The sequence below is a fragment of a genome, unplaced genomic scaffold, assembly GCF_019419815.1.
Source record: "Pyrus x bretschneideri cultivar Hongxiangsu unplaced genomic scaffold, Pyrus_bretschneideri_v1 Contig3, whole genome shotgun sequence".
Taxonomy (NCBI): domain Eukaryota; kingdom Viridiplantae; phylum Streptophyta; class Magnoliopsida; order Rosales; family Rosaceae; genus Pyrus; species Pyrus x bretschneideri.
Window position 1 is genome coordinate 7,640,616 of NW_025999612.1, and position 144,179 is coordinate 7,784,794.

The 144,179-nt window shown below is 36.3% G+C and overlaps 8 protein-coding genes, 2 long non-coding RNA genes and 1 pseudogene across 12 annotated transcripts in view; 8 read left to right on the forward strand and 3 right to left on the reverse strand.

Moving 5' to 3' along the window:
• Positions 1-7,233: 7,233 nt before the first annotated feature.
• On the forward strand, positions 7,234-8,320 carry LOC125479604 (annotated as a pseudogene).
• Positions 8,321-11,509: 3,189 nt separating this feature from the next.
• On the forward strand, positions 11,510-12,579 carry LOC125479606 (early light-induced protein 1, chloroplastic-like). Its single transcript, XM_048589135.1, has 3 exons — positions 11,510-11,730; positions 11,823-11,912; positions 12,232-12,579. Exons 1-3 carry the CDS (start codon positions 11,581-11,583, stop codon positions 12,577-12,579), a joined length of 588 nt encoding a protein of 195 aa, XP_048445092.1. The 5' UTR covers positions 11,510-11,580.
• Positions 12,580-16,759: 4,180 nt separating this feature from the next.
• On the forward strand, positions 16,760-19,618 carry LOC125479881 (ubiquitin-conjugating enzyme E2 27-like). Its single transcript, XM_048590035.1, has 5 exons — positions 16,760-17,121; positions 17,620-17,668; positions 18,624-18,783; positions 18,999-19,088; positions 19,268-19,618. Exons 1-5 carry the CDS (start codon positions 16,941-16,943, stop codon positions 19,346-19,348), a joined length of 561 nt encoding a protein of 186 aa, XP_048445992.1. The 5' UTR covers positions 16,760-16,940; the 3' UTR covers positions 19,349-19,618.
• A 6,592-nt stretch (positions 19,619-26,210) lies between these two features.
• On the forward strand, positions 26,211-31,140 carry LOC125479688 (probable serine/threonine-protein kinase At1g54610). The gene is made up of 7 exons (XM_048589390.1): positions 26,211-27,009; positions 27,130-27,414; positions 28,322-28,639; positions 28,946-29,173; positions 29,508-29,608; positions 29,693-29,816; positions 30,542-31,140. Exons 1-7 carry the CDS (start codon positions 26,689-26,691, stop codon positions 30,866-30,868), a joined length of 1,704 nt encoding a protein of 567 aa, XP_048445347.1. The 5' UTR covers positions 26,211-26,688; the 3' UTR covers positions 30,869-31,140.
• A 16,967-nt stretch (positions 31,141-48,107) lies between these two features.
• On the forward strand, positions 48,108-55,011 carry LOC103934196 (protein NO VEIN). Its single transcript, XM_009343926.3, has 3 exons — positions 48,108-48,574; positions 48,782-48,992; positions 54,488-55,011. The coding sequence occupies exons 1-3, from the start codon at positions 48,419-48,421 to the stop codon at positions 55,009-55,011; spliced, it is 891 nt and encodes a 296-aa protein (XP_009342201.2). The 5' UTR covers positions 48,108-48,418.
• Positions 55,012-55,111: 100 nt separating this feature from the next.
• LOC125479698 lies at positions 55,112-59,236 on the forward strand. The gene has a single exon (XM_048589417.1). The coding sequence runs from the start codon at positions 55,112-55,114 to the stop codon at positions 59,234-59,236; it is 4,125 nt and encodes a 1,374-aa protein (XP_048445374.1).
• Positions 59,237-62,552: 3,316 nt separating this feature from the next.
• LOC125479842 lies at positions 62,553-63,867 on the reverse strand. The gene is made up of 2 exons (XR_007260325.1): positions 63,425-63,867; positions 62,553-63,059 (listed from the first exon to the last, which is right to left on the reverse strand). It is a non-coding gene; the product is annotated as an uncharacterized LOC125479842 (long non-coding RNA).
• Positions 63,868-67,951: 4,084 nt separating this feature from the next.
• On the reverse strand, positions 67,952-71,155 carry LOC108866115. 3 transcript variants are annotated; one of them, XR_007260157.1, is made up of 6 exons: positions 70,477-71,155; positions 70,235-70,332; positions 69,596-70,061; positions 69,395-69,475; positions 68,331-68,389; positions 67,952-68,006 (listed from the first exon to the last, which is right to left on the reverse strand). It is a non-coding gene; the product is annotated as an uncharacterized LOC108866115 (long non-coding RNA). The 3 variants fall into 3 exon arrangements; XR_007260156.1 differs by having other exon boundaries at positions 67,958-68,389; XR_001951948.2 differs by lacking the exons at positions 67,952-68,006; positions 68,331-68,389 and having other exon boundaries at positions 69,278-69,475; positions 70,502-71,155.
• An 11,722-nt stretch (positions 71,156-82,877) lies between these two features.
• Positions 82,878-91,146, forward strand: LOC103934198. The gene is given in 4 exon segments (XM_009343931.3): positions 82,878-83,208; positions 85,368-85,578; positions 85,980-86,418; positions 86,420-91,146. Coding segments are annotated over 4 exon segments (5,313 nt in total). The 5' UTR covers positions 82,878-83,046; the 3' UTR covers positions 90,921-91,146.
• A 21,693-nt stretch (positions 91,147-112,839) lies between these two features.
• On the reverse strand, positions 112,840-119,751 carry LOC103934197. The gene is made up of 3 exons (XM_018644228.2): positions 119,422-119,751; positions 118,197-118,407; positions 112,840-117,800 (listed from the first exon to the last, which is right to left on the reverse strand). The coding sequence occupies exons 1-3, from the start codon at positions 119,581-119,583 to the stop codon at positions 112,999-113,001; spliced, it is 5,175 nt and encodes a 1,724-aa protein (XP_018499744.2). The 5' UTR covers positions 119,584-119,751; the 3' UTR covers positions 112,840-112,998.
• A 17,261-nt stretch (positions 119,752-137,012) lies between these two features.
• LOC103934206 overlaps positions 137,013-144,179 on the forward strand; it is an 8,007-nt gene continuing 840 nt past the window's right edge. The window contains 5 exon segments of the mRNA XM_009343940.3: positions 137,013-137,345; positions 139,478-139,688; positions 140,087-142,057; positions 142,060-143,433; positions 143,436-144,179. The exon segment at positions 143,436-144,179 is cut by the window's right edge and continues 840 nt beyond it. Coding sequence (XP_009342215.2) covers positions 137,184-137,345; positions 139,478-139,688; positions 140,087-142,057; positions 142,060-143,433; positions 143,436-144,179 — 4,462 coding nt within the window. The 5' untranslated portion in view covers positions 137,013-137,183.

The window sequence follows — 144,179 nt, forward strand, 5'->3', positions numbered from 1 at the left end:
TTTCAAACTTGTTCCCAAAATTCTAGTCGATTTTCTAGCTGACCCGGAACCATGGCTGCCATGTTTAAGTAACTTAATGGAAATTCTCTCCATTAAGTCCAAAGATTTAAATATGTAACTAGAAAGAAAAGCACAAAATTTGAATCAAACCCATAATTAATTTGCTTCTATGTTTCTCTCTCCCAAATGGCAATACAACTCCATCAAAAGTTTACCAACTAAACCCAATAATCATCGTCCAAAACCGTAAGTGCAAAAGTAAATTAAAAAAATCATGGCATAGGTGTTATAATTTTGTCTCTCCTTGAAATGATTAAAAAGTGTTGTCTCAACTTAAAATTAAGTATTAAAAGTATCCTCTATTTGTAATTTTTCCTACTATAAGGGTATTATCTTAGTTATTTTTTATTATATATTTTTTGGTTTTTATCTAATGTACATGGAAATGTGAAGTAACTAAAAAAATATACACAAGATTGCGTGACAAATAAATACAAAAAGATATACACGGGAATGCAACAAACTTTTTTCCCTCGTCGTAAGGGATTGCGTGTTCACATGCTTGGAAATTGGAATTACAAAAAGAATAGGTAGCGAGCTAGTTATTTGTACTCAATTGTTGTGGCTAAAGATACTCTCATTATCGAGAAAGACTATCATAGTACGAGCGCACTATCATTATTCTAACGATATCTACTAATTATACAATGTCTGTGTGAGTTTCTTTATATATATATATATGACTTTAGCCCCTTAAATTCAATTTTCTCCATTTTACATTTTTTGGGTGTCGAAAATACCCTTATTGCACGTTTGATATGCACAATTAATTTTAGGGTGGTGTTATTCATACACTCATTTTTACTTCTAACACACCACTTTCAATTTTCGACCGTCAGATTGAATGAATAGAAAAAGAACAATGAAAAAAAATTAATAAGGGTGTGTGGGGGTAAATGTGACAGCCTGTCCCGAAAGTATCAAAAACGCATGTGTGAAAAGACAGTTTTGTCCCTAGTTCGTTTCTTTTTCGTCTATTGGTTGTTTTGGGTTGTGTTGGCATGTGTAGGGCCACACACTCGCACCCTCACTCTCCCTAACCCTCTGTCCCTTTCTCTGACTCTGTCCCGAGTCTCTCTCTCCCTTCCCATTCACCATATACGTACAGACATACACCAAAACCCATCAAACTCCCACAGATCGAAGGAACCAAGCACATATTCGAGCTCGTGAGGCTCGTGCGAGTGCAACCATACCATTTTCAGGTAAGAATATCAACGTTTTCACGTCGATTCCACGAAGTCCGAATTGGGGTATTATTCATGCAAACGTAATTTCTCACGTTTTAGGGGAAATGAAGCTTGTGGATAGCTTGGTGAGGTCCCAAGGAGGCTCGGAGTAGTTCGTTTGAAGGAATTGGACGTCGGGATCATCGTATTCGAAGTTGGCCGGATTTGGTTTGTGTGGACAGGTGAGATCTCGTAGTTTTTAACCCTTAAAAGTGGTATATCGTTGTTCTCCTAGGTCTAAGCTTCATTTTGGTGGTAATTTTATGAAATTTGGACGAAAAACGAGTGAGATATCAACGTTTGAAGTTTTTGGGATTTTCCGGCGCCGGTGACGTCACTGGAGATTAGCCGGGGAAGAAGACGGAATATTCCGTCAAATCTGACGGAATATTCCTGACGCCGTTGACGAAATCCGTTAGAACTAACAGAATATTCCCTACGGCGTCAGTTGACGCCGTCAGCGTGCCAGGCACGTGCCTGCGCGTGGCCGGTGCGTGTGGCCGTGCCTTGGCCGGCGCGTGGGGGCGCGTGCGGCGGTGGAAAATTTTTCTAAAAATTTGGGTGTGATCCTGAGGTTGTGTAGAGCATGTTGGTATATTTAATTGTCCAATTTGAGCAATGTATGAGAAGTTATTACGAAAGGAAGGTTATGTGCTTTAAAATTAACGTTTTTATAGTATTTTCGCATATAGGTGAGACGTATCCCGAGGACGAGCGTGGTCACTCGAGGTAGGGGGGCTACGACCCTTCCACATACCAGTGAGTGGGCTTTTGGTTTTCCGTATATACCTATATACTTATAATTCCCAGAAATTTATATAAATGTTATTAGTTATATGCCATTCCTTTTATATTATTGGTTGTTATGGATGACTAGTTGCATATATGTTTATTTATATATATTCATTTAGATGTTTATATATATATATATATATATATATATATGGGTGCGGTGGATGCACAGGTAAGTGCCAGGTAAGCTTTAATTAAAATTTGCATTCAATAGTGATTAGAGATGCTTAAAGAACTCATAACCTGCACCCTCGGTGTTAGTGCTCCCACCCAGAGTAGGGCACAGTCATTCACGTGTTGTTCACCTCCCGCACCACACGCTCAGCTTGGATCCAAGTTAGGTGCACAGTCTTGTCGTACAGACCACTTTAGGTGGTTCCGACTCGTAGGTGACCCGCGATCATTCGCACAGCCTTCACGTGATCGTAGCACTAGAGCGTTTATATGTATTACACCCAGGCCTGTCGTACAGACCACTTTAGGTGGTTCCGACTCGTGGGCAGGTTTAGTTATTATGATTGAGATTTGAGCTCTAGATGCAGCCGTACAGGTCACGTTAGGTGACTCCGGCTGCCAGATTATATATTATTGATGTGATTTATACCTGAGCACTTGCATTTCATTGTGAGATTTGGTATGGCATATTCTTGAGCATGATTGGCATATCCATATATACGTACCTATGTTTATTTTCTGGGAAGTATACAGGTTTTACGGCGATGGGTTAGAATCTTGTTTTTGAAATGTTTTTCGAAAAGCTTTGTTTTTGCCCACTCACGCTTTTGTTTTGCGCCCCTCCAGGTTCTAGCTATTCAGTTGGTTTGGTGGTTTCCCAGAGGGCTTTTCCGGCATTTCTGACAGACGATCATCAGCGTATGTCCACCTTCGGGTGCACTGTTGTAACGCTATTTTAATTTGGACTGCTTTAGGCTTTCTGCTCTGAACTAGAGTCTCACTTACGCTAGCACTTATTACTTCTAACTTATGTATGCTAGTTTTTATTTATTCATACTTTTACTTTATTATTTTATTAGCTTCAACACTGTGCACATGGTTACGTCACCTTCGCGTGACAGTCAGCACGCCCTGACCTCGGTCGGGGTGTGTCAGTAAAAAAAGGGCGTGTAAATAGCATTACCTTTCATTATATGCAGATTATAAAGAGTGAGTTAATGATTTTGAAAATGAGTTGAAAAAAAAAATGATTTTGAAAATGAAAAAATAAAATAAAAGACATTATTGCACAAGATTATGGAGATAAAATTTGAAGGCTTAAATGTTATCATGGTCCCTGTGTTTTAGTCATTAGGTCAATTTAGTCCATGTGTTTTCAATCTGGCCAATTTGGCCATTGTGTTTATCTTCGTTAGCCAATTAAGAACATTTCCATTTAATTTCTATAAAAAAATTATTATAAACTTATTTATAAAATTATTTAATTGATTTAAAATATTTAAGAAATAAAATTAAAAATTAAAAGGAAAATTATTCTTCTCCCAACTCCCCGACCGCCTCCTAACATTACCCCCTCTCTTTTCTATGTCACAACCTTAATCATTTTTCAGATTGGAAGTTTTATCTCTTATATATATATGTGTGTGTGTGTGTGTGTGTGTGTTATTTCTCATTGATTTGCATTTTTATGTAAAGAGAAAGAATAATTTTATTTCATATAGTTTTTCTTATGATTTTTTTTAAAAGAGATTTTATTTTTTGTCAAACAATAAATTTTTTTAGATTAGCCACCGACGTGGTTTGAACTCACTCTGTCATGCAAGAGCTCAACACCTTTCCAACACTGTAGTAAAGGGCCACTTGCCTTTAAAAAAGATTGAACGAAATGTCCTTAATTGGCTAAAAGAGGCAAACACAAGGACTAAATTGACTATATGGCTATAACTCAGGGATCATTTTGACATTTAAGCCAAATTTGAATGCACAAAAGAGGCGAAATTAATGTGTACAAATATAGCTAAATCAATGAATGCAGTATAAATTAATTACATATTAATATGAAATATGAGAATTATGTCCTAAAAAACTTTACGAATTACAACCTTTTATATATTGAATGATTTTATTACTTTAAACGATTACAATAAATCTTGAATATTATGCTTATTCTCTCAATTTAATTAATTAAAAATAAATAAAGAATCAGATATATGATACACGTTATTGATTGCATTGTCATGTTTTCAAATTTGCATAAAATTAGGCATTTTATTTTATTTTCTTAGCAAATTTGAAATATGAAAAGACACTAATTTTGGGTTTCTTGCTTCTCCCAAAATTAGTGTATCTCTAGTTCTATATATATTTGGAAAAGTTTATGAGCAGTATCTCACGTTGGGTTTTTTTTTTTTTTTTTTTTCCCTATATTTTTATCGTTCATACCTGAGTACATTGCATTTTTCCAGTGGTTGTGTTACCGAGTGAAGGTGACGTTGGTGTTGATGGGAAACGGTCTTCCGGTCGGGATTGGGATGGTAATACACTTAGTAATACCAATGATTTTTTTGGAAAATATGTTGCACTACCGCCAAACATATCGATCTCATTCGCGGAAAATGATAATAATCGGGTTAGTCATAGGTTTAGTCGGAAGGGGTTCTTTGGTTTTAGAGAAAAATTCTGTAAGTATTTCAGTGAAAAAGAGTTTAGCATTGTAATTTCTAAAAATGAAAGGGAGAGGGTGACAGCCGAGCATTCCAAAAAATTGTCTAAAGGTTGTCCGTGGCGGGTGCATGCCTTTTTGTCCTGCTAATAGTTTTTTTTTTAATTGTTTTTTATATATTCGTACTTTGAATAACGAACATATTTAGTAGTGGTTTAATTCGTGAGCGGAAGGGTGGCATGATGTCATCAAAAGTTGTGTCATCCGTTCTAATGGAGAAAGCTTCAAACTAACATTGAAGCCAACTGAGATTGTAAAGGATAAATACAATCTCAGTTGGCTTCAACATTAGTTTGAAGCTTGCTCATTAGAACGGATGACACCACTTTCGATGACATTATGCCACCCTTCTGCTCACGAATTAGATCACTACAAGTATGTCCATTATTCAAAGTACGGATATAAAAAAATAAAAAAAACCATTAGCAGGACACAAAGTGGCATGCACACGCCACGTACAACCTTCAAAAAACTTTTTGGAACACTCGATTGTCACCCTCTCATTTTCATTTTTTTTTTTAAATACAATGCTAAACCTTTTTTCAACGAAATACGTACGGAGTTTCTCTCTAAAACCAAAGAACCTCCAACTAAACCTTTGACCAACCCGATTAATATAGTTTTCCACGGGTAGGATAGATATGTTTGCGGTGGTGGTGCAACATGTTTTCCAAATAAATCATTGGTATTACTGTATCTCCAAAAAAAAAAAAACGCAATGGACTCAAGTATGAATGATAAAAATATGTTTTCCAGAATGTGATGTACTGCTGATAAACTTTTTTCGAACTTATAAAGAACTAGAAATACACTAAATTTGGTAGAAACACGTGCAGTAACAGCAAGAAACCCAAAATTAGTGCCTTTTCATATTTCAAATTTGGTAAGAAGATAAAAAACTAAATTAAAATACCTAATTTTATGCAAATTTGAAGACATGACAATGCATCCACTAACGTGTATCATATATCTGATTCTTTAACTTTTTATTAATTAAATTGAGAAATAAGCATAATATTCCTGATTTATTGTAATCGTTTAAATTAATGTAATTATTCAGTGTATACAAAATTGTAATTCGCATAGTTTTTCCAGGACATTAGTTCTCATATTTCATGTTAATATGTAATAATTTGTAATGCCTTCCATTGCTTCATCTATATTTGTACACATTAATTTCGCCTCCTTTGTGCATTCATCTCCAAGATTTTGTGCATTAGTCTTTTATTTTATTTTTTTTTCTTTTTCAAAATCATTAGCTCCCCTTATAAGAATTAATTGCATATATCAAACATGCAATAATGGTATTTTTGGCACCTGAAAAATGTAAAATATGTAAAGTAGAATATAATCGATGAATTGGATTATGTAAAATCCTAGTCACCGATTTTTTTTTAAGTAAAAATATTATGTTGAATTTTTTTTATGGAGAATTGAATTTAAGGGGCTAAACTGCTAAAGTACTATTTTCGGTAAAAAATTACTCTCCTCATTCTCACAAGTCATATCGCTATGTTTATTGATATTAATTTTATTCTGCCAAAGTTATTTCCTTCCAGTTTGCCACTTGCATGGTACCCTAAATTCTTTGTCAATGCTTGAATTTGTCACGAAAGTTTAGCATTTAAATCCGCTAAAAACAAGAAGACCAGATCCCCACAAACTCTCCCACAAAGCTATGTCAAACGTAAATTACGTAATTAAGAGGAGGTAATTAAACCCTCCAACCCTTCTTGACTACTTTCTAAGAGCATCTCTAATGGAGATGTCAAAAGACAAATATTAAATGTTAATTTGATGGCTGACGTGACAATGTCAGATTACTCTTTTTCCAATTAATTTTTCTTTTTGTTATAAATGATATTTATTGGACCCATTTTAAAAAGAAATCAATTAAAATAAATTTTCAAAATCTATAATTGGTGTATTAATGAAACCCACATAATAAAATAATTAAAATGATTTGACATCACCTTCTTTTTTTTTTTTTTTTTTTTTCCAACGACATCATATTTTCTCATATATCAAATTTGACATATGAAAACTCATATGTCAATCCATATAAGATTGACATTTCGGTTGAAACTTGTTGCTACCTTCAAATTTAATTGTATGATTTTTCACCAACAGCATAACATTCTTCAATTATCTTGAAAGTCCACGAAAAGTCGAGGACACATTGGTAATCTGGTACTCTCACGTAGATTGTAGAATGTTCTACGTAGCAGTCGTGACAAAAAACTGAGAAAAAAACCCTAAACCAAATGCCACCGCAAAATTAGACGCACTGTTGTTTCATTGCAGCATTGTGGCGAGCGAGGAAGCCACGTCCATTTCTCTTACTACTTACGTGTTGCCAAATTTTGCACCATTCAGCTTCCTCCACTTGGCACCTAGGGCCTCAAGGTCACTCCTCTATATAATCCCACTCCAAGTCTCCAAAGCATGCAACTTCCACAGTCCAAAAACACACACTTTACAGCCCTTCTTAAAAGTGCATTAGTTGATTAATTTTCCTACTTAATCCTGTTTCATTAAGAAACACAATGTCTGCAACAGTTTCCATGCAATTAATCTTCACAAGCTCTGTAGCTTACGGAGTTGGTAAAAGCAGAGTGAACCAGCTGATTGCTCCTGCTAATTATCTAGTTAGTCTACGTAAGCATGTTCACATAAGAGTAATCTCCATGGCCAAGGTAAATTTTTACTCTCTATATATGTCTTTGATTAATCTAGCATTATGCATGTATTAGGGTTAGGGTTTTCATCATGTTTGGGTTAATTGCAGGATGATCAGAAGGAGCAACCAACCACGTATGCATCAGAAAATTCAGAACCAGCTCCTTCATCACCTTTACATCCTCGTCCTTCTCCTAAGGTAGCTACTCCCTCAACCTATGTAGGGAAGCTTTCTTTAATTTGTCAAATTTAATTACTTTGTCTGACTCTATTAAACCACACATTTAGCGCCTACTAATTTTGAAATCAAAGTTCAAATTCTGCAAGATAAGCATTTTAATTATATGCTATGAAGCAATTTGATGAGAGAATATTGTGGGTGGAATTATGATTGAATCATAAATAAAAATTATAAGCTCATGAAGAGATATTATATATATATATATATATATATATATATATATATATATATTGACTCTCAAGGATATATACATGACAAACATATATGTGACATATATATTTCTCTTTGTGTGCAGGTTACCCCAAAGATTTCAAACGTGCTTGCATTTAGCGGGCTAGCACCGGAGAGAATCAAGGCAGGCTAGCAATGGTGGGATTTGTTGCAGCTCTAGCAGTGGAGCTATCCAAGGGTCAGGATGTGTTTGCTCAGATATCGAACGATGCAGGGATCCCATTGTTTCTTGGCACCAGCATTTTATTGTTAGTGGCATCCCTGGTTCCTTTGCTGAAAGGGGTGAGTGTGGAGTCCAAATCAAAGGGGCTCATGACTTCAGATGCTGAGTTGTGGAATGGAAGGCTGGCAATGTTGGGACTTGTAGCTTTGGCCTTCACTGAGTATGTGAAGGGTGGGACCCTAGTGTAGAGTAAATATCTTAAAAGAATGTAACATATTGTAATTACAATTTACAAATTAATATAAATGTATAGTAGAGAAGTGCCAAGGAAATTATCTCAAAAGTGAGAGTTTTCATAGACTCTCACCTCATGATTTGGCACTATATTTCATATTGTTCTTATGAGAATTGACGTTTATTTTGAAATATAAAGAGTTCATAAAAAGTCTCATTGTGAGAGAATAACTTTGACATCCGGATCCCTTCCTCCTAATCCACTAAGGTCAGGAATCAGGACCGTTGAAATTTGATCCAATGGCTACAAACAATGATCTATTTTAAAAGTTATAATAATTTTAGCGGTTGAATCAAATTTCAATGGTTCAGATCCCCGAACTTAGTGGATTAGAATGAAGGTATCCGGAGAGCATCCCTTTCCATTTTTCTATGTAAAATGATCAATATAAGTCATGTACGATCATCAAAGGTCTACGATTATTTTTATCCAACTCCAAGAGCCTAAATATATTAACTAGTCAAATTCATGAAATAAATCAAATAGCGTCAATCGCGAATGAGCACATAGTAATATATTAATCATTGGTATGTGTGAGTATGATGTCATGTCAACCATGGATGATCGAACATGACTTATATGGAATCCAAACAATCAATATTTAAACTACGTCACATGCCCATGAAGAAATTAGTGTTAACATCTTTTGTAAATGAGATTAAATATCTAAAATTGTGATTGTGTAAATAAAAGTTGTTTTTTGAAACCATGATTTTATAATTTAATCAAAACAAAAAGGGCGCACATTCAATTGTTGGAGTTTTCAAAGTGAGTTAATCGCTTTAAAATTTTAGAGGAAGATGCATGATTTGTTAAAAGCCTAAAACACCATGAAATTCCCTCAAAACCATAAAAATCCTTCACTTTATACATTTTTAAAAATAAAATCATAATTGAATAACTTATTTAAAACAACTACAGATTTGTGTTAATTTATTTAAAATCTTGGTTAAATATCCTTGGACTTTCATAAATTCGTTTAAAATGCTAATTAAGTATTCTTGAATTTCTAATTGCTTTCAATTTCTTTCAAAATCTAAAGACTTAAAGTACCTTCATAACTTACGAACAAAATGGCATGCACACACCACGGACAACCTTCAAAAAACTTTTTGGAACACTCGATTGTCACCCTCTCATTTTCATTTTTTTTTTTAAATACAATGCTAAACATTTTTTCAATGAAATACGTACGGAGTTTCTCTTTAAAACCAAAGAACCTCCAACTAAACCTTTGACCAACCCGATTAATATGGTTTTCCACGGGTAGGATAGATATGTTTGCGGTGGTGGTGCAACATGTTTTCCAAATAAATCATTGGTATTACTGTATCTCCAAAAAAAAAAAACGCAATGGACTCAAGTATGAATGATAAAAATATGGAAAGAACAATGTGACATATTGCTGATAAACTTTTTCCAAACTTATAAAGAACTAGAAATACACTAAATTTGGTAGAAACACGTGCAGTAAAAGCAAGAAACCCAAAATTAGTGCCTTTTCATATTTCAAATTTGATAAGAAGATAAAAAACTAAATTAAAATACCTAATTTTATGCAAATTTGAAGACATGACAATGCATCCAATAACGTGTATCATATATCTGATTCTTTAACTTTTTATTAATTAAATTGAGAAATAAGCATAATATTCCTGATTTATTGTAATCGTTTAAATTAATGTAATTATTCAGTGTATACAAAATTGTAATTCGCATAGTTTTTCCAGGACATTAGTTCTCATATTTCATGTTAATATGTAATAATTTGTAATGCCTTCCATTGCTTCGTCTATATTTGTACACGTTAATTTCGCCTCCTTTGTGCATTCATCTCCAAGATTTTGTGCATTAGTCTTTTATTTTATTTTTTTCTTTTTCAAAATCATTAGCTCCCCTTATAAGAATTAATTGTATATATCAAACATGCAATAATGGTATTTTTGGCACCTGAAAAATGTAAAATGTGTAAAGTAGAATATAATCAATGAATTAGCTTATGTAAAATCCTAGTCACCGATTTTTTTTTTTTTTAGTAAAAATATTATGTCGAATTTTTTTATGGAGAATTGAATTTAAGGGGCTAAACTGCTAAAGTACTATTTTCAGCAAAAATTACTCTGCTCATTCTCACAAGTCATATCGCTACGTTTATTGATATTAATTTTATTCTGCCAAAGTTATTTCCTCCCAGTTTGCGACTTGCATGGTACCCTAAATTCTTTGTCGATGCTTGAATTTGTCACCAAAGTTTTGCATTTAAATCCGGTAAAAACAAGAAGACCAAATCCCCACAAACTCTCCCACAAAGCTATGGTCAAACGTAAATTACGTAATTAAGAGGAGGTAATTAAACCCTCCAACATTTCTTGACTACTTTCTAAGAGCATCTTTAATGAAGATGTCAAAAGATAAATGTTAAATGTTAATTTGATGGCTAACGTGACAATGTCAGATTTCTCTTTTTCCAGCCGATTAATTTTCAAAATCTATAATTGGTGCATTAATGAGACCCACATAATAAAATAATTAAAAATTATTTGACATCACTTATTTTTTTCAACTGACATGATCACATTTTCTCATATGTCAAATTTGATATATGAAAACTCATATGTCAATCCACATAGAATTGACATTTCGGTTGAAGTTTGTTGCTGCCTTCAAATTTAATTGTATAACTTTCCACTCAAAATTTGACATCTCATTTGGAGATGGTCTAACCCATCAACGGCATAACATTCTTCAATTATCTAGAAAGTCCACGAAAAGTTAAGGACACATTTGTAATCTGGTACTTTCACGTAGATTGTAGAATGTTCTACGTAGCAGTCGTGACCAAAAAGTGTGAAAAAAACCCTAGAAACCAAATGCCACCGCAAAATCAGACGCACTGTTGTTTCATTGCAGCATTGTGGCGAGCGAGGAAGCCACGTCCATTTCTCTTACTACTTACCACAATATGTGTGGAACAAGAGAACCCCAGTTTTGACTGGGAAACCCTAATGAGGACGTACGTGTTACCAAATTTTGCACCATTCACCTTCCTCCACTTGGCACCTAGGGCCTCAAGGTCACTCCTCTATATAATCCCACTCCAAGTCTCCAAAGCATGCAACTTCCACAGTCCAGAAACACACACTTTACAGCCCTTCTTAAAAGTGCATTAGTTGATTAATTTTCCTACTTAATCCTGTTTCATTAAGAAACACAATGTCTGCAACAGTTTCCATGCAATCAATCTTCACAAGCTCTGTAGCTTACGGAGTTGGTAAAAGCAAAGTGAACCAGCTGATTGTTCCTGCTAATTATCCAGTTACTCTACGTAAGCATGTTCACATGAGAGTAATCTCCATGGCCAAGGTAAATTTTTACTCTCTATATATGTCTTTGATTAATCTAGCATTATACATGTATTAGGGTCAGGGTTTTCATCACGTTTGGGTTAATTGCAGGATGATCAGAAGGAGCAACCAACCACGTATGCATCAGAGAATTTAGAACCAGCTCCTTCATCACCTTTACCTCCTCGTCCTTCTCCTAAGGTAACTACTCCCTCAACCTATGTAGGGAAGCTTTCTTTAATTTGTCAAATTTAATTACTTTGTCCGACTCTATTAAACCACACATTTAGCGCCTACTAATTTTGAAATCAGAGTTCAAATTCTGCAAGATAAGCATTTTAATTATATGCTACGAAGTAATTTGATAAGAGAACATTGTGGGTGGAATTAGGATTGAATCATAAATAAAAATTATAAGCTCATGAAGAGATATTATATATATATATATATATATATAAACTCTCAAGGATATATACATGACAAACATATATGTGACATGTATGTTTCTCTTTGTGTGCAGGTTACCCCAAAGATTTCAGACGTGCTTGCATTTAGCGGGCCAGCACCGGAGAGAATCAACGGCAGGCTAGCAATGGTGGGATTTGTTGCAGCTCTAGCAGTGGAGCTATCCAAGGGTCAGGATGTGTTTGCTCAGATATCGAACGGTGCAGGGATCCCATTGTTTCTTGGCACCAGCATTTTATTGTCAGTGGCATCCCTGGTTCCTTTGTTGAAATGGGTGAGTGTGGAGTCTAAATCAAAGGGGCTCATGACTTCAGATGCTGAGTTGTGGAATGGAAGGCTGGCAATGTTGAGACTTGTAGCTTTGGCCTTCACTAAGGATGTGAAGGGTGGGACCCTAGTGTAGAGTAAATATCTTAAGAGAATTTAACATATTGTAATTACAACTTACAAATTAATATAAATGTATAGTAGAGAAGTGCCAAGGAAATTATCTCAAATGTGAGAGTTTTCATAGACTCTCACCTCATGATTTGGCACTATATTTCATATTGTTCTTATGAGAATTGACGTTTATTTTGAAATGTAGAGAGTTCATAAAAAGTTTCATTGTGAGAGAATAACTTTGACATCCGGATCCCTTCCTCCTAATCCACCAAGTTCAGGAATCAGGACCGTTGAAATTTGATCCAACGGTTACAAACAGAGATCTATTTTAAAAGTTATAATAATTTTAACGGTTAGATCAAATTTCAATGGTTCAGATCCCCGAACTTAGTGGATTAGAATGAAGATGTCTGGAGAGCATCCCTTTCCATTTTTCTATATAGAATGATCAATATAAGTCTGTTGGAAATGTGCCCTAAAACCAATCATATGATGATACTTTACGAACATTTCAAACTAATGTAGTTTAAATGTAAAGGGCAAAGATTATTGTTTGAGCCGTCTCATATAAATGTTATATGCTTAAACGATAAGTCCAAGGAATATGTGATTGGAAGAATGCGATCTAAAGAAGTTAGATTCATGAGACCATTCTTTCGTTGACACATCCTAAACGTTCCTGATCATAGGATTGTCAATTGGGCATTGACAGTCCGTTAAGATCAGTACGTGCTATGTCTTCTCTCAGGGAGAGTGACTAGTCTCGAGTCATTGGTGTGTGTGACATCAAGACAAGTACGTAGGTGCTCAATAGAGAATGAGTTCACTGAACACGATCAACGAAGAGTTCTCATATTCATGTCACATGAGAACTCATGGTTGGGATAATGCAAATTAGTCTTTTGACCTGAGGCATCACAGTTGTCTTGTGGTTAGGTCCTTAATCTTTGATTATGTCAAAGTCACTCCATCAGGAGGGTGTCCACGGCATCGTTGGGGTTAAGCCACTTAGCCATGGAGGCAAGTGAATGCGCAACAAGGGATCTCTAACCTTCAAACTGTTTGAGGGAGAATACTCTATGATATGATTAAGAATCTTTGGCCAAAGTACGAATGAGATTTAGGAATGTGTTCCAAATCACATTCAAGGTAATCATATAAGCACAAGACTCACATTGGATAGTAGACATGAATAAACTATCAAACCAAACAATGTGGTCAAGAGTATTGTATTAGAGAAAGACCGTATTGCATTTGTAATCCTAAAACTGAATAGGTTCTCCACCTCTTCTGATTAGCTTGGGTAACCATGACATGCTGCTAGGCGTCAACCATGGTTTGTGGAAGCCCTAAAAGTGTATTATCACTAACGGGAGAATTGAAAGTAAGTTTCAATTCACAATCGATTAGAAAGAGTTTTAATCGCCCACTGCCTCGCTAAAAGGAACCTAATGGATCGTTCACCGAGTAAGGTAGAGTTTGAAGAAACAACGGAGATGAGTAAGAATAATTAAATGGTTTAATTATTTATCTAAGGCTAGGATTAATTAATATGTTAATTAATCAAACGAATAAGTTCGTTAAAGACCTCGGGTTAGTTTTGGGCCGCAAGGCCCAATGGGATTTGAATGTCAAGCCCATTAACTCAAGTTGTATGACAACTTGAATAAACAAAGGGCTTGAAAGCCCAATAAACCTATAGGCCAGCCATGTTAGAAGAATAGGGCTTTTGGTCCATTAGGTCACTTATTTGAAGGGACTATATAAAGAACTTTATAGTCTAAAATTTACTAAGGGTTATTTTTGGGGAAAGGATGAGAACACAAGCTCTCATTTCTCTCTAAAATTTCGGCCACCTTGGAGGGATCATCTAGCAATCAAACTCCTCCAAGGTCACTCATTTCTTCTTCATTATGCCTTGGTGATGAATCATTAGAGGTTCTCAATTTTGGGAACTTGGAGAAACCTTTTCATCCATCCAAATCCATGGATCTAAGATGCAAGGAATGAAGGCCCTCTCTTTGGGTGATTAGCCTTTGCTTATGCAAAGAGGAATCTACAAAGGTATTGATTTCTCAACTCACTTTGTTTTGAGTTGAGTCTTGGTTCACCTATCTACTAGGCTTTGAAGTTCATGGGTTAAGTTTTGTTTTTGAGTGCATATAAACATGATTCCGCCTTTTAATTGTTAATTGCATGTTGTTGATGTTGCTCAAATGAACTTGTTTTTCACAAATCTTCCTTCAAAGTCATGTACGATCATCAAAGGTCTACGATTATTTTTATCCAACTCCAAGAGCCTAAGGGGGTGTTTGTTTGACCGAATTAAGGGGGATTGGACTAGACTAGACTGTAGTCCCTTGTTTGGTCTGGACAAGGATTAGGTTTAACGGGACTAAAGGGGACTCGCCCCGACTGAACGTTTCACTAAACGTTATTAAGGAGACCCCTCGATTTCAAGCGGACTGTTAGTCCCGTTCTCTCCCTCGCCGCTAATCCCTCGTCGTCTCCCTTCTCCTTCGCCATCTCCCTTCTGATCCGCACCTTTGCCCACTCCTTTGGGCCTTCACTATCCCACCTAAAAGCCTAAACCCATACCTCAAACAAAACTGAAAAACAATCCACTGATTCCCTTCCTTTCTTCTTCATTCAATTCACCCTCTTTCTCAGCAAAATCGTCATGGTTGCAACCACCAGACCACTACCAAACAACCATCACCATAAGCTCGCCATCGATCTCCGCATTCTCGCACAACCCAGACGCAAGTCGGGACCAAAAGCATACCAAATACTCAAGCACCTGCGAATCCCCACATAAATTCAAAACAAAAAGGCAAAATCACTAGAGAATCCTGAGATTTTCCGAGAAAATCAGAGGAGGCGCTACGTGGAGAGCTCCGATGAATCCTCCATGCGAATCTTCTGCATAAGTAAAAGAGGGAGAGGTTAGGGATAAAGTGGACGAAGGGAAAAAAGGAGAGGGGAGGGAGAGAGTTGCCGGAAGAAAATAGGGAGAAGTATGCAGAGAGAGGAAGAATATTCTGGAAAATGGTGAAACAGAATAAAAAGATGGAGATGAGAGGGAGAATGGCGGAGGAAGGGAGGAATAGGCTAGAGAGAGATAATTTTAGGAATAAATAAATAAAAAGATTTTGGCCCTTACAGAAGGATATATGATTCTAGAAACAAATAAAATGATAAATTAATAATAAAATATTAATAAATATAGATAAAATAATATAATATTTGAGTTAGATAATTATCCAACTTCTTAGTCCGACACTGCACCAAACGCTTCACTAAACTAGTCCAACTTAATCCTTGAAGCTAATTTAGTCCAAAACAGTCCGGTGCAACAAACGCACCCTAAATATATTAACTAGTCAAATTCATGAAATAAATCAAATAGCGTCAATCGCGAATGAGCGCATAATAATATATTGATTAAATATCCTTGGACTTTCTTAAATTTGTTTAAACTACGTCACATGCCCATGAAGAAATTAGTGTTAACATCTTTTGTAAATGAGATTAAATGTCTAAAATTGTGATTGTTTAAATAAAAGTTGTTTTTTGAAACCATGATTTTATACTTTAATCAAAACAAAAAGGGCGCACATTCAATTGTTGGAGTTTTCAAAGTGAGTGAATCGCTTTAAAATTTTAGAGGAAGATGCATGATTTGTTAAAAGCTTCAAACACCATGAAATTCCCTCAAAACCATAAAAATCCTTCACTTTATACATTTTTAAAAATAAAATCATAATTGATTAACTCATTTAAAACAACTACAGATTTGTGTTAATTTATTTAAAATCTTGGTTAAATATCCTTGGACTTTCTTAAATTCGTTTAAAATGCTAATTAAGTACTCTTGAATTTCTAATCGCTTTCAATTTCTTTCAAAATCTAAAGATTTAAAATACCTCCATAACTTACAAACGAGATTAAACTCCAGCGAGAAGAAAACAATGCTAAAAATATTATTTAAACAGTTATTATTGCACTCCAAAAAAATGATTGTGCACTCCAATCATGTAGAAATATAAAGAAATTTTTTACACATCAAAGGAGTCCGGAATAATTTTTTTGTAGTGCCAACAGCAATAACTTTTATAATAAAAATATTTTTTAAGAGGAAAAATAAAAAGAACCTCTCACTGGTTAGTTGATTTGATTTTTTTTTTTTTTCCCTTCCAAAAGTTGATACTGAAATTAGATTTACCCTTTCTCTCTCTTTCTCTCTCTCTCTCTAGAAGTGCAAGCATAGCATCAACAGAGAGCGACAGAAAGACAGTTAAGGGCGAGAGCTTTATTTGCCGTACCGCCATCTCCCATTCCCCTCGAGTTCTTCGGCTAATTCTCTCCGAGCAATTGAAGATGGTAGACTTTGCTAGGGTTCAGAAGGAGCTTCAGGAATGCAGCAGAGACATGGAGCGCTCGGGCATCAAAGTCATACCCAAGAACGAAGCCACTCTTGCCCGTTTAATCGGAACAATTCCCGGCCCAATTGGTACCCCTTATGAGGGCGGCACCTTTCAGATCGACATCGCCTTGCCAGGTTCAATTCTCAATTTCCCTTTTCACTGTTTGCTTCTGTTTTGTCATTTTTACTCGTAATTTTGATGTTTTTTCTGTTTGTTTCTCGAGAAAAGGTGAAAAGGTGAATTGGATTGTTGAAAATTGAAACTTTTTGATGAAAGAAGGTCGTTTTAGTAAATATGTTAGTGGGTTTTAGGTGGGTTTGAATAATATTTGCAGCTAAAGAAAAAATAAAATAAAAGAAGATGTTAATTTGTCATTTTTGGGTTGATTAATTTGGAGGGAAGTAAGTTTGTGAGTATTAATTTGTTGAAATTACACTTCTTTTCCTTGTTCTTGTGTGTTCTGGCTGTGTGGTGTTTGATAATTTGGTTTGGGTTGCTTTTGATTGCATTAATATGCAAATATGGTTTAGTTGGTTGCTTGTAAACATGGGTTTCCAGTCGTAAAGAATGAGAAAGGAATATGCTAAAATTATTACTAACATGGTTGTCAACTGTCGAATTTCTTCGTGCAGATGCATACCCTTTTGAGCCTCCCAAAATGCAGTTTACGACCAAAGTTTGGTAGGGCGAATTTATGATCGTATCTCATCCTCTAGTTCTTTGTCTTTTTATTTTGCTTGTTCATTTGACCACACACTGAATATCATTGAAATGTCTTACATTTCTGTTTAGATTATATTGCATATAAGAGTATACAATAGGAAAATAGACTTTAAATTTCCGGGTTTGATAACACTGAAAAAAGAACCCATTAACAATAAAGCATGAATGGACAAGTCATAGTGACTTTTGATTGGGAATTAGAATTCCTTTACATTATGTTTGGATGATGGAAATAAACTTGGGATTTTGACAAAAGTCAGATGTTATAAATTGACATGCCCCAATTCCCTTGTTTGAATTCGTAAACATAGAAATTTGGAATTTCCACGTGGAAAAAGAACCCGGAATTTCGGACCTCCAATTCCCAAGTTTAAATTCTATGTAGATAGGTGTCATTTCCCAATTTCCATGAGTGAGAGGTTAAAAATAACAATTTCCATATTCAGAATCCGTAAACAAGAAAATTCACAAATTCTAGATAACAAAATTCTGTCAATTTAAAATTCTTTAGTAATCTTAAATTTCCTCATCCAAACAGAGTGTTAAGTTTTAAGTCTTTATGTAGTCAACCGAGATTACAGTACATTGACAAACCATTGCATGTATGTACCAAGGGTTGAAGACAAGTATTTTGTAATTCTTGATAACATGAACTGCAAGTCGGGGACTTGATTGAATTTTCTTGATTTGGCTTGGAGGTCAATATTTGATCCCTACTGTATCACTTTGACTGCACTTTATAATGTTAGGTAAAAACAGTTTGCATTTCCGAACAAAAACAACCAGGTGCCACTGTGTCTGCCACTGTTTGTAAATAAAATTTCTAAAGTAGATGAATTTGAATACTCAAAGAAACGATATTCATAGAGATTCTTCATAATTTTCTTTTGTGTATGTACATCATCTGTTGAAGGCACCCTAATATTAGCAGTCAGAGTGGAGCAATTTGTCTTGATATATTGAAGGACCAATGGAGCCCAGCTCTCACATTGAAGACAGCACTTCTATCTGTACAAGCTTTGCTTTCTGCTCCTCAGCCGGATGATCCTCAAGATGCTGTGGTGGCACAACAGGTCTAAACCCGCTTTTGTCCTTTATCCATTGATTCTGGTTTAGCCACGTATGCGTCTATGACTTGATGTTAGATTATGTTTAGTGAATGTGTAGTCCTCGCAGAGTATCAGACTCGCAATGGATTGCTGCTAATCTGGCCCTGATGATGCCTCTTATGTATTTATTCCTGAAATTCTTCTCTTTCTAAATTACTACCTCTATGGTGATACTGCAGTATCTGAAAGATTATCAGACCTTTGTTGGCACAGCTCGGTACTGGACAGAAACATTTGCTAAGAAATCATCTCTTGGGATTGCTGAAAAGGTCAGTGTGATCCCGCCTTCTCTTTGATGGAAAGAAAACAGAAAATGTTCGAAACATAATTCACCCTAAAAAAAGTACTCCTTTGAAAGAAAACTCAACAGTTCTACTATCTTATTAATAACTTACAATGAAATTATCCTCAAATCTGGAGATCTATTAAGCTGGTGGATCCATTACAGGTACAAAAGCTTGTTGAGATGGGTTCCCTGAAGCTCAGGCAAGGAGTACTTTGGAAGCCGTTGGCGGGGATGAGAACTTAGCCCTCGAAAAGCTTTGCTCCGGTTAGCCAAAAAGAAAAGCTTTGTTCAGTACACAAATGATAGCTGCCAGCAGAGATTTGATATTTAAGTATATAAGCTACCCACTCTAAGATGCTGGAAAGTATACTGACATCAAGGATTAATTGGATATAAAGCTTTTCTATGTTTAGTTTAGATTTTTTTTCATCTTTTCTAATGCTTTGCAGACTGTCTCTATCCTTATTGACCAAGTATGTTAAAATGTGGAACTTGGGTAAAATTTTTATTTCAGCATCATTGTTCTTTCACCAAAATCAGCCTGGCAGAAAATTCGGGGGGCATCGGTTGGAATTGGAAATGCGTGTTTGTTTCCAGGGACGGAATGTGCTTCTCTTTGGTGTTATGTCTATCATCGATGTTGTGTTCTTGAAATATTGTTCTAACACTCACCCGAAAATTCAAAAGTTTCGCAATATCTGTGGTGAAATGGGGTGTCCGATGATGGACGAATTGGGGTTTCGGTCAGATCTTTAGACATGAGTACGGTGTCTTGTGTTAATGCTTTTTCGGTGGTTCATTGCGACTTTTTTCTGCAATACCAGTAGTGGAGGGGGATTTGTGTCTAGGACCTCCGATGCAGGGGTAATCGTTCTTAACCACTCGAGTACAAGCTCCGTGAGGTTCATTGTGGGTAGCTATTTAGTTCCTGCTTCTTGGTGACTTTGGATCATTCTTATTTTCTCGGGTTTACTTGTTTCTACACCGGTGTTTCTTGTTCTCTCATCTTCTGTCCCAATGGCTCCTCTCCCTTGGAGTCGAGGTTCTGTGTTCGATTCTCTCTTTCTTAGCATTGCATCCATTGATAGGACTCCACTCTGTCTACCCCCAGTTTTCGTACCAAACTCAAACGTTTACGCAAAGAAAAGAGAGACCTCAATTTCTGGTACCTGCATTATTTACTTCTTATATTAATAAATGCATAAACAAAATGAATAAAAACTAATTTGCACTTCTCATTATTTGATGTGCATGGGAAGAGAAATGCCAAATACAATTAAAAAAAAGGCACAAAATGCATCTGCATGCGTAAATGTGTAACGATTTTGTACTCTATTTTTAGTCATCTGCCTCTAAATTGAATATTTTGTAATTTTTTTTTGCATCACAAGTGCATGGAGCTAAAGAAAGAGCGTTTCGGAAAATACACATTACGAAAAATACACGACGCGAAGAAACGAAGCACATTTTAAAGTGATTAATAGCAATGGTAAACAGCGACTCTCCTTGAAGGAGGAAGTTGACACATGATGAAGAAGGCCATTGCAAGCACCAACGCCAGCACCAGCCCCAGCAATACGTCGTCGGAATCCGAACAGCAGATGAAGCTTCCCATCTTCCTCTCCCTCCTTCCTTCCCAAACTTCTGTGTGCTTTTGTTTCCAGAACTTGAAGAAATAAAATTAATCGGTTGAAGGGTTTAACTAGTGAGTTTTATGCCCGTTTATCCACCACAGATCATAGAATGCAGCCAATGGGGAGTTGACACGTCTTGTTCAATAATGTTGTGATTCTTTTACTTCTAGTGGTTTTAGTTTGTCCCTGCTTTGTGACTAGCAGTCGTTTTGTGGATTCTGCAACCTATACGTGCTTCTAGTCAACTCTTTTCTCTTTGTATCAACAAGTATGACGGTTTAAAGAATATAAATTTCTCTTAATCAGTAAGTGAGGTTTCAAATTCGACTCACATAAATAATGAGGACATATAATATCTCATTTGAGTTTGATCCTTAGTTTCAGATGATCTATTGTGTTGCTAATGCTTTCCCATCTCCTCTGAGAGTAGAATATCCCTCCTCCGTGTGGTGCAATATCAAGCTTCCGATTTATAGGAGTCAAACTTGAAACCTCATGCAAGTAAACAGAATTATCACTAAATTTTAGCACATATTAATTACTCGTTTTGAAGTCCTTTGAAAATGACTAAAATCATTTTTAGAGAAATGTTTTTAGATTCTAAAAGCACTTGAAGTGCTTCTTCCACTAATTATGTGCTTTTCCAAGTTCACTTGAGTTTTTACTAAAAATTGGTTTTAAAAATATTTTCACCAAAAACGATTTCAACCATTTTTAGAAATACTTTCAAACAAGTTTAAATATTTGCCATTGTACAAATATATGATGCTTAAGCCGTATAGAAAATAACAATTAATTTTTTTCTTCTTATTTTGGCATTTTGACAACAGAAAGTTAAATTCCCAGCAAAAAAGAGAAAAAATCTCGACAGGCCCAGTTCACAAAACCAGAAGGTGAAGTCCAAAGATTTGGGCTTCTTGATTGGACTGCTTGTAAGAAGTTTCGAAAACATCATTTACACACTGACTGAACCTTTTCACCTTTGTTTCGTAGCTCGGAATATTTAAACATGCGTTCAAAGTCGTCCTTTTTCTGCTACGATCGCTTGTACGACCCGACAATGTCACCATTTTTGACATTTCTTCTTTTTATTAAACAAAATAATAATGTTAGGATTTTGACTTTAGTTTTAAGGTGTCAAACTTTGAAATAGGAACACGTTGATATTGTGGTCATTGAAAATGAAATGATCATAGAAAATACAATTGCTTGTGATTAAATAGTGAGTGGTGAATTTATAGTTCAACAAGAATTGTTTAAAAAAATATGTCCAATAAATATACAATACCATTAAATGGTTGATAATATTTTAAACATAAGATCATCATATGTAATCTCATCTTTGAATTCACAATGACAAATAAGTTCAATATCACTAATATATTAGTTAAATTGATCCACGTTACATATATGCTAATCAATATAATTTTAAAAAATGTGATACGTTAGTTAAATTTGATACCCTGTTTTAGCTTCAGCATAATCTACCATCAACATCACCAACTTAATTTAATGACTGATTATTAGGTGTGAGGTTTTATCACAAAAGATATCGATGATATTAAAAACCTCACACACAAACTGTATTCAAACGCGAATCCACCTTGGGGCAAGGAGGGTCAACTGACCTCCCCAAGCTTAGAAATCTTCCACGAAAGAGCTAGGTATTGCCCCTTGAAGATATGAGTTGCCCTAAAAGTTGCCTCCAATTGCTTGACGAATTCTCTATGGCACTGGGCAGGGCGGCTGCTAGCCTCATGCTTTGGTATGCGTTGCTATGTGCATCTTTCAATATGCTTACTCGACATATGTTGGTATCTGTTGGCATGCTTGCTCAAATACTATTGACTTCCGTCGACATGCTTGCTCAGAAGCTGTTGGCTTCTGTTGACATACGTGCAGTATGATTGGGCAAATGACCACAGACCTTCCAAATCTCGATGAGATGCCAATTTACATGTTATTTTGCCCAAAAACTATTTTGCGCTTGCCGTGCTATTCTTATTAACTCTCTAATTATATTTCCTGATCTGCCACTGACTGTATTTAGTTTTATTACATCTTCGAAGTAAGACTTCATGGTTCTTTAGAATCAAGATGAAAAGAACGAGAGGTTTGGTGAATATACTCATCACTACAAACCGATGAGTGAAGATTGATGACATCCAACCTATATTTTTAATTTGCCATTCTATTCCACCTAACTCAAATGTGACTCATGCAGCAAGTAAAAATAAATTAAATTGAGCGGAGCAATGAATGAAATGTTTGATGTTTCTAGAAAAACCTTGGCATGCTCTGTCCTTTCCTTGCCTTTTTATTATTTTATGAAAGCTTGAATCATCTAGTCAATGACAGGTCAATTTTCCATTTAATCACCAGCACTATAAACTTGACCTTTAATTTGTTTGACTCAATATCATTTCTTTTAGAGGATATATTCACACACTTATTTTTAATTTTTTACATACTTTTCTTAATTATCGATAAATAAATCGAATGAATTTAAAAATATCAATAAACAAAAATTAAGAGCGTTGTGAAATCTCGTCTAGTGTCATCTTTTTATTATCAGTTAATCAGTTAGAATTTTCGGGTGTAGCCACGTAGGATGTAAATTTCGTCAATTGAAAATACAATTCTTTACTGGTAGTAGCCATGCAATCAAACCACCACAAATTGACAAAATCTTGGTGCCTGCAATTGCAATTCTACTTAAATTCAACTGCAAGTTTTGTTTCTTTGTTTCTTGTAATAAATGTGAGTATCCAACCTATCTTACCCTTTTTAATAGGTTCGGTGGGGTTGGTAGAATTCATTTTCATTTCATTTTGGTTGCTGGAAACACGACTAAATACACCTAGTGTTATAATATAATTTGTCAAAGTTTTTTTTATCACACCAAGTTACTAATTAATTATAAGGAAAACTAATAAAAGAAGGTTTGAAAACTTTGAGTTTTAACGATAAGGACAAAATAAAAGGTAAAGTGAATAGCACTAGGATTGACTTTTTAGTGTGAAAATATGATTTTTCGTTAAAGTGAATAGTATCATAAGCTTTTCGTTAAAATTCTCTTAATCATATTGTTCCACTTTGTATATCTAACTATTTCCGATACACTGAAAAATCTCTCAATTTAATGCTTATCAAACTATTAATTATTACTCATTCTTTATCACTTTACTTTTGCACAAAATTGGCTTCCTTTTCACTCTAGGTCGAATTATTCAGCCGTCCAAAACCGAAAGAACTACTTTTTGTTGTTAGAGTGGATCATTTTTTGGATTGGTGTTAATTTACCGGTTGTATTTGAAGTGGCATGAGGCTGAATTGGTGAATGTTACTTAAGCATTGGAGATATCGATGAGAGGTGTAGATCGATAAACAACGAAGAGAATGTCAATGTTATAAGAACCATCTACTTTTTTCGGTTCTTTTTCTCATTTTGTAATGTTGTTTGATTATTAAAAGAGTAATGTTATTCATACCATATTTTTGTACTGGATTTTCATACCACCTTAGATGACATTTGATGCGAACAAGCATATCATTTGAATTAATCAGATTTTTAAATTTAGTTCATTATTTAATAAACTAATAATTAAGAAAAACTAGTTAATTAAATGATAATTGTGGTATACGAAAAATCTTTTTCCTTCTTTTCCTTGGATTTTGCAAATTTTTCAAATGATGTGGCTGTCCACATCAGATGCCACCTAAGATGATATAGAAATGTGATATAAAAACATGATATAAATAACATTACTCTTATTAAAAATATCTACTTTCTAGATTACCTTATAAAAATCAACTCTGCACAAAATAAATCAAACCAAAAATTCAACCTCATGCCACTTTACTAGCGTTTCGCTATAAATTCAGCCTCCCTTTACTATTACCAACTTGAATGTATCAATCTAGCTATGTTTTTTCTTTTTTTTTTTCCGAAAATTTTAACTGTAAGAGAAATTTTTTATTAATAACAAAAAATGAAATTACACCTACATAACCCTTACCCCTTATCAATTCGGCTATGTAATCACTACTGGGTTCTAAGTTTTCAATTATTATCCAATTTATCATGATTACTCTAATCAAATCGTGCACCTACTTTTCTTTTACCTAGAAATCTACTCATTATTTTAATGGGAATCCTAGAGGACTAAGAAAATTGATTCTTGTTGCACGCCTCGACTCAATGTCAATTTGTTATGTATAAAAAAAAAGTGATACTTGTTGCACACATTGAGTCAATGTTAATTTGTTATAACTTGGGTTAGAAAAATAGAAAAACTAATGAAAATAGTTTGAAAATTTTAAGTTTTAATCAAAAGGATAAAAAGATGTTGTAAGTGAATTATTCTAAAAGTATTTTTTAGTATAAAGATATTATTTTCGTTAAAAAATAAATAATACTAAAAATATTTCCCCAAAACTTTCTAGAAAAATAGTTGTGAACTTGACCTTGGTCCCTCGAGACCGGAGAGCAACTTTCATTTAATGATTTTATTGCTACCGTGTTGTGTCAGTCAATAAATACTGTTATGTACAACAAAACTTACATATGACAATTTATAAGGTATTATTAGATCTAAATGTTATGTGATGATAAACTTATTTTATGTAAAATTTTCTCTTTATCATTAGTTTTAGAAGCAGAGGCGAAACTATGATTTTAACTTAGGTGGGACCTAAAAGTCTGATTTTGAAATGCTCCTTGGGTCTTAGAAAAATAATTGTCGTGCGATGAGCAACTTACCATCGTTGTTTTAGTCTGGTATAATGTTGTCCCTATCATTTTCCTCTTTAAACCTAAACCCCAAGCCTCTTGACTTTCTTCCTCTCTCCCTCCACTGATCCCAGACCAGAGTCCTCCTCAAATCTTACAAGCAACGAATATCTATAGGAGCCACGCATCTCAAATCAAATCCGATGAAAGAGGTTAAAGTAAAAGCGTTGGATTGGGAGTTTGGGACCCTAAGCCTATAAAAAGCCTTTTAGAATTACAAGCATAACACTAAATTTTTTTACATGAAAAAAATGTCAAGATGGGTCTGGATCCATCCTGGTCCTTTCATGGCTACGCCTCTGCTTAGGAGAGTAATTTGTATTGTACAGATACACAATATATTGTAGGGGTACACACACAACTACAATAACGTTTGGTATCACTAATACAATATCATTTGAAAAGTAATATACAAATTTTTATATTATTAGCACGAAATGCCATGAGTTGCTCCTCTTGCCCTTGTAGCTCTATTGAAAAGTAGCTTGAGAAATGCTAAGGTGAAATTCTCAAAGTAAAATTTTTCACCACCTTATATTTTTAATACAATAATTTATAATATCAACACGAAAGTTATGCCAAAAATTATGGAACGATAGAGAATTCATAAAAAAATCTCAGAATATCTTCTTAACATTTATCAAGCCACCAAATTTTACATTTCATGTCACACCAGCTTTTCTGTTTCTTCCTTTCCCTCTGACCCTCTCTCTCTCTCTCTCTCTCTCTCTCTCTCGCCCGCGGTAAATCGTAATAATCTGCCGATTAGATCCCCCAGCAGCACCACTGGTATTTCCGTTATTAAACCCAAACCCATGGCTCAATCTTTCCCACCACCGGACAAGGATACTCTCCCCCTCTGATGACAGACACTGAACTCCATCAGACCGCTATTTGATTCCCGAACTGAATCACAAACGCCCTGTCTCTCTCCGTTTGTCCTTACCGCCGTCGTTAAAACCGCAACCTCCGGCCGCGGTTTCCATTTCAATTCGCGGACACGACGCCGTGTCGGACGTCATCCATGTGACAGTCCGTTACTGTACGGTAGTACGCGAGAGCTTGAAGAAACTGCCAGCTGTTAAAACGACGCCTGAATGCGATCGACTGATATCTTTAACCCCAAATGAGTCGCCGGAGCTCCTGCAGCTGAGACGATGGGGTGCGTTTTGGGCTCGGAGGCCGCGTCTGGCGGGATTACTCGGGGTTCCGGTGAAGCTCGGCGTCGTCGCCGGAGCATCGAGGAGCCATCCGGCGCCACCGAGCGAGTCGCGGCGGTTAGGGCCGATAAAAAGGAGGTGGTAGCGAGGCAGAGGGCGAATAGAGCGAATCACACTGGCGATTTCCCGGCGATCGAGCGGCGGAAGCCTTCCCCGGCGAACCAGGAAGGTTGGCCGTCGTGGCTCTTGGCCGTCGCCGGCGACGCGATCCAGGGATGGACCCCTCGGCGCGCCAACACGTTCGAGAAGCTCGCTAAGGTGCTCAAAATCGTAACTTTATCGGGTTTGAATTTAATTTCTCTGAATTCATATATATTGTTATTTTAATTTATCTGAATTCTATTTGTTTTTATTAATTTTATTATAATTTTCGTTCAGATTGGGCAAGGGACTTATAGCAATGTGTATAAAGCAAGGGACTTGATTAGTGGTAAGATAGTGGCATTAAAGAAGGTTAGGTTTGATAATTTGGAGCCAGAGAGTGTGAAATTCATGGCCAGAGAGATCAATGTGCTCAGAAAACTTGACCATCCCAATGTCATTAAGCTTGAAGGGTTAGTCACTTCAAGAATGTCCTGCAGCCTCTACTTGGTTTTCGAGTATATGGAGCACGATCTCTCGGGCCTCGCCGCCACCTCCGGGGTGAAATTCACCGAGCCTCAGGTACATTTTCGATTTCGATTCAATTAGTACTTGAAGTCGATGCTTCGTGTTGTTGATTTTGATTTGGATTGGATTGTTGTTGGGTTTAGTGTGTATAAATCTTTGAATTGTTGGTGGGTTTGGAGCTTTTGAGTTGGACTTTTGGTTTCTGCTTTTCTGGGTCTTTTTTTTGTCTGTTTGGTTTTGTTGTCTACTTTTGTTCTTGAACTCGTGCCCGTGGGTGTCCTTTTTGTTAGCTTTTGATGTTAACCTGAGAGCTTTCTAGGCTGGGTTGGGTCCCATAGTTGCTAGTTTGGGATTCCAGATTTATGATTTATATACGTCGGGCAAATCATATGATGTTATGGTATCATTTGGGGTAGGTGAAGTCGGGCAAATTTTCGGTTGCACGCATCACTTTATTAAAAAGTTGGAATTGGTTAGAAGCTCATGGAAGAAAGGAATGTCTTTAGTTCTTTTTATTGTTTTGATTAATCGTGAAGAAAGAAGTTGAATTTAAAATACCCTCATCTACAGCTGAAGTATACCTGAAACTCCACTTAGATCAAAATTATACAAGTATTTGGTATAGATATTAGATTGGTTCAAGCTTCCTTTTCGTTTTCTTTCTTTCTGTGAGGTAGTTATGCCAAACTTTTGTTCACAAAAGATCAACTGTTTCAGTTATATTACAAAATATTTCGTAGCTTTAGGATGATATTTGGGATTAAAATGGGGGCTTACTCGAAAAAAATTGATAAATGGCTTAAAACTGTATCTTACAGAAAGTAAGCTAGCATCTTTGTTGGGAGGCTTGTAGGTGGCTTTATGTGCCATTTGAATCTGAGTTGTGTGGCTCTTCATTTCACATGCATAGAAGTATGACATTGAGAGGCTGGTTCGTTTCTCAATATATTTGTTATGGCAGGTCAAGTGCTATATGAAACAACTGCTGTCTGGGCTTGAGCATTGTCACAACCATGGTGTCTTACACCGGGATATTAAGGGTTCCAATCTGTTAATTGACAACGAAGGAATTTTAAAAATAGCTGATTTTGGATTGGCTACATTTTTTGATCCTGAGAAGAGGCAATCCATGACTAGTCGAGTTGTCACTCTCTGGTACCGCCCGCCTGAACTTCTTCTTGGGGCCACTTTCTACGGAGTTGGAGTTGACCTTTGGAGTGCTGGTTGCATCTTGGCAGAGTTACTTTCCGGGAAGCCTGTTATGCCAGGACGGACAGAGGTACTTTGTTTATAAGTTGGTGTTCTCTTTAGGTTATCAGTTCTGTTCCTGTTGATCGGTTATTCCCGGTTCTTGAGTAATGATGTAGTGCTCCACTCATTTGGAAAATGTTTTGCATTTTCACATTTGGTCCACTTCTACTTGTAAGTCCACCGGTAAAATACAATGAGAGATTATTCTTGTCTCGTGTATATGGTTTGAACTTAGTATTTGAATCTTCTTCATTGATGCTCTTGTTTTTGTCATTTTCTGTTCAATCGTGTGATTTCAGTTTGACAAACACCGTTAAGTTCTTTTCTTGTGTAGGTTGAACAACTGCATAAGATATTTAAGTTATGTGGCTCCCCATCTGAGGAATACTGGAAAAAATATAAATTGCCAAATGCAACACTTTTTAAGCCACAGCAGCCATACAAGCGTTGTGTAGGGGAAACATTCAAGGATTTCCCACCTTCTTCTCTACCTTTAGTTGAATCTCTTCTGTCACTAGATGCTGATGGACGAGGCACTACCACCGCTGCTCTAAATAGTGAAGTAAGTGCCCTCTATAAAATTCCAATTTTTCTGAGGAAACAATAACTGTGAAGCTAAGTTTGTATTTTGAAAAGTAAAACATCACCTCCCATCAGAAGAAAAAGAAAAGAAAGGAATCATCAGAGTGGTTAATTAGTTCAAGGACTCTGTGGCATTCACCCATTCAGTGTCTACTGAAAATCTTCTTGAAAATTATGTTGCCAAAATAAAGATATATCACCGTCCTGGAGTTAGCAAGTGCTTAATGCTGACCGAGTTCTTTACAATAAATTGACCTGCTGGCTGTGCCAGATTTTTATTGTGTCTAATTGCATATTTGGTGATCTGGGTACAGTTCTTTACTACCGAACCTTTTGCTTGTGAGCCATCAAGTCTACCAAAATATCCCCCCGCCAAAGAAATGGATGTAAAGTTACGAGATGAAGAAGCTAGAAGGTTACTCTTTTACTTTTCTTCAGGTTTGCTGCTTTCTAGACTCATTTGAGCCATATGATAACAGATGATATTTGTTGTCCTCAGGCAAAGAGGTCTAAGTGGGAAATCTAATGCTGCTGAAGGTCCCAGGAGAGTTAAAGCTCGTGATCGAGTAGGTCGGGCAATTCCAGCTCCAGAAGCTAATGCAGAGGCTCAAGGAAACTTAGATGTACGTGAAGCTTCTCTCTCTCTCTCTCTCTCTCTCTCTCTCTCTCTCTCTCACACACACACACGCGCGCGCGCGCACACACACCCATACCCACGCACTCCTGCACGGACACTTTACCCCACTCCTTCAAATTAGAAATAGCCTTATTATTTCTGGAATGTCATTTGGGCTCGTCAAAATTCTGAGTCAAACTGTATAGCCTTCTCGACATATGCCAGTATGAATGGTTGAATTGTAAGAGTACCTTTCTTAGTTGCATCCAGATTTTATCGCCCTGCGTGTCAAGGACTTCTTTTTCACCTATTCGCTGCAGTATAGAGACATGAACCCGGAATTGAAATCCTCTCTAGTTTTAGGTTAGGTTTTATGAATTTTAGGTTGAGCCTGACCTTTGACGTTTCTTTATTTAGCATGAACTGAACTTGATTAATAGAATATGGTGATGATCCTTTTGACCATGTCAATTTTCTTTAATATTAAGTAATGGGGTTGATCCGATGGTATTAGATCATTACATCAGTTTATATTGGGCACCATCACCGCTATATGAACATATCGGCCACAATTTTTCCTCCCATTTTGATATTGCTATGCTTTGGTTGGGAATGAGACTAGTCACGACAAGGACATTCAGTCTGCGAACAGTTGCAGTGTCATGCCTTAATTAAGTTTGGATAGTACTTGTCTCTCAGCAAACTTATACTCAAATCTTTGCTGATTTCCAGAGGTGGAGAGTGAAGACACAAGCAAATGCCAAGAGCAAGAGTGAGAAATTCCCACCCCCACATCAGGATGGAGCCGTCGGATACCCACAAGATGCGTCACATAAAGGCCCGCTCTCATTTCTCACGACGGATGCTTCATTTGGATCAACAATTTTCAACACAAAATCTTCATCATCTGTTAAAAGCATGGGAGCAGTTGGGGGGCCTTCAAGGAGGAAGAAAACAAATAGAGAGGACCCCTTGGCAGCTCCACCTCGGAAGTTCATCCAAGCGTTCAACCCTTCCTCGATAGGGCTATCGATGAATTTATTGTTCAAGAGTAAATAATCGATTCCAGAGGTTTTTTTTGAAAGCTTAAGGTAGAGAAAGTATCATTTCTGTCAATCTTTTTTTTGCCCCCTTGAAATTAGGTCTCTGTCAAGCTTAACTTGGATTTTCGGATTGCAATCTTTTTTGTTTTCTCCATTAATTGTTCCCATTTGTTGTAATATAAACCCTTATAAGCGTTTCGTTGTATATTCCACACAACTGAAACATCGGAAAGGAGAGTTCCACTTCTTCTGTACAGTATTTCATATCAAGTGCTTTTCTTTTTGACATTGATACATTGGAGAAGCTGTTCCTGAAGCAAATGAGAATTTTGGAACAACATTTTCATCCAAGAGTTTTTGGGGGGAATATAATTGCCTGGTATTAAAGCGTTTATGAGCAGAAGTGCTGTTTAGATAAGCGCTTTTATATGAAGTGCCGTGTAGATGAGCATTTCAAACAAGCCCGAACACTCTGCAGCTTAATTATCAAATTAAAGTCTGCACCTTTTCAAAACTAGTAACTCCCTACTAGTAAGAACAACATCATTTTCCAAAACAAACATTATACACCGGCAGTTATGCTCTTGCCAAAGTCAATATTGAGAAGGGAATGATTTCGACACGCTTTGTTTCTTTTTATGCTTACCTCAGTTTATTTCTCACATTTGAATTGAATAAAGTAAAGGAAAATCGAAGAACATAAATAACAATATCGTTTTAGCCAGCGTCATAGCCAATTTTGATCAAGTACAATGACACCGTTTTATATGCACCGTTTTACCTAATAGTTGAGCCCAAAACAGAAAAACGCAGAAAGAAACGCCGTCCCGGTTCCTCTACCGCCGCCGGAGCACTTGCCGCCGATCACGAACCAGCCTCCCTGCATACTCCGGAGATGAAACCCAACCAAGCTCCAAAAACAAAAAAGAAGCAGACCCTGTCGTCCTCGATCAAACTCCACAAAGAACGAATTCGCAGCCACCAAGGAAAGGAAACTGAGAAGGAAACCAGTGGGAAATTACCTCCACATGCAACAGTACCGTAACCAATACACACATGGAAAGTGGGGGTGTGAACACTCGAGTCGGAGCTCTACACACCTTCTGATAAAGTCGTGAAACACGGTGGAACGAAATGGTTGCGGATCAGATCAATTGTGGAATCGAGAGAGGGCGAAGCCAAGTGGGAGAGAAAGAAAAGAAGGTGATTGAAAGCATGAAGGTGGAAAGACAGCAAGAGAAGAAGAAAAACTTCGGAAATGGAAACTTTCTGATCGGGGCAAAGAACGGTTAAATAAGAGGCACGAGGGACTGGGAAACAGAGAGTAGACAGAGGGGGAACATGAAAAGAAAAGGGCAAGGGGCTGCCACCGACCATGGCCAAAGCCAAGGCCGGCGGTTGAACGAGTTGCCAGAATTGGAAGCACTCACACAAAGTGAGAAAACCTCTCATGCAAGGAGAAAGGACTCGCCAAACAGAGGAGAAAAATAAGCAACTAACTTGAAAATCGCAGCATAAATATCTTCTAGTATCATTGTCAAAACCAATTACTACACGCGTGATGCGATCATATAAACATGATTGTGCTTTTAAATTAGAAAAAACTAATAAAAAGAGTTTCGTAACTTTGAATCTTGACCAAAAAAATCTTAATAACTTTATTTTATGGTTAGAATAAACTTATTTCAAAACTTTGAATCTTAACCAAAAGTATCTTAATAACTTTATTTAATGGTTAGGACAAATCCAACATCAAACTATCTTAATAAAACTGGCCCAAACAATGAGTTCTTTTATTTTGCCCCTGACGGCAAGCCCTTTTCTGTTCATTTGGTTTGTTCCACGCTGGAAACACAACGGCTGATGTTGGTTGTGTTTCTCTCTCTCATTTTCTTCTTTCTAATCTTAGATTCTTCGTAAGTCTCTCAAACGGTAACGAAATCACCCAAGATCAGAGGTTACAAGTTCGTAATGATGCTCTCTTTCTTCTAATACAAGACCCACATGTCAAAACTCAATGTTCAATGAGATTGAGCTCTCCAAAAATGACATTTTTCTAGTGATTTTTGCCAATTTCTGACCAAACATGATAGAAGCAGTCCTCGACCCAAGAGAGACGTTTAATCCTCTCCTCATGGGCTTCCTTTCCATATAAGTGCTTTCTCAAAATTGATACTTACTTATTTTGTTCTAGAAATAGTGACAGTGTTCAGTTCTAGAAACAGTGGAAGTATTAAGTTCTAGAAATAGTGGCAGTCGCTGTGTTTAGGTCTAGAAATAGTGTTAGTCGTAGTGTTCAGTTCAAGAAATAATGGTAATATTCAGTTATAGAAATAATGGTCGTGTTCAGTTCTAGAAATAATGCAGTATCCAGTTCTAAAAATAGTGGCAATAGTTTGACAGATATGGGCTAACGTCTGTTAGGGCAGGACTGGAAACAAAAATTGGAGGGTTGCATGTTGGACTTTTTTTTCCAGCCCATGGGTCTTTAATATTTAGGCTTGTTGTATGTAATTTGTATCATTTCCATTAAATAAAGTTATTAGGATGATTTTGGTTAAGAAAATGTTTGGAGTAGTCATTTTCATTAAAGATTCATTTAAATTAATAATCAAATAGCTGGATATATTTTTTTTTTGGAAATGATAATTCATTATCATAAACAAGGGTACAAAAAATGCTCCAAATACAAAGTGAAGCACATTACGTATGGATCAACCAAACAACAAAATAAAGAGCCCAAAACAAAGGTTTAGGCTCAAAATATAACAAACCCTAGGAACTCTAATTTCTCCTTCCCGCAAGAACCGCCCCATCAACAACCTAGGAAGAGACAAAAAGCAAGGCTTGACAAAAGATCAATAGAGGATGGGGTTGAAATTTCGTACTCAAGCCAACCTACGTCATTCTCAATTGGTCAAAAGTAAGAGTCAAAATTGACCTTTGATCCATCCGACCGACCACCATAGACTCGAAGTTCACAAGTGCAGTAAGGGTGTGGATGAACACCAACGGCATGCAAAGTGGGAGCATAAATCGAAAAATCTAGGTCATGCGAGCCGAGGATGAAAGGAAAGCTGAGTATTGGGGGGAGTTAAAATTAAAGTGGTTTTTTCTACAATGACTTCCCAACGTATATTAATTCCTTAATTGTGGGCATGTGGCTGGCTTGGGAACCCACACTTTTTCATGGTGTAGAGGCACCCTTAATGTCTTGTTTTTGGAAGCATTTTTGCTCACCATAAACTTTGGTGTATATTTATTAGACACCTAATCATTTGTCATGTGTTATTTCACTTAATCTTAGTTAATTGTTTTACAAAATTGAAAAACTAACATTTAATGTAAAAGTTAATTAGAGTTAGTTGAAAAGGCACATGACAAATAATTATGTATATGGTGAACATACACCATAGTTATGGTGGTGAGCAAAAATGCTCCCTTTGTTTTCCTTCCAGACAATGGTGTTCTCAATTGCATTGATAACTAGCTGTTGCTCATCTTTTGAGTTAGTTTTTCATCTTTCCCTTTGGCTGTACTGTTCATACTCTTGGTGAGAGTGTTGTAACTTGTAAGCTTATTTCTTTGCTAGTGAAAGTACACAAAAAATGAGAGTATGAACAACACTAAATGTACTCTAGAGTTTGAAATAGTCTTTCTCTACGGGGGGTTCAAAGAAGAAGGAGGTGGGGTAGGTATGGTGAGGATGAGAGAACGAGGTGGAGGAGAAAGGGAGATAGATCGAGAGAGGGTGGAGAAAAACAAAAACTAGAATGAACCACAAAATGAGCATATCGCCCAAATCCGAGACACCCGCTTAGAATAACTGAGACACAAGCTGAGAAAATGGGTATATCATGTAAATATAAGGCTATCTCCAATCAAAGGCTGGCCAGACCCTCTGGCCCTCCAAGAAATTAATATTTTAATGAATAGTATAGGGTCATATTTCTTACTATCTCCAATCGATATGACTTGTTTTAGCTCTGTCACAAAAAACCATCTCCAACTGAGGGCCAAAAGGCTGTAGTATGGAATATGAAGAATTGAAATAAAATGAGGTAAGATAATATGAAATTGTGAAAAATATGTGAGAAATTATGTACGAAAATTAGAAATTAAAAAAAAAAAAAAAGTGGATTGGGCATAAAAAACAAAAAATGGGTTGGGACCAAAAACAAAAAAAAAACAAAAAAAAACCTAAGCCCTAAACCCTAAAGTGGGTTGGGCCAATGGAAAAGAACCAAAAAAAAAAAAAAAAAAAAGAAAAAAGAAATTGGGCTAGCCAGTTGGCCCTTTGGCCCTTTTTTGTCCAGTGGGGCTCACGAGCCCTTTGGCCTGGCTCTCGGTTAGAGACGGTTTTTGAACTATTTTTGACCCTTTGACCTAGACTCTTCAGTTGGAGATGATCTAAGGGATTGCCACCAATTCCAACCAAAGTTAGGGCTGGCAACTAAAAGAATACCATTTTGGTTTTGCTTTGTGTCCACGGAAAGACCTTAATTACTGTCAAAACTCATCTGTAGAATATGTTTGTATGAATCACCAGATCGAAAACGTAGAAAATATTTTCAGAGATATAGTCGATCGGAATTAATGTATGATTTTTAACCCGCGATATTAGTCCAAGTTTTCTACCTGGTAAGAGAGACCAAGTACACACACAAAAAAAAAAAAAAAAAATTGATGGTTTGAAATTTCAGAGTATTGGTGGTACATAATAATTATAATTAGTAGACTTCATGCTTGATAAAAGTCAAGAGGATGAGGATTATTGAAGAAACATCGGTCTTCTGCCTTTTGGTTTTCTTGCACTAACTACCATCCTAATTGTATGGAGCTGCATGGTTTTCCCAAATAACAACCCTTCTAATTTTCAGCTTGTTCGTACATGTATATATAATAGGGTAAACTGTCGTTTGAGTCCTGAATTATTACTTCAGTTGAAATTGACACCTTGAAGTATGTTTGTGGTAGATTAATTCTCTGAACAATTAGAAATCAACTAATTAACCCATTGCTAATTCCATCAAGAGCAAATTAGTCTTTTCATCATCAATTCTTATTTATCATCTATATCACTAATAAACATATGACATGTGGACACAAAATAATTTAAAACTTATAGCATAATAACAAAACATTTTTCAGGAAGGTTGAGCACAACTATTTTTCTCGAAGATACTATCCCAGTACAATCATACTAGTGAGCATTAGGACTGGGCACGGGCCGGGCCGGGCCCAATTTTGAAGGGACCGGACCGGACCTAGGTTCAAGGGGAACGGGCCGGGCTGGGCCGAGGATTACATTTTCTAATATAGGAACCGGACATTACCCAGCCCGGTTGAAATGGGCCAATTCGGGCCGGGTCCACGGGTCCCTTAATTTTTTTGGTTGTTTGAAAAAAAAAAAAATTTATACAGTTTGCAAACTGCATAGATTGAATTTTGCACAGATTGCAAACTGCACATATTGCAATCTGCACAAAACTGCACAGATTGAATTTTGCTGCACAAAACTGCACATATTGAATTTTGCACAGATTGCAATCTGTATAAAACTGCACAAATTGAATTTTGCTGCACAAAACTGCACAGATTGCAAACTGTACAGATTTGAATTTTGCATAGATTGCAATCTGCACAAAACTGCACAGATTGCAAACTGCACAGATTTGCACAGATTGCAACTGCAGAAAGTCACATACTGCATTTATGCAGATTTTGCACAAATTCACCATTATTCACATCCAATCTAAATACAAAGTTCAACATCCAAGTTCATAGATTAACAATACATCCAAAATAATAATATTACATCTTCCAACATCTAAAAATCAAATCAACATACAAAATATCCGAAAGTCCAAGACATCCAAATTCCAAGAATCAAATAATCCAAAACAACATAAACATGACATCCGCAATAAATTTCAAAATAACATCCAAAACCACATCCAAGTTCCAACAACAATCCTCATTGAATCTGTAAGCAAAAATAGAATATAAACATGACATTTTTAACATCCAACATCATATTATCTATCCTCATTCAAATTGAATTATTGAAATTTAAAGTTTATTCATTTGAGTTTAAAATATTACCGCAATTCCTTTTCCTTTATTTGTTCGAGTTGCTTCAATTTCAGGAACATTTGACGAGATGGTTGAACTTGTAGATATAGTATTTGCTCTTTTTCTTTTATATTCTACAACAAAGAACAAACGTTAATTGTAAACCAATTAATATAAAGTTATAAACCAAACTATAAAAAACAAAATAATTACCTTCTTCACACTCTTGATAAAATTCAAGCTCTGCGGGACTTGCTTCATACTCAATGCTGCCAATTGGTTCACTTCTTATCCAATTTTGAAGGCACATCAATGATTCCACTATTTGAGGAAGAAGACATGATCTACAAGGATTAATTACTCTCTTTCCTCCACTAAATGCACTCTCACTGGCAACTGTTGACACTTGAATTGGCAAGACATCTTTCGCTATCAAAGCAAGTGTGGGATATGTGATCCTCCCTTTCAACTTCCACTATTTCAAAACATCAAATTGTGAACCATGTGGTACTTTCTCTACAGTGTCAAGGAGATACCTATCCACCTCATGTGCAAGCGCAATATCCTCGGTGTCTTCTAGTTCCTTCTCCCAATCATCCATGATTTGGCTAAATATCATTGGATTTTCTGTTGGCACACTAGAAGATGATTGTTTTACCCTTGAAGAAGAAGTGTCAAGAACTAAATCTTCTCTACCCTTTTATTGTGTTTGTGAATCGAAAGCTTGACCAGCATATTCATCACACATTGTCTTCAACAAAGTCTTCACTTGATTACTTTTATGTTCAATCTCTTCTTCAAGAAGTTGTAATTGCTTTCTACACAAGTGCATGTAGTGCCTCAATTTGAACCTTGGGTCTAAGACAAGGACAATTACAAATATTTGATTAAGGAACTCAATTGAACCAAAATACTTTCGATATTTGGCTCTCATGTTGAATGCCATATCACGTAGCACCAACTCTGCAGGTCTTCCAGTTTGCATATATTCAGGCAAAAAAAGTTTTTCAATCTCGTTTTCCACAGCAATGACATCATGAACAGTTGTATTAGATGTGAGATACTTACTTGCACTAACTTTCAAAGTTACAAGATAGAAGACCTTTAAAAATTTCACAAACACTTCTGCACTATCCCAATCTTCCTCTTTAGGTGGTCCAACCCTCCCTTTACCCGCCACTTCTTCTCCTTCATCATTAAACACCTTTTCACTGAAATAGGTGGTGTATATATTGGCTTCATCATCTTCGATCATCCTTTCAAATGCTTTTTTAAACTTCAAGCAAGATTCTAGCATCATGTATGTGCTATTCCACCTAGTAGGCACATCCATAACAACTAGACCCCTACTATCCAACTTCTCATTCTCCACACATTTCTTGAAATAACTTAACCTTCGGGGACTTGATCTCACAAACCGCACGGCATTTCTAAGAGCATCCACACTTGTATCTAATCTTTTTAACCCATGTTTCACTACCAAGTTGATAATATGAGCTAAGCACCTCACATGCATAAACTTGCCATTCATAATCACTTTACTATTAGGCCATTTCTGCATTTTACGAACAACATACTCAATTGCCACCTTATTAGCCGATGCATTGTCAACTGAAATGCACATTATCTATTCAATCCCCCACTCAACCAAACATTGCTTAATCATCTTCCCTATTTCTTTGCCTTCATGACTTGAAATCAAACAAAAATTTAGAATCCTTTTGTGCATATTTCAATCATCATCCACAAAATGAGCAGTTAGCACCATGTAGTTCAAAATTTGCACACTTGTCCATGTATCAGTAGTCAAGCTCACTCTATGATTGTGTATCTCCTTTTTTAATTGATCTTTCATGCTATCATACATACTGAATAACTCCCTCACGATAGTTCTCCGAGATGGAACATGCAATCTAGGCTGGACTTTGCACATCATCCGCCTAAACCCTTCACTCTCCACAATACTAAAAGGTACCTCCTCCATCACAATAAACTCAATAATACCTTCCACACTTTCTTCTTGGCTTCACCCTTTAGCAACAAGCATGTTTTTGACATCCCCAGAAGGTCCAGAACTGCCTAGAACCTTTTGCAACTCATCAGTTTGTTTATATGACTTGCAATGTTTATTGATATGTTTAATGTAAGTACTAGTTCCACCCCCACTAGTATCACATGCAAAAAGGGCGTTACAATGGTTACACTTAGCCTTCAATACTTGTACCTCCACCTTCTCTTTCTTTCCATCCTTTTCTACTTCTTGTATTTCCGAGACGGTACACTTAGTGACATGATCCCAAACCCAAGATCTCTCAGAAGAAGATCTCTCTAGTGAAGCTATTATAATTGGTTGTTTTGTCTTTGGAATAGGTGGTGCTTTTCTTTTTCTGGAGGATGAGGGGTTTGGGGAAGGTTTTGACTGTGTGGGTTGTGCTTGTGTTGGTTGTGGAGGACATGGTGATGTAGCCGTAGATGATGCTACATTAGTACTACTAGGGGTACTTTGACTTTGAGATTGAGACATTATGTAAAAATCTGTAAAAATTAAATAATGGAACTATATTCATTAATCAAATAAAATAGCATAATCTCCATGTAAGCATAATCTACACATTATACATAATTTAAACCCAAAAAAGCATATTCTCCATGTAAATAAAATAGCAAATAATTACTATTTGGGATGGGAAACAATCACTCTCTGGGATTGGTTGCTTTCTGATTGATAGCAAATAATCTAGTAGACACTTATTTGTGCTTCACCTATTTTTGCTTGATAAAACAAAAGATTAAATATTGGGTTCATATCTTCATTCTCTTAGACACCTATTTGTGATTCACCTGTCTATTACTATAACAAGACGGGTCAACAATGTATATCAAGTGCAAATGTTGTACAAGTGAACGTAAAAGACAAAAATATAACATATAGTTGTAGGCTTGTAGCAACCTTGTTTTGTACTTGTAAAACAACGATGAAGAGTAAAACAAAAATTGGAACTCATGACAAGCAATTAGGGTTAGCCCGTGGTGAAGAAGGGGGGATGAGTAAAGAGTAGGATAGGTGTATTTGGGTCAATTTGCATTAATAAATTATGAAAGCTATATCTGCGCAGAAACATACAAAGCTATATCTGGGCAGAAACATACAGGTCCTAAATTCTAATCCCATTAAATCATAAAATATGATACATTTTAAAATACTAGACTCAGTTAAAATACATTTTAGTTTTTATTTCTCTAGCAGTTGTAGGAACAAGTTAAATTGCCTTGTCAGCTCCACAAATTGGTATACATTTATTTGGTTACTTAATGCTACGTTATTGTTTAGGTGGGAAGAATCAAGCATAAATGTGGCTATAAGGATCAATGGCCATATAATATCAAAATATACACAGACAAGTGAAAGCCTTCACATTAACACACCACCTTACAACACAACTTGATGACAACCATATAATATCAATGCCATAAGAATGCAACCCTTAACACACCACCTTACAGCACAACTTGATGACAACCATGCACCACATGCATCCATGTTCACGAAGGCACTCCTCTTGTAGTTGAATATTCGTTCAAGATTTGTTATTTAAGAACCCATCATTCATGTTAATTAATCTAAAAATCCACTCTAACTAATTGCCACATGACATATAATAAGAAAATCAAACAAAAAATAACCATCCAAAACACCATTGAAGAAAAACACAAAGCAAGAACTCACCAGTAAGCAGGATATGATTCAAAATCTTCCAATTTCCAAACTTTCCCAGTATTAAGTGGCTCCGGAATCTGAAACCAATTCCCAAACAATCAAGAAAATGCATATAATATTCTTGGAAATGCAGCAATGCAAGAAAATGCAATCAGAATTCAGAAGTGTCCTTAAATTATAGTAAATTACAGAACCAATATATTAATGAAACCCATAGATATATGAACCCCAGATTCGAACAGATCTACAGAAAAAATTGAAACAGGAAAAACTTAAAAGAGAGACTCTGGGAATAGAGCTTCATGCTTAACAAACAAAGCAACAAAACCCATAAATTAAATGTCTAAAACAAGCTCTTTAAACCCAGAAGAAGCTATTAACCCAAAAAAAATAAACCAGAAAAGTACACATTTTCCATAAAAAAGCAAAGAACCCAGAAATTCATAAACAAACAACAAAACCCAGAAAAGATAACGAGAGAGATCGACCTGGAGAACAACAGAGATCGCTGGGAGGAAGGAAGTTTCAGGTTGGAGATTGGGTTTTGGGGCGACGAGTTGGGAGTTGAAAATCCAACAAACTTTTCATTATTGCCTTTAGTTCCGATTTGGGGTTGAAAATCGAAACCAATAAACTATGGATATCAAATACTCTTAACTATCGGCTTTGACTTACAAGCATTAAGATTGCAGCATCAATTACCAATTCTAGTTCAAAAATTGTAACAAATCAAAAAATTTCTACAAATTTAAATACCAAACAACTTAAAATCTACAATCTATAAGCTGATCCATAAAATTCAAAACCAATAAACAAGTTTCTGCTAGTAATCAAATCGCAGCAGTCCATAATCCATATAATCAATCGAAAAGCTTATGCAATCATAGCCCCAAAAACCCTAAATTCCCAAATCAGAAACCCACATAATTCCTAAATCAATTGAAAAGCTTATGCAAAAATCCTAAATTCCTAAATCAGAAACCCTAATTCATAAATTACCTAGGAATTTGCAGGATGATGGTAGTGTTCTCGACGACGAGGTTGGTGTGAACCGTGTGGTGGTGGTCGGAACTCGCGATTGGGAGGATTGAAGGAGAGTCAGGAGACGATCCCGCGATGGTGATGGTGGCTAGCTGATGTAATGTCGACAGACACAGTCGAGGTCAACAGTCACTATGAGTCTCAGGGAGTCGAGTCGAGTTGAGTCAGTAGGGGTGAGAGAAAGAACAAGAAAGTGGGGAGAGTCGATGGAAAAAGATTGGAGCGATCAAGGTCTGAGACGAGAGAGGAGAGGAGATTTGGGGAGTGGGACTGTCGACTGTGGGAGTTTGGGAGAGTCTGAGTCTCTGAGACTCTTCAGTGTGATCGTGCCATCGTGGTTTAATCAACGGATCAAATTAAATCTCAAATTTTTGGAAGGTGGAAGCGGTTCGGGTCGGGGACCCATTTCCTCAGCAATTAGGACCCGTCCCGCCCCGCCCCGCCTCGTTTCAGATTTTTAAAAACAGGACCCGCCCTGTACCCTCGCCGAACCGATTGGACCCGTCCTTAACCGCGGGTCCAGGTCCCCGTTTGCCCAACCCTATACCACCCCGTATATCGATTACACTAAAAAATGTCTCTTGAGTAAGATGCCTTCCTTCCGTTCTTAGTTACACAATGACACATGGCATAGATTCGAAGGTATCAGGGCAATCGCAATCCGTCAGTTTCAATAATATTTTGTTTTGTTTTTGTTGTTAATGTTGACTTTTTCTTTCCTTCATTGAGGGGTTTTTGTTGTTAATGTTAACTTTTTCTTTCCGTCATTGAGGGGTTTTACCTCTGTGCATCGAATCACTGATCTTTCTCAAGAAGGTTCGTTTGTCTATATTAGACTGCAAATAAAATATCTTCTTGATCAAGTCGCTTCTGCCTGATAAAAGTCAAGAGGATGAGGAATGGTAATTTCAAACTCCTGCCTTTTGGTTTTCTCGCACTATTTGGTAACACCATTCTAATCAATGATGGATCTAGAAAATATTAAATGTGAAGTTAATAAGAATAGTGCACGTAGCGTACAAAATTTTTTAGATTGTATAGCATGAAAATTGACATTTCATCAAATCTTTGTAGGTCTAAAATTATTTGTCAAGTCATGTTACACGCTTGTCGACACATGCCAATAGGAGCATGTTGACTGATGTCGATAGATTTTGGGTAAGCATGTCGATAGATGTCGAGTGATCTTATTGAAAGATGCCCATAGAAAAGCATACAAAGGCATGCGGCTAGTAGCTACCTTGTCCAGTGCCTCTAGTTCATCGAATAGTTAGATGATAGTTTTCAAGAGCAATCTCAAATTTTCAATAGGCAGCCCCCAATTATTTCATGAAAAATTTATGAGTTTGGGGTTAGTTGGCCCACCTTATCTTACGGTGGATCCGCCTTTGATCCTAATTGAATTTCCATGTTCTTTTTTATCATTGTCATCATGTCATTATGTAATCAAATTGATACAATTTTACTAAATTTTACATGCGTATGGGCGACTTTTGATCCTAACATTATTGCTGCATGTTTGATACTATTCGAGCAACGACGTAAATACGTATCCCAGGCATGGTAACCAAGGATAGTGTGCATGGTGGGGTTGTGTTTTGACGCAGACCTGAAATGCATGTATACTTTATTCGGATTCAAGCTTAGATAGCCTAAAACGAAATCATATTTTAAACTAAATTTGTTTTATAGTTAACTTGATACGATTAACAAGAATTTTACCGAACTTGAAACCTTTCTGAATAAACGAAGACAACTACAAGTCTTCAGCTAGACCATAAGATACAGTGAGTCTTCCATTATTGTCCTTTGGAAAAACAAAAGTTGTGGAAAGGTGTTCAGATTCCTCAAAAGAATAAGACTCTGGAGAGTGGTGACTGAGTGGTCGAATCAGCGTTCAAGGTGATGCGATCAGTCTTGCTTTCGGATACAATTCCCACCACTACATGTTTCCTTTCACTTTCTTATTTCACAAAAAATTCAAAAGAAAAAGAAACACAATTTAATAAGCAATTGAAATAATGAAAATCTTTGCTTTTCGTACAAAGCTCATGCATACTCATAAATTAAGATTACAGATACGACAACAAACTAGATTAAAGGGGACAAGGATTCTCTCCAACTTTTTTTTTTTTTTGTTTTCCTCCCATTTCTCACTCATGTTTGAACCAGTGGCAGAGGGCTGTCATGATCTTTGGCTCCAACAACTTAATAAATCTCATGTATATTTGTTAATGTATTGTATTTGACTCCTATTAAGACAAATTAAATTACAATCTCTTCATTCTACTTCTTCTATTTTCTTCTATCATATTTGTCTTAATTTTCTCTCTTCTTGTTTCCGACTCTATTTTGCACATTATGTGCTCGATGAAATATTTTAGTTGAAAAGTCTTGGAAGACTTCAACATTACTCCACAGTATCTTGTATCTACGCTCGACAAACCTCTACAAATAATATTAGTTAACGACATATGTGGCATAAACTTTCAGCATATGTTAACAGGAATTGACACGTGCCTTCTAGATGCTCGACCCAATGAAGCTTATTTTGTTGATATTATGTTCCTATTATTTAAAAATCATGGCTACACCACTAGTTTGGACGCCCAACATTTCATATTTATAAGGAGAGAAAGAAGAAAAAACTAGAAAGTGAAAAAAGGAAAAAAAAAAAAACTTAGAGAGGAGAAAAAAAAAAAAAAAAAAGGAGGGGAGAGAATCCTAATCTGAATAAAGTGATCTGACATCCAATTTTTGTGAAGAGCATTCTCAATGCAAGATTTATAATTTTAGACATATTTTTATATTTGAATTAAAAAAGTGGCCAGTTTGAGGTTTTTGGTTTGCTCTTTCAAATTTTAGACATATTTTTATATTTGAATTATATGTTACATCTAAAATCTGAGTCTTCGTATTGCGAGAGAAAATATTTGAGTCAAAACTTGAGTTTTTCACGATTTAAGTATGTGTATTGAAGATGGTTGTAGTAAAAAAAAATCAAAGCTTAATGTTTTCGGTTGAATAACATTTTTTCTTGTTAGTATAAGCTCTACCTCAAACTCAAATATTATACTAAAATTCAAATTTGGTCTTACTTTGAAAGAAAACTTATAAGAGTTTTGAGTACAGTTTATCATAAAGCTCAAAGTTTTCAAGCCCTTTCCATTAGTTTTCCTTTATATTTAATAAGTCCAAAATTTTCAGTGCATTAGAAATGATATTAAACCTTAATTAAGAGTTTAAATTGATGTGCTCTAAATTAGGCTGTTCATTATGTGACTTAACCGAACTCTCTCTTTCCTTAGTGTAAAAATACCTATATACTCAAAAAAAAAAAAAAAAAATTTGGTGGGCTCTATACTTGCAAGAAGAAGAGCTCTTACACAAAGGACCACTTATACAAGGAATTCTTCGTTCAACGTCAATTATTATTGTACAGCAAAACTCTTCAGTTCGAGAATAACTTATATAGAACGAGTTTACTGTCACACATGTCAGTCTAAAAAATACAATATTATGTAAAACTTGCTTGTGACAATATTAATAGACTGGAACATCGCATAACGATGGAATTGTTGTATACAAATTGTGGTCCTTCCGTTCTTCGTTACAATGACACGTGGCTTAGATTCGAAAGCAACTCACAGTTTCAATAATATTTTTTTACTTTTGTTCATGCTTTTGTTGTTGTTGTTGTTTTTTTTTTTTTTTTTTTTAAGTTCGCTTTTCCTTTGCGAAACCTTCGTCGAGCGGTTTTACCTTTCCTCTGTTTGCATTGAAAGAGCATCTTCGGTAATAGAAATTCAACCCTTTCGTTTCTTCTTGTACCAAAACTCGGTTGTGACTATTGTAGCCAAGTTGCTCTGTCAAGTCTTTTAAGTCAAATAAGGAGATAACGTCTCTGTCACACTTGTCTTCCCATTGCACAGTTCCACCAATGTAAAATCCATCCACAGACTAATTCCCATGGTGCATTTCAAGTGTGTACTCATTTAGATCAGCTGCAAGTCAATAAAACCCTACGTCAATAAATTCTTATCTACGACATCAATAAAACCCCACACTATTTTTTGTACTACAGTTGAGTCAATTTACGTATATATTGCCGAATAGACGGTAAACTAAATAATATAAAATTTAGTCAAATTTACCAAATTTTACGTACAGAAATCGACACAATAGGACCACTTTAACAACCACCAAAATGCAATGCATCTTCTCAAATCTCTCTCCAAATACTACCAGAAATTATCATTTGCTCAACGAAAGCAGTTTTCACCAAGGGCAAAAATTTCAACATAAAGTTTTAACGTGTTGACATCTTATGCCAAATAACGATCCTGATTAGTTAACGTGTTGACTCGATAATGATCCGACACACACATTAACTAAACGCCACGAAAATATTGAGTTTCGTCTCGTTACCTAATTCCCGAAACTTGCAAAAGCTAATACGAATGCACACTTTATTCGAATTAAAGCTCATGCATATGATGTCAGTGAAGACTTGGGGTGAAGCCTTGAAGCTTACGTTAGAAGAGCAAAAGGCCCGGACTCCGAAGTATAGTTAATTTGATACGATTCACACCCAACTTAATTTACAATTTCGTCGAAATTGAAATCTTTCCCAATAAATAAAGACAACTACGAGCCTTCAGCTAGAGCATAAGATACATAACCAAAAAGTAAAAGACCATAAGGTACAGCGAGTCTTCTATTATTGTCCTTTGGAAAAGGAAAGTTGTGGTTAGGTGTTCAGATTCCTCATAACTTAAGACTCTGTAGATTAAGTGCTCGAATCAGCGTCCACGCTGATGCAATCAGTCTTGCTTTCGTACAAATCCCACCAGTACATGTTTCCTTTCACTTTCTTATTTTCCAAAAGTTTGAAAAGAAAAAGAAACACAATATAATGAGTTAACTGACGTAAGGCAAAGTCTTTGCTTTACGTACAAAGCTCATGCATACTCATCCTCTTTTTTTATTTTTTTCATTTTTATTTAAACGGTTATGATTAAGTTATAACAACATTTTATATTAACTTCTTAATTTATAGAAAAAGAAAGACAAAGTAGAAAGTGTGAGAAGTGAAAAAAGAAGGAAAGATGAATTAGAGCGAAGAAGATCCTACTTCTAATTAAAATTACAGCGACAATGACATAGTAGAATTAACGACGATGATCTAACATCCAATTTTGGTGATTTAAAGCACTCTCAATGCTAGATATATATTTAAGACCTATTTTTTATATTTAAATAATTTTCTTTTGCCAGTTTGAGGTTTTTGGTTTTTGGTTTTCTCTCTCAAATCTCAATGCAAAGAGTTTTATATATTTAAGTTTAAAGTCTGAGTTTTGGCATTGCAGGAAAAAATTGAGTCAAGACTCAAAATTTGAGTTTTCACAATTTAGGTATGTATTGAAAATGGTTGGAGTTAAAACTCAAATCTTAATTTTTTTGGTTAAATAACATTTTTACTTGTTGCTATAAGCTTTATCTCAAACTCAAATATCATAGTAAAATCCAAATTTGGATCTCACTTTAACAGAAAACTTATAAGAGTAAGTATCCGGTGCATTAGATAAGTTTAAATTTATATTTAAGTAGTCCAAAATTTTGATACATTAGAAATGACATTAAACCTTATACAGATTTCAAGTTTAAAATGACTAGCTCTATATTTTTGCAAGAAGAGGAACACTTTCAGATACAAGGGAGTTCTTGCTCGTTGAACGTCAGTTTTTTTTTACAACAAAATCTTTAGTTCGAGAGTACTTAAATAAAATGAGTTTACTACCACATAACGTCTAAGTTTAATAATGCAATGCTACGTGGAGCAAAAACCTTACTTGTGGTGGTGCACTGGTGCATTGGACCATCACATGGCAATGAACTCGTTTCATATAAGTTGCATTCCTTCCCTTCATCATACAATGACACGTGGCTCAGATTCGAAAGCGTCCATCAGGGCAATCACAATCCGTTCAGAGTTTCAATATATATATTTTTGTTTTGCTCTTTTGTTTTGTTGTTAATGTTAACCTTTTCCTTTCTTCATCGAGGGATTTTACCTTTCCTCTGTTTGTACTTTGCATTAATTCGTCAATCTTTCTTAAGCAGGTCCATTTATGCAATAGGATCATTTGAAAATACTTTTAAAATGATTAAAAGAGTTTTTAGAGAAAATATTTTTGGATTTCAAAAGCACTTGAAGAGTTGTATGCTTCTTGCACGAAGCACTTTAAGTTTTTTTTTAAGATTCACTTGCATTTTTACTAAGGATTGATATTAAAAATATATTCTAACTCTCACAAAAAAAAAAAAAAATTGCATCCATATTTCAAAATAAATATAATATATATATATATATAAACACTAAAAATAATTGTGCACTCTCTATAATAATGCTTTTTTATTATTTAAAAAATATAAAAATTAAACGTTTAGAGTTTCAATAATCCTTCCCAAAACATAGTTGCGGCCTTTATATAAACATCCTATTCCTTTGCAACATGAAAAAAGAGTTAGTGTCCGCCCACCCTCACCCTAACTCTCTGTTTACTTGCTCTCTCAGTTTGCTCTCTGTTTACTTGCTCTCTCAGTTTGCTCTCTCTCTCTCTCTCTCTCTCTCTCTCTCTCTCTCTCTCTCTCTGTGACTTTATTCTGTTAATCTCTCTGTAACTGAATAGTCGGCAGTGGCTTTGTGATCGCCGGTCGACCGTACCGAAAATGGCGACGCCGAGAGAGCACATAGAAGAAATACGCAAGGACTTCTCCATAGGAGAAGAAAAACACCGTTTGACTAAGGGTTTTCACCAGGCCGTAAAGTATCTCTCTGCTGAACTCTACGCTAAGGATGTTCACTTCCTCATGGAGCTCCTCCAGGTTTTAAATCTTTTTTTTTGGATTTTTGTGTATTTTAAGGTTTAGTCTACGGCATGGTCTTAGAATCTTGCAATATTACACACACACACACACACACACACACACACACACATATATGTGTATGTGTTTTAGTGTGTTTATGTATTAACTTAGACAGCTATTTGAATATATGAATCAGTGGTTAACAGTATACAAATTATTTTGCAGAATGCAGAAGATAATGATTACCCAGAAGGGGTTGATCCATCACTTGAGTTTGTCATAACTTCGCGGGATATAACAGCCACGGGGGCTCCTGCTACTTTAATTGTTTTCAACAATGAGAAGGGGTTTTCACCAGACAACATCGAGGCCATTTGCAATGTTGGACTTTCCACCAAGAAAGGCAACAGGAAGCGCGGCTACATTGGGGAGAAAGGTAAATGTATATGAGTTGAATTGAGCACAGTAAATAACAAAAATATATAAAGCAATATTGGAAAATTTCTTATATATTCATTAAGGGTCATTTTAGTTCCCGTCCCTAATCAATTTAGTTGTTAGAATATTTGTTTAAATAGTTTGATCAAGGTCCCTAGCATCATTTAAGGGATTTAACTCATGCATTTATGCATTCAATATCCCACAAATTATGAAATTTAAACAAATCCAAATAATATTTTTACAAATATAACAATTACTTAAAAATCAATAATAGAGAAATTTGTTCTTCACATCTAGCAAAAAAAAAAAAAAAAAAAAAAAAAGAATTGTACCCACGTAATTATTAATATAGTGCAAGAAATAACAATTGATATATTTTAAAACATAAAATTAACATGGGTACGTTCATAAAAAAATATTGGTACAATTAAATTAAAATATGGGTACAAATTAAAATCCAAAACCATAGGTACAAATTAAACTGAAAATATGGGTACATATTAAAATTCAAAATTATGAGTACAAATTAAAACTAAAAATAATATCGGTATAAATTAGAAAAAGGATAAAAATTATGAATAGAAATGTATGAAAAAAAAATACTAAAAAGATTATAATTGAAAATGATTAGTAGTTGTTTGTTTTTAAATTGACATATAATGACTTGTAAATAATTCAATATTCAAATAATGAGATGAAGAAAAGTCAAGGGACCTTCATGGAAAATGGAAAAGGAATAATGTTTTAGTTAATAAGAAGGAGAAATGAGGGATAAGAACCTAATTTATCCATTCATTAATCTCTAAAGTGGAGTGTATATAGGAGTTACAATAGTATTACATATGCACTCCAATGTTGTGGGACAAAAGACTACTATTTACACTTAACTAATATTTAAACATATAACTCGCAACATTCCCCTCAAGTTGAAGCTCGAGCGAGTTGGAAAACACAATACTAGACATAGCCTTAGTAAGCACGTCAACAAGTTGATCTTAATCGATGATGAATACCGATCAATCTCCACATGTTTTGTACCATCATGTTGCACTGGATTATGAGCAATTTCAATAGCAGCATTGTCATGACAATGGAGTTTCATAGCACCCTTTGGTTTAAACCCAAGATCCCTCGACAATTTCTTTAACCACAAAAACACACATACATATACCATGAGACATACCACGAAACTCAACTTTTGCACTTGACCTAGCAACCACCTTTCTGTTTCTTGCTTCTCCAAGTAACTAGATTAACACCCACAAAAGTAAAGTATCCATATGTAAACCATCGGTCAGTTATAGAACTAGCCCAATCACAATATGTATACCCTTTTACATTCAAATGATCATTCTTGGGGAAAACCAATCAGAAGCCATCTTCAAGTACCTCAAAGTACGGATACTCCATCCATATTAGCTTGAATATGCGAGTGTCTAAACTGATTTACAACACTAACTGCATAAGCAATGTCAGAGTGAGTATCAGACAAGTAAATTAATCTCCCCACAAGCCTTTGATACCTCCTTATGAGTAGGAACTTGATCTGGAAATAAGCCTAGACGATGATTTTGCTCAATTAGAGTATTAGCAGGTTTGCAATCTAACATACATGTTTCAGCTAACAGATCAAGAACATATTTCCATTAAGACAAAAAAAAAAAAAAAGAAAAGAAAAGCCATGCTTGGATCGTGCAACCTCAATCCAAGAAAATACTTCAGTTTACCCAATTTCTTCATCTCAAATTCAGTAGTTAGGTACTTTTGAAGACATTGTAGCTTCTTCCAATCATCACCAGTCACGATGATGTCATCAACATAAATAATTAATACAGTTGGCTTACCATTTTGTTGATTCAGAAACAAAGTGTGATTTGAATGAAATATCCAAACTTTTTCATTGAACTTGTAAAGCTCCCAAACCATGCTTTATGAGATTGTTTCAAACCAAACAAAGCCTTTCAAAATATGAACACACCTTTTCAGAAGATATTACGGTATCTAGTGGGAGATCCATACAAACATCCTCATTGAGATCACCATGGAGGAAAGTACTCTTGACATCAAACTGCAATAGGGGCCAATCCTGGTTTGCTGCTAAAGATTAGAGGACATGTACAATATTAATCTTGGCAAAAGGAGCAAAAGTCTCCTGATAGTTCACACCATAGGTTTGTGTATAAACCTTAACAACTAGTTTGGCTTTATACCATTCAATAGAATCATCTGAGTTGTGCTTGATAGTGAACACACATCTATATCCAACAACTTTATTCTCTTTTGGAAAATGAATCAAATCCTACGTGGGATTCTTTTCTAGAGCTTTTATCCCAACATTCATGGCATTAACTCATTTAGGGTTAGACAAAGCATCTTGTAATTTTGTTGGAACAGAGACATTAGATAGCTGACATATGTAAGATACATATGGCTTGGACAAACGATGAGTAGACACATAAATCTGGATATGATACTTGGTTTTGGCATGCATATCAGATTCACATTCTACTTTGGGTTTTCCACGATTAGCTTGTGGAGGCAATTGATAAGTAGGTCAAGGCAAACCATAAGAATTTACCTCATGTGTGTCACTATTTTATACTAAACCTAGACAAATGATCAACAAGCAAATTATTAGATAAACCAACAGTAGGTGATCATTCATTAACAAACAAAGACTCTAGACCAGTGGTATCACACATGGGCGACCGTTCGTTAGGTGTATCCGACTGGTTGTAAGCAGACATAGCCCCGAGAATGACAGTCGACCAATCACTATGTATGGCCTACTGCTTGATAACATGTAGCAGGACAGGTTCTGTACCTAATTCGGCTTGTAACACGTCATCCACACCATCTCTTCAACTCTGCACTTCACGCTCCATTTCCTCCTTAAGTGGGGAGTCGAAAGATGGCTTCTCAAAATAAGAACCTTTTCATGGAAGTACCATCCATGGTACTATAAGTTTTGTGAGTTGGATGATGATAACATTTATAGCCTTTTTGATTATTAGCATACCCAATAACACACATATCAGAAAGCACAAACATCAAGTTTACTCCATTGATGATAGTAGATATGCACATACGCCACACACGCTTGCACCTTAGGATGACATTTGGATACAGAGACATGAGAGACATGTTTTTGTTGCACATCAAGTGACATATGAAAATCCAGAACCTGGCTTAGAACACAATTGATCAAATACACAACCACCAAAATAGTAGAACCCCAGTAATGATTAGGTACACACTTATCCAACATCATTGAGCGAGCAACCTCCATTGTTTGATGATTATTCCGTTTGGACACACCAATTTGTTAGGGTGTAAATGGAGTAGTCATCTGATGAATAATACCCTAATTAAGAAAGAAGCACGCCAAAATGTTATTTACTTCCTCTTATCCGTTACCTGACCTGAAGACGTTAACTTTAGTCTAAAACTAAGTAGACATTATTGTACAAAATTATCAATTAAGAGAAACGATATCACTCTTATTCTTCATGAAGAACACCCAAGTTAGTTGAATACAGTCATCAATAAAAGTAATAAATCGACAAAATCCATTAGAAGTAACTTCATCGGACCCCACACATCAAAATGTACCAAATCAAATGGCAAAATAGCTTTACATTCATTTATTGGGAAGAAACTACGATGACTCTTAGCCATGACACATGTTTCACACTTGAACTTTGAATGACTACAAGTGTGAAACACAGAAGGGAATAGATAATTTAGATAACTAAATGATGGATGTCCCAAACGTTGATGCCACAATCAAATTTGATGTTTATCGTCCACTTTGGCACTTAGAACTTGATGATTACTTGAACCTAAAACAACTGTATTCTCCATAGTTAAGATGTACAAACCCCCAATTCTTTTACTATAACCAATTATCTTATGAATTTTAAGGTCTTGAAAATTACAATACATGGGGTAGAAGTGAGTAGAACAATATAAGGTATCAAGTAGGTTTTCTACCGACAAAAGATTGCACTTAACATTAAGAACAAGTAGAGTATGAACCTGTGATAAGGTCAGAGTAAGAGAGATAGTGTCTTCAACCTTCACAAGTGAAGGTACTTCCATTTGCACTAGTAATATACGGATCACGAACATAATCATGCAACTCATCAAACATTCTAGGGTCACCAGCCACATAATTAGTGGCCCCAATATCAATTATCCACTTCATTGTTCTAGCAAGAAGCAAAACAATACTATGGTTATATTGATCTATTTAGCCAAAAACAATAATAAAGGCACAAAAAATATACGCCGTCGGAATTGAGACATTATATCAGAAACACTATTCATGACTCTGTAGCAAAATCATTGTTCAATGGCACACACTGTAACATATCATTGTTTATGGGCACTATTCACAACACTATAGAACTATTCACTGGCACACACCGTACACGAATTTTTTTTTTTTTTAATTATTTGAAAACAAGGGAAATAACAATAACACAAACCCTAGTTGAACAATTAGGGCATGGTACTAAGAAAAAATGGGCACATAGCCCACCAAAGCGAACTGCTTGTTACCAGTTGAATTGAACATGGTAAATATCAAAATATTTAAAATTGCATTTGAGGAATTTCTTACATATTCATTCATCTCTAAATAGAGTATATATATGAGTTACAATATGGATTACAGATGCACTCTATCAATGTGTGACAAAAGACTACTATTTACACTAAGTGAAAGATTTTAGGTTCGATTTTCGTCAAAAACAAATTTGAACCACATTATTGCTAACCTTATTGTGAGGCTAGGCCCACCCTCTTTCTTTAATGTAGATAATATTGATTGTTCCAAAGAAAAAAAAAAAAACTAATATTTACACATAACTCGCAACAATATACACGAGATGCTGCTATGTATTCTGCATGCCAGCCCTTTTTATTATGAGTTTATAACACCAAGTATCAATATTTTTTTATATAAATAAACATAGGATTGGGTGACGTTAGCCCTTCAGAATAGTACAATCTTGACTGTTATATATATATATATATATATATATATATTGACATTGCTGTTTAAAAACAAGAAAAAATTAAAGAAAATAAGACTAAGCGTTCATTTTTAGTGCTTTTAAAATGACTGAAAATGCTTTTGAAAAAAAATGTTTTCAGGTTCCAAGAGCACTTGACATGCTTCAAGCAAGCTACACCAATTACGTACGCTTCTTGTAGAAAAGCACTTCAAGTGCTTTCCTAAAATTTGCTTGTATTTTTGCTAAAGATTGGTACCAAAATCTCTTCACCAAAAGCGATTTCAGCCATTAAAGAAACACTACCAAACAAGCCATTACTCAATCTTGACAGTGTTATTTATATCAAAGAATTATTTACTCAATCTTGACATGTTTATTATGTGTTTTGAATTAAGCTTTTGTTGGCTGTATGAATGTCTTCATAGTTTTTCGTTTTGCGAATTCAATTACATTTCTGTTTAATCTGCAGGTATTGGGTTCAAAAGCGTGTTTCTCATTACTGCGCAACCTTACATTTTCAGTAACGGATATCAAATAAGGTTCAGTGAAGAGCCCTGTGTGCACTGCAATGTTGGCTATATAGTTCCGGAATGGGTTGATGCAAACCCTACTCTTTCAGACATAAAACAGATGTATGGTTCTGGTTCTGCCCTTCCAAACACAACCCTGATCTTACCTCTGAAGGCGGACAAGGTTGAAGCTGTGAAGCAACAGCTATCTAGCATGCAACCGGAAATTCTCTTGTTCTTATCAAAGATTGAGCGGCTCTCGGTTAGGGAAGACAATGAGGATCCAAGGCACAACACTGTAAGCGCGATTGCAATATCAAGTGATACTAATTCTGACACCAGGAAGGACATGGATGCTGAATCCTACACACTCCACCTTTCTGCGAAAGAAAATGGCTTCAAGTTTGATAAAGAATGCGGCTATTATATGTGGAAGCAGAAGTTTCCTGTCAAGCCGGAGTGCAGAGTAGGATGGGAGAAATGATGTAGATGAATGGGTGATCACGCTTGCATTTCCAATTGGAGAGCGCCTTCGTAGAGGAACAAACACATCTCCTGGAGTCTATGCATTCCTTCCCACCGAGATGGTGACAAACTTTCCCTTTATAATTCAAGCCGATTTTCTTCTTGCCTCATCGAGGGAAACAATTCTTCTGGACAGCAAATGGAATAAGGGGATTCTCGATTACGTTCCAACTGCATTTGTGAATGCATTTATCTCACTTGTCACATCTGAAGTAGATGCTCCAGTTTCTAGCTTGACTCGTATGTTCAAATTTCTGCCTGTTCAGAGCTCTTCTTATGAAGGATTGAATGTTGTCAGGGAGTCTATAAAGGCAAAGATTGTTGAAGAAAGCATTGTCCCTAGTGAGCCTCACGAGGAGCGGAAGGTATTTTATAAACCCCGTGAAGTCGGTAGGTTAATGCCTGCCTTTTGGAATATTTTGCATAAAGCGAAGAAGCTAGGGGTAAGCTTGGTTAATCTCTCGTCTCATGGAAAACCAGTTCTGGCATATGCCCTTGATGATGTCGAGTATAACGAGATACTGAATTTCCTGGGAGTTGAAGCCGTGAACAATGAATGGTATGCAACATGCATCTGCGGTACATCTAATCTTATAACTGGGGTGCTGGAAGATGTCTATTTGGAGCTTCTACTTTTCATTTCTGAATTTTGGGGGTCTAAATTTTCAAGCACCAGCATCAAGAATATACCGCTCATAAAATATGTGGGTTATCGAAACAAATCTCTGTGCAGCATAAGCGCAATCCAGAAAGGCGAAAGCAAAGTTTGCTTATCAAGTGATTCTTGTCATGTTTCATGGCTGATTGACTGGAACATGGAGTTTGCATCTGTTTCCAATGTTCTCTTTATGCCAGAGATCACACAAAAAGCTCTCGGATTGTGTTCTAGGAAGGAGACGTTGAAGAAGTGGCTTTTGGACCAAGTCAAGGTTGGTTCTGTAAGTATACGTGACTATGCAGTCAATCTCTTTGATCAGTCACTTTGTGAGCGCAAGGTTGCTATTGCATTCGCCCACTTTTTACACCAGTCTTTGAGCAAGGGATATATCTTATCTTGGGAAGCTGTTAATTTGTGTGCACTGATGCCGTTGGTGGATAAGTATGGCAACATCACCAGCACTAGGAAGGGAGTTCTTGTTCCAGCTAATGGAAGCAAATGGGCAGGATTGACCGACTCTAATCTGTGGAGAAGAGAAGGTTATGTTGAGTTGAACGAAGACTATTTGGATTCCGGTCATTTTGCTGGTAGCTTTACACAACAGAAGGAGCTCCTTGGGTTTCTAAAAGATCATGCTAAAGCCTCGGATATCCCAAATGTTTGTGCTCCCAGAGATGGTATATCATCTTTATCTGCACCACTCAATAAGCAAAAGGTATTCTTGCTTTTGGACTGGATTCGCCAGCTCATGCATAAAGCTAGCATCCCTCAGAAGTTCTTGATGTGTGTAAAAGAAGGTAGCTGGCTCAAAGTTACTTTGAATGGTTCTCCTGGTTTCAGGCCACCATCGCAGTCATTTCTTCTCAAGTCATCATCGGGAAACCTTTTGCAGAATAGCTCTGTTTTTGTTGATATACCGTTGATCGATCAAAGTCATTATGATGGAAAGATTAACGAATACAAGGAGGAGTTGAAAAAAATTGGAGTCAGGTTTGAGTTTGGAGAAGCGTGTGAATATATGGGGAAGCATCTCATGTCTCTTGCTGCTGCTTCCTCTTTAACCTGTGGCAATGTATTTTCTATACTACGTTTCATCAGATTTTTGAGAGAGAAACTTCTTCCACCAGCCGATTTTATCAGCAGTATTAAAGATGGTCAGTGGCTTAAAACTTCCCTTGGCTTCAGGTCTCCGGTTGGATCTGTCTTGTCGGATGATGAGTGGAAAGTTGCTTCGCAAATTAGCGACATTCCCTTCATAGATGAAGCATTCTATGGTAAAGAAGAAATCTGTCAGTTCAAAACAGAACTTGAGTTGCTTGGCGTGGCGGTCTCATTCAGCAAATGCTACCAACTGATAATTGACAACCTGAAGTCACATTCTTGCTTGACTTCTTGGACACCTGAGGTTCTTCTATTGATGCTTAAATGCATGTGTCTTTCGAGCTCATCTGAGAAACTTATCAGTGCTTTGAAAGGATCGAATTGCCTAAAGACAAAAACTGGTTACAAGCATCCAGAGGAATGTCTCCTGTTCGACAAGGATTGGGGCTGCATTCTTCAGGTCTTCAGTGGTTTCCCATTGATTGATCACGATTTCTATGGAGACAGAATATTTTCCTTCAGAAATGAGTTGAAGAAAACTGGGGTGGTGGTTGATTTTGAGGATGCCGCAAAAGTATTTGCCCGTTATTTCAAGCAGCATGCATCTTCGACTTCCATTTCAAAAGAAAATGTTGCATCAATTCTGTTGTGTTACAGAACACTGAATGTAACTCCATTTAAATTTCCTGCCGATCTTACGAGCTGCATTTGCGAGATGAAGTGGCTGCGTACTCGCCTTGGTGATCATAGATCTCCCAAACAGTGCATTCTCTCTGGTCCCGAGTGGGATTCCATCTCTTCCATATGTCTTCTTCCATTCATTGATGATTCTGAAAATCATTATGGAAAAAACATTCATGAATTTAAGAACGAACTGAAGAGCTTGGGGGTGGTTGTGGAATTCAAGGACGGAGTCAAGTTTGTGGAATCTTGTCTGTATCTTCCTCAGGATCCGACCTGCATTTCTCGGGAAAATGCATTAGCATTGCTTGAATGTATACAGATCTTATTGCAGGAGAAAGCCTACTCCCTTCCGGAGGTTTTCAGGGGAAAACTTTCTCAAGCATGGTTGAAGACTCATGCTGGTTACCGGTCTCCTAACCAGTGCTTGTTGTTTGATTCGGAAACGCATTTAAAGCAGACTGATGGGCCTTTCATCGATGAAGAATTTTATGGTTCTAAAATTACAACCTACAGAAAGGAGCTCGCTGCAATTGGAGTGATTGTCGATGTGAAAAAGGGATGTGCCTTAATTGCTAGGCACCTTGATCTACAGGATGAGTTTTCGACATTTGTTCGAGTATATAATTACTTGAGTGAGTCTGAGTGGGTTCCACTGACAGATGGAGAGGCTCCCCGAAGGATATGGGTTCCGAAAGAAAATAAAAATGGTGAGTGGGTTAGTGCAGATGAATGTGTTATGCATGACAAGGATGGTCTGTTTGGTTCGCAGTTAACTGTTTTGGAGAAACACTATGATCAAAAGTTGTTTGGTTTCTTCTCTTCTGCTTTTGGAATAAGATGCCGTCCTTCTGTTGATGATTACTTGAATCTCTGGAAAGTTTGGGAAAGTTCTGAAAGCGAATTGTTGCTTGATCAATGCTGCATGTTCTGGCTTTATGTTTCGAAGCACTGGAATTTAAAAACGGAGAAAAGTCTCGCTGATGCCGTGGTGAAAGTACCGGTTTATTCTGGCTCAGGCAAAATCTTGTTGTGCAACAAGGAGTACGTTTTCATTGCTGATGACCTTCAGCTGCAGTGTCTTTTTGAACAGTCTTCACAGTCAATATTTGTTTGGTACCCTCAGCCAAGCTTGGCCTCCTTGCCTCGAACTAAGCTGCTTGAAATGTACAAGAAAATTGGTGTTCGCACTATTTCAGAATCTGTGCAGAAGGAAGAAGTTTCTCTTGCAAATGATGCTGAGCTACAAATAATCCCAAGGGAAAGATTGTTCGGAAAAGCACTGCTGAGGCTGATTCTTGGATTTCTTGCTGGTCCTCCCATTGAAATGGAGGTGGAGAAGAGGCGGAAAGCTGTCCAAGCTCTTGTAGACGTTGCTGTATTGGAGACACCAGAACCAATCACTGTACGCTATGATCTGCCACTATCTTCTGGGGAAGTTTTGAATGTGAGAGGCACACGAAAGATACGGTGGGACAGGAAGAATTCCAAATGCTTCATCCAGATGGACAAATCTGGCCGGCAGAAGAAGACCGTTGAGTTTGCTACATATTTTGCCGAAGCAATCTCTGAGTGTGTTCTGTGGGAGTTCATTGAACTTATACCTGCACTTTCGGAGCTGATCAGGTTGGCATTCGTGCTAGAATTCAATGAGGAAGATGTTGATTTCTTGATGAAGTCGAAGAATTTGCAGATCTTCGTTGAGGATGTCGAGTTTCTGAATTCTGCCTGCCCATCTAACTAGTTTCTTTTTCAACAATAATAATCTCTCTAAGCGGATGAATTGAACTCTACGTTATGCTGTTTTGGTTGTGTGGTTTTTTATCGTTGGATTCTCATGTTATTCTGAACAACTGGATTTGCTTCTTTTATCATATGAATTTCTGAACCATGTTTTCTCATCTGTTTATTTTATTTTTTTTTATTTATTTTATTTTTTTAAATAACCTTCGACGGTTAACTGAATGGTCAGTTGTATGATCGTTTCTCTTTGTATTGTTCAGAAGTTGCTAACTAATTATTAGCAGCTGGTTTTCCACTTAGTCCTTGGAAACTGATGAGAAGGGAGGAAAATAAGTTACACAGATTCTCAAGGAAGAAGAAAGACTAAATGAATTAAGTTAATCCATGCATAAATTGAAATTAATCAAATATAATCAACTCATGTAGCCAGCCAGCCCTTTGCTTGAGTTACTTCACCAAGTTGTTTAAGAATCTGTCTGCTGAACTCTTTGCTATAAGAATGTTCACTTCCTCGTGGAACTGAGGCGGAGTCGAACACAGGTGAATATTCATAATCAACTGAGTTACAATACCCTTGAGATAGAATGCGGTCTTATTCTCAAACCGCTATGGTATATGCTACCCTACCCTATTTATTATGAACTTAATGTTATAGAAACGCCAAATAAATTACTAGTTAAAAAATGAATGGTTCTACTTGAGAATCCCTGCAATTACCATTTGTGCACTAAAAGAACATAGATCACATACAAATTGAACCCACTTTTATTTTCTTCAACCCCACATTGCTGTGCACTAAAACAATGAATGGGTCTACTTAAGAATCTCTGTAATTACCAAATTGTTGTGCTTTTTTTTTAAATACTGCTTATGCTATACTTCAAGAATAATTAGTTGTAAAATAAAGTAAGATGAGCGTTTGGTTAATTGTATTTTAAAAGTGTTGTAAGTAAGAAAAGCAATGGTGCGGTTGTGATTATGGTTGTGGTGGTGGCAAACGATGTTGATAGTGTAAGGTTAGTGTTTGTAGTGGTAGGTATTACAATAAAATGTGTGTGGAAGCAAATAATGTCATTTTTTAAATATTAATGAAGGTATTACAACAATTGAAATATGTATTAAAGGCTCAACTCTACTTTTTTTTATTAAAGCAACTTTTAAAAGCAACTTACATGTTGCTTTTAAAAACTGTTATCTGGAAGCCATTGCTTTTAAAATAAGCAATATATTTTACTTTTACCAAACACTTTTTTATTACTTAACTTTCAAGTGAAGCAGTTTTTGATGAAAAAAAGTAATATCAAACGGGGCATAAGCCATACATATTCAAGTTCTAATACGAGTTCTTCTCAACCAAACCAACCACAAAGATATTCGGCAGCAGATAACCAAAAACTCCTTGGTTTGGAAGATTCTTTTCAAAAAGCTCCCAACGAAGGATCAACTTCAACAACGGGGCATTCCACTGGTTCAAATGTGCCAACTATGTTATAAGAATTCTGAATCTATTGACGACTTATTTTTTAGTTGTGAATTTGCACAACGTGATTGGTGTTGGCTAGCTACCCAATTTGGCACTACTTTTCCACCTACGGGCTCCGTCTCTGACTTTTGGCTTGCTTTTGTGTCAAAGCGGTTCTCTCCATAATTTTGCAATGTTTGGCTAGCTTCAGGGTTTTTCTTGCTAATGGCTATTTGGAAGATGCGTAACAAAGTGAAGTTTAAAAGTAAACCCCCTTCCTTCTCACGCCTTTGCCGTTCCACCTCAACCTGGATTAGGCAGGTTGGAGTTCTCACCCCTAGTCATGTACGAGGCATTTTGGATAGGCAACTTTTAGTCTCTCTTGGAATCTTGGCTAAATATTGTAAAGCTCATTTTATAGTCCCAATTCTTTGGCATGCCCTCTCATTTTTCTTGGATCAAAGTGCATATTGATGGCCTTGCTAAAGGTAACCCAGGTTCTGCAGCTTGTGGCGGGGTTTTTTGAGATTCTGCGGGCTATTTTCTTGGTGGTTTCTCCCTAAGCTTGGGGCATCGTACTTCTTTCTATGTGGAGCTCCATGTTGTCATCCTTGCTGTGGAATTGGCTCACGCGCAGGGTTGGCAAAATCTATGGCTTGAAAGTAACTCTTCTAGCGTGATATCCTATTTCACTTCTAGATCCTTCTTTCCTCATTGGTCACTCCAGACATGCTGGAACAATTGTATTCTCCGATTGCAAAACATGGTTTTCCGTTGCTCTCATACATTTTGAGAAGGGAATGTTGTTGCTGACAAATTAGCCAATTTAGGGCTTCTTTCATCTTTAATTGTTTGGCATTTTGCTCCTCCTATAGAGATTCTTCATCTTCTGAACTCAGATTTCTTGAGTATGCCAGCCTATAGATTTGTCTCTCATTCTTGATGTGTGATTTCCCTTTTTTACCTAATCTTTTTGGATTTTCTTTTTTCGTTTTGCAACTTGTCTTGTAGGTTCTTACCTTTTAAGGTTTATAGAGGGGTTTGGGTATATGTCCACCCAATTTTCAAAAGGGATAAGGCGTATGTCCCCCCTCTTTGTATCTCGTTTTTCTTGTTTTATGAGGGGTAAGGTTTATGTTCCCCCTAACTAGGTGTAACTTATTTTTTCCTATCAATAAATTTACCTCGTCCTGTCGAGGTTTTCAAAAAAAAAAAAAAAAATTCGGCAACAGATAACCCAACAAGAAGGAATAAAATTGAAAAAAAATTAGATTGTTCGGCCCTATGCCACCTAACATTTATTGGCTCTCAGTTACCTAACAGTTCACGACCAACATGGTTCGAAATAGTCATAAATTCTCATAATTGAAAATGCTAAGTAGACAATGTTTTAAAACCATATTTTATAGACCACATGTTGTGGTGGTTAATAGTTGAATTATTTCTTTAAATCATCAAGAAAAGAGGAAGAGTAAGAGTTGATTTATATTTTGAGATTGAGACAGTAGTAGTTTGTTGATACTGACTGGGTCCAATTAATGTAAGGATTTTTTTTTTTTTAATGGGTGATAGTGTTCACTGATCATCCCCATAATCTTATTTCTAAATACAAATAAGGGGGACATGAAGGCTCATTGATGGAAAAACATAGCAAGTAATAGAGGAATAAAAAATCAATCCCACTTACAAAGAAAACATATGATAAGAATCATCTGAAACAATAGTAACATGAAATCAAGTTACTCATGATTATTCAAATCCAAAGTTAGGTAAGTGATTATAAATTATCAAGTCATCTAATGACCAACAGAACGACACCCACTCTTACATTAAAAAAATAAATAGCCATGTTAGGTTATTGTCAACATTATGATCCACTATTATCATTCATTAGACTCTAAATAAAAGATTATTAAACATTGTACTATTTACATGCACCAACGTTCAGCAAATACATATGGTTTCATGTTCCAAGAAAAAAAGAAGTTCAGGAAAAATCTCAATACCTAAGCTCATTACGATGGTAGCTGCTCAGTATCCAACATGATCTTCTCCGGATCCTTTTGGTAAGAATTTTGAGAATTTGTAAATCGTATTCGTTTCTTGTACATCATATAGTCAGTTTTTGTTAGGTACTATTTGTGTTTAATTTAAAATAAAAATATTTAAAATAATTTCTAATAGCACGATGTACTGATGAACAACCACGATTCATGATTCACAAAATCAACACAAAAAGGATCCGACAAGGATCCGGATTCGCTTAGTATAGCATCTCATCAAGGACCTCTTTGAAATCGCCGTGGCACAATGTGGTAGGGAATTTGGATGACAGCCTGGAACAATATCGTATCTCAAAGACCTGATATTCGTAAACACTGTATCAGCTTTAAAAAATCCAGCATTAATATATTAAATGGCAACGAAACAGAGTGTCGCATTCAACTTTCACAATATATAAAAATAAAAAATTTGGTTCTACAAAAGTCCCAAAATGGAGGCTGCATACAAAAGCCAAAAAAGGAAAAATCAGGTCCTCTGAAATTGAAAACAAAACCAAATTAAACACCCATATGCAGCCGAATGGAACACCCACATGCACGATCCGAGGGCACAAACAAAACCCCCAAAATCAGAAAACACAAATTTGAACAGAAACCCATCTGCAAATCCAAAATCACAGAAAAGAAATTGAAACACCTATATTGAGAAAGCCGTAAAACTTACCAGGAAATGCTAGCTTTTCTAGGTAAATTTTTTTTTTTCCGGATCCAATTGAAGAGCCAGAGAAAGCGGCGTTTGAGAAAGCGGCGTTTGAGAGTGAAAAAAAAAAAAAGCAAGGGTCAAGAGTGAGAGAAGCAGAGAATTGTGAAAAAGAAAAGTGGAAACGGAAGGAAAAAGTTGAGAAGTGATCGATGCACAGCGATGATCGAAGCGTGGATGAAATGGGCAAAACAAGCTTTTCATCGTAGAAAAGAGGAAACAAGGCAAACAAAGAAGAAATCAAGGGCATTTCCGCCCTTTCACTATTCAAGAATAGTGAAAAACAGAGACAGAGGAACCGAGTTTAAGTATATAAATAATTTTGTCGAACTTGAAATCTTTTGCAATAAATGAAGAAAACTACAAGTCTGCATCTAGAGGCCTGGATCATAAGGTAAAGTGAGTCTCTTCCATTATTGTCCTTTGGAAAAAGAAAAGTTGTGGAAAGGTGTATAGATTCCTCAAAGACTAAGACTCTAGAGGCTAAAATCATCTCCAACTGAAGTCTAAACATAATTTCGTTCAGAATTATAGTCTTGCGAGAAATTATTTTTAAATAAATAATGTTAGACCATATTCATATATCGTCTCCAACTGAAGGGGCTAAATATAACTCTTTTAGTAATTTATTAGTTTTCAGTGTATATTTTAAATTGATTGGTTAGTTTAATTAAACTACCATTAGATGTTTTCAAATCTACTCGTTAAATTTGAATCAATTATTATAAATGAGAGCAGGGCCCAAAAATAGGCTAAGAGAGACGTCACACTCGGCCAACCTAATACCCATTGGCCAAATTTTGATTTGGTAGACTTCGTAGAATTATAGCATAACCTTTGATTGGAAGAATTTTTGAACAAATCAAGTCATTTTTAAAATTTTGAACCTTTAACTCTTTTCATTGAAGATAGCCTAAGTTATTGAATCAGCGTCCAAGCTGATACAATCAGTCTTGCTTTTTCATACAAATCCCACCAGTACATGTTTCCTTTCACTCCCTTATATAACAAAATAAGAAAACATTTTTCAGTAAGGTAAACCACAACTATTTTTCTTGAAGATATTATCTCCCAGCACAATCACACTAGTGAGCATCTTTTGGTAATAGGAACCCATCCCTTTCGTTTCTTTTTGTACCAAAACTCGGTTGTGACTTTTTGTAGCCAAGATGCTCTGTCAAGTCGTTTAAGTCAAACATGGAGATAAAGTCTCTATCACACTTGTATTCCCATAGCACAGTTCCGCCCATGTAAAATTCATCCACAAAGTAACACCATGGTGGATTTTAAGTGTGAACTCATTTAGATCAGCTGCAAGTCAATAAAATCCCATGTCAATCAGTTGTTATCTACCTCATCAATAAAACCCCACACTAATTTCTCTACTACAACTTAGTGTCAGTTTTTACACATACCACCAAATAGATAGTAAACTAAGCAATACACGAAAAGACTCAAATAAAGAAAAAAGAGTTGAACCCACCAATACATGAAAAGACTCAAATAGACAGTTTTTACACATACTATCACGTTGTCGCTTTTGCTATGATATTAATAATGAATAACTTAGCTGTTAGCTCATTATTCATTGAGGAATTTGAAATCAGTGCCCAGACCGAATGCTCGTTCTACTGGAACTCTCAATCTGATCTTGAAAGAGGGGAAGGGAGATCGATCTCAATTTTACATACAGAAATCGACACATATGGAAACACTTTAACAACCACCAAAACCCAATGTACATGTATTTCTTCCAATCTCTCTCCTTTAACGACCACACCCAAAAAAAAAACCAACAATAACCACCAAAACCTAATTTACATGCATTTCCACAATTCTCTCCAAATACTACCATAAATTACTATTTGCTCGACGAAAGTTTGCCCAACAAACAAAATTTGGGCGGGCAAAGTAGCTTTATCCGACCAAAAAACAAAATTTAGTCAAGCAAACATGGTCAACATTTTGGTTCTTTTAGATACTTTAGGCCATTTCTAACCCTTGGACTACAACCTAAATTTTTAAACTCAGAAAATTTAGGTATTAATTCAGAAAATATTTTTTTTGCTCCAATGGTTCTGGGTTAAAATTTTAGTCCGAGATTATTAAAGAATGATTTTAGGCTCAATTTTTTTTTCCAATAACTTTTTTCAAAATAAAAATTATTTAAATTATCATAATTTATTTTTGGGAATTATTATTAGCACTCCAAAAATCTCATTCTACACTCCTCACAAGTGTATTTTTCTTTCTAATTATAGAAAGTTTGGAGTACCAAATGAGATTTTTGAAGTTCTAATATCAATTCCCTTTATTTTTATGACATTCACTAAATCAACCCCATGAAACAATTTATAGAGTTTTTTTGGTGAGGCAGAAGTCATAGGTTTTATTCTCGTCAAAAGCATTGTGAGACTTAGTCCGCCCTCACCCCAAGGTGTAGATAATATCGTTTGATAAAAAAGTAAAAAAATAAAAAAAACCTTAATTTGGGTGGGGCAGCCTTTCAACCCTAGCCTAAATTCTAGGTTAAATTTGCTCAAATTTTAGGTTTTAACCCAAAACTTATTTTAGACCAACTATTAGAGAATGATTGAGTCAGTTTAAAAATCTAAATTTCAAGTTTTAACCCAAAGGTTGGTGATAATCATAGGCAATGAAATATTTTGACGGCAAAAGTAACCTTCGTCTGGCAAAGCTTTTGCCGAGGGAAAAAAATTGGCATAAACTCATAATAAAAAGGACTTGCATGCAGAATATATAGAAGCATTTCATATATATACTGCAAACGTACATGTGACGTCTAGATTTTGTGTAGGGCATTCTTTGTCAAAAATTGTAAATGGTACTACACATGATCTAGTTAGATTTAAGGTACAATGTCATTATGGCATCAATGCTGCTAGAAATAATCACTCAAGGGTTTGATTTCACATCTTAAAAGTTTGTTCATGCATATGCATTTCATGCTTATAATTCCAATTCATTCTGTCTAGTAGTTCTATCCTGTCGAAATTTCCCACTGCTTTCCAACAAGCTGGGCACTCGCTTTAAGACATCCCACATGGGCCAACTGACATTTTTTTGAGAGTCGATTTTTCACCCTAGATCTTTCTAGATTGTTTTTGCACTTAACACGTGTCATTTGGTCCATTTTGTCTGAAACATTCAAGCATTCCATAAAAAGGGGCTCTAGGATCCTTTTGGTTTTTGTTTAAGAAGTTCATATTTTTCTGAAGAGTGCGTTTATAGTTTTGAGCTGCCTCTTGTGTTCTTCATTAAAAATCCTAGCCACAAAACCACATTAATGCATTAAACACCCAATCATTTCATAATAGGGTTGCATTGTCTTTATGGTTTTTTTGGTCAAGTTCTTCAAGTTTCAAATCTATTTAGTCACCCATTTTTCGGATTCACGTTAGTTTCTTCCCTGAACTATTTGATTGGAGAAACTGACTAGTCAATTGAATCCATATTTCATGTTAACTTCATCATAACATCATTTGCATTGGTTGTGTTGGTCTCGGTGTCACAAGGTGAATAGCCCAGGGAAAGGAGCTGCCATCTTTGGGAAGACTGAAGACGTCTCCATATTGTGCGAAGTAAATTTGCATAAAGGTAAAGTTGCTTTGTAGATTAGATCTAGGAATTAAGCTTGTGGTGGTACTTTGTAAGAAGCTTATCTGCACTAGTGAATTGGACTCAGTGGAGAGTCCTTGGTTTTTTAACACAGATGTGGTTTTTTCCGGCCAAAAACTCCATGTGTTATTTATTATTTTTCTTGTTCACATATTTTATTCTTTGCATGTGATATATGACCTCTGTGATTTGCAAATAGATATGTCTATGCAACTAAGTTTATAAGAGTTAGAATGTATACTGAATTGGAGATTAGTTAACTAGGAACACTTCAATAAACAAGTTTTAATTGATTAATTTTGCTGTTGGCAAACTAACAAATTTGATCTTAGTTGACTCATGTTGCTGACTATTCAATCAAGTATATTTAGATTTTTAATTACAGATTATTCCGCCTGGTACCAATTTTTAGTACATTTCTCCCCAATGTAGCCGCGCTTCCTGTTGCCTTTCTTGGTGGAACATCCAACACTGCAAATGGACTCGATGTTGTTTGGTGAAAACCCTTTCTCATTGTTGAAAACAAATTAAGTTAGCAGGAGCCCCCCCGGCTATAATATCCCGGGACGACAAACTCAAGTGATGGATCAACCTCTTCTGGGTACTCATTATCTTCTGCATTCTGCAACATAACCAGTATACTATCAACCATTGATTCATATATTCAAATAGCTAGACTAAGGTAATACATAAACACACTAAAACGCACAAGCGCGCGCACACACACACATATATTAAAAAAAAGGAATTGAAACCTTGATGAGTTCCATGAGGAAGTGAACATCCTTAGCGTAGAGTTTAGCAGAGAGATTCTGCCTGGTGAAGATCCTCAGTCGAAGGTTTGGCCTCTTTTTGGCCTCTTTCCTTCCAATGTAGAACTTTGTCTTCCTTATCTCTTCTACGTGCGCTTTTCGGAACAGCCAATGACGTATCGATTGCTTCTTTTAGTTCAGCTTTAGTATTTCACAGACAATCAGAAATTGTGACACGTTAGAAATTGAGAATGATCAATATTAGTTTACTAGAAAGGAAAGCCCGCGCGATGCTGCGGGTTTAAAATTGCTAGAAAGACTATGTTTGGAAGATGTAAACACTATGTTATAGAAGAATGGGAAAAGTGTTTAAGGAAGGTATCCTGGGCAAGGGAAAAGAAAAGGATTGAAATACATGAAACAAAATTGTATCACAATAGAATTATATTATGAACAAAATAAGGATAGATTGTGTTTACCTAGTGTTTTTTTGCGGGGAAAGAAGTCAAGTTTTGCATAAGTTGGAAAGGATCTTCTTCTGGCAATTTTATAGGATGTCATCAAATTTTTGCGCGTTTCTCTCAGCGAAATGTACATTAGAAAAGAGTTTGATTAAACATATGAAAAATATATATATTGTTTAGTATGATGTAAACCACTGTTCTAAAAATCCCTGTCTAGGCCTCGATTAATGTCTAGGCATTTGAAAATTAAGAAATGACACCTAGACCTGCTGAGGTGCCCGCCTAAGCACCTGCATAAGTTGCAACTCACTTAGGCAGAAAATAGATAACTTTCATTTTGCATTTTATTTTTTTTCAATAAATTGTAAGACTTGTTGAATGCTTAAATGAGCACACATTATATGCTTGTTCCCTATGTTTTCATTATGTTTCAATACTTCATAATATATTTATCATTCTATTTTATAGTTTATGATGAAATTATATATATTTTAAGTATAAACAAACACTTATTTACATGAAATATAATGAATTTAGTTAAATCCACCTAGGCGACCGCCTAGACCTCGCCTAACCGCCTAGGTGCTAGGCCCCAACTCGCCACCTGACTAGCACCTAGCTTCTTTTAGAATCTTGGTGTAAACACAAAATTACACGTGTGTATCAGTTGGGATAGCAAAAGCTTTACAAATGAGATTGCAATTGAGGGTTAAACCCCTCAGTCGTCATATGCGTTCACAGAATGTAGACTGATTGGTATGTGTAAGCAGTAATGATGATAGTTTTGGTCTAGCATAGTTAGCAATATGTGTAGTACATGTATTACCCTAATTGTATCTTAATTATTAATCATTATAAGACTAAAATCTCTCCTCAAGCTTGTAAAGAAGCTTGAGTTTAAATTGATTTTCCTACTTTGAACAAAACTATACCCAGATACCTCAAATAATCGGAATCATACAAAAACCAAGCATCCTAGTAGCTAACTAGGACATGAAATTGTGGTTTCACTGATTATATTAAAAATATTTGGAAATTTTTTAGATACTAAAAAACACAAATGAAGTTTGAAAAATCACCGACTGAATGTCCCAAGATAAAGATCCTTATTTCTGGCAACATTTCCACTCCTGGCTAGCCATCTTTCATGTTGATGACATCTGCTACACAGAGAAGAAACAAAACAAAGAGATTTTAGAGATTTTTATTTGGTATATATCTTATTTCTCATCGATATTTTATCTAAATTATTTTATAAAATTATGAATAGCTAATAAGACCTTGTAATTCTTATGTACATTGAAGCCCTTCTTGAGAATCCATTGCTTTTCCTGTAAAGACTGCATTATGTTAGTAATCGATTAGCATTTAAACGCTGTTGTATATATAAATCTACTGAATGCATGATTAGTAGCATGAACTAAAACAACATGGTTTGATAGTTAAAATGGTCAGCCAAATTATATGTGAAAAAATTCTTACCCAAGTAAACTAAAGATTCATCATTTGATTTTAATTCCCCAGCTAATCAAAGACAAACCAAAAATTAAAAAATAAAACCAGCATATGGTATGGAAAATAGTCAGAACAAAAGCAGAATTTGACTAGGAAAAAAATGCACATTTCCTGTAATTAAAAACATCATTGTGTTTTCTTGACAAACCTTGCCTTCCCCTCCTGCTCTGCCCTTCTTTGTTGCAAATATTGTCCCACATATGCGTTTTGTATCGACCGGTCCATCCATGCCTGGTCAACATAAATGCATCAAGAAATTAAAAAAAAAAAAAAAAAAAAAAAACTCAGCATCTCGACAACTGTTCTTTATAGTTTCATACAACAAAAATGCTCAATCAACCATGAAAGAACAATAGCAATCATCGCTGATCAATCTTTCACCAAGAAACAACAAAAAAGCATACTTTCGAATATGCATTTGCGAGTAAATTTGTTGCCAACGTCAAGCTCTGGCCACCGAACTTATGACAAGTTCCTCCATGTAGCGTTGAAGTTCCAACTCCTGCAACAAAATGCAAGTACTTTCATAATTCTTCCAATTCCTTTCTACATTCAACCAAACGAACACTATACGTGTCCAACCAATTTATTATAAACTCCTTCCACGACAAAACATTGATTTCATGAAACATTTGAAAATTCCTACCTTTAAATCTGCTCCAGAGGCATACCTTTGAAGATGCATTTCCCAATAAATTTGTTGCCAATCTAGCCATTGAATCTGAATGTCAAGCTCTAGTAAGTGGCCGTCCGAGAAATTTGTCGACGTAGGATTGAAATTGCAACTTTTGGAGCAAAATGTAAGAATTTTATCATTCTTTGAATTCTGAATTCCTATCTATATTCAATGAAACAAAACAGATAAAACTCAATTCTTGCAAACCTTTTGTGTTTTCTACCATTCCAGAGTCCTTCTTTGATAAACTAACAGTCATCTTTATAAGCATTGCTAGAATACATTTGCATAAAGGAGACTGGAAACAAAATCCCCAAACAAACGAAAACCCAGTTTACTGGTGACTATTCTATGAGAAAAACAACAAAGGATTTGAGAGGAAGAGAGCAACATGAAGACGGACAGAAGCAGAGACTTGTGAGGGATACAAAATGAAACTGAAAGGTAAGGTGAAGAAGACGGAATGGAACCATCAAGATCAACGATCATCAACGTGTGGCGTTCATGGACAAAACAGTCAATTTACTGTAGGAGAGTGGGAACAGCACAACTAACAAATAAGAAACCAAGGGCATTTTCATCTGTTCACTGTTAATGAACAGAGCTATAAAACTGAGTTTTAGTATATGTATAAAATAATATATGAGAATGAGAGAGAGTAGTAGTTAATAGTTAACACGAAGTCATATTTGAACTAGACTTGTTTTATAGTTAACTTGATACCCGAATTTAGTTAAATTAATAGTAATAATTTTCTTGAACTTGAAACCTTTTCCAATAAATGAAAAGCAACTACTAAGTCTTCAGCTACACCATAAGGTAAGGGAGTATTTTTGCTCACCGTCATTTAGTGTGGTGTATGCTCATCACTTTATTTATTACAGTTAGATGAGTTTGAATTTCAAGATTTGTGTAGTGGATAGGAACACCATACTAAATGGTGGTGAACAAAAATGCACTCATAAGATAAAGTGAGTTGTCCATTATTGCTCTTTGGGAAAAAATAAAGACAAGACTCTCGAATCAATGTCCAAGCTGATGCAATCAGTCTTACTTTTCGTAGAAATCCCACCACTAAGAGCAAGTCCACCGTGGTTAAACGCCAGGGGGACTGGTTGCTTCAGCAACCCAATTCATCAACCTATGCAGCTCTAGTTTATTCGGGCTATTAGGCTGAAGGGGAGCCCGAGAGAAAGCTCAAGCACAGATCCAAGGCCCGAGCACCTGAAAGGGAATGATGCAAGGCTGACGTTAGCCACGTTTTTAAAATTTTGCGCCAGGCGCGTGCAACACAACAGCGCATGGGAACGTGTCACTGACATGATTTGCAGGCAATGGGTCCCGTGCTTGACAGGCTGTTTGTAGTCGTTACTGGGTGCAACATGGCACCCTTTCAGCTGTTGGATTTCAACGGCTCTTTTTTCTGGACCGTTCGATTTCCAACGGTAAAAAAAAAATTTCAAAACTCCCCCAACGGCTAGATGACGTGGCACGATCTGAGCCCTTCGAATTAAGTTCAAAGGTCTAAGTTTTTCAGCTTTTAAAATTAAAAAAAAAATTGATATGTTACCGTTTTGCCACGTGTCACAATCTGGAGGGTTGGATTTCAAATTTTGTGTAATCCAACGGTACAAATTAATTAAGTTAATAAAAAAATTTAAAAAATCCAAAAAAAATTTAAATAATTTTAAAAAAAATTATTTTTCTATAAATACCTTATCATTATCTTCCACCTTGCACCACACTTTCATATTTTCTTAAATACTTTCAACCACATACTAATCTTTCTCTCAAAGTTTCTGTATGCTTTTGTTTCCAAAAAATGGCCCATTGATGCAGGTACGAATTAGATGCTTATTGAAGATGTTGCACTGTGTTCTAGATGGGTTGAAGTCACTCATGATCCGATTATAGGTAATGAGATGCAGTTGCGAGAAATGTGGAGCAATATTTATTCCCTTTTTCTTGAGAAAATTGGCTGCAAAAGAACTGAACAATCGCTCTCAAGTCATTGGAGAATACTTAGCCAATCATTTACTCATTGGAGAAACGCCTTGGCACAATCTAGTACTAATATTCGAAGTGGGGAAAACTACGCGGATCAGGTAACAATATATTCTTTATTTGGTTGTACTATATGCAAATTTACATTAGCTAGTTTGATTATAATTTTTTCTTCTCCCACATTTTGTAGACACTTCAAGAACCCGCATTTTATAGACACTTCAAGAACAAGCTTGGTATAATGCCAAAAACAAAAACAAATCACTCAACTGAGGGGAATGTTGGAATATTGTCAAGGATTGTCCCAAATTCAGAGTTGTGCCTATCAGTCCAGAAGTTGTCACGAACAACACCCTTCTACATTCTACGCTAGATCACGAACCGCATGTTCATAAAAGCAACACAAAACAAGTGCCAGAAGCGACCCCTGAACAAGTGTCAGGGTCGACCCGTTATCCACTCAGGCCTTAAGGTAAGACGGCTTCAAAGACGAGGGAGTTTTTTCGTAACGACACGTGGTGAGACGGAATTGGATAAAATCTTATCGAAATCTATCACCAAAAATTGTATTTTCAGATAATGACACGTGGCGTGACGAGACCAGTTAAAAATCCTATCCGAAATTACAAATAAAATTATTTTTATTATTTTATAAAATAAAAAATACTAATATTTTATTGCCTATTGTCATGACTATTCAATTTAGGGGTTGAGATGCAAAAGGCAATAACTGTTCATTAAAGGCAATTACTATTCATTGGAGGGGATTTAATTGCCTATTACCATAGGGAGCTCTTACACACTGGAATTGCTTTAAATATTTACCACTACACCATGGATTATTTTGGAATTACTATTTTTTTTTAATTATTTCTATTGTGCTATGAGAATATACAATTTTAAAAAAAGAATTAAATAAAAAAACAGATAAGTGTCTGGTAAACTATAGTTCTATAAGTGCTTTTAGCAAAAAAAATGAGGGTATGATTGTTAATATGAAAGTTTTATTAATTGGTATTGTTCATGTGCCTTTAATTCCGTAACGACACGTGACGAGACGGAATTGGATAAAATCTTATCGAAATCTATCACCAAAAATTGTACTTTCGGATAATGACAAGTGGCGTGACGAGACTAGTTAAAAATCCTATCCGAAATTACAAATAAAATTATTTTTATTATTTTATAAAATAAAAAATACTAATATTTTATTGCCTATTGTCATGACTATTCAGTTTAGGGATTGAGATGCAAAAAGTAATAACTGTTCATTAAAGGCAGTTACTATTCATTGGAGGGGATTCAATTGCCTATTACCATGGGGAGCTGTTACACACTGGAATTGCTTTAAATATTTACCAATACACCATGGATTAGTTTGGAATTACTATTTTTTTTATTATTTCTATTGTGCTATGAGAATATATAATTTAAAAAATAAAAAATAAATAAATAAAGCAGATAAGTGTCTGGTAAACTATAGTTCTATAAATGCTTTTAGCAAAAAAAATGAGGGTATGATTGTTAATATGAAAGTTTTATTAATTGGTATTGCTCATGTGCCTTTAATTCTGTAACGACACGTGGCAAGACGGAATTGGATAAAATCTTATCGAAATCTATCACCAAAAATTGTATTTTCGGATAATGACACGTAGCGTGACGAGACCAGTTAAAAATCCTATCTGAAATTACAAATAAAATTATTTTTATTATTTTATAAAATAAAAAATACTAATATTTTATTGCCTATTGTCATGACTATTCAGTTTAGGGGTTGAGATACAAAAGACAATAACTGTTCATTAAAAGCAGTTACTATTCATTGGAGGGGATTCAATTGCCCATTACCATGGGGAGCTCTTATGTGACATCCCACATCGCCCAGGGGTGATCCTTATATGTATATTCCCATCCTTACCTAGCACGAGGCCTTTTGGGAGCTCACTGGCTTCGGGTTCCATAGGAACTCCGAAGTTAAGCGAGTAGCGCGCGAGAGCATTCCCAGGATGGGTGACCCATCGGGAAGTTCTCGTGTGAGTTCCCAGAAACAAAACCGTGAGGGCGTGGTCGGGGCCCAAAGCGGACAATATCGTGCTATGGTGGTGGAGCGGGCCCGGGAAGTGGTGCCGCCCAGGCCGGGATGTGACATCTTACACACTGGAATTGCTTTAAATATTTACCACTACACCATGGATTAGTTTGGAATTACCATTTTTTTTTAATTATTTCTATTGTGCTATGAGAATATACAATTTAAAAAATAAAAAATAAATAAAAAAACAGATAAGTGTCTGATAAACTATAGTTCTATAAGTGCTTATAGCAAATAAAATGACGGTATGATTGTTAATATGAAAGTTTTATTAATTGGTATTGTTCATGTGCCTTTAATTCTGTAACGACACGTGGCGAGACGGAATTGGATAAAATTTTATCAAAATCTATCACCAAAAATTCTACTTTCGGATAATGACACGTGGCGTGACAAGACCAGTTAAAAATCCTATCCGAAATTACAAATAAAATTATTTTTATTATTTTATAAAATAAAAAATACTAATATTTTATTGTCTATTGTTATGACTATTCAGTTTAGAGGTTGAGATGCAAAAGGCAATAACTGTTCATTAAAGGCAGTTACTATTCATTGGAGGGGATTCAATTGCCTATTACCAGGGGGAGCTCTTACACACTGGAATTGCTTTAAATATTTACCACTACACCATGGATTAGTTTGGAATTACCATTTTTTTAATTATTTCTATTGTGCTATGAGAATATACAATTTAAAAAATAAAAAAAAAATAAAAAAAATAGATAAGTGTCTAGTAAACTATAGTTCTATAAGTGCTTTTAGCAAAAAAAATGAGGGGATGATTGTTAATATGAAAGTTTTATTAATTGGTATTGTTCATGTGCCTTTAATGAAAAACTTTTTTTTTTTTTTTTTTTTTAACATATGGAAAGATGCTTATACTTTATACTGTTTTAGATCCATGATTTTGAAAAGATAAAAACACTTTTTTTATTTATCAAACATAATTAAGACACCACATTTTTAAGAAGCTGCTTTTAAAAAAATTTAAGCAACCCCCAATCAATCCTACAAACATTGTAAAATAAGAAGGTGAAATTTGTTTAAAAAAAAAAAAAAAGAAAAAAAAAAGTGAAAGTAAACATGTAGGGTTGCTTAAATTTTTTTGTGATCTAGGGCAAAGCATGCTCATCAATTAAAATTACAGGGACGGCAACAAAGTGGAATAAACGAAATTTTTATCTACTCATCTTCTTCAATTCATTCAATTCAACTACCGAAATTTGAGAGGGGTGTGTGAGAGGTAAAAATGAGTGTATAGTTAGCACCATCATTTGGTTCTCTCTCTCAATCTCAACGCAAAAATTATTATATGTTTATGTTTAAAATTTGAGTCTTTGCATTTTAGGAGAAAATATTTTGAGTCAAAACTCAAATTTTTATGTTTTCAATTGAATAATGTGGTTCAAATTCCTCTATAACGTCTTTGACGAGAATTGAACCTAAATTTCTCACTTACAATAAAGGAAAATACCACTAAACTGTACTACTAAATAGCAGGTTTATACTTTATATTTAAGAAGTCCAAAGATTTTGACGCATTGGAAATGACATTAAACCTTCTTAAGACTTCCAAGTTTAAAACGGCTCGCTCTATTTTTGTAAGAAGAGCATTTACACAGAGGACCACTTTCATACCCAATGGAGTTCTTGTTCGTTCAACGTCAATTTTTATTGTACGACAAAACCCTGTACTTTGAGAGTAATTTGCATAAAACAGGTTTATTGTTGCATGATATTTCATACTAATAATGCAATATTATGAGGAGCAAAACAACAAGTATTTATCGTTAATAGCCAAAATTTAACACCTAATTTCATAAATATTACTTTTTATAAAAAAAATTCAAATATAGTAGAAAACTCACATGAATAGACCTAAATACCCTCAAAATCCAAAACTCATTTACATAAAAAAAGCCAAAACACTTTAATAAATCTCCTCGGCATTGTTGTTCAAAGTGCGAGGCTGCTAGTGAAGTTGGTAATATCAAACTTGTGCAAGTTTATGAAAGATCAATCCTAACGGGCTTAAACTCTAAAGCAAAATTGAATTCCAGAAATAGCATTTTCAATCCTAACTCCTTGTTTGTTCCTCTTTCCTCTAGCCTTCTCAAACTTCCATCCCTTGGACCGCACATAAGGTTTAGTGTGGTTGTGTGGCACACCAGGAGTTGGAACGAAGTGTTTCACTGCTTCACGAGAATTCTTAAGACCTATGAGAAGAACTATGTTCTGACCCAATCGTGCTCTCAAAGCAAGCTGATCAAATGTCAAGCACTCTCCTCCCTATTGTTGCCACTGTTGTTGAAGCTTGGTTGCTCGTGACGTTGCTTTGAAAGAGTGATTGCCCCCACGGTCTTGTACCCATGAGAAAGACTTTTAATGGTACCTTCATTCTGGCTGTAATTTGTTGCTAGTGGTTGTTGGTAGATCTTATGCTTATGGTAGTTGGTTCTTGGCGAACTTTGACTTTTTACTAATTGAACTTCGTTTATGTTTTTTTTTTTTAATAATAATTTTAAGGGTATTTAAGTATATATATAAGTGGATTTTCTGTTATATTTGAAAAATTTTATAAACAAAATGATATTTATGAAATTGAATGTTAAATTTTGATTATTTGTCGATAAAATTCCAAAACAACTTACTTGTAATAGCATATTAATGGATGAAAACGCCACGTAATGATAAATTCATTCTATGTAAGTTTGCCCTCTTTTCACTCTTAGTTACACAATAACACGTCACATAGATTCGAATGCATCCATCAGGCCAATCGCAATCCGTCCACAGTTTTCAACAATATTTTGTTTTGTTCTTTTGTTTTTGTTGTTAAAGTTCACTTTTTTTTCCTTAATTGAGGGGTTTAACCTTTTGTCTGTTTGCGTTGAATCATAGATCGTCCTCAAGAAGGTTCATTTGTCTATTAGACTACTAATAAATAAAATATCTGCTTGATGAAGTCTCTGCTGCCTGATAAAAGTCAAGAGGATGAGGTTTTGTAATTACCGTCGGTCTCTCGCCTTTTGGTCAATGAGAACAGTGCGCGTAGAGCACAAAATTTATTAAACGTTATAACATGAAAATTAGCATTTCATCGAGTTTTAGCAAGTTTGAAATTATTTTTCAAGTTATATTGCACGCCGATCGACACATGTCAATAGGAGCATGTTGACTGATGTCGTTAAATTATGGGAGCCATGCCGACAGATATCAACTATGTCGAGTGATCCTATTGGAAGATCCCTCTAGAAAAGCATATAAATGCATAAGGCTAGCAGTTGCCTTGCCTAGTGCCCCTAGTTTGTTGAACAATTAGAGGATAGTTTTCAAGGGCATTTCAGAATTTTCAGTAGGCAGAAATTTCTGAGCTTGAGGGTTAGTTGACCAACCTTAGCCAAGGTGGATCCGTCTTTGATCCTAATTGTATTTACATTTTCATTTCCCTCATTGTCATCATGTCATTGTGTCATCAAATTGATACGATTTTATTAATTTTTGCATGAGTATGAATCACTTAATCCTAACATTATTGCTACATGTTTGATACTATTCGAGCAACCACGTAAATACGTATCCCACGCATGGTAACCAAGCATATTGTGCATGTTTGGGTTGTGTTTAGATGCAAAACCTAATATGCATGTATACTTTATTCGGATTCAAGCTCAAATAGCTCAACACGAAATCGTATTTAAACTAAATTTGTTTGGGTAAAGTACAAAAAACTACCTCAACTATTAGGGTAACGACAGTTTCATACCTCATCTTTTAAAATTGACAATGTCATACCCCATCTTACGAATTTGTGGCAATGTCATACCTCTGTCAATTTTTCTATTAGTTTTTCTGTTAAGTGCTGACATGGCTTGATTCGGGACCTACTTTCTATTAAAAAATTATTAAAAACTAAAAAATAATTATTTAATATTTTTTAAATATTAAAATAATAATAAAAAGTAGGGAAAAAAAAAACCCTCATTTCGTCCGTCCCCTCCTTTCTCCTCCCTCCTCTCCCCATCTTCATCTTCCTCCCCCACCTACAAATAACAAAAAAAAAAAAAAAAAAAATCCAATTTGTCTTCCCCCACACCCACACTCAGTTTCCCTCACACCCATACCCACACTCTTCTCCCTCTTGCAACCCAGAAAAAAAAAAAAAAAAAAAAAAACCCAGATCCTGTCAGCGGGATCTTGGGTGCGCAGAGAAGATGGACGATGGATGCGGAAGATGATGTGGATAATGGATGAGAGTAGTGGATTTGGGGTTTGATGGGTTTTCAAAATTTTTTTTTTCCTCTTCTTCTTCTGCGGGGGAGTTGTTGGTTTTCAAATTTTTTTTTTTTTTCCTTCCTCCATTTTTTCCTCTTCTTCTTCTTCTTCCTCCTTCTCCTTCTCATTCTCCTTCTCTCTCTCTTTCTTTTTCTTCCGCAGGGGGTGTTGATGGGTTCTCAAATTTTTTTTTTTTCTTCCTCTTCTTCTTCTTTCTCCTTCTCCTTCTCCCTTCTTCTTCTTCCGCACCGACGAGTGTTGGGGGGGGGGGGATTTTTTTTTTCCCTTCTTTTTTTCTTCTTCTTCTTCTTCCTCCTCCTCCTCCTTCTCCTTCTCCTTCTTGTTCTTCTGCATGGGGGGTTGTTGGGTTTTCAAAATATTATTTTATTTTATTTTATTTTTTGGGTTTGCAGGTGGGGGGAAAAAAATGAAGATGGGGAGAAGAGAGAGGAAGAGGAGGGGGGAGGGATGAACTGATGGTGTTTTTTTTTTTTTTTTTACGTTTTATTATTTTTTTAATATTTAAATAATATTAAATATTTTTTTTTTAGTTTTTAATAATATTTTAATAATTTTTTTAATAAAAAGTGGACCCTGAATCAAGTCACGTCAGCATTTAACTGAAAAGTAAACGACCACGTCAGCATTTAACTGAAAAGTAAACGGCCAAGTAACGGAAGGTATAACATTGGACCAAATTCTAAAGATGAGGTATGACATTGTTAATTTTAAAAGATGAGGTATGAAAGTGTCGTGACACCAATAGTTGAGGTAGTTTTTTGTACTTTACCAAATTTGTTTTATAGTTAACTTGATACGATTGACATCGATTATATCAAACTTGAACCCTTTTTCAATAAACAAGACAACTACAACTCTTCAGCGAGGACCTGGCTTTTCTGCCCTCCTAGTTCCCATACATTTTTATCTCTTCTTATTTGTACGGTCACGGTTAAGCCACGTCAATATTTTATATCACTATTGTTTTTTATCTTATTATTTCTATAAAAAAATTAATATAAAATATTAACATAACTTAATCGTGACCACACAAATAAAAAGAGATCGAGAATGCATGGAAACTAAGAGGGCAAAGAAGCCAGGTCCCTTCAGCTAGACCATAAGATACAGTGAGTCTTCCATTATTGTCCCTTGGAAAAACAAAAGTTGTGGAAAGGTGTTTAGATTCCTCAAAAGATTAAGACTCCGAAGAGGTGGTGACTCAGTGGTCGAATCAGCGTTCAAGGTGATGCAATCAGTCTTACTTTTCGGATACAATTCCCACCACTACATGTTTCCTTTCACTTTCTTTTTCCACAAAAGTTTCAAAAGAAAAAGAAACACAATTTAATAAGCAATTGAAATAATGCAAAGTCTGCTTTTCGTACAATGCTCATGCATACTCATAAATTAAAATTACAGATACGACAACAAACTAGAATAAAGAGGTCAATGATTCTCATTTTATTTCTCTTTTTCTCCTCCTCATTTTTTCTTATATTTGAACGTTGAATATTTCATCTTGTTGGGAGAGAAAGAAAAAGTAGAAAGAAGAAAAAAATATGAGAGGAGAAGAGGCAGGGGAGGAAAAGAGGGAAGGGCAGAGAATTCCAATCTTAATTAACCAGTGTGATCTGACATCCAATTTTTGTGATTTAGAGCATTCTCAACGCAAGATTTATAATTTTAAACATATTTTTATATTTGAACAAAAAAAGTGGCCAGTTTGAGGTTTTTTTTGTTTTCTCTTTCAAATTTTAGACACATATTTTTACATTTGAATTATATGTTACATCTAAAATTTGAGTCTTTGTATTGCAGGAAAAAATATTTGAGTCAAAACTTGAGTTTTTCACAATTTAACTATGTGCATTGAAGATGGTTGTAGTAAAAAATCAAATCTTACTTTTTCGGTTGAATAAATTTTTTTTTCTTGTTAGAATAAGCTTTAACTCAAACTCAAATATTATACCAGAATTTCAATTTGGGTCTCACTTTGACAGATAACTTATTAGAGTTTTGAGTATCTGGTGCATTAGATAAGTTTATTCTTATATTTAAGAAGTCCAAATTTTTTTGGTGCATTAGAAATGACATTAAACCTAGTTAAGAGTTTAAATTGACTCGCTCTATATTCGCAAGAAGAAGAGCGCTTATGCAAAGGACCATTCTCATATACAAGGAATTCTTCATTCAACGTCAATTGTTATCGTACAACAAAACTGCTTAATTTGAAAGTAACTTATATAAAACGAGTTTACTATCATACGTTTCAGTCTAAAAAATACAATATTATGTAGAACTTACTTGTGGCAATATCAATAGACCGGTATGTCGCATAATTTTGGAATCGTTGGATGTAAGTTGTGATCCTTCCGTTCTTCATTACAATGCCACGTGGCTTAGATTCGAAAGAACCCTCCTAGTAATAATAATATTTTGTTTGTTTTGTTCTTTTGCTTTTGTTGTTAAAGTTCGCTTTTCTTTTCCTTTCCTCTGTTTGCATTGAATCATTGAACTTCCTCAAGAAGGTTATTTGTCCATTTTAGTAAATTAAATATTCTTTCATTCTCATTCTCACCCCCAAATAAAAAATAAAAAATAAAAAGTAAAAAAAATTGCATCTTCATGTCAAAATCTATTTCTATTCTGTTAAGAGAAGAGGGCTTGTCAACTTTTTGCCCCCTTTTTTCGTATTTTACCCTCATTTTTTATACACAATGTTGGACATGAGGAGGGTAAAATAGTAATTTTGTATCTTTTGAACTTTTTGCCCCTTTTTTCCTATTTTGCCCTTACTTTTGATACACAATATTTACATAAGGAGGGCAAAATAGTAATTTTGTATCAAAATATTTATATAAGATAAAAATATGCACTTATTAAGAGAAATTGTCCCACCATCACTTTTTCATATAGGTAAGTGAAATCATGATGTTTTTTAGATAATTTGAATGAACTGAAGTGGTTTTCGTTTGAGGAGAACGTGAGAGGAAGTGGACGGTTGTTTACACACACAAAGTGTGTGCTCTCTGCTAGTAAATAAATAAAAATAAGAGAATTATTATGAATACTAGCAAAGGTCACACACTGTGTGTTGAGAAATATATATTTTAAATATTTGTTTTTAACAGGTTGGCAAGCATCCTAAAAAAATAAGGGTTGGCAGTTAGGGGAGGGAGAGAGAGGGAGAGAGAGAGAGAGGGAGAGGGAGAGAGAGAGAGAGAGAGAGATGAGTTTGGAGGGTATTCATGAAGTGACATAGTTGTGAGATTTAAAAAAAACAGTAAAAACTTGTTTGTACACAATCACTTTAATGCCCACATTGTTTTCTTTTCTAATATCTTCTTTCAGTTTTGTATTAAAGGCTATAGTAGTAACTCTATTAGTTTTTGGTTGACAAACAGTATTTTATTAATATGTAATTTAGATTAAACAATTAATGTGCGTTTTCTTGTCAAACTATATTCACTTCTTATAAAAGTATTTTTCATAATCAAACTCTTTAAGGAAAGGGATCTCGATTTTTCCGAAAAATGGAAATTCGTTATGGGATCCATTTCACATTGAACTTTAGCGATCCGAATGTCTATTTTGTAAGTCTTGATTCATAGATCATTCTTACAAAATTTCAATTCAATTCAGTCAGAAATCATTTGCTTATTTAACTATCAAGATGAAATTTTAATGTTTCTTAGAGAATAAAGTGTTAGTTAATTTCTTTGAACTTAATTAGATGTTTTAAATATTTTCGATTTAACATATTTTGCAAGGATGATCTATAAGGTGCAACTTGAAAAATAAACGATTCAGATCATTAAAACTCGACGTTGTGTGAGCGTCATATTTCCAATTTTTTTAAATTTTTTTATTTTATAAAAATAGAGATTTCTTCTCTTAAAGACCTTTTTTTTCTTAATATATATAAAAAACTTAAATGCATAATTAAATTTTTGGGTTCCATCAAAAACCCCCACCCACCCCCTCCCCCCCTCCTCTCCCCAACACCAAAACTTCCTTTGTAGTGTCCACCTTCGCTCGACCTCTGTCTTGTTTACTTGCTCTACCTGCTTGCTCTCTCTGAGTCTCTGTGACTTTGTTTAATCTCTCTGTAACTGAAAAGCCGGCTGTGGCTTTGTGATCGCCCGTCGAACGTACCGAAAATGGCAACGCCGAGAAAGCACATTGAAGAAATACGCAAAGAAAAGTTCTCCATTGGAGAAGAAAAACTCAACCCTTTAACTGAAGATCTTCATCAGGCAGTAAAAAATCTTTCTCTTGAACTCTATACCAAATCTGTCCACTTTGTCATGGAACTGATTCAGGTAATTTGCATTCCCATTCCTATATCTATTTATATATGTATATGTGTTTGTACATGTTTATACACTCCTAGTAAAAACACTCGGTTGTTGAAGGATAGGATTGCACATCGTCCATACAACAAAATAATATATCTCATTCTTAATATCACAAAAGGCTTCGGTCTCGGCGATATTAGGGATATAAATTTTTATAAATTAATTTTACATTATTTTGTATCTGGGATCCTATTTTCCAATATGCTTCTCTCTGAGTGACTCCACATGGGATCACAATGGAAACCAATTTCAAATTGGTGTCACTGAGTATTTATCATAGCCAAGACTTATCCTCTAATTTCCTAAATATCATTTTTTTTAATTATAAAAGCTATCAATTATAACAAAAAAACACCTAAATAAATCTAAATGCCGTAAAAATTAACACCCAATTACACTGGACCTAAAATCCTTGGAGTTCCTTTCGATTCCAACTCATGTAAGACATACAAAAGGACTACTGGCTTATGTCCGAGAAAAAACTAATTTTGACTGCCGGAAAGTAGATTTCACCAGGGTGCTCAATGTCGGCAATGAAGAGGTCGAATGGGATAGGGTTATGGTGGTGGAGTGGAGCGAAGGTGAAGTTGGACCGGTTTTGAGGCGCCGGTGGCTAAAAAGCCTTTAATTTATTTTACTGTTAAATTTGAGGATATTTGTGTTTACTTAAGTGAAATTTTGGATATATTTGAATTTTTTTATAAAAGTGGTATTTTTGAAATGAAGGGTTAATTTTTGTCTATATTTGATAAATACTCGTATAAATGTGAAGAACACGAACAATAACAGTCCTATCTCAAGTTCCTAACATAAAAATGAAACTATATATGACATATACTTTGCAGTTCCTGTAGGTTGATATATTCGAACAACAGTTTTCTTCCCGGTGAATCCAAATTTATTGTAAGCCTATGAAATTTTGCGTACTTGCTGCTCATTCATTAAGAGAAAAAGCTTGCACAGTTTAAAGAAAAAAGATTTAATTGAGGTATTTGGGTCTATTCAAGAGTGATTTTGGCTATGTATGAAATTTGTCATAAAAGTTGACATTTATAAAATTGGGGGCTAAAATTTGGCCATATATGATAAAAACTCTGTTGTACCAAAGTTAACACAATTTTTTTCACAGCCCAGTCATCATTCAGGGACTAGTGCTATTGTAACGTTTTGAGGTCCCAATCAATTAAATACTCTTAAGTTGGAGTTGGCGCAACTTTTCAAAGCCTCAACTTAAGGAGGCAAATTCAAGTCCAATAAATCAGGTCCAAGACGTGTTGAAAGAATTGTACGCTTTTATTTCATGTTAGATTTTCAAGAGATGGGTCACTGGCTCACTCCTAACCACACTTATAAAGCTTAACACCTAGTTAATACATCATTGAGTTGACAAATTCAGTGTGGTTAGGAGTGGGCTAGTGACCCGTCTCTCTGAATATCTGACATCAATATGCATGATGAATTTTATTTTTAGTGTTAACGTAGTTAGGTCAGTTGACTAGGAATTCTTTCTATTTTTTTCTTCTCCTGGTGAACACTAGGAATTCTTTCTTAGAATAAGAATAATAATTCTTCTTTCATTCATTCACTTCAAATGCCATAAATAAATATGAAGTTTCTAAGGGTAGAAAAAAGGTGTGCCGAAAGAATATCACCTTGTCAAATGCGGAAATGAATTTCCCTTATAATATATCCTTGTCTAGAAAAGAAAAGTAGATGCTTTTGCAAGAAGCTTGTAGTTCAAGTGGCAAAGAGCAATTCCGAGTCGCATGTTCAATTTCCCCTCTCCCCAATATTTTTTTGTATCACAAGAACTAAATGCGTTTTGAAGAAAGATTAAGGACTTTATGTAGGTATTAGTGTGCTGGATAATATATTTGAAGGTTTTTAATTTCGTTTAATACATTCAGTCAAGTTAAACTGTTAAAGATTACATTGGATAAGATGCTATTCTATTTCTCAATGTTTTAATCGATTGGAAATGGGAAATAATTTAGTATTGTGAAGATATATGCTAGTGAATCTTAATCTTAATCGATAGCCACTATGAACAATTTTAAGATTTAACTTTTGTTTCTTATATGGTTTGATTGAAATAACAAAACATGGTGTATTTTACTTCACAGAATGCAGAAGACAATGAGTACGCAGACGGCGTTGATCCATCCCTTGAATTTGTCATAACGTCCAGGGACATAACCGGCACAGGGGCTCCTGCCACATTGCTGGTTTTCAACAATGAGAAGGGATTTTCACGTAAGAACATAGAATCCATTTGCAGCATTGGCCGGTCCACCAAGAAAGGCAACCGGAAGCGCGGCTACATTGGAGAGAAAGGTATGTGCTCATCAGTACATTACTTCCCTTAGCATTATGGAAGCCACCCAATGTTTCATTTGATACAATGTGGCACATGTTTATGATCAGCCCTTATGTTATCGAAATGCTCCAAGATTTAATAATTCTCTGCGAGTTCACATTTCAGTCGTCTATTGCGAACTATATATGTGCTATATTATAGTATGCTTGATACAGAAAAAATAGTACTTTGATTGGAATTATTCTGCAGATATCAAAATTTAGGTGATATTTTACATGATGACTGTTATATATTAATCGGTAAAGTACACAACCGAATTTTGGAATGGCTATAAGCTTATATGTGTTTTCTTTCTTGTTTGGTAGTTATGATTTATCATTGTTGTGCTAATTCAACCATGTTTCTGGTTAATCTACAGGAATTGGCTTCAAGAGTGTGTTTCTGATCACAGATCGGCCCTACATCTTTAGTAATGGCTATCAGATAAGGTTCAGCAAAGAGCCTTGTCCACATTGCAATCTCGGGTACATTGTTCCTGAATGGGTTGAGGAAAATCCTACTCTATCTGACATACAACAGATATATGGTTCTAGTTCTGCCCTTCCAACCACAACGCTGATCTTACCTCTAAAGCCCAACGAGGTCCATCCTGTGAAGCAGCAGCTCTCAAGCATGCATCCGGAAGTTCTCTTGTTTCTTTCAAAGATTAAGCAACTCTCAGTTAGGGAAGATAATGAGGATCCAAGGCTCAACACTGTGAGCGCAATATCAATATCAAGTGAGATTGATCTTGTGGCGCGGAAGAACATTGATGCTCAGTCCTACACGCTCCACCTCTGTGCAAAAGAAAGTGGGGACCAGCGACAAAAATTGTAGCTATTATATGTGGAAGCAGAAGTTTCCTGTCAGGCAAGAATTCAGAGAGGAGAGGAGAATGGAGGTCGATGAGTGGGTGATCACACTAGCATTTCCATATGGGGAGCGCCTTCATAGAGGAACAAGCTCACCTGGGGTCTACGCATTCCTTCCCACTCGGATGTTTACAAATTTGCCTTTCATAATTCAGGCAGATTTTCTGTTACAATCATCAAGAGAAAATATTGTCTTGGACAGCAAGTGGAATCAAGGAATTCTTAATTGTGTGCCCGTTGCATTCCTCAAAGCATTTATCACCCTCGTGAAAACTATAGGAGATGCACCAGTTTCTAGTTTGCCTCCTTATTTTAGGTTCTTACCTGTCCAGAACACCCCCTATGATGAATTGAATGTTGTGAGGGAGTCAATCAAAGCACTGCTTATTGAGGAAGACATTGTACCAACCAAGTCACACAAGCGGACGTTCTTCCATAAACCTCGCGAAGTGGGTAGGCTGTTGCCTGCTTTCTGGAGTATTTTGAGAAAGGCGAGCGACCAAAGGGTTAGCTTGGGGAACATCTCTTCCCATGGCAGATATGTTTTGTGTGATTCATTTGACAAAGAGGAGTATGATCACATTCTGAATTTCCTTGGAGTTGAACCAGTCAACGATGAGTGGTATGCTAAATGCATTCAGAGTTCCGATATTGTAGCCGGAGTGTCGGAGGATGTCTATTTGGAGCTTCTGTTGTTTGTCTCCGATAAATGGAGGCGGACATTCCACTGCACCAACATCAAGAACATTCCACTGATAAAATATGTGGATTTTGACGAGAGTGTATCATTCTGCAGCTTAAGCGCAATGCAGATTGGTGAAAAGAAGATTGTCCTATCCCGTCTTTCTTGTCATATCACATGGTTGATTGATTGGAACAAGGAATTTATATCCGCAGCGAGTCTTCTTTTTATGCCAGAAATAACCCAGCAAGCTCTGCAGTCGTGTTCTAAGAAGGAGGAGTTGGTGAAATGGTTCGCAGAAGAATTGAAGGTTGATGCTGTAAGTGTTTACGAGTATGCAGTTCGCCTCAATCATTCTCTTGGCAATGAGCGAAAATCTGTTGTTGCATATGCCCACTTTTTGTATCATTCATTGTGCAATAAGTATATCTCTGCTTACCAAGTTGTAGATTTATGTAGTAAAATGCCACTTGTGAATAACTACGGCCACGTTAATAGACAAAGGAAAGGGCTTATTGTCCCTGCCAATGAAAGCAAATGGGCTGGTTTGACTGATTCAAATCTGTGGATCGAAGAAGGCTATGTCGAGTTAGGAGAAGACTACATAAAACCAGGCCGCTATGCAGGTAAAGTTACAAAAAAGAAGCAGCTCCTTGAGTTCCTCAAAGATCACGCTGCAGCTTCGGATGTCCCTTATATTTCTGCTCCCAATGCATGTATTCCAACTGTGTCTTCAACTCTTACGAAGCAAAATGCATTCTTGCTTTTGGACTGGATTCATCACCTGAAATACGAGAAGGTTCAAATTCCAGAGAAGTTTTTGAAAAGCATAGCAAACGGTAACTGGCTGAAAGTTTATTTGAATGGATCTTCAGGTTCCAGCAGGCCACCTTCGCAGTCATTCATACTCACGTCGTCATGTGGAAACATTCTGCAGAGTGGATCTAATTTTGTTGATATCCCATTGGTTGACATGAGTTATTATGGCGAGAAAATTAATGATTACAAGGAGGAGTTAAAAGTACTTGGAGTTATGTTTGAATACGCAGAAGCATGCAAGTTTATTGGGAATCGTCTTATGTCTCTTGCATCTTCAACCATTTTAACTAAATACAGTGTACTTTCAATCCTGAATTTTATCAAGTTTTTGAGGGACAGATATCTTTCACCAGAAGAATTCATATCCAGTATTAAAAAGGGGCAATGGCTTAAAACGTCCCATGGCTATAGGTCTCCAGTTGGATCTGTCTTGTTCAACCAAGGGTGGCGAATTGCATCCAAAATTAGTGACATTCCATTCATTGATCAGGAGCTTTACGGTGAAGAAATTCTTCATTTCAGAGAAGAACTCGAGTTGCTTGGTGTGGTTGTTTCCTTCCGCACAAATTACCAGCTCATGATCGACCACCTAAAGCCACCGTCATGCTTATTAGGTTCTCTAACATCGGATGCTATTCTACTATTGCTGAAAATTATGAATATCTCAAATTCATCTGATAAGATTGTCCAAGCATTGAGTGGAACAAGGTGCCTGAAAGCAAACAATGTTTACAAGTTTCCACATGAATGTCTCTTGTTTCACAAGGAATGGGGTTGCCTTCTTCAGGTGTTTAGTGGTCTCCCATTGATTGATCACAATTTCTATGGAGACAACATATTTTTATACAGAAATGAGTTGAAGAAAATAGGGGTGGTTGTTGATTATGAGAAGGCTGCCAAAGTATTTGCTCGTTATTTCAAGCAGTACGCATCTTCGACTTCCATCACCAAGGAAAATGTTGCATCATTTCTGTTGTGTTGTAGAAAGCTGAAGGGAACTCCTTTTGAATTTCCTGAAGATCTGGAAAGCTGCATTCGGGAGGAAAAGTGGTTGCGCACTCGTCGTGGTGATTATAGATCTCCAAGAGAGTGCATTCTCTTTAGTCCTGATTGGGAATCTATCTCTCCAATATCTCATCTCCCTTTTATCGACGATTCTGAAAATTATTATGGCAAGAACATTCATGAATATAAGAAGGAGCTCAAGAGCATGGGCGTCATTGTGGAATTCAAGGATGGTGTCATGTTTGTGGCTTCTAATCTTTGTCTTCCCCAGAAACCAAGCAGCATTTCCCCAGAAAATGCGCTAGCATTGCTGGAGTGCATGCAGATTTTATTGCAGGCGAAAGATTATTCCTTTCCGGATGCATTCAGAAAGAAAGTTTCTCAACCATGGTTGAAGACTTATGCTGGTTATAGGCCTCCCAGCAAGTGCTTGTTGTTCGACTCCAAATTTGATTCGTTTCTGAAAAAGACTGACGGACCTTTCATTGACGAAGAATTTTATGGGTCTAAAATTACAACCTACAGAAAAGAGCTCTCTGCAATAGGGGTGATCGTTGAAGTGGAGCAAGGATGTCCATTGATTGCCAGCCACCTTGATTTTCATAATGAACTTTCCACTTTCGTTCGAGTATATAAGTACTTGAATGCGTTTAAGTGGAAGCCGGATTGTGAGGCTGACAAAAGGATATGGATTCCGAATGGAAATCAGAATGGAGAGTGGGCTAGTCCTGATCAATGCGTTATTAATGACAAAGACAGGCTATTTGGTTTGCAGCTGACTGTCCTGGAGACCTACTTTGAGCATGACCTGCTAGTGTTCTTTTCGTATGCTTTTGGGGTAAAATCTCGTCCTTCTATTGAGGACTACTGCAAGCTCTGGAAGGTTTGGGAAAGCTCCAAAAATATATTGTCGCATGCGCAGTGTTGCAAGTTCTGGGGTTATATTGCAAAGAGCTGGAATTCGAAAACAGAGGAAGTTCTTCATGAGGCCTTGGTGAAACTGCCTGTTAATTCCGGCTCAGATGAAATCTTGTTGCTGAACAAGTCGGACGTGTTTCTTGCTGATGACTTGCTAGTGAAGGATCTTTTTGAGCAGTCTTCTCATCACCCCTTATTTGTTTGGTACCCTCAGCCGAGCTTGCCTGCATTACCTCGGACTACATTGCTTGAAATTTACAGGAAAATTGGTGTTCGCACTATTTCCGAATCTGTACAGAAGGAAGAAGTGCCCGTAGAAATTGTCCTTGGGCAACAGGTAATTCCAAGGGATCGTTTGATTGGGAAACCGCTGTTGAAGCTCATTCTTGGTTTTCTAGCTGATCCCGCCTTCAAAATGGAAGCAGAAAGGAGGCATGAAGCTGTGCAAGGCCTTCTCAATCTTACTATTGTGGAGACAACCGAACCAATCAATGTAAGCTATAACTTACCATTGTCTTCCGGGGAGGTTTTGAACGTGAGGGCAAGCCGAAAGATACGATGGGACAAAGAAAAGTCCACATTTTTCACACAGAAAATGGACAGATCTGGAGGGCAGAAAAGTGTCATCGAGTTTGCCACATATTTCTCTGAAGTAATATCTGCCGGTGTCCTGTGGGAGAACACTGATCATATACCTGCACTTTCGGAGCTGATCAAGTTGGCATTCGTGCTGGATTTCGACGAGGAAGCAGTTGAGTTCTATATGAAGTCCAAGAATTTGCGAATCTTCGTCGAGGATGAGGAGTTCCTCGGCGAAAGTGGCGGCACGTTCTCTGTCGGCATGTTCGCTGTCCGCAGCGACCACGCGGCTGCGCGTGTTTCCAGGCGCATGACAGCGCGTGACGGCATGTGGCACCACCGCAGCGGATCACGGATGCATGTGGCTGGAGCACGGAGGCGTGTGGCTGGAGCACGGTGGCGCATGGTGGCTCGTGCGGCGGCAAGTGCAGGACCCGAGACCTAACCTTAGGTTTTTTTATGTTCAAAATCACACGGCGTCTTCCGTTTATTGTTTAAGGTTTAGTTTGTGTTTAGTTTGTGTCCTTAAGTTCTGTCTTAAGGTTTAGTTTGTGTTTAGTTTGTGTCCTTAAGTTCTGTCTTACTAATATAATGTGTGGTTTCACTGTAAATAATTATTGTGATATTTCAGTAATCCGTCAATATATAAATGCTGTGAACTTTAATCTGTATTAGTTAATGTGATTTTCTTGTGATTTTGGACAGTTGATAGTTGATAGCTTCTTTTGTTGGCACCCAATCTATTCAAATTAATATTATTTTGTTAACTTGATAGCTTCTTTAGTGTGAGAAAGCGTTGCACCCATATTTCTCTCTTGGATATTAGAATCTCTGCGAAATCTACCAAAATGCGCCCGAATCCACGTGGCGATTTCAGTTTCCGTCTTTGATTCATGGTAGGAAGGTACATATACAGATGTGGATTAAGCCAATTGAATGGAGTAGCGTACATGCTCCTTTGTAACCGAGTTTAAATTCATTGGAGTATATTTTTTTGTGCAAGAAATAAATTAGAGTAGGCACCGTCTTGTCCTATGCCAAAGCTCGAATAAGGTTAGTTGAAATTTTGAATGAAACATTTTTTGTTTTGGAACAACTATTTTTGTTCACCACCTTTAATCACTTATCTGAGACCTCCACACATGGATTGTATCGTAGTAGACATCGTCATAAAATTGGGTTAATTACACTAACACTTTATGAGATTTATTAAATTTTCACAAAACCCCCTCACGTTTAACACATTACACTAACATTCATTGAGGTTTTAATTCACTTACTCAAAACCTCTTCTATTCAAATTTCATCTAAATTTTTTTTGTTAAGACAGATTTACTCTTAAAATTAAGAGTAATGCTATTCATACTATCTTTTTATACCACATTTCTATACCACCTTAGGTGGCATCTGATGTGGACAGCTATATCATTTGAAAAATTTGCAGAACCCAAGAAAAGGAAGAAGAAAAACTCCATGTATACCACAATCATTTAATTAACTAGTTTTTCTTAATTATTAATTTATTAAATAATGAACTAAATTTAAAAATCTGATTAATTCAAATGATTTGGCTGTTCACATCAAATGCCACTTAAAGTGGTATGAAAATGTGAGACAAAAACATGATATGAATAATATTATTGTAAAATTAATTACATAAGAAAAATATATAAACTTTACAAAGAAATAGAAAAATCAAAACAATAATAAAAAAAATAAAAAATCCCTAGCAGCCAACCATTTCCTTCTCGATAAGGCACCCGTCCCCCCACCTCGCCATGGCTTCCGGCAAACCCCATCCCCTTTATTTCTCGACAAGGCACTAGCAACAAATATAAAAGGAAAATCCCAATATATAATTGATCAGATCATCCAAAAGATACCTTGCTCATACATATCCAAGTTGAGGGAATGGATCCCCAAGGCTAGAAAAGGGGCTTCAAAACTAAAAGACACCTGCCGTATCATAGGTCAGCCCAAGAGTTGCAGCAAAGCACCTTGGAGTTTAGCTTGGTATGAGACTGGTAAAGCCACGGCGGCTGGGTTTGGAGTAAAAGATATCAACTTGAAAAACAAGAATGCTTGAACACAGTTCAGTTTGTAGGCTCAACTCAGTTTACTATGAGTGATGCCGATGTATTCCATTTATCGAGATTTACAAGGTATTCAGTTACAAGGAGATTTATCTCCTACATCAAAACATTTACAGGATAAATATATTTGACAATTATCATGATCAAAAACTGTGCAACAGACTTGATAGAGAAGAGGTTGACGCTTATCCAAACTCTACTTGCAGGTTTGAGTGTTAGACGCGGGAAAGGGTGTTGCTGTTATCAGGTTTGGCTTACTGGATTGCTGATGTGGATTGGACTGCTGACATGGTTTATCACGGCCCCTCAAGCTGAGCGGACGGGTACAGACGGGAAGCTTGGATACCAGAAACAGAAATCATTGGGATGATAAACCCTTGGTTAGAAGATCAGCGAGTTGATCGTTGGAGGTGTAAGAATTGCAGAAAACTTAAAGACGAAGAAAGAAGAAAGAATGCAGAAGGAAGAAGAAGAAATGAGAGAGAGAGAGTCAGGAGAGAAAACAGATTTAGAGAGAAGAAAAGACTTATTATTTTTTCCACACTCACTTTACAGTTTTCAGAAACTGTTATATGTAGTTACAACACCTTCTTACTAAGCTAAGGACTAACTGCTGTCTAACTACCTTATAACAAACTATATAGGATCTTGACAAGTGTCATTCATTTCTGCCATAGATTTATCTTTCACTTGGAGGTTGGTTTTTCTTACTTCACTATTCTTACATCCCCCCTCAAGCTCATGCGTGTAGGAGCTGAGCATGAGATTGCCACAATGCAACTGAAATAAGGGCACAGACAGACCCTTAGTCAGAATGTCAGCGGACTGATCAAATGAAGAAACATGTTGAATCTGGAGATCGCTTCGTGTGACTTGTTCTCGCACAAAGTGGTAATCGATTTCAATGTGTTTGGACTTAGCATGAAACACTGGATTGGTGGATAGAGCGATGGCAGAAACATTGTCACAATGGATCATGGGAGGCAAGGGCAGAGAAATGTGAAGATCACAGAACAATTGGCGTATCCAGGCAAGCTCAGCTTCAGTGATGGCAAGAGCTCGATATTCAGCCTCTGTGGAAGATCGAGAAACAGTATGTTGCTTCTTTGAAGCCCAAGAAATTGGATTGGAACCAAGAAACACAATGAAACCATATGTAGACCTTCGATCGTTGGGGTCTCCTGACACGCCCCGACCCCGATATTCCCCGAATACCAGGATAGGCACGTGCTGGCCGACACCCGAGGGTGACGAAAGCCATTTATTGAGTGCAAATGCTGAAAACAAGGGATAAATAAGGTTTATAAATATAAAAGAATAATGAATATGCAAATAAGGACCGTGTTCAGAGCACACCACTAATCTAGAACACTAAAAGAAAATAATATAAAATTGAATGAAACCAAGGAGTGGGTCCTACACCAAGAGGACTCGAAGATGCCGATGCGAATGTGCCTGGACGTCGGGATTGTATGCCTCGATTCTAAGTCCTGAAGGGGGCGCAAAACAAACATGAGTGGACCAAGTTGATATATATATAATAAAACAGTTATCAACATACTAACCCCCAGGTTTTATGAAAACACATATATATGATGATAAACATAGGTTTTCCGAAACCTAGCATGTCGTACAATATCTCAAATCATAATTCGCATAAATAATAAACACTAGTGAATGTCCGATATAACTCTTCAGGCCCCATGCCGGCTCTCCGTCTCTGAGCACACAGTCAGAGGAAAATACACTTCAGGCCCCGTGCCGGCTCCCCGTCTCTGAGCAGACAGTCAGAGGAAAACACACTCCAGGCCCTATGCCAACACCAAACCGTCGCCCGGGACGGACCGGATCTATCCCTACGTCCCGTAGCGGAAAGGACCACTAGGTAAATACAAAACCAGTGAACATACATATATTGAAAATCAACTTCATAGTATAAAGTCATCCATCATCTATACTATAAAGAAGTGTTCTAAACATGTTCTAAATATCATATCGTCATCCATCAGATATTCTATAAGAACATGGGTTATAGGAAAAATAGTAATAATTCAAACTAGCCTCAGTAAGCATATTATCTCAAAACGTTTCATAAAACATAATCGTAAAGTCATGCTTTTCTGTGTATGCAATTCTACCATTAAAACATGCATTTTTAGAAGGGGTCCACTCACAGTACTTCGCCATCGAAAAGCCACGCCGTCTAGCGAAGAAGGAAATGCCATAGGTAATCGCCCCTAAGCACATAAAGGGTACATTTAGTCAAACTCTACTCAAACGATTGAATTTGGGAAAACAGACATCGGAAACGGGTTCAGGACGTCGAAATTAGCCTAGGAGGGGTCCCGCACGAAAACCCAAAAAGTCAACCCCCGAGGTCAAAGTCAACGGTCAACCGGTCACGGGTTTGGGCTTTAGGGTTTTGGGTTTGGTTTAGGGTAAATGGGTTTAGGTTTTAGCTGAATTGGGTTTGGGTATTGGGTTTGGACTTGGGTTGGATCCGGGTTGGGCCTAAGGGTTTGGGTCTAATGGGTTTAGGGTTAACGGGCCAGAGGCCCTAAAACAAACGGCCCAAAGGCCTAATTACAAAGGGTGTTGGGTTGGGCTGCCCAGGTTTTGGGCTTGGCAGGAAAGGCCCAAAGGCCTTGGGTGTTCGCCGGAGTCCAAAGAGGGAGAAGGCCGGATTTCGGCCGGAGAATTCCCAAGCTCCGTTGGAGCTCAAAACTCAACCAAAACATGTCATTCAATATACCAAATTGAAGCCCCGAAGGTAAGGAATCGAAATATACCCTTGGTTCCCGTCATTGTGGCCGGAGTTGGCCGGAAAACAGCTTGGAAGCCACGGGTGTCCGCCGGAAACTGGGTAAGATTCAAATGAGCATAACTTCTTCAATACTCAATGAAATTAGATGAAACAAAAAGGAAAGTTGTAGTAATCAGCGAGACGAAGAGATTGATACCTCTCACGCCGGCCAACTCGCCGTGGTGTGGCCGGAAATCGCCTCGAAAGGGACGGTGCTCGCCGGAAAACTGGGAAATGTCTCTGAGGTGGTTTCTTCGTGGTTTGACGTCCAAAACACAACCATGGGGTTCGAAAAGAGCTATAGGTGTGGGCTTGGGTGTGTGTGTGTGTGTGTTCTTGTCGGACCGAGAGGGGGGATGGAGAAATCACAGAGGAAGAAAGAGAGAAGAGAGAAGAGAGAAGAGAGACTTTTCAGAAAAAAAGGAAAAGGGAAAGGGATAGGGAACCGGGAACAAAACAGGGGGTGGGCCCCTTGGGCTCACCAATTAAGGCTCAAAAACAATTTTAAAATGGAAAGTATCCCCCAAACTTAGTGAAAATACAAAAATACCTATTTTCTTACGTAAATCCCGGGACGGGATGTTACATCTCCAGCCCAATCTGCATCACTATAGGAATGCATATAGAGTGGTCCTGATTGAAATCGAATACCATACTCCGAAGTGCCTTTGAGATATCGAATGATTCGTTTTACTGCAATGACATGGGATTCCATAGGATTGTGCATAAACTGGCAAGCTTGATTAACTGAAAACGCGATATCAGGTCGAGTAAACGTGAGGTATTGCAGTGCACCAACTATACTACGATACTGGTCAGGACTGTGATAAGGTTTCCCATCATCTTTGATCAGTCTGTGATAGGGAAGACAAAGAGTAGCACAAGGTTTACAATCTTGAAGGTTAACCTTGTCAATCAACTCCTTGGTGTATTTGGACTGAGAGACAAAGAGGCCATCGGAAGTGTATTGAATCTGAAGCCCTAAGAAATAGTTGAGAACTCCCAAATCCTTCATATCAAATTCCATAGTGAGAGCTGTAATAACATCTGAAACCAACTGGGAATCACTCCCTGTGAGAATCACATCATCCACATAAAGCAAGAGAACAACTGTGCCCTCTGATGTATGTTTAACAAACAAAGAAGGATTGGCTGGAGACTGTTGAAACCCCAATCCAGGCAAAAAACTTGTGAACCGCTCATTCCAGGCTCGAGGGGCCTGTTTTAGACCATACAGAGATTTTTGAAGCTTGCAGACATAAGTGGAGGGATGACTAGAACTCTGAAAGCCTTGAGGTTGTTCCATATACACCTCTTCATTGAGTAAACCATGTAAGAATGCGTTTTTAACATCCAGTTGTCGAAGAGGCCAATGAAACTGTGCTGCCAATGCTAGGATTAATCGAATGGTTGTAGGTTTAACCACTGGACTGAACGTTTCACCATAATCAATACCTTCCTCCTGATTGTACCCCTTTGCAACAGGCCTGGCTTTGTATCGGGAGATGAAACCATCTGCATTCCTTTTGATTCTGTACACCCACTTACAGCCAACAAGATTTTTATGGGGTGGAAGAGGAACAAGAAACCATGTTTGTTGAGAGTGTAAAGCAGCAATTTCCTCTTGCATAGCAGACTGCCACTCTTTCATTTTTGCAGCTGCTTTGAATGTTTTGGGTTCTAGAAATGGTGAGGGGAGAGCCATGGATGTAGAATAAGCCTTTTTCTTGACAATACCACTTTTGGAACGAGTTTGCATTGGATGCAGATTCATATGGATGGGAAGATCAACAATTAGTTGGTCTTGTTGGAAATCAGGATCATCAGGGATAGGGAACTGTGTAGCAGCATGAGGGCTAGAAGCTAAAGGTGAAGATGGTAATAGTGACATGGAATTATGCAGTGAAGATGGTTGAATAGACTCTGAAGCGGTACATGATTGTGGATGAAAACACTCTGAGGTTGTAGATGCAGGCAAGGAATCTGTGGCATTAGATGAAATTGGACTCAAGAACTCTGAGGCTTGAGATGAAGATGAATGGAGATGAGATGATGGTAATGTGACATGATTATGCAATGAAACTGATGGTATGAATGGTGCAGATGAATGAAGTAATGACTTGGATGTGGATGAAGGCATCGGAGATATAGCAGATGATGTGGTGGAGTATGGGAACTGTGTTTCATCAAAGAGAACATGTCTAGAAATATAGATTTTATTTGTGAGCTCATCTAGACAGATAAAACCTTTGTAGTTGGCTGGATATCCCAAAAAAGTACAGGTTGTGGTTTTGGGTTGGAGTTTGGAGCTGTTATAAGGTTTTAAGAGAGGGTAACAAGCACACCCAAACACTTTGAGATGTGTAAAAGGTGGAGATTGACCAAATAATAACTGGTAAGGAGATTGCATTTGTAAAGAAATACAAGGCATTCTATTTATCAAATAAATGGCTGTGGAACAAGCAAAGAACCAAAATTTGGAAGGAAGTGCAGCTGTCTGCAATAATGTGATGGCAGTTTCCAGAATATGTTCGTGCTTCCTTTCTGCCAATCCATTTTGCTCTGGAGTGTATGGACAAGATTTTTGATGCAAAATGCCTTTGGTTGTGAGAAAATGGTGAAATTGATTACTGATGAATTCACCACCACCATCACTTTGGAAGATTTTAATATGAGCAGAAAACTGGGTATGTAAGTAGGCATGAAACTTAACAAAGATTGGAAAAACTTCTGCTTTATTGCTTAATGGAAAAATCCATGTGTATCGAGTACATTCATCCACAAAACTAACATAGTACCTATACCCTTCAAATGACAGCACAGGGGCAGGTCCCCACAACATCACTATGAATAACCTCTAATGGAGTTACAGACTTAGTGGCAGGAAAAGAAAAAGACAACTTTGTAAATTTGCCTTCCAAACAAGGAGTACAAATGATGTGACAGGTATCTGTGAATGCAGAAGGATTATTGTGTTGAAGCATTGCAGAAGTGACTTTATTAGAGGGATGCCCTAATTGTTGATGCCATAAGCTTGTAGTAACTGGTTTGTCTAGATAACATGCATGTAATGTGGATGATGCAGGTGATTTCTGTTGTGGAGACTTAAACGGGATGAGGTAATAGCCAGCTTTACACAGCCCCTTGAGAAGAATTTTCCCTGTGATTTTGTCCTGAACCCAAAAGGAAATATCATCACATATGAATCTCCACTTGTTATCCTTGCAGAGTTGATATATGGATAATAAGTGTTGTGAAAGTTTAGGAACATGCAACACATTGTTCAGTGTAAAGATATGGCTAGGAGCTTGCAGTGTAGATGTACCAATATTAGAAATTGTCAAACCTGCACCACTGGCAGTGGTTATTGTATTTGTGCCTTGGTAATGAGTAGCCATGTCAAGATTCGTAAGCTCTGAAGTCATATGAGATGTGGCACCAGTATCCACAACCCAGAACTGGTCAGATGATGAACAAGGATTATGACTAGCTTGCATCGCAGTGAGATTAACTGAGGGTGGTCTCCCTTGATAGGCAAAGTTGTTTCTGTGATAACATTGAGTTGCAGAGTGTCCAAACTTCCAACAAATTTGACATTGAATAGTTGTTCCATGACCAGCAGTTGATGTATTATGCCTTTGAAAGCAATCTGCAGCCACATGACCTTTTTTGTTACAGATTTGACAAGTGGGGATCGCATTTGGATGATCAGGACAGGTGTGTTGAAAAGCTTTTGGGGCACCAAGAATTCCAGGACTAGAATTGTATGGTAGAGAATGAAATCTGGGACCATTGTTATACTGAAATCTGCCTCTCCCTTTACCTCTGTAATGTGTCCCCTTGTATCCCCCAGAAGACATTGTATTGCCATAATTGCCATTAATATTTTCAGAGCCATGTGAAGAAGATGACCCTTGTCCAAAGTGAAATCCATTAGAAGTAAATCCGCCATTAAAACTGTAGCCTTGGCTTGAAGACCCAATGTCAAATCCCTGAGACTGAGATGAACTGTGATCAGGACTAAGAGCTTTGCCTTTTTCAGATTGAGTGCTTGCAACCATTGCAGTTCCAAAAGACAAGGAAGATTCACAAGACTGTCCAATTATAGCTTCTTCAGCAAGAAGCTGTGATCAAAATTCTTTCAGAGAAATCCCATTCTCTCTGCCTCTAATAACACACCGAAATGTATTATAATCAGCAGACAACCCTTTTAGAACAAGGATGATTATGTCATCATCATCAAATCGAACACCAGCTGCAGCAAGATGATCTCTGGCATCTTTGATCCTTTGCAGATAGACAGATACTGAATCGGACCCTTTCTGTATGTTCTGAAGCTCTGTCTTCATCTGAAAAATGATAGTCTTTGTAACTGTAGAAAATCATTCTTTGAGATTTGTCCACATTGCATGAGAAGTTGTATTGCCAAGCACACAAGAGATCGCAGTAGATGACAATGTAGCTATGAGAAGCTGCATAAGAGCCCGATCATGCATTTTCCAAACCTGATAGGCATCAGTTTCAACCCCTTCAATATTCGCTTCATCAAGAAACCTTGGTGGACATTGCTTGGACCCATCAACAAAACCAAGAATTCCATGACTGTCGAGCAGAAGATTGATCTGAAAACTCCATACAAGATAGTTTGAATCATCCAATTTGACTGTAACAGAAGACGACACTGTAGAAATGAGACTTGTAATGGGTGATTGCACAATATGCAATTGCGCTGCGGTAACCATTGGTGAAACAACCAGAGAGTACGTGACTTCGAACTTTTATCGAACAGTTGGTAGGCAACTGTGTAAGAGACGAGGATCTTGAGTATCAGGACTTTGATGATCCCAGAAATCTCAGAAAAAATTTACAAATCAGAGGATTGAGAGAAAGAAATATATGTATCATATAGTATGCGGAAGCTTTGGATTCACCTTCGGCGATGATACCATGTAAGAATTGCAGAAAACTTAAAGACGAAGAAAGAAGAAAGAATGCAGAAGGAAGAAGAAGAAATGAGAGAGAGAGAGTCAGGAGAGAAAACAGATTTAGAGAGAAGAAAAGACTTGTTATTTTTTCCACACTCACTTTACAGTTTTCAGAAACTGTTATATGTAGTTACAACACCTTCTTACTAAGCTAAGGACTAACTGCTGTCTAACTACCTTATAACAAACTATATAGGATCTTGACAAGTGTCATTCATTTCTGCCATAGATTTATCTTTCACTTGGAGGTTGGTTTTTCTTACTTCACTATTCTTACAGGAGGCAACATAACCAACAACTATTTCTTTTCAAGTAACTTTTTCACGCACATAATGGTAATCAACTTCGACATGGCGCATCCTAGCTTGATAAACTGGATTTGAGGCAACAGCGATAACGTTGATATTATCACACCAAAGACGTGGAGGAGAAAGATGAAGATGAAGATCACGAAAAATGTTTCTGAACTAAGAGAGAGTGGCGGAAGTGTAAGTAAGTTGATGGTATTCCGTTTCTATGCTAGAGCGAGAGACCCCTATTTGTTTCTTAGAACTCCACGAAATGAGATTGCTGCCAATGAAGATACAGTAGCCTCCGGTGGATCGTCAATCATCTGGGTCGCCAACGTAATTAGCGTCGACATACGCAGTAAGGATGAGGGGACTAGCAGTGTAGACAAGGCCATAATCATGTGTTGCTTTTAAGTATCAAAGGATACATTTGACAGCAGCCCAATGAGTAGTTGTCGGTGAATGCATATATTGGCAAACTTGATTTACCGCGAAAGCCCTTCATGGAGACTGAGACGTCGACCGGCAGGAGCAGGAGTTGAAGTTGGCTTGCATTCTGTCATCTTGGCGCGACAGAGGAGATCCATAATGTATTTGGATTGAGAAAAATACATGGCAATATGTGTACGTGTGACTTCCATGCCAAGGAAAAAAATTAAGTGGCCCAAGATCCTTCATATAGAATAGGCTTCCAAGTTGAGCAATGAAACGTGAAATTTGAGCAGCATCATTCCCTGTGACTAAAATGTCATCAACATAAATCAAAAGATAAATGATAGTGACCCCATTGAAAAATGTAAACAGGGAGCAGTCAGCAGCGGAAGCAATGAAGCCTAAGTCCTCTAAGTGATGAGAAAAACACCGAAACCATGCCCGAGGTGCTTGTTTAAGGCCATGTAAAGAACGACGAAGCTTACAAACATGTGTAGGGTATTGAGGATCTACAAAGCCTGGTGGTTGTCTCATAAACACTTCTTCAACCAGTGTGCCATGGAGAAATGCATTTTGGACATCAAGTTGACGAATAGGCCAATTGAAATGAAGAGCAATGGACAGTATGAGGTGGATTGTTGCATGAGTCACAATGGGACTAAAAGTTTCCCCATAATCGAGATGTTCTTGTTGATGAAAACCATTGGAAACAAGACGTGCTTTAAACTGTTCAATGGAACCATCAGACTTACGCTTGATGCGATACACCCATTTGTTTGGAAGAACATTGAAATCTGGCTGACAGGGAATAAGTGTCCAGGTACATGTGTGTTGGAGTGCATTAAACTCCTCTGCCGTTGCTTGCTGCCACTCGGGATATTTATTTGCTTGACTGAAACAAGTACGTTCAACCAAGTTATCAACATTAATAGCAAGTAAAGCATACTTAGGATTGGGTTGTCGAATCCCATCCTTCGCACGTGTGACCATAGAGTGAGAGGAAGTAGTTAGTGGGGGTTGCTGACTTGTTGAAGATTGCCCTATATTCGAACTGGGGAAAGAGTTGGCGGGTGTGGGACCTAACGGGGATGGGTCTAATGTGGTGTTTATAGGAATAAATGAAAGGGTGGGAAGAAGGTAAGTCTGAGGACTGGCGTGGCAGGATAAGATAGCGGCAGTAGGAGGCGAAGCGGTGGGGTTAGTAGGTAGTATAGTGGGAGTAGGTTGTAAAGAAGGGGTTATAATAGGAGTGAGGGGGTTGATAGGATAATGGGGCCCTATTTCTAACGTGGTAAGGGATGCATTTGAGGAAGAAGACGGGACAGTACGGATGAAGTCATTGTATGGAAAAGACTTTTCATCAAAAACAACATGGCGAGATAAAAACATGTGACCTGTAGATGGATCTAAACAATGATAGCCTTGTTGATTCAATGAATACCTGAGGAATATGCACTTTTTGGAATGAAATTGCAACTTGTTATTGTTATATGGACGTAAGTATGGAAAACATGCACAACCAAATACTTTAAGAAAATCATATTGTGGAGATTTGGAATATAATTTGTGATATGGAGAATCATTTTGTAAAACTTTTGTTGGCAACCGACTGATAAGGTAGTTAGCCGTATGAAAGGCTTCAACCCAAAGAGATGCAGGCAAAGATGCATGGGCAAGAAGAGTAAGTTCACTTTCGACCAAATGACGGTGTTTTCTTTCAACTAAGCCGTTTTGTTTCAGATGATGTGGGCAAGTGAAACAATGATGTATGCCATAAGTTGCCAAAAAATGTTTAAAAGTATTATTGATATATTCTCCACCTCCATCCGTTTGAAATGATTTTATTGTGGTAATGAACATGTTTTCCACTAATTTTTTAAAAAGTAACAAAAGTTGCAAAGACTTCAGATTTTAATTTTAAAGGGTAAATCCATGAATAACGAGAGAAATCATCAATTAAAATAACATAATATTTGAATCCATTAATAGAATAAGACGGGGACGTCCATACATCGAAGTGTATCAATTTTAACGGAAATGACGACAAAGAAGTAGACAATGATAATGGTAATTTATGACTCTTGCCTCGTGGACATAAGTGACACACTTCACTGGTGACTTTACCAGAAATGGGCAATTTATTCCTAGCTACAAGAAATTTAAAAATGGGACTTGATGGATATCCTAAACGAGAATGCTAAATACTATCCGACACACGAGCACCGATGCATGCAAAAACGCCATTATTGTTTGAGATGGAAAGACTGCAAAAGGATAGAAGCCATTCCTACTCTGTTTGCATGTCCTGAACATGATAAGAGGTAGGAGACAAAGTAGAGAACACTTGTTATCTGTGGTAAAACAATTGATGGATATGACATCAGTTGTAGCATTAGGGCAATATAGGGTGTTTGATAATTTAAAGGTTTGATGAGGTATTCGAATATAGGAATGGCCAACTTTTGAAATATGCAAACCTGTGCCACCAACTACTCCGTTCACATGATCAGTTCCATAATAGCCACGAGTAGTAGGGACTTAAGCTAAGTCATTAGTGATGTGGGCGTTGGCGCCAGAGTCAAAGAGCCAGTTCTGAACAGCAGAGGCACTAGCAGTGCCTGAGGATGAAGCAGCTGCAGCAAAAGCTTGAAGACGAGAACCAAGAACATGTCCCTCATAAGCCATGTTTAGACGGTTAAAACAGTCAATGGCAGCGTGACCATGACGATGACAAATTTGGCATTCAACTCTCCCAGAAGAATAAAAACCATTACCTCCAAAACCACCATTGGAAAGTGCAGCACCAAGGACTCCATCATTGTTGGACCGGTGTGAAGGACCTGAGGGATGAGCAGAACTTGATCCTCCAGGTTTATGGTAAGTCCCAATGTGGAAATTACGACCACCAGAAGAAGATCCACGGCCACCAGGATAGGAAGATCTACAACCCCGGAAACCATTACTTGACCGTCTGCCACGCTGAGCAGCAAGAGCAGTGGGTGCAGCTTCAGGAAGAAGAATGTGGTTACCCTTTTAATAACCATAGAGTCATGTTGATTCATGAAAACCATGCCATATGGCAGTGTGTCATTGGTTAGTCAATTGGATTGAGTTAGTTGGAATGAAGTTGTTAAAAAGGGTAATTGAGTCATTGTGTAATGGGATATTAGCTAGTATAAATAGCTGGTATAGATTTCATTTGTAAGGATCGAATTGTACTCTCTTTTACTCTTTGACATACAGAACTCTCTTCTTCTCTTCCTCTTTCTCTTTGGTTCGCATATCTCTGTTCTATATTCTTAGGGTATCAGATATTCATAGGTTAATACCTTTTGGCGTCGCTCGGCACTGAGAAGAAGAGCCTCTAATGTAGCATAGGAAATGGCTTCCTCTCGAGCCTGTGCAGATGCCACAGTGCTCTCATAAGCCGGGCCAACATTATTGAGAACTATTGCCACCAAACCTCATCCGAGATAGGAGATCCGGAGAGGGAGAGAGTGTTTGCGATGCAATTGACACGATCCAAAAAATCAGCGATGGACAAGTCACCACGATGAGTGTTCATTAACTCACTTCGGAGTTGAAGGAGACGGCCGGTAGACGGGGAAGTATAGCGTTCCTGAAGAGAGGTCCAGATAGAGTGGGAGTTTGTCTTACCAATGAGAGTGGCAAGAACAGTAGGATGGACAGAACTATTTAACCAAGACATCACTATGGCGTCTTGTTGGATCCAGGCCTCGTAGGCCGTATTAACTTCAGTAGTAAGGTTTGTAAGAGTATATAACTGAATCATTGAGATTGTGCCATCTGTCAGGAATACAGTGGCTAGATTGGAGAATATGGTTAGGATATTTCAGATATAATAAGATCAAGATAGTATATAACTAAGCTTGTGTAAGAAGATTGTAAGAAAGCAAAAGTAATAAAGAAAAAGTAGATTTCTTTCTCTCTCTCTAAAGTCTTCTCTCATCCTTTCTCTTCTCTCTTAACTTTTCTGTCTTCCTGTATTCTATATTCTTGACCTATGTATGATATGGTTAACAAGGTTGCCGTCTGTATCTTTGAGGAAGGCAGAAGGGCAAACACTGGTTCCATCGACAAAAGGAACCAAGTTCCGGCTACAAAGAAGAGGTAACATTTGGTCTTGCCATAGGGGATAGTTGGTACGGTCCAACTTGATAGTGAGGAAATTAGAGACATTAGGAAAGAATGAGGAAGAGATGGGGGAAGGAGGTGCAGTTTCAGAGGCCATTGGGAAAAAAAATAGGGTGTTTTGAAGTTGTCGTTAGACTAGGCTCAGTGATGCCATAAAAGATATCAACTTGAAAAACAAGAATGCTTAAACACAGTGCAGTTCGTAGGCTCAACTCAGTTAACTATGAGTGATGCCGATGTATTCCATTTATAGGGATTTACAAGGTATTCAGTTACAAGGAGATTTATCTCCTATATCAAAACATTTACAGGATAAATATATTTGACAATTATCATGATCAGAAACTGTGCAACAGACTTGATAGAGAAGAGGTTGATGCTTATCCAAACTCTACTTGCAGGTTTGAGTGTTATACGCGGGAAAGGGTGTTGCTGTTATCAGGTTTGGCTGACTGGATTGCTAATGTGGATTGGACTGCTGACATAGTTTATCATGGAGAAGTTGCTTTTGTTGCTTCCATAACTCGAAGTCCTTGGTACTACTGATTTGCCACGTCCTCATTCTTGTAGCAGAACAACGTCTCCGGAGCAATGTGATGGTGGTGAGGTGATCAGCGGTTGTGGGTTGTTCCTGTTATATTGGTCATTGCTGCCGCCTCTGCGTATGGAGAAAAAACCAGCCATTGTTGATGCTTCCTTAACCCAGACCCAAACTGTGACTGAGAATAAATATCAAATTCAAACTCCGACACAATTTTCTAATGGGTATTTACTACTCACCTTTTAACCTTAAACATTAAATATTAAAAAATATTTAATGTTTTAATTTAATATTTTTTTTTATGTATTTGTAGAAGCTTTCTTATACAAGGAGAAGCACACATCGCTATGGCATTTTTTAATTTATTTTTTCTTTAATTTTTATTTATTAATTTTATTTTTTTTAATTTTAGTTTTTAATTTTTAATTTTTTAATTTTTTTAATATCACATGGGCTCATATTGACATGTAGCGCCTAATCATTATCAACTTGGGCGCCACGTCACTGGTTAATAGCTTATTTAACAACCAACTTAACGGATGTATGAGACTGTCTCAAAACTAAGACATGAGGTATGACTCTAGAATGAAAAAAAACTTCATGTACCAAATGTTGAAAAATACGAAACTTCAAGATAGTAAACTGAGTTAACCCTTAATTATTTATATATCATCTCCAATCAAATGGGCTACTTTTTAGCCCTCTCAATAATTTATTATTTTAAGTTTGTTTTTTTTATTTTATTAATTAATTGAATTAAACTAATATATTAAAATAAAGTTTTCGAACATATTTTCAGTGTCACTTGTCGCTAAATAAATAAACCTCCGAATATATTTTGAGTGCCACTTGAAGATGTGACCATTTGAACATTATTGAAAAAAGTAAAGGAAATATTATTGGATGAGATAAGAGAGGGGTATATATAAAAAAAGTGTTTAAGGTGAATATAATGTGAATAATTGAAATAAAATAAGGTAAGATAGTATGAAAAAATGAAGAAAAAAAATATGAGAAATGGTGTACAAATGTCTTAAGTATTTATAAAAAAAAAAATTAGAATTTTTAACTCTTTTTTCAATTTGTCCTAAAAAAATTCAGCTGGGTTGAAAGGACTGGTTGGTTGGCCATATGGTTGAATTTTGGCCCAATGGATCCCAAAGAACTTTTGACCCAAGATGAATTTTGTATCAAAAAGGGTTATCATTTAATCTATAGCCAATCCGGTTGGAGATAGTCTTACGATATTGTATTTGAATATATGAATCAATGGTAAATAGTGTACTAGTTATTTTGCAGAATGCAGAAGATAATGAGTACCCAGAATAGTTTGATCCATCACTTGAGTTTGTCATAACTTCCCGGGATGCAACAGCCGCGGGGGCACAACACTGTAAGTGCGATAGCACTATCAAGCGAGACTAATTGTGTCACCAGGAAGAACATGGATGCTGAATCCTACACAGTCCACCTTTCTGCGAAAGAAATGGCTACAAGTTTGATAAAGAATGCGGCTACTATATGTGGAAGCAGAAGTTTCCTGTCAAGCCGGAGTGCATAGTGGATGGGAGAAATGATGTAGATGAATGGGAGATCACGCTTGCATTTCCAATTGGAGAGCGCCTTTGCAGAGGAACAAACACATCTCCTAGAGTCTGCATTCCTTCCCACCGAGATGGTGACAAACGTTCCCTTTATAATTCAATCCGATTTTCTTCTTGCCTCATCAAGGGAAACAATTATTCTGGACAGCAAATGGAATAAGGGGATTCTCGATTGAGTGCCAACTGCATTTGTGAATGCATTTATCTCCAGCGAGCCTCACGAGGAGCGGAAGGTACTTTACTCCCAAAAGCCTTCCTTTTCTTTTCTGTCGGCTACTCTCTATTCTCCCGAAAACCCAAAAAGGCATGATGCCTTTATAAAGTGTAACTGCTGCCTTTAACCCTAAAGCCACTCACGTGGCATTCAAATGGGTAACCGAAAAAGCGAAACAAATGGGCTGCTAGCTAACAATATTGAAAGGTCCAATAGAAATAAGTCACATATTCAACATTTTTGTTAAAAGAAGAATTTTATGGCTCTAAAATAGATGAATTTTAGTTTGATTATTACTTCAGTGAAAATTAGGTTCATAAATAATTTTTTTAAAAAAATTAGCCTTGAATTATTAAAAGCTACAAAGTACATCCCCAATATTATATTCAAAACTACTATATTCAATTTTCCGTCAATTGAAGTTACATTATTTGCATGTGATCCACATTAGAGGGTAGATTAGTAGTTTTTCATAAAGAAATAATATATAGAGTTAACTTTGGAGAGTAAATTGGTATTTTTTTTCATAAGAAATAATGTAAGTTAAGTTTTCGGAGAGCAAATTAGTCGTTAGATTCACAACCTATATGTAACTTCGGAGAGTAAATTAGTTATTAGATTTGCAACCTATACGAAATGTTAAAGGACTAATAGACGAGAAAATGACGGCATTACACTCTAAAGTGTGTCAAGTGACTTAAGTTGACAAAAAATTAGATAAAATAACTTTGAATATAATAGTAGAGATAAAATTAGTAATTTTTAATGAATTTAAGGACTTATTTTACCCAAAAAATAATTCAAGAACCTAATTTTAACTGATAGTTTAGGAACTAAATCCACACTCACCCCTCTAAAATTATAACCTGCAAAAAGGAGCTCGCTGCAATTGGGGTGATTGTCGAAGTGAAAAAGGGATGTGCCTTGATTGCTAGGCACCTTGATCAACAGGATGAATTTTCGACCTTTGTTCGAGTATATAATTACTTGAGCGAGTTTAAATGGGAGCCAGTAGTGAGGCTGACCGAAAGATCTGACTCCGAAAGGTAATAAAAATGGAGGGTGGGTTGGTGCAGATGAATGCATTATAGATGACAAGGATGAGCTGTTTGGTTTGCAGTTAACTGTTTTGAAGAAACACTAAGAGCAAGAATTGCCTAATTTCTTCACTTGTGCATTTAGAGTACGATCCCAACCTTTGGTTGATGATTACTTGAAGCTTTGGAAAGTTCAGGAAAGTTCTAAAAGAGGATTGTCGCATGATCATTGCTGCATGTTCTGGCTTTATGTTTCGAAGCACTGGAATTTAAAGACGGAGAAAAGTCCTGCTGATGCCCTGGTGAAAGTACCGGTTTATTCTTCACCAAAAAAAAGAAGTACCGGTTTATTCTGTGTTGTAAACTGAAATAGAAAGGAAAAAAGTTATCTGAAAAAAATAGAAGTCTTGAATGGTGAATGATTCTTGGGATGAGTCGCGGATTAAGTCGCTTTCTTTAAAACGTTTCGCGGCTCTGCCCAAAATGTGCAAGCAGTTCATAAACACCACGTCGTTCCCAAGATAAAACAGCCAAGAACCTTCTTCCAATAAGGTTTTTCCTTGCACAATGAAAGAACCTTCAAACTTGCACCCTTTTGATATGTTGCTATCAATCTATGTAAAACTTCTAATTTTTCCTTATTTACTTTTTGCAAATCGCATGACTTCAATTTCAATTTTTTTCTATATTATGTATCTTAATATATATATATATATATATATATATATGTATAAAGAAATAGACGTTGGAGGGTGTGAAACTGTAAGAAATCAAGGGAGTTTATGGAGGTGTAAAACGGCTTGCAATCAAAGGAGTTATTAGTGGTGCAATGCTGTAGGAAATCAAAACAGACAAAAGATAAAAACCACAACGGGACAATCAAAACGTAATTCAAATTCAAACCAGAAATAAAAACAAAACGTTTTGATTGCATAACTCCTTAATTCAAAATCAATTGACTTTTAATATTGATAATAAAACAAAACGTTATGTATATAATATTGGTAATAAAACATAAATATATTTAAATAAAAACGTATTTACTCCAACATTCTGGCTCAGGTGGAATCTTGTTGTGCAACAAGGAGGATGTTTTCATTGCCGATGACCTACAGCTGCAGTATCTTTTTTAACAGTCTTCACAGTCAATATTTGTTTGCTAGTTGGCTTTCTGGCCTCGGACTAAGCTGCTTGAAAGCTACAAGAAATTGGTGTCCGCGCTATTTCAGAATCTGTGCGGAAGGAAGAAGTTTCTCTTGCAAATGATGCTGGACTACAAATAATCCCAAGGGAAAGATTGTTCGGAAAAGGACTGCTGAGGCTGATTTGTGGATTTCTTGCTGGTCTTCCCATTGAAATGGAAGTGGAGAAGAGGCGGAAAGTTGTCCAAGGTCTTGTAGACGTTGCTGTTGTGGAGACACCTGAACCAATCACTGTAATTTATGATCTGCCACGATCTTCTGGGGAAGTTTTAAATGTGAGAGGCAGATGAAAGATACGGTGGGATAGGGAGAATTCCAAATTCTTCATCCAGAAGACAGACAAATCTGGTCGACAGAAGAGGACCATTGAGTTTGCTACGTATTTTGCTGAAGCAATATCCGAGTGTGTGCTGTGGGATCACTGAACATATATCTGCACTTTCGGAGCTGATCAGGTTGGCATTCGTGCTATAATTAAATGAGGAAGATGTTGATTTCTTGATGAAGTCGAAGAATTTGCAGGTCTTCGTTGAGGATGTCGAGTTTCTGAATTCTGGCTGCCCTTCTAACTAGTTATGTTTCTTTCAAAAATAATAGTCTCTCTTAGCAGATGACTTCAACTCTATGTTATGCTATTTTGTTTGTGTAGTTTTTTACCGTTGGATTCTCATGTTATTCTGAACAAGTGGATTTGCTTCTTTTATCATATGAATTTATGAACCATATCGTCTCATCTGTTTTTTTTTTTTTTTTAACCTTCCACGGTTAATTGATTGTTCAGTTGTATGATCCCTGAATTATTTTCATAACATTGTTTTCTCTTTGTATTCTTCAGAAGTTAAAGAAACGCCAAATAAATTACTAGTTAAAAAATGAATGGTTCTACTTAAGAATCTCTGTAATTACCATTTGTGCACTAAAAGAACTTAGATCACATACAAATTGAACCCACTTTTATTTTCTTCAACCCCACTAAGGCAGACATCTTCAAGTTCTACTACGAGTTGTTCTCAACCAAATCAACCACAAAGATGTTCGGCAGCAGACAGCCCAACAAGAAGGAATAAAATTGAAAAAATTAAATTGTTCGGCCCTATACCACCGAACATTTATTGGCTCTCAATCACCTAACAGTTCGAGACCAACATGGTTTGAGAAAGATTCTGACAAAAAACTTCCACGTTGATGTCATTGACACAGTCATAAATTCTCATAATAGAAAATGCTAAGCAAACTATGTTTTAAAATAATATTTTATAGACCACATGTTGTGGCGGTTAATAATTGAATTATTTCTTTAAATCATCAAAGAAAGAGGAAGGATAAGAGTTGATTTATATTCGAGATTGAGACAGAAGTAGTTTGTTGATACTAATTAGTTTCAATTAATGCAAGGATTAGCTTCTTTTTATTTAATGGGGGTGATAGTGTTCACTGATCATCCCCATAGTCTTATTTCTAAATACAAATGAGGGGAACATAAAGGCAAACGTCGTTGATGGAAAAAACATAGCAAGTAATACAAGAGGGGAATAAAAAATTAACCCCACTTAAAAAGAAAACATATGATAAGAATCATCTGAAACGATAGTTGGTAGAAGCAAAAAGATCATAAATATAAGCAGAAGCTGTACATGAAGAAACGTTAGACCACCAGTAATATGCATCGTGATTTGCATTAAAGTTAGTTAAGACATCGGCCACACCGTTTTCCTCACGAAATATATGGGAAACAAAAAACTGCATATGCCTAATCTGCCATAGACAGTTGCTTCAATCAACACGCAAATACCAAGGAATAGTAGAACTAGAGAGTTTAAGTAGTGAATCACAATAGTTGAGTCCGTCTCCAACCAAATGTGATGCCATTCAAGCACCCAAGCAACTCGAATAGCCTGAATTACAGCAAGAACCTCAGCTGCAATTGGACTAAAAAATTCGTGGACAAGGCAAAAACACCCAAAGTAATACCTTGAGAATCACAAAATATACCACCATAACCTGCACAGCCTTTAAACTTGAATGAACCATCAATATTCACCTTGATCCACTTCACCATTGGAGGTTTCCTTTGAATGAACCATCAATCTTTTCGTCTTGCTTGAGAATCTGTGACGTTTTGTTTTTCTCCTTTTGATTAGTTTCCAATGGACCTGCTCCCTCTTCCTCTTCGCACTTACTATGAATGAGATATTTGTCGATTTTCTTCTCAAACTTGTAAGGTGCGCGCTATCAATTTACCTTTAAATTGTAATTTTAACCGATTATTTCGTAAACATTTATAATTAGTCAACTTTCCCCCTATTGTTAAATTATAGAATTTTTCATCCATCTTTGATCGCGTAGACATCAGACAAATGTACAAAACAAAAAAAGTAATTTTATCCCCACCAAAACCTAAATCTCTGCCGATAGAAGAGTCCTGAGCTTTGATGGATGGGTAGGTGAAATAACATAGAATTGAATATGTAAAACAAGAAGATGGATAGGGAGTTCACGAACTGCAAGAAAATGGGAACATATTTGAATCAGTTTATGGGAAGCAGCTCAAGCATTGGTACCAAGAGAATCAGAACGTTGAATCTCATCGGCGTCTTCAACTTCTGAAGGTACTGATCAGAATCAATGAGATTCCAAGAGAGGCAGTAGGCCTACCCACGCGTGCCAAAGCTCCAATCGCACCGACACCGACCAACCAAGAGCATCGGAGACACAGGAAGGTGAAGACGACGACATTTCCTCGTCCTCCGTTATAAACCTACTATCAGAAGAGGAAAAATGAAAGCAACAGCGTCTTGGGTGTTGGTGAGGGGTTTTTGTGCTCCCATATTTCTCACTGCTGTCCATGTGACCAAGATGGATGGAATATTAAATAAAAATTTTCAAAGTCAAACAAGGGAGGAAAAGTGACTAATTACAGAAGTTTAGGAATAATCGGCCAAAATTAGAATTCAGGAGGGAAATTGACAACAGTTACAAGTTCGAGGAGGAAATCGAGAAAAACTGGATGATGAGAAAACATGGTTCATAAAATCATATGATAAGAAGAAGCAATCCCCTTGTTCAGGATAACACGAGAATCCAACGGTAGAAAACCACACAACTAAAACAGCATAAGAGTTCAAGTCATCTGCAGAGAGAGATTATTATTCTTGAAAGAAACATAACTAGATAGAAAGGTAGGCAGAATTCAGAAACTCCGCATCCTCGACGAAGATCTGCAGGTTCTTCGACTTCATCAAGAAATCAACAGCTTCCTCATTGAATTCTAGCACAAACGCCCACTTGATCAGCTCCGAAAGTGCAGGTATATGTTCAGTGCACTCCCACAGCACACACTCAGATACTGCTTCGGCGAAATATGTAGCAAACTCAATGGTACTCTTTTGTCCGCCTGATTTGTCCATCTTCTGGATGAAGAATTTGGAACTCTTCCTGTCCCACCGTGTCTTACGTGTGCGTCTAACATTCAAAATTCTCCCAGAAGATAAGGGCAGATCATAACTTACAATGATTGGTTCATGCGTCTCCAATACAGCAACATTGAAAAGACCTTGGACAGCTTTTTGCCTCTTCTCCACTGCCATTTCAATGGGAGCACCAGCAAGAAATCCAAGAATCAGCCTCAGAAGTGCTTTTGCGAACACTCTTTCCCTTGGGATTATTTGTAGTTCAGCATCGTTTGCAAGAGAAAGTTCTTCCTTGTGCACAGATTCAGAAATAACACGAACGCCAATTTTCTTGTACATTTCAAGCAGCTTAGTTCGAGGCAAGGAAGCCAAGCTTGGCTGAGGGTACCAAGCAAATATCAAGTGAGAAGACTGTTCGAAAAGACACTGTAACTGAAGGTCATCGGCAATGAAAACATCTTCCTTGTTGGACAAGAAGATTTCACCAGAGCCTGAATAAACTGGTATTTTCAAAAGGGCATCAGAAAGACTTTTCTCCGTCTTTAAATTCCAGTGTTTCGAAACATAAAGCCAGAACTTACAGCACTGATCATGCGACAATCCTCTTTTAGAACTTTCCCAAACTTTCCAAAGCTTCAAGTAATCATCAACCAAAGGTTGGGATCGTACTCTAAATGCACAACAGAAGAAATTAAGCAAGTTTCGCTTATAGTGTTTCTTCAAAACAGTTAACTGCAAACCAAACAGCTCATCCTTGTCGTCTATAACGCATTCATCTGCACCAACCCACTCTCCATTTTTATTTCCCTTCGGAATCCAGATCTTTCGGCCAGCCTCACTATCTGGCTCCCACTTAAACTGGCTCAAGTAATTATATACTCGAACAAAGGTCGAAAATTCATCATGAAGATCAAGGTGACTGGCAATAACAGAACACCCTTGTTCCACTTCAATAGTCACCCCTATTTCAGCAAGCTCGTTCCTGTACATTAAAATTTTAGATCCATAAAATTCTTCATCAATGAAGGGTCCATCAGTCTGCTTTACGTACGAGCCAAACTTGGAATCAAACAACAAGCACATATTGGGAGGCCTATGGCCAGCATAAGTCTTCAACCATGGTTGAGAAAGTTTCTTTAAGAACACATCAGGAAAGGAATAATCTTTCTCCTGCAATAAAATTTGCAAGCATTCCAGCAATGCTAGCACATTTTCTGGAGAAATACGGCTCAGATTCAAAGGAATATAAAAACAAGATTCCACAAACTTGACTCCATCCTTGAATTCCACAACCACCCCAAATCTCTTCAGTTCTTCCTTAAAATCATGAATGTTCTTGCCATAGCAACTGTCAGAATCATCAATGAATGGGAGAAGACACATCGGAGAGATAGATTCCCAACTGGAACTAAAGAGAATGCAATCTTTGGGAGATCTATAATCACCAAGGCGAGTGCGCAACCATTTTTCCTGGCAAATGCAGCTCGTAAGATCTTTAGGAAATTTAAAGGGAGTTCCCTTCAGCTTTCTGTAACACAACAGAAGTGAAGCAACATTTTCATTGGTAATGGAAGTCGATGATGCATACCGCATGAAATATTGAGCAAATACTTTAGTGGCGTCGTCAAAATCAACCACCACCCCAGTTTTCTTCAACTCATTTCTGTAGGAAAATATCCTGTCTCCGTAGAAAACGTGATCAATCAATGGAAGACCACCAAAGACCTGAAGAATGCAGCCCCAGTCGGAATTCTGGTCAAACAGGAGACATTCTTCTGGACGCTTGTAACCAATGTTGGTCTTCAGGCAATTCAATTCTTTCAACGCTCTGACAAGTTTCTCAGCTGAACTGGAAATATGCATGCATTCAAGCATGAATAGAACAATCTCGGGTGTCCAAGATGTCAAGCAAGAAGGTGACTTTAGGTTGTCAATGATTAGCTGGTAACTTTCACCGAACTTGACTACCGCACCAAGCAACTCAAGTTCTTTTTTGAACTGAAAAATTTCTTCACCATAAAATCTTCCATCAATGAAAGGAATGTTACTAATCTGTGATGCAACTATCCACTCTTTGTCCGACAAAACAGAACCCACCGGAGACCTGAAGCCAAGGGACGTTTTAAGCCATTGACCTTCTTTAATACTACAGATAAAATCAGTAGAAGAAAAACAGTTGTCCCTCAAATATTTGATGAAACGGAGTATAGAAAGTACATTGCCAGAGGTTAAAGTGGAAGAAGCAGCAAGAGACATCAAATGCTTCCCCAGATATTCGCATGCTTCTCCAAACTCAAACCTGACTCCAACTCTTTTTAGCTCCTTCTTGTACTCATTAATCCTCTCACCATAATAATTCTGATCAACCAATGGGATATCAACAAACACAGAGACATTCTGCAAAATGTTTCTCGATGATGACTCAAGTAGGAATGACTGCGAAGGTGGCCTAAAACCGGAAGAGCCATTCAAAGTAACCTTCAGCCAACCACCTTCTTCTATGCACTTCGCAAAATTCTGTGAGACCAAAAAATATTTATTTGCCAGACGACGAATCCAGTCCAAAAGCAGGAATGCATTTTCCTTAATAAGTGGTGCAGATAAAGATGATATACTATCACTGGGAGCAGGTATATAAGGAATGTCCGTAGCTGCAGTACGGATTTTAAGGAACCCTAGGAGGTTCTCCTGTGTTGTACAGTTACCAGCAAAACAGTCTGCAGCCATATAATCTTCTCCTAACTCAACGTAGCCTTCTTTCCTCCACAAATTAGAATCAGTCAGTGTTGCCCATTTGCTTCCATTGGCAGGCACAATAACCCCCTTCCTGTTTTCAATGATGTTCCCATACTTATCCACAATCACCTTCTTCCTAGTTCTGATGATTTTCCCATACTTATCCACTAGCGGCATATCCCCACATAATTCATTAACTTTCTTCGCTGAGATATAATGTCTGCACCAGGAAAAATACATGAAGTGGGCAAATGCAATCACAAGCTTCCGCTCATTAAGTGAATTGTCAAGGAGATCCTTTGCATATTCATTTACACTCACGAAACGAACCTTAACTTGATCTAAAAGCCATTTCTCCAATGCCCCCTTCCTAGAGCAAGACTGGATAGCTTCCTGTGTAGTTTTTGGCATAAAGAGAAGCCTACCAGCAGGTAGAAACTCCTTGTTCCAATCAATCAGCCATGAGACATGATCAGAATCACAGGATATGCAAACCTTACTATCACCATTCTGGATTTTACTTATGCGGCACAAAGATTCGGTTCCATAACCTGAACATTTTATTAGTGGTACTTTCTTGATGCTGGTCTGGAAAATTTTATTCAGCCAGTTATCAGAAATAAATAGTAGAAGCTCCAAATAGACGTCTTCGGACACCCTAGTTACCAGACCGAAAGTCCCCTTGATGAATTTAGCATACCATTCGCTGTTTACGGGTTCAACACCAAGGAAACTCAGAATGTGATCATACTCCACCTGGTCAAATGCATAAGACAGAACATATCTTCCATGAGATGAGAGATTAATCAAGCTTATCCCTTGATCCCTCGCCATCCTCAAAATATTCCAAAAATCCGGCTTTAACCTACCCACTTCACGAGGCTTGTGAAAGAATTTCTGCTCCTTGTGGGGCTCGCTAGGTACAATGTCTTCTGCAACAAGTTTTGCTTTAATTGACTCCCTAACAACATTCAGTTCTTCAAAGCAAGAGCTATGGACAGGCAGGAACTGGAACATATAAGGCAAACTAGACACTGGAGCATCGTCTATCGATCTAACAAGCGCAATAAATGCATTGACAAATGTAGTTGATAAACAGTCAAGAATCCCCTTATTCCATTTGCTGTCGAGGAGTATTGTTTCCCTTGATGATGAAAGAAGAAAATCAGCTTGAATTATGAAGGGAAAGTTTGTCACCATCTCCGTTGGTAGGAAGGCGTATACACCGGGACATGTGTTCATTCCTCTACGAAGGCGTTTCCCAATTGGAAATGCAAGCGTGATCACCCACTCTTCTACCTCATTTCTCTGTTCAACTCGGTATTCCTGCTTGACAGGAAACTTTTGCTTCCACATATAATAGCTGCATTCTTTTTCAACCTCATCACAATTTTCTTCTGCAGACAAATGGAGGGTGTAGGATTGGGCATCAATGTTCCTCCTCGTCACAAATTCAGTCTCACTCGCAATCTTAATTGCACTTACATTGTTTTTCCTTGGATCCTTGTTGTCTTCGCGGATTGAGAGCCGCTTTATCTTTGAAAGAAACAATAGAACCTCAGGGTGAATGCTAGAGAGCTGCTGCTTCACAGCTTGGAACTTGTCTGCCTTCAAAGGTAAGATCAGTGTTGTGGTTGGAAGGGCAGAACCGGAACCATAAATCTTTTTTATGTCTAAAAGAGTAGGATTTGCATCAACCCATTCCGGAACTATGTAGCCAACATTGCAGTGTGCACAGGGCTCTTCACTGAACCTTATTTGATAACCGTTACTGAAAATGTAGGGGTGTGCAGTGATGAGAAACACACTTTTAAACCCTATACCTGTATGGTGTATAAACAGAAATTCGGCCAAATTAGCAAAACGAAAAAATAGCAAGACATTCAAACAGCCAACAAAAACTTAATTCAGAACGCATAAGAAACATGAGATAGGCATCATATCAAAGCAGTATTGCTATTTTATGAATCCAATAAAAGTAAATAATTCTTTGGTATAAATTACATGTCAAGATTGAGAAGTCCTTTTTCTTTAGTTTCTTGTTGTTTATAAACAGCAATGGCAAGACTGCACTACTCTGAAGGGCTAATATCACCTAACCCTCTACTTTATTTATATAACAAAAATATTGATACATGGTTAGTAGTCATAAACTCAAAAGGAAAAGGACTGGCATGCAGAATATATAGAAGCATCTCGTGTACATACTGCAAACGTACCTTTCTCCCCAATATAGCCGCGCTTCCTGTTGCCTTTCTTGGTGGAACGTCCAACACTGCAAATGGACTCGATGTTCTTTGGTGAAAACCCATTCTCATTGTTGAAAACAATTAAAGTAGCAGGAGCCCCCGCGGCTGTTATATCCCGGGAAGTTATGACAAACTCAAGTGATGGATCAACCCCTTCTGGGTACTCATTATCTTCTGCATTCTGCAAAATAAGTAGTATACTATTAATCATTGGTTCATATATTCAAATAGCTACTGTCTAAGGTAATACACAAACACACTAAAACACACAAGCATGTAGGAAATCACATAATCAATCTCTTATGTCGTTAGACTATTGATTACTATGCGGTAGTGTCAAGAAAGAAATAACACACCAAAGGGAAGAAGAGAAAATATATTTCACGTTGGATTGATTTGACTGGAGGAATAAATACCCCCTTTATAGACTTCATCGTACATTTTCCAGAGAGTTATAAGACTTCTCTTAATGGTCCCATATAGAAGGGTATAATCCTTATGATAAGTCATACTTCTTATTACACCCTTCGGTTAAGTGCTATGAGACCGATACGACGATACGACGATACGATACAACACAACACAACATGGCATTACGAAAAATCTCTAAATGTAACATACGATATGCCTAGATAGGCAATTAAAATTATATAATAATATATAAAAATATATAATTTAGAACATATTTTGATAACACAACAAATCGATTTCATCATCCAAATCGAACGATTTATTGGAGAAGGAAAGTTGGAAATCTAATTGACTTGATATATATAGAACAAGTGTGAGAGTCGTATTCATAGTTTCAATTAGAGGCAAACTCTTCATATTCATCAGATTTTATATAAACCTCCAGTCTCCTATTAATTTTTACCTTTTAATTTCTTATCTGAAAGTGTAAACTTATCCTAAAAGTATGATACTTGTATCCCAAACGTGAGATACGTGTATCTATTAAGTCAAAGTCATATCCGTTGATCATGATGCGTACCACGAGTATTCGAGAGTATCCGACAATTATGGAATACGGAACACGCTACCAAAGTAAAGTATCCGTACATCATAGGTCAAGTGTATATCAGTACACCATTCCTATGGTGCACCTTCATACATTAAATACACACATAGTAAAGCGGAGATCATCAGGATCATATTCCAACAAACACATATTTTATTTTAAAAAATGAATTGAAACCTGGATGAGTTCCATGAGGAAGTGAACATCCTTAGCGTAGAGTTCAGCAGAGAGATTCTTAACAGCCTGGTGAAGATCCTCATTCAAAGGGTTGAGTTTTTCTTCTCCGATGGAGAACTTTCCTTTGCGTATTTCTTCTATGTGCTCTCTCGGCGTCGTCATTTTCGGTACGGTCGACCGGCGATCACAAAGCCACGGCCACTTTTCAGTTACAGAGAGATTAACAGAATAAAGCCATAGAGAGAGCAAGCAGGCAAAGTCTAACAGAGCAAGTAAACGAGACTAAAAAGAGATGGGTGATGTTGGAAAGGAAAATGATGTTTACGTATAAAGGTGGTTATTGTGCTTTGTTTGTAAATTAGATATAAAAAGTTAATCGGCCTAGCGTTATTATTTTGGTACCAATTAATGGAATTTTAAAATTTTAATATTGCATTCTAAATTTTTTTATATTTAAAATTAATACTCTTATGAAAAGTGTAGTTAATTTAACAAAAGAATGAAAGAATGAATGCATAATTAATTTTGAGAACTGTTATTAGAACTCTCAAAATCCTATTTTGCATTTAATAAATATATATATTTTTTTTTAAATATAGAAAGTTCATGATACAAAATGAGAATTTTGGAATAACAATTCCTTTAACTTGGCCAAGAAAAAACATAAAGAATATCAATTCCTTTAACTTGGAATAACAATTCCTTATTAAAACTTTTTTTCATTTGTTTTCCTATGATTCAATGCAAAGGTGCAAACGGATGAAAGGTAAAACTGCTCAATGAATGAAAGAAAAAGTGAACATTACTTTAGTTTAGTTACACTACAATTTCAATTGTGAATTTCATTTTAAAGAAAAGATAATGTTAAGGAGATTAAATTTTGTAAATTAAGTGAGATAGAAGTTGATGATTGGATTATTACTTAAACGTTAATAAACGTACTCATTCTTATTGTTAACACATCATTTAGTTTGCAAATTTAGTCTACAAATTTAATCTTTCTAGCATTACCCTTAAGGAAAAAGTGATCATTGAGTCTAAACTCATGACTACTTTTACTAATTTCAAATCTAAGAAATTAAAATGAAGAGTCATGCAAATTTCACAGATTATTTTGCCTAAAATGCTTAATAATTTTATTTTTGTTGGTTATTTTATTTATGTTTTTGTGAGGATGATAATATAATAATATTTTATTTACTAACATACGCAAATGAACCTGCTTTGGAAGATCAATGATTCAATGCTTAAAAAAAAAAAAAAAAAAAAACCTAATGAAAAGAGTTTAAAAACTTTAAGTTTTAATGATAAGAACAAAATAAAGAGTAAAGTGAATAGTACCAGTATTGATTTTTTAATATAAAAATATGATTTTTCATAAAAATGAACAGTACCTGAAACTTTTCTTTAAAATTTTCAACAAAAAAAAATGATAAAACTAAGGCTTTAAAACACGCTAAGCAATGCAATTGACCAATTAAATTGTGTTTCTTTTTCTTTCCAAGTTTTGTAAAATAAGAAAGTGAAAAGCAAACATGCAGTGGACCTATGGTGAATATCTAGTGGTGGGATTTGTACGAAAAGCATGACTGATTGCATCACCTTTCCACAACTTTTCTTTATTTATAGGGAAATTAATTTATTTTATCAAAATGATATTTAAAATTAAAAATTGATCAATATAATTTTTAAAAATAGATGTTACAAATTAATATGATCATTCTGTTAAAAATTTGTCAAAATTTTTGTTATGTGTTCACATTGCACTCCTATAAATTTAATTAAATATTGTTATAAGAATAAAAAGTATTTAATTAAAAAAAACAATTTTTTTTGTATAATTAAAAACTTACAAAAAACAGAAAAAAGAATAACGAAGATGAATTGCAGGCATTTGAATGTTCTTCGCCTCCACCAGAGCCGCCGCCGCGGAGTCTCGGAGCTCGGTGGGTTTTGACAGGTCGATCTCCACCAGATTCTTGCAATTGGCAGCCAAACTCAGTAACCCAGCTCCGAAAAAGCAATTCGACCGCGAAAGATCTATCAAAAGGAGGCTGGACTTGCAGGCATTTGAAAGGCGGCGAGGGAAGCGTCCGGGACTCGTGGGCAGAGCGTGAGATCGACGTGGGAGGCATTTGGGTACCAGCGGAGGACTCTCGGGAGGTGGTTGGAGCGCAAGGGCTTGAGCTTCTTGCAGTATTTGGACGGCTAAATGTCGTTCATTAGGAACTTTATAGTTTATACAGAGAATGGCATCCCTCCTTCATGTGCGACGGCTGGAGTGGGAAGAAGAAGAAGATGAGCTGTTCATCTTCTTCCTTCTTTTTTTTCATTTTTATTTTGTAAGTTTTTAATTATATAAAATAAAATTTTAATTATTTAAATATTTTTAATTCAAATAAAAATATTTAATTAGACTTGTGAGATCCAGTTATATGTCACATCAGTACATAATAAAATTTTTGATAAATTTTTAACAAAATGATCAAATTCATTTGTGACATCTATTTTCAAAAATTATATTAATTAATTTTTAATTTCAAAGATCATTTGCGACAAGAAACCTTTTTCAAATGACAAAATTGGAAGCTGAAGACTATTCGAAGACTCACTTTATCCTTATGGCCTTGTTGACGACTTGCAGTTGTCTTTGTCTTTATTTATTGAAAAAGATTTCTAAGTTCGAGAAAATTGTCGTTAAAGTTGGGGTTGAATCGCAAGTTATCTATAAAAACAAATTTGGTTTAAGTATGATTTCATATTTAGGCTATATGAGCTTGAATTCGAATAAAGTATCCACTCATATTAGGTTTTGCGTCAAAACACAACCCAACAACCATGCACAATATCCTTAGTAACCACGGGGGGACGTTGTTGCTCGAATAGTATCAAATATGTAATAATAATATATGTATAATGAAATGTGGTATACCATCTCGTATTCTGATCACATTGAAAAATCTCTCAAGAAGTTGCTCATGTTCATGTAATTCTTAATAAAGTCGTATTTTTTATTTTTTTATAACGGAAAAAAAAAATTACACTTAGTTAGGGAGGACATAAACTTTAGGGTAAATTACATTTTATCCCGTTAAGTTTGAGTGCAATTATTTCTTACAACATCTTTAAAACATTTCAATTTCATACATTATTTATTATTTCATTTCAATTTCATACAATCGTTAATCTGTAAAAGTTTCCGTTAAGTGATAATATGGCCATATTTTATGCTGACCTGGCATACAAGTGGGACCCATTGCTCCAGTAACAACTTGGAATATACAACAAAAAAAATCTTAAAAACTATTTTAAGAACACCCATTTTCCTCCACTACCTCGCCTTTCTTCTTCCTGTTGGAAATTATATATTATATATTATAGTATATAAGTTTAATAATTGAATGAAAAATATTGTTAATGTCACATCCCGGCCCGGGGCGGATCACTTCCCGGGCCCGCTCCACCACCGTAGCACGATATTGTCCGCTTTGGGCTTACCATTCCCTCACGGTTTTGTTTTTGGGAACTCACGAGCAACTTCCTAGTGGGTCACCCATCATGGGAGTGCTCTAGCCCCCTTCTCACTTAACTTCAGAGTTCCAATGGAACCCGAAGCCAGTGAGCTCCCAAAAGGCCTCGTGCTAGGTAGAGATGAGAATATACATATAAGGATCACACCCCTGGGTGATGTGGGATGTCACAATCCACCCCCTTAGGGGCCCGACGTCCTTGTCGGCACACCACGGCCAGGGTTAGGCTCTGATACCATATTGTCACATCCCGGCCCGGGACGGATCACTTCCCGGGCCCGCTCCACCACCGTAGCACGATATTGTCCGCTTTGGGCTTACCATTCCCTCACGGTTTTGTTTTTGGAAACTCACGAGCAACTTCCCAGTGGGTCACCTATCATGGGAGGTCACCTATCATGGGAGTGCTCTAGCCCCCTTCTCGCTTAACTTCGGAGTTCCAATGGAACCCGAAGCCAGTGAGCTCCCAAAAGGCCTCGTGCTAGGTAGAGATGGGAATATACATATAAGGATCACACTCCTAGGTGATGTGGAATGTCACAGTTAACCAATTTCTTAGAAAGGTTATGTTGTTTAGTTGTATTCCCTTTATAAGTGATGTATACTTATAGATGAAAAGTTACATATCTTTGATAAATAGAAATTGGATTCTATATAAACCCATGAAACCATTGGTATTATATAGAGAAAATGAGAGTTAATTTTTACTCTTGAGAAATAGGGTTTCCCCACTTTGTTTCTCACATGCTTTATGTGTCAAATTCCGAGTCGTGTCTTGAGAGTACTGGAATATATAAAGTTCGTCAGAGTCCGAAGATTGAAGTGCTTTGACTTCGGATTATAGATTGTTGAATCCTGGGAGATGGACGCCTACCGAACTACAAGCACAAGAGTAGAGGCGAAATTCTATCTTTAGGACATTGCATTTATGCAAGTCTCAATTTCCAAGTTTGTCAGTTATTCTAACTTTCTTTCTAGTTGTTTATATTAATATCATATATAATTGATGTTGTGAATTTCTTTATGATTATTATCATTGGAATTATATTATTATTTTTCATATTTTCTAATATTGCTCCAACACTTCCTCCCCTTCGATTTGCGTGGCTACCATCCCAAGTCTCCACCTTGCTAGCATTAAGCCCTAAAACAGAAAATTCATTGCAACCCACCCATCTGCAAAACACCCAAAAATGCTTTAAAATCTATGAATTTCAAAGAATTGAAGCAAATATTGAAAAGTGGTTCAAAGTACAAACCAGAAATCCATCGCAACCCACCAAACTGTATGAACCTAGATCAACACTACCCAAGAAAAACCCACAGCTTCTGCAAGAACCCATAAGATGGGATGAACTCGAATGCTTTCAACCATTACAGGACAGACGTTAGAGGCGAAGAGGGAGGCTCCGACGGTGAATTTGATCAAGACTTGTTGTTTCTCTTTGAGGCAGCTCCGAATTTCTTGCAGATCCGCTTCGATTTAGTGTATAAGCTGACGAAATCGATGAGGAAGAGTCCGATACGGAAAGCTTGGGCAGCGGGAAAATGCCTATTGCTGGAACAGTGAATGAGCTGCAGAATCGGCATTGCCTATTGCAACACCATCGTTGGCAGTCACAGAAAATGCAGAGAGAGAAAGAGAGGGGTGGGAGTTGAGTTTTAGAGAGTAGGATGAGAGAGAAGGAGGAGTGTGTGGCAATTGAGATAAAGTGGCAAAATTAAAGGGAATTTTTTGACCGGTGGGGTGGTTCGAGGAAGAAGAGACCCATAACATAACTTTTAGGGGGGTGTATTCAATTGGAATTTTGAGAGATTTTAATTCTTTTAATGATTTAGGGTATTCAATCAGGATTTTAAGTGATTATCTGAAATTCAAGATGTATTCAATTAGAATTTTAAGATAGTTTATTAAAATCCTTAGAAATCCGGGTGTATTCAATTAGGATTTTAAAGAAATAACATTATAGGTGTATTCAATTAGAACTTGATTTTAGAGAATTTGAGAGAGTTGAGGAATTAGAGGGAATTGAAGAGATTTCGTAGTGTATTTTAAGTATCTACAAATCTCACCTCTCCCCATGAGATTTCAATGGAATTGAATCAAAAATTTATATGGAATCTCTACAAATCAATTAAACTCCACAAAAATCCACGGATTTATAAATCTATTAAAATCTCTCAAATTTTCAATTGAATTAATTTTGGGGAAGAAGACTTCCCAAGAAATTCTATAATTGAAAATTATTATTTATTTTTTATTCATGTGGCACAAATTTGTGGGATCCATGACGGCCACGTAGGCATATAACAGAATAATTGATTGAACTTTTAACGGATGTATGAAATTGTAATAAAATAATAAATAATGTATGATATTGAAATTTTTAAAGATGTTGTATGAGATTATAATTACACTCAAACCTAAGGGGGGTAAAGTGTAATTTACCCTAAATTTTATACCACATAAAAAAGAAAAGAAAAAAAAAATGCATGAAAGAAAAGGGGACATAGAATGTACCCTCTTGAAACCAAAACAAGAAAGATACAAAGAAAATAAGGGGGACATGAAACATAACCCTCTAGAGTCAAACCTAAAACGTCTAAACCTATAAAACAAGTCAAACAACACCCAAAGGTTAGAAAAACACAAGAAAGTGAGACAAACATGTATGTCAAGATGAACATTAATTTGAGAAGCGGAAGCTAGACAAACCAACGTTGTCAAAAAACAATGCAGCATGAGTTGCCGATTGAGGGTAGTCATGCCATATTAAAGTTGGAGAAGGCAAGCCTATGTTAGCAAAAGTGTTCATAACAAGATTTCCTTTGCAAATATATGTGAGATGAGTAAAAAGTCATTTTCGAATGTGAACAGCCAAATAAACTATTGTTGGTCCAACCAAATAGACTATTGTGTACGAAGAGGCCAAGGAGGATAGAAAATTTTGATTGGGGAGCGGAAATAACACTAAAAGAGTCACTTTCCAACTAAAGACAATATCAATCCTACTGATATGCAAACTCTACACAAATAATAACTGCTAATAATTATGCAAACTTTACACCAGGATCCACTTCCTTCTCTCACTTCTTCTCCCCCAATTGGCATGCTAGATCCCCATCGAGGCCAAGTGTTGGGTATTTTACATACCCCTTAGCCTTGCTTTCTATCCATAAGATGCTTTGTTTGTATATATATATTTTTGGTTTTTGTAGGGGTTCGTGAAGGAGACCTGGATCTAGTGTCTATTCTCTTGGTTCGAAGTTTGGCTTCCTTCGAGAATGTGACGGCAGCGGCGGTAGTCTGGTTTATGCTACTTGAGTTTAGGGTTTTTTGTTGTTTGTTTTTGCAACCTTAAAGCCTAAGCTTGTATGAGCCTTTCGTTGTATCTTGGGTTGTAATTCTCATTTTGCTTGGGCCCTTTACTTTATATATTGTTGTTTACCTGGCTCTTTTTGAGCCTTGTACTAGTTTTTAATGTAATGGAAATTCTCTTGCTTGACCAAAAAGGGGACGTTGTGGCATAGGGTTACCATAACAAATGATTGCTTTTCGAGTTCCTTCTACTTGTGTTTTCATCCACTCCATCTCCACCTATATATTGTACGCATGCAAGAAAGTAGTAATTTTTTCAAATTAAAGCGGGTGTATTCAATTAGGATTAAGAGAGTTTCCAGGAATTAATAATTTCAGGGGTATTCAATTGAGAATTTAAAAGATTTTATAAAAGTCTTGGTGTATTCAATTGAGATTCTTAAAGACTTCTTACAATTCCCTATAAATTTAAGTACTAGATTGGAGAATCGAACATAATAATTAAATAAAGTGAAAGTAATTAACTATATACTAAATTGTGCTTCAATTTGGTATTGAACTTGCTAATCTTGCACGAAATCATGTCCTGTCATAATAATTATTAATATGTTAGAAAGTAAGCATCCAATTCAGCACCAGTTGGCAACGTATAAGAGATCCTTATATATTTTAAACATTTCATTAGGACTTTCATCTCCAACGTGACATACTCTCAATATCAATGAGATAAACTTAATATCCTAATTCTATTTTGAACTTTGAAGGTGTTGAGGAAAAATTAGAGTACACAACTCTAACATAAGTGTTGGAGAGACAAAATAAGTAAACAAATTACTTGTATTAGGCACACAAAATATTACAACACACAAACTCTTAAGGACACTTTTTAGAAGCTATGACACTCACTCTTTCTAGAGACACTCTAAACCACTCACACTCTTCACAAGACTACTCACTTACAAGGCTTCTCACTCTCTTACTTAACTCTTTCTTCTTGGCTATTTCTTCTTGATGGGTTGATTATTTGATTCAACATCACACCCATATTTATAGGTGAGGGCTTAGCATTCTACTAGTTTTTAGTTCTTTCTACAAACTAGAACTAGTTTCTAGTATATTCTACAAACCTCTAGCTTAGATAATTCTAGACTAGTCACCTTACTTTGCATGCTAGAATCTTCTAGAACAATTCCATGCATGTTTGAACTAGAACAATCTAGTTCCCTTACACCGACTAATCTTAATGGGCTGGTGTTGATCTTTAACAGAAGGGTCATCAAAACTTTAGATATTTTTGAAATTTAAGCAAATCAAATTTCAAAAATAGAACTAGGAGGTCAAGGTTATCTCATAAAAATATATAAAGTTTTGATTATATACTATATAACTTCTCATCTCCACCATTTTTTTTTTTTTTTTGTAAGACTACCAATTTCTTTCAGAAAATTCATTGCGGATGCATATAAAGACTACAACGCTCAAGTTGATCTTGAAGTGCCAAGAGATGACACGTAGAAAATATTGTAACATAATTGTATAATTTAGATAAAGTCCACACCAATTTTGTTAGGAATTACTCAAATTTGATAAACTTACACAAACCAACACCTCACACAAAACTCAACTCAACTCATTCAACAGTCTATATAAAAACTTTGACCAGTTTATCTACACAAATACAAAAAGTCTAAAACACATAGAATTAATCTAGATAAAAGCTATATATGATTCACATCAATAATCAAATCTAATTATTCATAAAAGAAATTTAATTTGGACAAGTTATGAAGACCTTACTTTGAAATTTGAAAAATAAAATTTAGGTGGTCGTCATAATGATCGCCAAAGTGGGGTGGTAGGAGTTTGCGCGTTAAGAATTGAGTTTGGTGGGATTGGATTTAAAGTTCTGGCGTATCTTCTTTTTTCTTTATAAAGTAACATGACCTACAACAACATTGTTTTGGCCACGTAATATTTTAAAAAAGAAATAATAAGAAGAACAACTCTTTTTTGAGGCATTGTATCAAACAATTCGAAAGCATGTATGAAGGTCAACTCCAACCTTTAAAAAGACAGCATCCAAGTTATCCACGACGAATTGCCAGAGTTTGGATGGTCATGTAACCCTCTTTCCCCATTAATGCGTCCCCCTCTGAATATTTGAGCAACCACGTAAATACATTACCTATACTCACCCATAGTTACTATGGACATTGGGCATGGGGTTGTGTTTTGACACAAAACCTAATATGAGTGCATATTTTCGACTTCAAGCTCAAATTGCCTAACACGAAATCATATTTAAACTAAATTTGTTTTATAGTTACTTGATACGATTCAGACCCAACTTTTGCACTAAATGAAGATAGCTACAAGTCTGCTGCTAGACCATAAGGTAAAGTTAGTCTCTTCCATTGTTGTTCTTTGGGAAAAAGAAAAAGTTGGGGAAAGGTGTTTAGATTCCTCAAAGACTAAGACTATGGAGGGTAAGGTCATCTAGCTGAAAATGACTAAACATAATTATGTTTAGAATTATGTTCTTATAAAAAGTTATTTTTAAATGAATAGTATTAGATCATATTCATATACCGTTTTCAATTAAAATTTGACAAAATACACGCGATAACTATGGTAACCAGCTCATTTAAAACTCATTGTTACAATTATAGGTAACTGTTTAAACAAATAAATAGTTATGTGTATAACGGTTATAATGAGTACCCTATTAACAATTTATTTTAATATATGTAAAATTGAAAACAAGCTAAAAAACTCTAAAATTGTTCGACCTCTCCCAAACTCCCGCCGCTCATCTCTCCTTGGTGCCCTCTCTCATCTCCGGCAAAACGGTGGATTCGTTGCCCATTTTTAGTCGTCGATGATTGCAGCACCTCATTCCGACTTCCATCAACCACAAAATCCACTTCTCTTCTCTTTTTATTTGTATTCAAAATTAGTTCAAGGATTTATATTTTGGATTAATTGGATTGGAGGTTTGGATTGGTCTGACATGTGGTAAATAATTGGGGAAGGGAAGCAATTGTTTGTGGTGCTGCTGCCTGCTCACTAATCTCCAGGCGAGAATCCCAGATTGCTTCCTAATTTATTTTCATGAACAAACTGAGTTCTATTTTGATACCCAGTATTTGTTTTATTTTCTCTATTTCTTATGATATTAATTGATTCCCAACCACATAAGTATCATAACAAGAATGACTTGCATGACATGAACATGCGGCAATGGTAACATTTTTCATCAATGATATAATAATATGTATAAGTTTTTTGAGGACTTAAAATATTAAAATATAAAAAGCCATGTTAAATGTACTTATCACGGTGTTTAATTATTTAAAAAAAATTGACAAATTTCTATTTTAATTTTCAAGTTTTTTTTTTAGGAAAAACGATACTATTTGTACTAAAGGGAAATGGGTGGGCTGAGCCTCATAATGAGTTAGCAATAATGTAGTTCAAATTCATCTTTGGTGAGAATGGAATCTAAGAACTCTCACGTACAGGTGAAAAAGAATATCACTAAACCGTAGTACTAAGTTGCAATTTTCACGTTGTTTAAAAAACATGACAGGTAAAAAAAGGGGCAAAATGAGTAAAAAAAGGGGTTAAAAATGGGTAAACGGTTAGTATGATTAACCCTTTGTACACAGTTATGTGTATGAATATAATCATTTATGCAATTACCTAAGGACTAAATGGTTATGGGCAAATAACCGCGGTTACTCGCACGTCATAAACGTTGCCCATTCCTATCTCCAACCGAAAAGGCTAAACATTACCCTTAATAATTTATTAGTTTTCAGTTTGTACAGTTATTGGTAATTTAATTAAATTACTATTGAATGTTTTTAAATTTAGTCGTTGAATTTGAATCAATTATTACAAATGAGGAGCTAGGTCCAAAAAACAAGTAAGAGCTATATTTGGCTAGCCTCATGCCCTTTTAACCAAATTTTGATCTTGTGGATTTCATAGAATTATAACATCACTTGTGATTAGAGAAATTTTTGAACAAATCAAATCATTTTTTTTTTTTTTTACTTTTAGACTTTTAACCTTCCCCATTAAAAATGGCCTAAGTTGTCGAAACATCGTCCAAGCTGATGCAATCAGTCATGCATTTCTTACAAATCCCACCACTACATCTACATGTTCCCTTTCACTTTCTTATTTTACAAAATAAGAACACATTTTTCGGTAAGATAAAGCAGCATAACTATTATCGTCCAAGCTGATGCAATTAGTCTTTCTTTTCGTACAAATCCCGCCACTACATGTTTTCCTTTCACTTTCTTATTTTACAAAATAAGAAAACATTTTTCAGTAATAGGAACCCAACCCTTTCGTTTCTCCTTGTACCAAAATTCGGTTGTGACTTTATTGTAGCCAAGATGCTCTGCCAGGTCGTTTAAGTCAAACTTGGAGATGAAGTCTCTCTCACACTTGTCTTCCCATTGCACAATTCCACCCATGTCAAATTCATCCACAAAGTAACACCATGATGGATTTTGAGTATGAACTCATTTAGATCAGCTGCAAGTCAATAAAACCTCTGACAAAAAATAAAAAATAAAACCCCATGTTAATAAATTCTTATCTTTCCTCACATCAATAGAATCCCACACTAATTTATCTACTACAATTTAGAGTGTGTTTACACACATAATACCAAATAGACAGTAAACTAAGTAATACAAACTTTAATCAAATTTACCAAATTTTACCTACAGAAATTGACACAAATGGAACCATTTTAACAACCACCAAAACCTAATGTACATGCATTTTCTCCAATCTCTCTCCTCTAACAACTGCACAAAAAGAAAACGAACAATCACCAAAACTCAATTTACACACATTTCCTCAAATCTCTTTCCAAATACTACCATAAATTACTATTTGCTCGACGAAAGTTTGCCCAACAAACAGAATTTTGTCGGGCCAAGTAACTTTATCCGACAAAAAAAAAATAGCTGAACATACATGGTCACTGTTTTGGTTCTTTTTAGATACTTTAGACCATCTCTAACCCTTGGGCTAAAATCTAACATTTTTAACCAAGAAAATTTAGGTATTAACTCATAAACAGTTTTTTCGCTCCAATGGTTTTGGGTTAAAATTTTAGCCCGAGATTATTAAAAAATGAATTTAGGCTCAATTTTTTTTTCCCGTAGCTTTTTCAAAAAGTATGCAAAGCTGCTTATACTTTCTGTTGTTTTAGATCCATGATTTTGAAATTAAAAAAAAACTTTTTTATTTACCAAACATAATTAAGGGCTCGTTTGGATGTGCTTCCAAAATGACTGAAAGCGCTTTTTGTGAAAATATTTTTCAAACCAATCTTTAGAAAACATCCAAGTGTATCATGAAAAAGCACTTTAAGTGCTTCTTGCAATAAGCACATATCTGATGCTTCTTCCAAAAAGCAATTAAAGTGCTTTTGAAACTCAAAATCAATTTCACCAAAAACGCTTTCAATCATTTTAAAAGCACATCCAAATGAGTCATAAGACACCACCTTTTTAAGAAGTTACTTTTAAAAAAAATTGAAGCAACCCCCAATCAATCCTAGAACTTTGTAAAATAAGAAAGTGCAATTTGTTCAAAAAAAATAAAAATAAAAATAAAAAACAAAGTGAAAGGAAACATGTAGGATTGATTAGGGGTTGCTTCAATTTTTTTGTGATTTAGAGCAGAGAATGCTCATCAATTAAAATTACTGGGACGACAACAAAGTGGAATAAACGAGTTTGATCCAACTAACTTCCAATTTTTCTGATTTAGAGCATTCTCAATGGCAATGCGAGACATTTATAATTTTAGAGCTATATTTTTGTACTTTTAAATTAAAAGAAGTGGCCGGTTTGAGGTGTTTGATTTGGATAGTGATATTCGCATATGTTATTTTATTTTTTAAACATGCTCTTGTTAATTTTTATTTACGCATCTTCTTCAATTCGTTCGATCTAATGATCGGACTTTGAGAGGCATGTGTGAAAGATAAAAATAAATGTGTAGTTAGCATCATTATTTGGTTTTTTCTCTCAATCTCAATGCAAAAATTATTGTATGTTTATGTTAAAAATGAATGTCTAATAATGCAATATTATGTGGAGCTAAAAAAGCTTATTTGTGACAGCATATTAGTGGACCGGCCTCCACATGATGATAAAATTGTTTTATGTGGAGAAATTTTTCTTTGTGATGGGAACATGAATGGTACACCATCTGTTTTTATAAAAGTGGTGAAAATTTTATTTTTTTAGTTATTAACTTTTTAACACATATATCTTATCATTTGTATAATGACATATAATATATCATCCCGTGTATCGATTACATTAAAAAATCTCTATTGGGTAAGATGCCTTCCTTCCGTTCTTAGTTACACAATGACACATGGCATAGATTCAAAGGCGTCAGGGCAATCGCAATCCGTCAGTTTCAATAATATTTTGTTTTGTTTTTGTTGTTAATGTTAACTTTTTCTTTCCTTCATTGAGGGGTTTTACTTCTGTGCATCGAATCACTGATCTTCCTCAAGAAGGTTCGTTTGTCTATATTAGACTGCAAATAAAATATCTTCTTGATCAAGTCGCTTCTGCCTGGTAAAAGTCAAGAGGATGAGGAATGGTAATTTCAAACTCCTGCCTTTTGGTTTTCTCGCACTGTTTGGTAACACCATTCTAATCAATGATGGATCTAGAAAATATTAAATGTGAAGTTAATAAGAATAGTACACGTAGCGTACAAAATTTTTTAGATTGTATAAACTCCTGCCTTTTGGTTTTCTCGCACTATTTGGTAACACCATTCTAATCAATGATGGATCTAGAAAATATTAAATGTGAAGTTAATAAGAATAGTGCACGTAGCGTACAAAATTTTTTAGATTGTATAGCATGAAAATTGACATTTCATCAAATCTTAGCAGGTCTAAAATTATTTGACAAGTCATGTTACACGCTTGTCGACGCATGCCAATAGGAGCATGTTGACTGATGTCGATAGATTTTGGGCAAGCATGTCGATAGATGTCGAGTGATCTTATTGAAAGATGCCCATAGAAAAGCATACAAAGGCATGCGGCTAGTAGCTACCTTGTCCAGTGCCTCTAGTTTATCGAACAGTTAGATGATAGTTTTCAAGAGCAATCTCAAATTTTCAATAGGCAGCACCCAGTTCTTTCATGAAAAATTTATGAGTCTGGGGTTAGCTGGCCCACCTTATCTTAAGGTGGATCCGCCCTTGATCCTAATTGAATTTCCATGTTCTTTTTTTATCATTGTCATCATGTCATTATGTCATCAAATTGATACAATTTTACTAAATTTTACATGCGTATGGGCGACTTTTGATCCTAACATTATTGCTGCATGTTTGATACTATTCGAGCAACCACGTAAATACGTATCCCAGGCATGGTAACCAAGGATAGTGTGCATGGTGGGGTTGTGTTTTGACGCAGACCTGAAATGCATGTATACTTTATTCGGATTCAAGCTTAGATAGCCTAAAACGAAATCATATTTTAAACTAAATTTGTTTTATAGTTAACTTGATACGATTAAGAAGAATTTTACCGAACCTGAAACCTTTCTGAATAAACGAAGACAACTACAAGTCTTCAGCTAGACCATAAGATACAGTGAGTCTTCCATTATTGTCCTTTGGAAAAACAAAAGTTGTGGAAAGGTGTTCAGATTCCTCAAAAGATTAAGACTCTGGAGAGTGGTGACTGAGTGGTCGAATCAGCGTTCAAGGTGATGCGATCAGTCTTGCTTTTCGGATACAATTCCCACCACTACATGTTTCCTTTCACTTTCTTATTTCACAAAAAATTCAAAAGAAAAAGAAACACAATTTAATAAGCAATTGAAATAATGCAAAGTCCTTGCTTTTCGTACAAAGCTCATGCATACTCATAAATTAAGATTACAGATACGACAACAAACTAGATTAAAGGGGACAAGGATTCTCTCCACCTTTTTTTTCCTCCCAATTCTCACTCATGTTTGAACCAGTGGCAGAGGGCTATCATGATCTTTGACTCCAACAACTTAATAAATCTCATGTATATTTGTTAATGTATTGTATTTGACTCCTATTAAGGCAAATTAAATTACAATTTCTTCATTCTACTTCTTCTATTTTCTTCTATCATATTTGTCTTAATTTTCTCTCTTCTTGTTTCCGACTCTATTTTGCGCATCATGTGCTCGATGAAATACTTTAGTTGAAAAGTCTTGGAAGACTTCAACATTACTCTACAGTATCTTGCATCTACGCTCGACAAACCTCTACAAATAATATTAGTTGACGACATATGTGACATAAACTTTCAGCATATGTTAACAGGAATTGACACGTGCCTTCTAGATGCTCGACCCAATGAAGCTTATTTTGTTGATATTATGTTCCTATTATTTAAAAATCATGACTACACCACTAGTTTGGACGCTCAACATTTCATATTTATAAGGAGAGAAAGAAGAAAAAAACTAGAAAGTGAAAAAAGGAAAAAAAAAAAAAACTTAGAGAGGAGAAAAAAAAAAAAAAAGGAAGGGAGAGAATCCCAATCTGAATAAAGTGATCTGACATCCAATTTTTGTGAAGAGCATTCTCAATGCAAGATTTATAATTTTAGACATTTTTATATTTGAGTTAAAAAAGTGGCCAGTTTGAGGTTTTTGGTTTTCTCTTTCAAATTTTAGACATATTTTTATATTTGAATTATATGTTACATCTAAAATCTGAGTCTTCGTATTGCGAGAGAAAATATTTGAGTCAAAACTTGAGTTTTTCACGATTTAAGTATGTGTATTGAAGATGGTTGTAGTTAAAAAAAAAATCAAAGCTTAATGTTTTCGGTTAAATAACATTTTTTCTTGTTAGTATAAGCTCTACCTCAAACTCAAATATTATACTAAAATTCAAATTTGGTCTTACTTTGAAAGAAAACTTATAAGAGTTTTGAGTATAGTTTATCATAAAGCTCAAAGTTTTCAAATCATTTCCATTCGTTTTCCTTTATATTTAATAAGTCCAAAATTTTCGGTGCATTAGAAATGATATTACATCTTAATTAAGAGTTTAAATTGATGTGCTCTAAATTAGGCTGTTCATTATGTGACTTAACCGAACTCTCTCTTTCCTTAGTGTAAAAATACCTATATACTCAAAAAAAAAAAAAATTTTGGTGGGCTCTATACTAGCAAGAAGAAGAGCTCTTACACAAAGGACCACTCTCATATACAAGGAATTCTTCGTTCAACATCAATTATTATTGTACAGCAAAACTCTTTAGTTCGAGAATAACTTATATAGCACGAGTTTATTGTCACACATGTTAGTCTAAAAAATACAATATTATGTAAAACTTGCTTGTGACAATATTAATAGACTGGAACATCGCATAACGATGGAATTGTTGTATACAAATTGTGGTCCTTCCGTTCTTCGTTACAATGACACGTGGCTTAGATTCGAAAGCAACTCACAGTTTCAATAATATTTTTTTACTTTTGTTCATGCTTTTGTTGTTGTTGTTGTTTTTTTTTTTTTTAAGTTCGCTTTTCCTTTGCGAAACCTTCGTCGAGCGGTTTACCTTTCCTCTGTTTGCATTGAGTCATCGAACTTCCTCAGGAAGGTTCATTTGTCTATTTTAGTAAATTAAATATTCTTATATTCTCATTTTCACAAGAAAAAAAGAGTAAAAAATTACATCTTAGATCAAAATAAATAAATAAAAATAAGAGAACTATTATTAATATTAAACAATTAATGTGCATTTTCTTGACAAACTAATTATTCACTTCTGATAAAAGTATTTTTCTTAATCAGACCCTTTAAGAGAAGATATTTATTTTTTTGAAAAATGAGAATTAGTTGTGGGATTGACTTCATTTTGGACTTCAACGATTTGAACCGTCTTTTTTATAAATCTTGATTGGTAGATAATCCTTGCAAAAATTCAATTTAATTCAATCCGAAACTATTTGCTTATTTAGCTATGACCATGAAATTTTAATGTTTCTTAGAGAATAAAGTGTTAGTTAATTTCTTTGAACTCAAAATTGTCTTAAATATTTTTAATTTGGCTAATATTTTGTAAAGATGATCTATGAGGTACAACTTGAAAAATAAATAATTCGGATTGTTAAAGCTTGATGTGGTGTGAGCACCATATTCCCAATTTTTTATTTATTTATAAAAATGGAGATTTTTTCGTTTAAAGGCATACTTTTCTTAATATATACTAGCATATAGGGACACATAAAGTGTGTGAGAAATTTTTTTATTTTTGTTTTTGAAATAGAAGGAGAGAGGAATGGAGTGATAGAAAACGTGAGAGTGAGAAATTTTTATTTATTTATTTATTAATAATTATAGATATGTTAGGATTACATGTAGGTGAGGTTTTGAAAAAAAAAAAAAAGCAAAATTTTGGTTGTGTGAAATCACATTTTTGCTCCATATTTCTTATTCATGTTCTGTTTTAATTAGAGGGTTAAACTGGTAATTTCATAAGATTTTGGTTGACAATAAGTGTTTTATTAATTAGTAGAGATTCATCTTCTGTTTTAATTAAAGGGTTAAACGGGTAATGTTATAAGATTTTGGTTAATAATGAGTGTTTTATTTTATTTTTTGGTAAAAATAATGAATGTTTTATTAATTAGTGTGTGTTTATATATACAGTGGCCTTTACATATAAACACCCTATTCCTTTGCAACATGGAAAAAGAGTTATTAGCGTCCCACCGTCGCTCTTGACTCTCTGTTTACTCTCGTTTACTTGCTCTCCCTGCTTGCTCTCTCTGTGACTTTGTTTCATCTCTCTGTAACTGAAAAGCCGGCTGTGGCTTTGTGATCGCCCGTCGACCGTACCGAAAATGGCGACGCCGAGAGAGCACATTGAAGAAATACGCAAGGAAAAGTTCTCCATCGGAGAAAAAAAACTCAACCCATTGACTGAAGATCTTCATCAGGCGGTCAAAAATCTTTCTCTTGAACTCTATACCAAATCTGTCCACTTTGTCATGGAACTGATTCAGGTAATTTGCATTCCCATTCCTATACACACACACACTCCTATTGAAAACACAGTTGTTGAAGGATAGGATTGCACATCGTTGATATGACAAAATAATATAATATATGAGAGTTTTCACTTTTAATACTACTAAAGGCCTCGATGATCTTAAAAGTGAAAATTTTCATATATTAATTGAATATTATTTTGTATCTGTGATCCTATTTTTCAATATGCTACCTTGTGAGTAACCCCACATGATCACAAGAAAATCAATTCCCACATCAAAAATTGGTCAAGTCATTGCTGTGCCGTACCGATTATTTATCATATACAGCCAAAGCTCTCTCTAATTTCATAAATATTATTTTTTATAAAAATTATCAATTATATCAAAAAACACACCTGAATAGACTTAAATACCCGAAAAATTAAAACCCAACTACACTAGACCTAAAGTCCGTTCCCTTAGATTCCAACTCATGTAATACATACAAAAGTACTGGCTTATTTCTGGAAAATACTAATTTTGACTGCCGGAAAGTAGATTTCACCGTATAAATGTGAAGAACACTAACAATAACAGTCACTACCTCAAGTTCCTAAATGGAGGATTGAAAGAATTGGGTACTCTGACCCAAATCTCCGTAATCCAAAGAAATTAACCATTCTTAGATCAATACATGTCTGACAGCATGTGAAGATTTTTCGCTATCAATACATGTTGTTAGGCATAAGGGTTAATTGGAGCTTGTTCGCTTGTTTTTACCGGACGATTTAATCTTCTTGTAGTTATTGTATCAAAGGGAGTTTTGTTCCTTTTCCTAATATGAAAAGGAAACTATATATGACTTATATAATTTGCAGTTCCCTAAAGGTTGATATATTCGAACAACAGTTTTCTTCCCAGTGAATCCAAATTTATTGTAGGCCTATGAAATTTTGCATGCTTGCTGCTTGTTCATTAAGAGGAAAAGCTAGCACACGTTACAGAAAAAAGGGTTTAATTGTGGGTATTTGGGTCTATTCAAGAGTGATTTTGACTATGTGTGAAATTTGTTACAAAAGTTGATATTTATGAAAGCTGGGGCTAAAATTTGGCCATATTTGATAAAAACTCCATTGTACCAGAGTTAACACAATTTTTTCATAGCCCAGTCATCATTCAAGGACTAGAGTTATTGTAACTTTTTGAGGCCCAATCAAATCAATATCCTTAAGTTGGAGTTAGCGCAACTTTTAGAAAGCTCAACTTAAAGATGCAAATTCAAGCCCAGTAAATCGAGTCCAGAACATATCGAAAGAATAATACGCCTTGATTTCATGTCAGATTTTTAGAGAGATGGGTCACTGGTTCACTCTTAACCACACTTATAAAACTCAACACCTAGTAATTCGGTAGTTGAGTTGAGACAATTCTGTGTGGTTAGGAGTGGGCCAGGGATCCATCTCTTTGAGTATTTGACATCAATATGCATGATTAATTTTGTTTTTGGTGTTAACGTGGTTAGGTCAGTTGACTAGGAATTCTTTCTTAGAATAAGATTTTTTTTTTTTCCTTTGTTTCATTCATTCACCTCAAATGTCATAAATAAATATGGAGTGTCATAGGAAAAGGGTGTGCCGAAATCACTTTAATTTAGAACATCACCTTGCTAAATGCGGAAATCAATTTCCTTTATAATATACCCTTGTCCAGAAAAGAAAAGTAATGCTTTTGCAAGAAGCTTGTAGCTCAAGTGGCAAAGAGCAGTTCCGAGTCATGTGTTCAATTCCCCCTCTCCCCAATATTTTTTTGTATCACAAGAACTAAATGCGTTTTTAAGAAAGATTAAGGACTTTATGTAGGTTTGTTACGTTTGTATACGCATGCATGTAGGTGTTAGTCTGCTGAATAATGTATTTGAAGGTTTTTAATTTCGTTTAATACATTCAGTAAAGTTAAAACTGTTAAAGCTTACATTGGATAAGATGCTATTCGATGTCTCAATGTTTTAGTCGATTGGAAATGGGAAATAATTTAGTTTTGTAAAGATATATGCTTGTGAATCTTAATCTTAATCGATATGCCACTACGAACAATTTTAAGATTTAACTTTTGTTTCTTATATTGTTTGATTGAAATAACAAAACATGGTGTATTTTACTTCACAGAATGCAGAAGACAATGAGTACGCAGACGGCGTTGATCCATCACTTGAATTTGTCATAACGTCCAGGGATATAACCGGCACAGGGGCTCCTGCCACATTGCTGGTTTTCAACAACGAGAAGGGATTTTCACGTAAGAACATAGAATCCATTTGCAGCATTGGACGGTCCACCAAGAAAGGCAACCGGAAGCGAGGCTACATTGGAGAGAAAGGTACGTGCATTATCAATACATTACTTCCCCTAACTTTATGGAAGCCACGCAATGTTTCATTTGATACAATGTGGCACATGTTTATGATAAGCCCTTATAGGTTATAGAAATGTTCCAAGATTTAATAATTCTCTGCGAGTTCACATTTCAGTCGTCCATCGCGAACTATATGCTATACTATAGTATGCTTGATACAGAAAAAATTAGTACTTTGATTGGAATTATTCTGCAGATATCAAAATTTAGGTGATGTTTTACATGATGACTGTTACATATTAATCGGTAAAGTACGCAACTGAAGTTTGGAATGCCTATAAGCTTATATGTGTTTTTCTTGTTTGGTAGTTGTGATTTTTCATTGTTGTGCTAATTCAATCATGTTTCTGGTTAATGTACAGGAATTGGCTTCAAGAGTGTGTTTCTGATCACAGATCGGCCTTACATCTTTAGTAATGGCTATCAGATAAGGTTCAGTAAAGAGCCTTGTCTGCATTGCAATCTTGGGTACATTGTTCCTGAATGGGTTGAGGAAAACCCTACTCTATGTGACATACAACAGATATATGGTTATGGTTCTGCCCTTCCAACCACAACGCTGATCTTACCTCTAAAGCCCGACAAGGTCCATCCTGTGAAGCAGCAGCTCTCAAGAATGCATCCGGAAGTTCTCTTGTTTCTTTCAAAGATTAAGCGGCTCTCGGTTAGGGAAGATAATGAGGATCCAAGGCTCGACACTGTGAGTGCGATATCAATATCAAGTGAGATTGATCTTGTGGCGCAGAAGAATATTGATGCTCAGTCCTACACACTCCACCTTTCTGCAGAAGAAAATGGTGACGATGACAAAAACTGTACCTATTATATGTGGAAGCAGAAGTTTCCTGTCAGGCAAGAATTCAGAGAGGAGAGGAGAATGGAGGTCGATGAGTGGGTGATCACGCTAGCATTTCCATATGGGGAGCGCCTTCATAGAGGAACAAGCTCACCCGGGGTCTACGCATTCCTTCCAACTCAGATGTATACAAATTTGCCCTTCATAATTCAGGCAGATTTTCTGTTACAATCATCGAGAGAAGGTATTGTCTTAGACAGCAAGTGGAATCAAGGAATTCTTAGTTGTGTGCCTGTTGCATTCCTCAAAGCATTTATCTCGCTCGTGAAAACTATAGGAGACGCACCAGATTCTAGTTTGCCTCCTTACTTTAGGTTCTTACCTGTCCAGAACACCTCCTATGATGAATTGAATGTTGTGAGGGAGTCAATCAAAGCACTGCTTATTGAGGAAGACATTGTACCAACCAAGTCACACAAGCAGAGGTTCTTCCATAAACCTCGCGAAGTGGGTAGGTTGTTACCTGCTTTCTGGAATATTTTGAGAAAGGCGAGCCATCAAAGAGTTAGCTTGGGGAACATCTCTTCCCATGGAAGATATGTTTTGTGTGATTCATTTGACAAAGAGGAGTATGATCACATTCTGAATTTCCTTGAAGTTAAACCAGTTGACGATGAGTGGTATGCTAAATGCATTCAGAGTTCCGATATTGTAGCCGGAGTGTCTGAAGATGTCTATTGGGAGCTTCTGTTGTTTGTTTCCGATAACTGGAGGCGGACATTCCACTGCACCAACATCAAGAACATTCCACTGATAAAATATGTGGATTTTGACGGAAGTGTAGCATTCTGCAGCTTAAGCGCAATGCGGATTCGTGAAAAGAAGATTTGCCTATCCCGTCTTTCCAGTCATGTCTCATGGTTGATTGATTGGAACAAGGAATTTATATCCACAGCAAGTCTTCTTTTTATTCCAGAAATAACCCAGCAAGCTCTCCAGTCATGTTCTAAGAAGGAGGAGTTGCTGAAATGGTTCGCGGAAGAAATGAAGGTTGCTGCTGTAAGTGTTTACGAGTATGCAGTTTGCCTCGATCATTCTCTTGGCGATGAGCGGAAACCTGTTGTTGCATATGCCCACCTTTTGTATCATTCATTGTGCAATAAGTATATCTCTGCTTACGAAGTTGATGATTTATGTCGTAAAATGCCACTTGTGAATAACTACGGCTACGTTAATAGACAAAGGAGAGGGGTTATTGTCCCTGCCAATGAAAGCAAATGGGCTGATTTGACTGATTCAAATCTGTGGACGGAAGAAGGCTACATCGAGTTAGGAGAAGATTACATAAAACCGGGCCGCTTTGCAGGTAAAGTTACAAAAGAGAAGCAGCTCCTTGAGTTCCTCAAAGATCACGCTGCAGCTTTGGATGTCCCTTATATTTCTGCTCCCAATGCATGTATTCCAACTGTGTCTTCAACTCTTACGAAGCAAAATGCATTCTTGCTTTTGGACTGGATTCATCACCTGAAATACGGAGGGTTCACATTCCAGAGAAGTTTTTGAAAAGTATAGCGAATGGTTACTGGCTGAAAGTTTATTTAAATGGATATTCGGGTGCCAGCAGGCCACCTTCGCAGTCATTCATGCTCAAGTCATCATGTGGAAACATTCTGCAGAGTGGATCTAATTTTGTTGATATCCCATTGGTTGACATGAGTTATTATGGCGAGAAAATTAATGATTACAAGGAGGAGCTACAAGCAATTGGAGTCATGTTTGAGTACGCAGAAGCATGCAAGTTTATTGGGAACCGTCTTATGTCTCTCGCAGATTCATCCACTTTAACTATAGACAGTGTACTTTCAATCCTGAAATTTATCAAGTTTTTGAGGGACAACTATTTTTCAGCCGAAGAATTTGTATCCAGTATTAAAAGGGGGAGATGGCTTAAAACGTCCCATGGCTACAGGTCTCCAGTTGGATCTGTCTTGTTCGACCAAGAGTGGCGAATTGCATCCAGGATTAGTGACATTCCCTTCATTGAGCAGGAGTTTTACGGTGAAGAAATTCTGCATTTCAAAACAGAACTCGAGTTGCTTGGTGTGGTTGGTTCCTTGAACGGAAATTACCAGCTCATCATCGACCACCTAAAGTCATCGTCATACTTAACTCATCTAACATCGGATGCTTTTCTACTATTGCTGCAAATTATGAAGACTTCAAATTCATCTGATAAGATTGTCCAAGCATTGAGTGGAGCAAGATGCCTGAAAACAAACAATGGTTACAAGCTTCCACGTGAATGTCTCTTGTTTCACGAGGACTGGGGTTGCCTTCTTCAGGTGTTTAGTGGTCTCCCATTGGTTGATCCCAATTTCTATGGATACAACATATTTTCCTACAGAAATGAGTTGAAGCAAATAGGGGTGGTTGTTGATTATGAGGAGGCTGCAAAAGAATTCGCTCGTTATTTCAAGCAGCATGCATCTTGGGCTTCCATCACCAAGGAAAATGTTGCATCATTTCTGTTGTGCTGTAGAAAGCTGAAGGGAACTCCTTTTAAATTTCCCACAGATCTGAAGAGCTGCATTCGTGAAGAAAAGTGGTTGCGAACTAGTCGTGGTGATTATAGATCTCCAAGAGAGTGCATTCTCTTTAGTCCTCATTGGGAATCTATCTCTCCAATATCTCGTCTCCCTTTTATCGACGATTCTGAAAATTATTATGGCAAGAATATTCATGAATATAAGAAGGAGCTCAAGAGCATGGGGGTCGCTGTGGAATTCAAGGATGGTGTCAAGTTTGTGCCTCCTAATGTTTGTCTTCCCCAGAATCCAAGCAGCATTTCCCCAGAAAATGCGCTAGCATTGCTGGAATGCATGCATATTTTGTTGGAGGTGAAAGATTACTCCTTTCAGATGCATTTATAAAGAGAGTTTCTCAACCATGGTTGAAGACTTATGCTGGTTATAGGCCTCCGAGCGAGTGCTTGTTGTTCGACTCCAAATTTGATTTGTTTCTGAAAAAGACTGACGGGCCTTTCATTGACGAAGAATTTTATGGTTCTAAAATTAAAACCTACAGAAAAGAGCTCTCAGAAATAGGGGTGATCGTTGAAGTGGAACAAGGATGTCCATTGATTGCCAGCCACCTTGATTTTCATGATGAACGTTCTACTTTCGTTCGAGTATATGAGTACTTGAATGAGTTTAAGTGGAAGCCGGATTGCGAGGCTGACAAAAGGATCTGGATTCCGAATGGAAATCAGAATGGAGCGTGGGCTAGTCCTGATCAATGCGTAATTAATGACAAAGACGGGCTATTTGGTTTGCAGTTGACTGTCCTGGAGACCTACTTTGAGCATAAACTGCAAGTGTTCTTTTCGTATGCTTTTGAGGTAAAATCTCGTCCTTCTATTGAGGACTACTGCAAGCTCTGGAAGGTTTGGGAAAGCTCCAAAATAACATTGTCGCGTGTGCACTGTTGCAAGTTCTGGGGTTATATTGCAAAGAGCTGGAATTCGAAAACAGAGAAAGTTCTTACTGAGGCCTTGGTGAAACTGCCTGTTAATTCCGGCTCAGATGAAATCTTGTTGCTAAACAAGTCGGATGTGTTTCTTGCTGATGACTTGCTACTGAAGGATCTTTTTGAGCAGTCTT

Excerpts from the sequence above, each read along its gene's own strand:
- LOC103934197 (XM_018644228.2), bottom strand. The coding sequence starts at position 119,583 with ATGACGACGCCGAGAGAGCACATAGAAGAAATACGCAAAGGAAAGTTC. Across the intron at positions 118,408-119,421 it reads TCCTCATGGAACTCATCCAG|AATGCAGAAGATAATGAGTA; the intron begins GTTTCAATTCAT and ends CTTATTTTGCAG. Across the intron at positions 117,801-118,196 it reads CGGCTATATTGGGGAGAAAG|GTATAGGGTTTAAAAGTGTG; the intron begins GTACGTTTGCAG and ends TACACCATACAG.
- LOC125479606 (XM_048589135.1), top strand. The coding sequence starts at position 11,581 with ATGTCTGCAACAGTTTCCATGCAATCAATCTTCACAAGCTCTGTAGCT. Across the intron at positions 11,731-11,822 it reads GAGTAATCTCCATGGCCAAG|GATGATCAGAAGGAGCAACC; the intron begins GTAAATTTTTAC and ends GGTTAATTGCAG. Across the intron at positions 11,913-12,231 it reads CTCCTCGTCCTTCTCCTAAG|GTTACCCCAAAGATTTCAGA; the intron begins GTAACTACTCCC and ends CTTTGTGTGCAG.
- LOC125479698 (XM_048589417.1), top strand. The coding sequence starts at position 55,112 with ATGGTGACAAACTTTCCCTTTATAATTCAAGCCGATTTTCTTCTTGCC.
- LOC103934196 (XM_009343926.3), top strand. The coding sequence starts at position 48,419 with ATGGCGACGCCGAGAGAGCACATAGAAGAAATACGCAAGGACTTCTCC. Across the intron at positions 48,575-48,781 it reads TCCTCATGGAGCTCCTCCAG|AATGCAGAAGATAATGATTA; the intron begins GTTTTAAATCTT and ends ATTATTTTGCAG. Across the intron at positions 48,993-54,487 it reads CGGCTACATTGGGGAGAAAG|GTATTGGGTTCAAAAGCGTG; the intron begins GTAAATGTATAT and ends TTTAATCTGCAG.
- LOC125479688 (XM_048589390.1), top strand. The coding sequence starts at position 26,689 with ATGGGGTGCGTTTTGGGCTCGGAGGCCGCGTCTGGCGGGATTACTCGG. Across the intron at positions 27,415-28,321 it reads TGAAATTCACCGAGCCTCAG|GTCAAGTGCTATATGAAACA; the intron begins GTACATTTTCGA and ends TTGTTATGGCAG. Across the intron at positions 29,174-29,507 it reads CCGCTGCTCTAAATAGTGAA|TTCTTTACTACCGAACCTTT; the intron begins GTAAGTGCCCTC and ends ATCTGGGTACAG.
- LOC125479881 (XM_048590035.1), top strand. The coding sequence starts at position 16,941 with ATGGTAGACTTTGCTAGGGTTCAGAAGGAGCTTCAGGAATGCAGCAGA. Across the intron at positions 17,122-17,619 it reads GATCGACATCGCCTTGCCAG|ATGCATACCCTTTTGAGCCT; the intron begins GTTCAATTCTCA and ends TTCTTCGTGCAG. Across the intron at positions 17,669-18,623 it reads CAGTTTACGACCAAAGTTTG|GCACCCTAATATTAGCAGTC; the intron begins GTAGGGCGAATT and ends CATCTGTTGAAG.